The 144,179-nt window shown below is 41.4% G+C and overlaps 2 protein-coding genes across 3 annotated transcripts; both read left to right on the top strand.

The window, feature by feature from the left end:
* Positions 1–43,686: 43,686 nt before the first annotated feature.
* Positions 43,687–80,613, top strand: ARL8B (ARF like GTPase 8B). The gene is made up of 7 exons (XM_081316852.1): positions 43,687–43,993; positions 65,050–65,130; positions 71,756–71,829; positions 74,860–74,953; positions 75,766–75,833; positions 76,686–76,756; positions 78,367–80,613. Exons 1-7 carry the CDS (start codon positions 43,871–43,873, stop codon positions 78,414–78,416), a joined length of 561 nt encoding a protein of 186 aa, XP_081172978.1. The 5' UTR covers positions 43,687–43,870; the 3' UTR covers positions 78,417–80,613.
* Positions 80,614–90,359: 9,746 nt separating this feature from the next.
* On the top strand, positions 90,360–117,099 carry EDEM1 (ER degradation enhancing alpha-mannosidase like protein 1). 2 transcript variants are annotated; one of them, XR_014025247.1, is made up of 13 exons: positions 90,360–90,925; positions 95,611–95,683; positions 98,105–98,208; positions 99,504–99,675; positions 100,112–100,295; positions 101,588–101,762; positions 103,981–104,101; positions 108,503–108,673; positions 109,589–109,662; positions 110,719–110,815; positions 112,065–112,250; positions 113,799–113,980; positions 114,713–117,099. XR_014025247.1 is itself a non-coding variant. In XM_081318645.1 (12 exons), exons 1-12 carry the CDS (start codon positions 90,459–90,461, stop codon positions 113,886–113,888), a joined length of 1,914 nt encoding a protein of 637 aa, XP_081174771.1. In that variant the 5' UTR covers positions 90,360–90,458; the 3' UTR covers positions 113,889–117,099. The 2 variants fall into 2 exon arrangements, 1 of the variants encoding a protein (XP_081174771.1); XM_081318645.1 differs by having other exon boundaries at positions 113,799–117,099.
* The last annotated feature ends 27,080 nt before the right edge of the window (positions 117,100–144,179 follow it).

Genomic DNA, 144,179 nt, shown 5'->3' with positions numbered 1-144,179 from the left:
TGTTCTTTGTGGCACCCTTTTGATTCTTCCCTCTATTTTAATGAGAAACTGTTAATGAGTACTCTGAGTACAATTTTCAAGCCAGTGATGTGTCTATTTAATTGTCATTCCATCCATCCCTGCCTAACTACTTTGCTAATTAATGGAGTTCTTTGCCATATGCTTTGCTAAAATCAAGATATATTATGTTTACTGAATTCCCACAATTTATTACCTGATTAAAAATTAGATAAGGCTAGTCAAGTAAAACTTGTTCTTGATAAATCCATGCTAACTTCCAGAAATCACTGCATTATTTTTAAAGTGCTGTCAAATCAATCACTTTATGCTCTACAATTGTCCCAAATACCAGCATCAGTTTGACTGGTCTGTAGATACTTTGATCCTTCATTCCCATCTTTTTAAAAATAAGGACAAAAGTTACCCTTCTCTAGTCATCAGATATATCCAAAAATTCTCAAAGAAAATACTTAATACGTGAAATTCACCTGGTCCTACATGTAAACATGTATTTTCTGACAGCATTTATTTTAGGTCAATCTCATGATTTAATTGAAAGTACAAGTACAGATTAGGCAAGACCTGACTCAAAATCAGCAACTGTAAGAGGGATCTTGGAGTCCTAGTGGACGATCACTTGACTATGAGCCAGCAGTGTGCAGCCGCCGCCAAAAAAGCTAATAGAATCCTGGGTTGTATAAACAGAGCACAGAATCAAGATCATATGAAGTATTAGTACCCCTTTATAAAACCGTAGTAAGACCACACCTGGAATACTGCAGACAATTTTGATCACGGTATCACAAAAAAGACGTTGAGAGTTTGGAAAAAGTGCAGAGAAGAGCAACTAAGATGTTTAAAGGCCTGGAGACTAAAACATATGAACAATGGCTGTGGGACTTGGGCTTGGCTAGTCTAAAGAAAAGAAGAAATAGGGGAGACATGATAGCAGTATTCCAGTACCTGAGGGGCTGCCACAAAGAAGAGGGGGTCATGTTATTCACAAAAGCACCAGAGGGAAGGACGAGAAACAATGGTTGGAAACTGATCAAAAGAGAAGCAACCTAGAATTAAGGAGAAACTTCCTGACAGTGATGACAATTAACCAGTGGAACAGCTTGCCTCCAGAAATCGTGGATGCTCCATTACTGGAGATTTTTAAGAAGAGACTAGACAGTCACTTTCTGAGATGGTATAGGTTCTCCTGCTTGAGTGGGGGGCTGGAGTAGAAGATCTCCAAGGTCCCTTCCAGCTTCTATTCTATTCTATTCTATTCTATTCTATTCTATTCTATTCTATTCTATTCTATTCTATTCTATTCTATTCCTGCCCTTTCACCTTAGCATTCAACGTTACCCATTTGGTTACCAGTTGGAATACATACTCTGTTGTTGGAGAAAATCAGGCCAAAATAGATGTTGAGAAGCTCTGCTTTTTCTTTGCTTTGTATTACTGCTCTTCATCTTTTTTTTAGTTTCTAATCTACTGATTCTTTTTTTTAACTTCTATTTACAGAAGCAGAGTTGGAAGGGACCTTGGAGGTCTTCTGATCCAACCTCCTGCTCAATCAGGAAACCGTATACCATTTCAGAAATATGGTTGTCCATCTTTTCTTAAAAACCTCCAGTGTTGGAGCATTCACAACTTCTGGAGGCAAGCTGTTTCATTCTAACTGTCAGGAAATTTCTCCTTATTTCTAGGTTGGTTCTCTCTTTGGTTAGTTTCCATCCATTGCTTCTTGTTCTGCCTTTAGATGCTTTGGAGAATAAGTTAACCCCTTTTCTTTGTGCATCCCCTTAGATATTGGAACACTGCTATCATGTGGTGCCTACTCCGTCTTTCATTAAACTAGACATACCCAATTCCTGCAACTGTTCTTCATATGTTTAATCTCCAGTCCCCTAATCATCTTTGTTGCTCTTCTCTGCACTCTTTCTGGAGTCTCCACATCTTTTTTATATTGCAGTGACTAAAATTGGATGCAATATTCCAAATGTGGCCTTACCAAGGCATTATAAAGTGGTACTAACACTTCATATGATCTTGATTCTGTTCCTCTGTTAATGCAGTCTAGGACTATTTTGGCTTTTTTGGCAGCTGCAGCACACTGCTGGCTCATATTTAAGTGACTGTCCACTAGGACTCCAAGATTACAAGATTTTGTCAGCAAGTTTTTCTTTTTCTTAGCATCTTTCATCCACCTCTGCCTTTTACTAACTTTAGCAAGAGAGTCTGGAGAAAGATGGAGAATGGGCCAGAGGGATAAGTTGATTGATGGATAATTTCTTTTGCACAAGCATACTTCATTAAGACTCCCTACATTACAAATTTTGTGGTCTGCATAGTTTTTTTTTTATAAACAGTCAATGAAGCAGTCTACAGTCTGAATTCAGCTACCCTACTTCTTGTGTGATTTAATCTGCTCCATCTGTTAACAAGTCCTACAAGGCATTGAAATCTGGATCCTCAGGTACTACTGAAAAATGTTTTCCTACAGCTTCCCTGGCTTACTTCCTTATTACATGATTTACCTAACTTCCTCCATAGAGTTCAAGCTCACAGTGGCATTAGGTATGGTCCATTGTTTTTTCCTCCTCAAAATCTAGAATGGGACTGAATTTTCTTCTGTTAGAAAAGAACTTCTAACAGTAAGAGCAATTTCACAGTGGAGCCAATTATCCAGAGGAACAGTGAGCTACTCTTCACTGGATATGTACAAACCAAGGCTAGACAGATCTCTGTCTCAGTTGCTTTGGTTTGGATACCTGGGCTAGGCAGGAGATTGGATTTGGTGATTAAATGGCCCCTTCTAGCGCTAGAATTCTGTGACTGTATTTTCTAAAATAAGTGAAGCTAAGGAGAAAAAATGTATATAGCATTTTACATGGGGCACAAAAATTGAATAGGAAGATTTGCTTTTCTCTTTCCCCTTCTTGAAATATTAGGACCCAGGATCATAAAATGAAATGGAAAGGGGAGAGATTCTGAATTTTTAAAAAAGATAATAATTATTTATGCCACATATAATTAAATTATACAGCCAATTTAGGTGGCTTTAAAAGAAAATGGAATAGAGGAGCATGCAGTTCAGGGTTACTAGTTATGTTGGCTCTAGCTCTCTCCTATCCATTTTCCATGAAGAAGAAAGGGAGGGAGAGGGAGGGAAGGAAGGAAGGAAGGAAGGAAGGAAGGAAGGAAGGAAGGAAGGAAGGAAGGAAGGAAGGAAGGAAGGAAAGAAAGAAAGAAGGAAGGAAATCTATTCATATCTTCATGGATCTGGTTAACTGCAGAACAGAAGACTAGCCCAGACAAGTCTTTGACCAGATCAGAACAACTCTTTGGGGTTATTTTTGGTTTGATCTGCAAACCAGCTGCTGAACTGTCTGCCTCACATTTTTCTTGAGAGTTTTTTTCTTCACGCCATCTTGCCAAAGGGATTATCTTTCACCCAACAAGCCTTTATATGAATACATAATCTCTGACATAGAAACAAGATATCTTGTTTTCAAATAGATGTTTAATCCATCATTTCCTCCATATTTAAGTACCTCTATTAGCCCTCCTCTTAAGATTCAGTACAAATATAGGAAGACATGTTTGGTTAATGCAAACATGAAATATTTGTCAGCAAGCAGAACTAACACACTGGGAGCAACAACAGAGAATAAATTCTTTGACATACGCCAATTAGTTTGGATTTCCAGTTAGCACATGCTCTGAAATGAAGATTCTTTGATGTTATGCAAATTAAATGCTCTAGTAGTTAACACAGAGAGTCTAGTTTCCTTTCTCTGTTGGGCTTTCCCTGTTAGTCAAAGGGTGAAGCCGAGGTCACATGGGGGATTTTAAGAATTGTTCTGATGGTTTTGATCTCTGTCTAATCCTCTGAATTGTAGCTAATTAGCCACAGCAATTCCAAGATGGGCTTAGAAAAACAAGGTTTTTGATCAAGTCATGCCAGTTAAATGAAACTTTCCATCCAGTGAAATGAAGTGCTACTAATTAGTCTTTTACTAAATACACTCATTGACTTCAAACTCTCAGCAGTAGGGAGCTTTTCTCAATTTGGGTCACTCCATCTTGGGCTATCAGAGTTGAAAATAAGTTATTTTGATGGTGGCTGACCTAGGTTGTATGAATGGGTTACAACCCACATTCCTAGAGTGGGGGCAATTTGAAGCACAACCGAAGTTGTGGGAAACTGGTTGCATAGTGCTCTCTGCCCTTTTCTAGTAATTAAACAAGTTGGCAACAGGTTTAAAACACCAGCAAAAGGTTTTTTAAAAACATTTCTTGTCAGCTGAACTGTGTTGTTGTTAGCTGTGAAGTCATGTCCGACCCATCGTGACCCTATGGACAATGTTCCTCCAGGCCTTCCTGTCCTCTACCATCTTCTGGAGTCCATTTAAGTTCACGCCTACTGCTTCAGTGACTCCATCCAGCCAACTCGTTCTCTGTCATCCCCTTCTTCTATTGCCCTCAATCTTTCCCAGCATTAGGCTCTTCTCCAGTGAGTCCTTCCTTCTCATTAGGTGGCCAAAGTATTTGAGTTTTAGCTTCAGGATCTGGCCTTCTAAAGAGCAGTCAGGGTTGATCTCCTCTAGGACTGACTGGTTTGATCGCCTTGCAGTCCAAGGGACTTGCAGGAGTCTTCTCCAGCACCATAGTTCAAAGGCCTCAATTCTTTGGCGCTCAGCCTTTTTTATGGTCCAACTTTCACTGCCATACATTGCAACTGGGAAGACCATAGCCTTGACTATATGCACTTTTGTTGACAGGGTGATGTCTCTGCTTTTTAGTGTGCTGTCTAGATTTGCCATGGCTTTCCTCCCGAGGAGCAAGTGTCTTTTAATTTCTTGGCTACAGTCCCCATCTGCAGCGATCTTGGAGCCCAGGAAAATAAAATCTGTCACTACCTCCATTTCTTCCCCATCTATTTGCCAGGAATTGAGAGGGCCGGATGCCATGATCTTGGTTTTCTTAATGTTAAGTTTCAACCCAAGTTTTGCACTCTCCTTCTTCACCCGCAACAAGAGGCTCTCAACCATGGGTGCTGAACTGTCCTCTTTCCACCTAGCCTGTAATTGCCCATACTGAAACCAGGTTTGTACAATCTTTTCTTCTTTTAAAATATTATATGACTTTAATTGCCATACATTCCTCTCAAAACTTAAAATTTCCCTATATGTAGTCACATCATGTTTAAATCCAACATTTATATTTTCTATTGCGTGTTTAGGTATTGCCCAAATAGGTATCTTATAATTTAACTTGTATCTGTACTTTTTCCAAACTCACAACAGAGCATACCTTAAAATATGTATCTTAAACAAATTATCCACCTTCTTGGAGCCCAGGAAAATAAAATCTGTCACTACCTCCATTTCTTCCCCATCTATTTGCCAGGAATTGAGAGGGCCGGATGCCATGATCTTGGTTTTCTTAATGTTAAGTTTCAACCCAAGTTTTGCACTCTCCTTCTTCACTCGCAACAAGAGGCTCTCAACCATGGGTGCTGAACTGTAGTGAATTGCAACAATTTTATTCGCTTTAAAATTCTTATCTTCAATCTTCAATAACTGGGTTTAGCCATGGAAACATATTTTCTTCTGTTTTTTTTTAAGAATGCTATTAGACTTTGATTCTTAAAATACTCTCCCTGGGGGAAGATTATATAAGTGCAGTTCTGGAGGAAAATATAGCCACGTAGGGCATGTCATTTAATGGAGTGAAAATTAATTTTTGCAATTTTTTTCAGTGAGGGGTTTTATAATATGTGTTTTTACACCAAAAATTGAAATCTGCTCTCATTTTTGCAATTACACAATGTTTAGCTTGTGCAATTCTGATCATACACCCTACAAAAGTCTATAATACTGTTAACGTTATCTTCTCAAAAATTACACTTTCTGCTACAAAAATTAAAGGTTTTTTTCTGCATGAATTTTATCTAGTTAAGCAAAAAAAGCCATGCAATTGTAAATTAATGTCAGAAAGCAATTATCTGAGTTTCAAAAATGTTTCAGCGAGTTTCATCAAGTTTAGCTTTGATTGGTTCTTCGACATTAGCTGCTGACTTTCTTTTCTGCTTGTTGCCTCTGCAACCTATTTCATCGCTCTATTGATAGGGCATGACAGGGCCACTGTGGTACTTGCAAGAGTTCATCAATGAACTTCTTTCATTGACTACTGCTGTAGGCAGTTTGCACATCAAAGGTGGCTCATATACACCCTCAGACCAGTCAATCAGCTCCAGCAGAGTGGATGCTGATTGACATTGATTAAAGGTGTTTTTCTTGCATGTACAGAAAAATCTCCCAGGATGGCATCATCTGCACCTCTCAAGTCAATGATCTTTTGCACACCAGCTGTCCTCTCTTGAATGTCATCTGAACACAAGAGTGTCTGGATTATAATTTCACTGAAAGCGTACCATGCTGAGTGCTGAATGGTCGGCAAAACAGCATCTACTACAGTCTTCTTTTGCAGTCTGACTTGCTGCAGCTGGAACAACACAGGACGCGGGCTTTCAATCCAGGAATGTTTTACTTTGTTGTTGAACCAGCAAGGGTAGTACACACCAACAATATGTTCCACCATCATTCTTAAGTTTTGGAGAGCTTTTCCTTTAAAGCCATGTTTTGAAATCCATATTCAACAAAGCCTATTTGCAGATGTCAACCAGCATGAGTGGCTTATGGGGCCAATTTCCAGAACAGCCAGATCTGTGGGAAGTTATGTTCTTATTGCCTGTGTGACCCTATATCCATACACTTGATTAGTAGAGAGATCCTTCACAACACTGTTGCTCAGTGAAATGAGAGGCTCACCAATTAAAACTCTGATGAAGGAAGGATCAGTGTCACGTTATGTTGCAGTGTCTAGCATGTTGGCAATTTTACCTGTCCATTTGCTATTAGACAAGGTCTTCCCATTCCATTTTGTGATTAAGTGTTGTGGGGTAATTCATTTGTGTGGAGTGCACATTCCAACCCGATCAACTTCCAGTCAAGCTTGACCTCTACCCAGTGCCTGGCACCACCTTTACAGCCAGTATTAACATCTGTAGAATCTCCTCCAATGACCTTCAAGCTTTTGTCAATGTCCTTCTTCTTCATGAAATACACCAGATTATCTGCAATCACTTGAGCAGGTTTTATCATTTTTGAGCCTTTCTCTGGAGTGAAATGATAAAGATATCCTCCACCCAGCTCACTGCACACTGAATAATGTTCTTCTTAGATGGTACTGGAGAATTGCTGGTCTGAACTGTTTGCTTTTAGCATAACTTTAGTTACATTTATACAGCCGTTGAAGAAGATGCATTCTATTTTGCCCTTCTTACAGAGCTCATCAAATTCTTGATCTAAAGCCTTCATAATTTTTTCCTGGGCTCTCTTGACTTTATTGTGATCAACTACAAGTCTCTTGTTTTCTTCGGTGATCAAGCCAGCATCTGGGAAGGCAGCTGTCGTAATGGCAGTAGTGGCACATAGACCAACACCGTATCTTATGCCCTGCATAGCTACATTTGTTATTTCTAATCTATTTATTGTGTTCTGTCTTTTCTTTTGAAATAGAGTGTCACATCCAGCTCAAGAATCCAAATAAAACTCCAGGTTCATTCTGTCTCTGAAAAATCTGTTTATTAAATACACCGCATGGTAATATCAAAGTAAAACTAATTCTGAGGTTCCAACACCAATTCATAGGCTTAAACAATAATTTTCCCAGACAAACCCCCAATGTCTTACGTAGTTCATATAAACAAGTTCACTTTGTTATGGGAACTATCTCCTTCAAATCCACACCTGTTGTGGTGTCCTTGAAAAGGTTTCAGGCTCTCATGGTCTTTAGTGGAATTGCAGAAGTTTCATTTTTCCATCTAACCCACTTGAAAGTAACACCTCCACACCTTACTCTAAAGGCAACCCCTGATCCATGGACCAGTACCGGTCAAGCAAAGCCCCATCTGCGAGATGCAAGCAGCACACAAAACCACGCACCTTCCGGTCCATGGAAAAACCTCTCTCCATGGAACTGGTCCCTGGTGCCCCAAAAGTTGGGGACCTCTGCCCTATTAGACAGTGAAAAGATTCAATAACTTGATAGTCCATCTCCCACCCACCATCCACCCCCTGGTAAAAACTCTACCTATCCAGGTAGTTTTATTGGCAGGTATAGCAAAGTGGTAATATCCACTTTTTCATTACTATGTTCATGGAAACATGGACAAGAGAGATTTTACTGGCAGATGTAGAAGGCTATTGGGCTGATCAGTGCAGCTTTTCTTGGGACATTTTTCAAAGCTGTTGCCTAACTTGCCTACCATGCTCCCTCCAGATATCCATTTGCCTCACATCAGGGATTTATGGAATCAAGAAAAATGTTATTTTGCTATTGGGGAAAAAAAGCAATTGTTTTAGTTTATGAAATAGAAATGTCCATATGTAATATGCTTTATGCATGGTACTCAAAGCTATACTTTTGAAAGCGGAGGGCAGAGGAAGCTGAAATCAATGTACCTGCTCAAATAGTGTACCTGAAGGCTTGCACATGTACTGAAATTCTGAGGCTTCAAGCTGGAACTACTGCTAAAGCAATGGTAAAGTCTGATGCTTGCCGCTTGTAAGCTACTGTAGGTTATTTCTGCATTGGAAATTGTTCCACAATGAAACAGGATGTTGAAAAAACTGGCATTGGTTGACTCTTCTGCTTTGTAGTCAATCTATTTCAATTAGCTTTTGCCAGTCTGGAACCATTGGGAATGAGCTGAGACACCACTCTAATCATCTGTTGGCACATCATTTAAAGGTCACCAAATGGTATGATACTATTTTTCCCCTCTTCCTCTTTGATGTACAAGTGCTTGGGAAAACAAAACAACCATTAAAAAAAGGTGAGATGCTAGATAGAAGGCCCATGAGGCATTTTAAGATGCCCTAATATGCTGGAAACCAAAAAAGGAAAAGTGTCCTTTAATATGTCCATAACCAATTCTGTCACCAGCATCCTACCATGAATGTGTAGGATTTAGTATCTACATACAACAGGTGGAAAAATGAGGAGTCAGTGCCTGAAATTATAGCTTCCACAACTTTTATTGTAACAGGCAATGGGAAGAATTGTGGATGATTCATCACAGACTTCATGGAGAAGATCATTTACTTCTCGCTTGAGAGATTATATATCGGGTGATCTGAAAGACTTCTGTCTGTGAGTCAGGGTGAATAGGTAATTGTTGTGCAAGGCATCTCCTTGGGTAAAAGCTTTGAGTTTGGGTGCCAAATCAGGCTTATCCACCTCTTTCAGTTCATCTGACACCACTTGCTGTTAGGCTGCATTGTCTTCTAAGTCACGTGGGCTATTGATGGGTTGCTGTGAATCAAAATTTACAAGGTAGCACATTTCACCAGAAGTTGCAATATATGGAAATGATTGTTCTTACCCTGAAAAGGCAAGGGGCTGAGCAGGATTACTGTTGTAATGCAAAGGCATTTGGGGATGAAACCACAGTGCCCTGACATGTTCTGGTGGTACAATGAGTTGCCAAAGTTGATTGAATTCCTGTTTTATTTGGAACAGAAGATGAAAACCATCTTAGTTATATAGGCTTTAATTATTCACAAGTAAGCTCTGCCACAAAATCCCTATTGGGAAAGGAGATGAAGAACTCCTCATGATGCATGTAAATTGTGCTAAGCTGCTAACATCTCTGGTACCCAAAATGTGTTGTACAAGAGGAATAGTTTCCACTGAGGAGTGGACATTCTTCTTTGTCTGATTTACAACACATATGACTTTCATTGTAGGAATTTGAAAGAAAATGATGGCTAGACCTATGGTCTAAGCAAGATAAAATACTGACCCAAGTTAACCCAACAGTAACAAAGAAAATTTCAATCCTCCAAAGAATCTTGGACATATAAGAAAACAGTCCCATTTCTACAGACCTTTTGGCTCTCTGGCCAACTTGTTAATGAACCAGATGTTTGGGGATAAATACAATAATTATTACATATTTAAAACTTGAAATTTTAAAATTGGGTTTGGAATTCAAGGTGCAGCTGTTACTGAAACCCTAAGAAGTGGGGGGTAATAAGGTTAAGGGGTCATTTGGGAAGTGTTACAAAGATTAGTGCCTGTTTTTAGGTTCAAGATGTATAATATAGTATTTCACACTTTGATAAACAAAAATTGTAGCACATCTGCTGAAATATTCCTACACAGTTATTCACTTTGATTCTTCTCCTCCTCTAGGAAATTCCACATGAATCCAAATGATTCTTCCTCCATTTTACTGCTGTAATAATTCTGTACAAGAGGATAAGAGGATAAATAGCTGTTGGGGCAAAGTGAACTTCAAGCTGCAGAAGGAAATGTTATTATCCAAATCAAAGACCAAAACCTCAGTATTTATATGTACATATCAACCTAAATCATACATACATGTTTAGAATAACATTCTAAACCAAACCAAGCCTTTGCCACTATCTAAAGTCATGGCATGTTCTTGAAATTCAGACCTGCATAAATAAGTATTAGTGGGGATGGGCTTGGGCTTGTGTCAAAGAGAGAAATAACAAAACACATGGCATGGCATTGTGAGGCAAACTTGACCCTTTCCATTTGTGCATGTGACATCATGACACTGATACAAAAAGACAGAGGGTGGGTAATGATGTCATGATTAACATTTTGGCATCATTGTGGATAGTTCTGAACATCAATCTCTACAGGTTCAAGGTTTTGGTGATGGTTTTTAAGTCCTTACATGGCATGGGTCCGGAATACCTCGGGGACCACCTGCTGCCGGCGTCGACTCCCCTCCGCCCTGTGCGTTCCCACAGAGAGGGCCTCCTCAGGGTGCCTCCGGTCAGAGAATGCCGGCTGGTGGCCCCCAGGGGGAGGGCCTTCTCTGTGGGCGCCCCGGCTTTATGGAACCAACTGCCGGTTGAGCTCCGGATGGCACCAGATCTTCGCTCCTTCCAGCGCGGGTTAAAGACCCATCTATTCGAACAAGCTGGCCTGGCCTGATGGGGGAATTTTAGGGTTTTAATGTTTTTTTTATATTTTGATCATTTTAATTCGGGCAATAATTTAATCTTCTTTTAACTTTTGTATTTCTATTTATATGCCCTGTTCACCGCCCTGAGTCCTTCGGGAGAAGGGCGGTATAAAAATTCAATAAATAATAATAATAATAATACATACTGTTTGATCTCCAAATAACGTCAACCCTACAGTAGCTTTTAGAGGGAGGTGAAAGATCGGGTTAAAAACAGGGCTGTTTCTGCCACAGTATCTTTACCTTTCTGTCTTACGTTTTCATACATGGCACAAAAGAGCAAACAAAATTGATAGGAGGATTAGCCTTTCCTATCCCTACACTTGACTATGAGCCAGCAGTGTGCAGCAGCAGGCAAAAAAGCTAGTAGAATCCTGGGTTGTATAAACACAGGCATAGAATCAAGATCACACAAAGTATTAGTACCATTTTATAAAACCCTAGTAAGACCACACCCGGAATACTGCAGACAGTTTTGGTCACCATGTCACAAAAAAGACATTGAGAGTTTGGAAAAAGTGCAGAGAAGAGCAAATAAGATGATTAAAAGGCCTGGAGACTAAAACATACAAAGAACAGCTGCAGGACTTGGGTATGGCTAGTCCAAAGAAAAGGAGAAATAGGGGAGACATGATAGCAGTGTTCCAGTATTTGAGGGGCTGCCACAAAAAAGAGGGGGTCACATTATTCTCCAAAGGCCCAGAGGGCAGGACAAGAAACAATGGTTGGAAACTGATCAAAGAGAGAAGCAACCTGGAACTAAGGAGAAACTTCCTGACAGTGAGGACAATTAACCAGTGGAACAGCTTGCCTCCAGAAATCGTGGGTGCTCCATCACTGGAGATTTTTAGGAAGAGGCTAGACAGTCATTTGTCTGAGATGGTATAGGTTCTCCCGCTTGAGCAGGGGGCTGGAATAGAAGACCTCCAAGGTCACTTCCAGCTCTGCTCTACTCTACTCTACTCTACTCTACTCTACTCTACTCTACTCTACTCTACTCTACTCTACTCTACTCTATTCTTCCATCTGGCTTCTGTACATCTATTTTTGAACTTGGTTTAGATGTTAACACTAGCCAGCAACTACAACAGTATTACTGTGTTTTCTGGCCTAACATTGATGGTCTCCTATCAGTGATTAATGATAAACATAGCTTAGCCTGCTGCAGAAGCATAGTAAACGAATAGATGGCTCATTTCTGAGTTATTGGAAGCCGCATATATGCTCATGAAATATGTATAGAAAATGAGTTGTGCAGACCACTTTTTGCATGCCACCTTTACATCCCTTGGCTTACCAGGTTATAAAAGAACTGTTTAAAGGTCTCTACACATCTCTTGCATTGATGTTATAGTCAGCTCCTGAACTTAATTTGCTCCGTTTTTAATTCAAACGCTAAAATTACACTCACAATAAGATTGGCTCCAGTTATTATACTATAAGGAGAGCATTTGGAAATAATACATTCCAACTTGAAAGGCATTTGTTGGGTGAATAACCAGTAATGGCAGCATTTATTTGGGGCTGAATTTAATTTTTTTTGCTATAAAGTGGATTGGGTCAGAGAGTTTATAAAACCTTCCCTTTTTCATTCTTGTTCCTGCAAAACTACTCTTCTGCTGCTTTTATGTCCCAAAAAGGAAGTAATTTTTGCTGAATGAAATAGTGTTTGACAAAACAAAAGAGAAAACAGGCAAAATAATGATTTTATTTACTTATTTGCTTTCATCTACTCATGATGCAAATTATTTTCATCCATTAATTCTCATGGCAAAATTAGAACAATCCACAGTATGGTATATCAGTCCCACAGTATATCTTACCTGTTCCAGCAGTCCGGCCTGGCCTGATAGCTCTAATTGGTGTCCCAGTTTGTATTTTACTATTGTTTTTTTTCACTATTGTTCATTCTGTATGCCTACCTTATTCTGTACACCGCCCCGAGTCCCTCGGGAGAAGGGCGGTTTATAAAAACAAATAAATAAATAAATAAATAAATAAATCTGTGAGGGCTCTTTAAAGATCTTATTTATTTCCAAACCATGAATAATAAAGTCATTAAAAAATGCTAAAAGCTTAAAAGTGAATGTTTGTTCATGCATACATATTTTTAGATTTTTCTTAAAAGCAGATGTGGGAGTAAAGTCCATATCCCAGAAGAAAGAAGTTCAATTGTATTGATGCCACTGTACCGAATGCCATGGGTCTACTTGTTTCTAGCTGAGCTTCCTTTCAAGTAGACATCTACATAATAAATCCATGAAGATGAATTATCATATTACTCATAGATGCCATTGAGGGAGGAATGAAAATATATCAGAACTATGTTTTCAAACGGACATGGTAGCTCAGTGGGTTAGGATGCTGAGCTTGTTGATCAGAAGGTCGGAAGTTTGGCGGGTCAAATCCCGAGTGCCGCGTAACAGAGTGAGTGCCTGTTACTTGTCCCAGCTTCTGCCAACCTAGCAGTTCGAAAGCACATAAAAACGCAAGTAGAAAAATAGGGACCACCACGGTGGGAAGGTAACAGTGTTCCGTGCGCCTTTGGCGTCTAGTCATGCCGGCCACATGACCACGGAGACGTCCTCGGACAAGCGCTGGCTCTTCGGCTTTGAAACGGAGATGAGCACCAGCCCCTAGAGTTGGAAACGACTAGCACGCATGTGCGGGGGAACCTTTACCTTTACCTTTATGTTTTCAAAACCTTATTTTCCTTGTACAATTCAACAGGATACCATAATGGATGGTATCAAAGCCACCAAGAAGGACAGAATAACAGAGTTGGAAGGGACCTTTGAGGTCTTCTAGTCCAACCCCTTGCTCAGGCAGGAAACCCTATACCATTTCAGACAAATGGCTGTCCAGTCTCTTCTTTAAAACTTCCAGTGTTGGAGCATTCACAGCTTCTGTAGGCAGATTCTTCCATTGATTAACTGTTCTAGCTGTCAGGAAATTTCTCCTTAGTTCTAGGTTGCTTCTCTCCTTGAGAGAACCATAAGAGAAGAGGAAATGTGTGGAAATGTCCACTGAACAATGTTCCTGCTACTTCTCCATTTAATATACTGACTTTCTGAAGAACCAGAAACTTTAAAAAAAAGTTTTAGCTAGGCCAAACAGAACACTGACCACTGCCATTGGTGCATTTTCACAACTGACGGGAACAAAAACCCTCACAAGATCATGCACACATTTCCCTCTTTTTCTCCTTCAAGACAATAGGAGGTGGCAATAAATTCTGCCAGAGATTTTTTGCATACATCTCACCCTCTTTTCAAAAGTGAAATGATTCTTCCTTTCATTCGAAATGTGTCTGATCACGACACATGCATGTTTTATCTCATGAGACAAATAGCAATGTCAGGAAGTAGTATTCAATTTCAGTTTGTAAATAGCATGGGGTAAAATGTCATCCGATAAGGGAAGGGCCAGGGGAGGGTTTCCCATAGTCGCTTTGAATGTTGATAAAACAAATTAAAGCCACATTTAACCCTGTGTTAGATCCCATCATAGATTAGTTGTGATTGGTGTGAATAAGATTTGACTTAGTTTGCAGGCTGTTTAATCAAGGAGAAAATATTCATGGGTTCTTGGGAGTTCATTTTAATGACCGTGGGAGTTGTTGTTTTCTTTTTTTAAAAAAAAAAGCTTATTGCAGAAAAACCTGACCAATTTACAAAATAAGAACAATAATGAAGTTGCTCAAAACCTATTACTTGACCTTCAACCACAGAGAAAATGGATTTCATAAGTAACGGCTTCACTGGAAAGGGCGGTGAAGTAAAATAACCAGAAGCATAAAAGGGATGCTAAAAACTTTTGCTTCCCATGTTTTTTCTTGAATCTTGCTGTAGGAAAAATTGTGAATGTGGCATTTTATGGATTGAGGAGAGTGAATGGTGAATCAGTGCTGGTCTGGTGCTGTAGGTGCCCTCTCTGACTTGAAAGCTGGGGGATGAGGGTAGGTGTAGGTGTAGAAGCAGCCACCTGACATTTACTTCTGGATGAGTATGTGCATCCCTATGGGAATTGTGGGAACAGGTGCAGAAAGTGGAGTCGTGTATGTAGACGTTTGGATTCCTGGGAGTGGGTGGGTGTTTTCTTGGAGGAGTGCTGGCTTGGGGAACTGGAGTTGCTCAGTGCCAAGGGCATCCCAGTAACCCAGGCTAGCTCAGATGGGTTAGTAATTGGTAGATGTTACCTCTTGGTCCAGTGATCACCCAATCCAAATTGGGCAGGGGTAGGTATTGGGATATGGGAGCAGATAGAAATATTGCAGAAGGAGATATGGTGGGAGACAAGAGATGGGCTGTTCATGGCAATCAAAGATTCTAGTACCAATTATGCATCATTGCTCCTTTTCTCTGCCCCAAAGCCTGCACATTGTACCTTTAGAGGCCAGGTTTTCAGGAATGCCAGATCAGCTTCTAATAATACCTTCCTCCCCCATAATTTAATCAAGGATGAGGTGACCTATCTTGTGAGTAATATCAAGATACAGTAGATGCATAGGGAAGGATTGCCCTCTTAGAAAAATGTCCTTCTGGATTTTGAGTGTGCAAGGTCAGAGATGGTAGATAGTTATTTATGTAGGATATTCATGTAATTTTCAGCTGCCCCACAGATAACATAAGGGACACTGTTAAGTTAGGCTCTAGGGATCAATTAAGATGATTGCTATTGTATCAGTCTCCCTGCTATGTAGCAGCTTCCCTGCCTGAGGATCTTGACTCCTTGCCTGGAGTGGTGGTGGAAGTTCCCATGCTTTTCGCCCTGGAGAACTTCAATCTGATTTAAATCTGCTCTCTGACCTTGGGAGACCATGATAGTGATGGATCTGACTCAACATCACTGAAAGCCTGATTCATAGTAATGGACACACACTGGATCTGGTTTTCTGTTGGGACAATGGTGATGCAGTCTGGACTTGCAGGAGATTATCATCACTGCTTCACATGGTCAGACCATTTTCTGATTGCCTTAGAATGGCCCAAAACACAGTGGCTCAGTGGTTTAAAAGGTGCCAGAGAAGGTCTATACCCCAGCAGTTCAAGCTCTCCACATTATCGAGTGAGCTCCCGTCACTTGCCTCAGCTCCTGCCAACCTAGCAGTCCGAAAGCATGTAAATGCAAGTAGATAAATTGGAACCACTTTGGTGGGAAAGTAACAGTGCTCCTTGTTTCGATTGCAGAAGAAGGTGATAGTTTTCATATCTCTTTATCACTTTCAAACGGTCATCCATATTTTTATGGATCAGATATGATAGCCCTAATTAGAGTTTCCTCAACATTTTGCAAGCCTGGAACTACTAAGAGAATAAGTGAGATCTGGTTTCTTTGTTGCTAATCTAAGTTAGGTACAGTAGCTATTCAAGTTTATTTTTCCCCCTGCTTGCCTTTGCAGAAGTACAAAGCAGAAAAGTCTCAGAGACGTCTTAAAAATTTCAAAATGGCATAGATAATATGCCTTTTAGACCTGCAATCCTATGGAACCATTTTACCAAACTTGGTTTATGTGAGTATCACATCAGCATGCAATAAAATCTACAGAAAAGATTGAGATCTTTTCATAACCAGCCTTGTTTAAAAAATGAAAAACTCCCACTTTGATAAACGCAATCTGATCTCCAGACCTTGGTTTCCTGAGCCAGGCAGAGCCAGGAGAGTCATGGATGACATCATGTATTAAGGTTGAGCAATCAATTTTTGTACTGTTCACCAAGACTTTAAGCATTGTGATTGATGATTTGCATTGGTGGAGATAGAGAGACTGATTAGGGAATAGATTTGACAAGACATTCATTGTGTATGGCAGACTAAATCAGTCAAAGGAAAGAAAAACCATCAAACCAAACACCAAACCCAATTCCAATGAATGTCTGGCAACCCTGACAAAGTGTGGTGAGTCTAATTGGCAGTATGTTCTGACAAGCAGGCAGGATTAGCAAGTGTAGCTGTTATGCTCACAATTCTTGCATGCAAGCACACACAATGATTCTTTAACTCTGTGTTTATATGGTACCAGCTTCCAATTGCTCTCCTTGGTATGCTGCGGGGCACAGAACTCAGCCAACTGTTGGATAATCAGAAAGTTATCTTTGATGATTGGTTGGACTCTGTTGTTACAGATTTCAATCAAGAATAAGCCAGTTATTTTGTTCTAGAACTTGAACCTGATTTCAGCAATATATAAATATAATGAAGAAATAAAGAAATAAATAGGGATGGAGAATAATAGTAGTTAGGGTCCTGGCCTAGAAACCAGGAGACTGTGAGTTCTACTCCCACCTTAGGCACAAGAAACTGGCTGGATGGCCTTGGCCCAGTCACTCTTTCTCAGTCCAAATTACCTCACAGGATTTTTAGTATGAGGAAAATAGGAAGGGGTCTTAAATACGTTTACTGCCTTGAGTTACAGGGAAAAGTAATAAAGGCAGGATAAAAAAAATCAAATAATATGACAAACAAGCTATATCCCAATACAATACATATCTCCTGATTTTTTTAATAGAAAGCATTGACTGAGGTGCCTAGCTCAGGAAAGCCATTTCTTAAATTATTCCAAAGTTTACAGGCAAAAAAATCATATGGTAGGTATGGACATGCTACTTTTTGCCTTTATTTCAAAAGCTCCCTCCAAGTGACCAGTTTCAGACTTTTAACAAGAATTGGTGAGACTGTTATTCCTTAGAAGCATGCTGGGTGTGATAACAGGGACTAAGATAAATGAAAACAGAAAGGAGTGGCAAAGAGAAAGAGAGACAAAAGCGCAAAGAAGTGACCCTCAGTTACTTTTGTCTTAAGCCCTATCCACAGCTGGTACCATCTATTGCCAGTGCAGAGCTTTTGGGGGATTACAGTGATAATCAGGGAAAGGGATTCCCACACTTCTGCCGACAGAAGTTTCACCTGAGCAAACCCTATTATACCTTTTAATAATAATAATAATAATAATAATAATAATAACCACCTGCTGCCGGCATCGATTCCCCTCCGCCCTGTGCGTTCCCACAGAGAGGGCCTCCTCAGGGTGCCGCCAGTCAGGGAATGCCGACTGGTGGCCCCCAGGGGGAGGGCCTTCTCTGTGGGCGCTCCGGCATTATGGAATCAACTGCCGGTGGAGCTCCGGATGGCACCAGACCTCCGAACTTTCCGTCGGGACCTGAAGACCCACCTGTTTGAAATAGCTGGTCTGGCCTGATGGGGGATTATGGGTTTTTAATTGTTTTTTAAATTTGTATTACTGTTTTAATTGGGCATGGGTTTAATCCTTTTTTAATTTTTGTATTGTCTTTTTTATATATGCCCTGTGAACCGCCCTGAGTCCCTACCAAGGAGAAGGGCGGTATATAAATCAAATAAACTATAAACTATAAACTATAATAATAATAATAATAATAACAACAACAACATAATAATAGTAATAATAATAATAATAATAATAATAATAATAATAATAATAATAATAATAATAATAATAATAATAACAACAAAATACAAAGACCTACAAATAGAAATAAAAAGACTGGCAAAGGCAAGTAAGGGTAGTACCAATAGTAATAGGCGCCTTGGGTGCAATCCCAAAACAACTGGAGCACCACTTGAACACCATTGGCATTGACAAATTCGCCATTAGTCAATTGCAAAAGGCGGCCTTACTAGGAACTGCTTCCATCCTGCGATGATATCTGTAATACCATCAAACATCCACATCTGCCTATCCCAGGTCCTTGGTAAGGACTCGATAGGTAGACAAAAATGCCAAATCCAGTCTGAACATCTGGCTGACTGTGCGATGATCAATAATAATAATAATAATAATAATAATAATAATAATAATAATAATAATAATAATAATAATAATAAAACTATACACATCCAAGTAATTTATACAAATTTTCAAAGCAACTATTAAATTATATAAATATCCTCCAAGCCAGGACTGACTTGGGCAGTATCAACTGGATGTAACTATTTTTGTAATTGACACTGTTGTTCATAAATATTGAAATTTAACTTCTTGCATGGTGAACTATGGGAATGAGGTTCAGTAAAAGACAAAAAGTAGATGTGGATTTGGGAGACCTGTCAACTCAAAATGTGCTTTTTTAAAATCTAGGAAATATCATTGTTTCACAAAACATACAAAGTATTCTCTGGTGGATAAACAGTGGATTATAATAATCTTCAGATAGATTTATTTGTCATCTAGAGAAGTTCAGTATTCTTGTTTGATTGACCAGAATTTGGAATGCGCTGTGCAATTACAGCTGTGCTAAGTTTGTCTTGCACTGTAGACATAAATTCCTTTACTACAATTGGAATAAAATTATGGAAATTATTGTTTCAGGAAGCTCAGCTTAATTCACGTTGCAGATATATATCTCTGGTGTATACACTTTCTGAATGGTAAGACAAAATCGAACTCTTTAAGAGTATTTCTAAGCAGCTTCACCATTGACTGGATTATCAACTGTATTACATGATCACTATTGGCAAATGAGGATTGTCTCATTTTAAAGGTCACCTGCTCTCAGGTACTTGTTTAATTTGGAAAGTATACATTGTGACCTCCAGGGAAGAAATAGTAAACTGACTACCATTTCACTAAAAGTGGAATTGAAAATTGCAATGGAATAAAGACCTGGCAAGTAGAATCTTTCCTTATAATTTGTCTCTGCACAAGGAAAGGTTTTGAGATTGCCCACAAGTGCTCCATACAGTTGCTCCTTGGGCAGAAACCACAAGATAGCAATCTGGTAGGTTTAGAGATGAGGAAAATGAGAAAAATAACCATTTTGCAGAAACTATGATTAGTGCCTTCAAAAAGAATACTGAGTTTGCATATTTCCTTTTATAAGTACCTTTATAAATTTCTTGTTAACTCCTTTATAGCTATTAGATTTTGCATCAACAGATTTTATAGCACCATATGAATTTTCTTCAATTCTTAATAAAAGTAGTTTTAAAGGACTTAATTTGTTTCTGAAATAAACAGCAAAGGGATGATTAGAACTTTGGTTTTGGAAAATTGCAATTTGACTAGAGGTCAAGATGGATATAAGGGACGCGGTGGCTCAGTGGGTTAGGACGCTGAGCTTGTCGATCAGAAGGTCGGCAGTTTGGCGGGTCGAATCCCGAGTGCCGCGTAGCAGAGTGAGCGCCTGTTACTCGTCCCAGCTTCTGCCAACCTAGCAGTTCGAAAGCACGTAAAAATGCAAGTAGAAAAATAGGGACCACTATGGTGGGAAGGTAACAGCGTTCCGTGTGCCTTTGGCGTCTAGTCATGCCGGCCACATGACCACGGAGACGTCCTCGGACAAGCGCTGGCTCTTCGGCTTTGAAACGGAGATGAGCACCGGCCCCTAAAGTCGGAAACGACTAGCATGCATGTGCGGGGGAACCTTTACCTTTACCTTTACCTTACAAGATGGATATGAAATAAGATTTTTAGAATTAAAAACGTCCCCACTGAATTTTCTTGTGAGAATTTGCCAGAGACCATTTGAATTCCTTCCTTCCTTCCTTGTGGGAAGCTTGCAGAGAGAAAGTCAGTGGGGAAATCAGCAGTAATTTGCAAGTCCAAGGCCAGCAGGCAAGTGAGTGACTGCTACCAGGTGGGAGAGGGAGCAAGGGATTGCTCAAGTGGCTGGGAAACTGTTATGGAACATTGAAAATGACAATCATGGGAGTTAAGTAGTGGCCTAGAAGTGTTGAAGAAGGAACTAAACATCAAGATTGTTAAAAGTAAAAGAATGTAAAATTGGTTTACATGGTCAAGGTAAATATATTGTTATCACTGGTAACCTTTAATGACTTTGCTGATCAGGATTAAATGATTTGTTTTTAGATAAGATATAAGATATGTGTTGTATTTTAAAGAAAGGTGACAAGTTAATAAAATAGTTTATACTTGTGATAAAGTGGGAAGTCATTTCTGTATATATTTCTTTACTTTTTCTTAACTATATTCTTTATTTTCTTTTCTATTTTTTTCTGGACTATTTTTTCATCTTAATTGCAATTTTAATAACATTACTATTAAAAAAAGAAGCATACAGCTGCATTGCAATAATATATAGAAAGGTAGAAAATGGGATTGTTTCCAAGTGACCCAAACAAATAAAACATAGCCCACCTGAAACTGAAGTGATCAGTCATGCTTTAATGAATAAGCTTCCTATTTATTTAAACTAATTTATTTCCATTCAAAACAAGCTTGCAGTGATTAAATCATCTTTATTTGAGAAAGCTAACATTGTAGCAAGGGGATACCTATATATGTGTGTGTAAAAGAATCCTATCCCCTTTTGTCATCTGGGTCATACCATCTCTTTCCCAGAGGCATTAGTTTTAAAAATAATATCCTGGGTCTGGAAGTTGGAACTGCTCAAAGGCTCCCTGCTCTGTTCATTCATCATTTGTTACCAGCTATTGACCAGAGTTGTTGGCTTTGGATTATTACGTGAGCTGGGAGATAAGATTTGTTCAGGCACATGCTGGCTACATTAGGCAGCACAGGAGGCCCCAGATCACGAGGAAACCACGTTTCCTACAGCGGTGGCCTGATTAACTTTTGAGCCACTCTGAGGGAAGAGGCTGTTTTCATGAGATCACAGCTCCATCTGCTGGATGATGGGGGAGACAGAGAAGGAGAGCCCCAGAAACCATAATGTAGCATCAGGAACTCAATGGGAAAGGCAGGAATTAGAGAGGTGTAAATGTTTTTCAAGGTCTCTCATTTAATGGACAAAGAATAAACTTTTCATGTTGGTAACCTTCACCTAATATTTAACGCATGTCTGACCTGTTTTTTAAGACTGTGTCTTTCCCATTTAATAGGTAAGATACAATCCTATCAGTATTACAAAGTTCACAGTGTCATAGCATTACAGTTAAACACATATCAAACACATCTCAGAATGAATCAGTATATATATATACGCATTGGAAATAACTGATATATGCCATTCCATTAAAAGCTAAACTGAAACCAACCCAGCTGGAGATCTAATCACACCACTGAGAAACCGTATCTCAGTATTCCCCAGCTAACAGATAAATGCTCTGACTGGTTTAAAAAACAAGACTTATCAAAATACAGTGAACATATTTTAAAATCTACAGACAATATATGAGTCGGAGGTGTAAAAGCTCTTAGGCTGTTTTTCTTGTCTAAGTGTAAAACCTTTTATCTACACTGAATTTTATTTTGTTAGATAGGATGGAGTGTTCAAGTCTGTCAAGCTCTTTTTGAATCTGGAGCTTGTCTAAAATGAGCACCTGTCCAGCCTAGATGAGTTCAAATCACCAGGACCAGATGGATTACACCCCAAGGTTCTCAAGGAACTGGCAGATGTGATCTCAGAACCACTGAACTATATTTTTCAAAGATCCTGGAGCACTGGGGAACTATCAGAGGACTGGAAAAGAGCTGGTGTAGATCCCATCTTCAAAAAAGGAAAATAAAAATGGATCCAGGAAATTACAAAACTATCACCCTGAGCTCAATACCTTGGAAGATTCTGGAAAAGATAATGAAACAACGAATCAGTGAACACTTAGATGCAAACAAAGTCATTCCAAAAAGCCAACATGGGTTTGTCAAAAACAGGTCATTCCAGTCAAATCTTATTGCATTCGTTGACCAAGTGACCAAATTAGCGGATTAGAGGAATGCTGTGGATATAATTTACTTGGATCTTAGGCATTTGATAAAGTAGATCACAAACTACTACTTGATAAGATAGAAAAATATGGGTTAGACAGCATCACCACCAGATGGATTCGTAGCTAGCTGACAGGCCGTACTCAGTGTGTGGTCCTCAATGGAACCGCATCTACATGGAGGGAAGTGTGTAATGGGGTGCCCCAAGGCTCTGTTTTGGGCCCAGTGCTCTTCAAAATCTTCATCAACAATTTGGATGAGGGGATAGATGGGGAACTCATCAAATTTGCAGACGACACCAAGCCGGCAGGAATAGCCAACACTCCATAAGACAGGCTTAAGACACAGGAGAATCTGGACAGACTTGAACACTGGGCACTATCAAAATGAAATTCAGTGGTGAAAAAAACCAAATGTACAGGTATAGTATAGGGACAAGAAAAACCAAATGTACAGGTATAGTATAGGGGGTACCTTGCTCAATAGTAGTAACTGTTAAAGGGTTCTTGGAGTCCTAGTGGACAATCACTTAAATATGAGCCAGCAGTGTGCTGTAGCTGCTAAAAAAGTCAACACAGTGCTAGGCTGCAATAACAGAGGGATAGAATCAAAATCACATGAAGTATTAATACCACTTTACAATGCCTTGGTAAGGCCATACTTGGAATACTGCATCCAGTTTTGGTCACCACGATGTAAAAAAGATGTTGAGACTCTAGAAAGAGTACAGTGAAGAGCAACAAAGATGATCAGGGGACTGGAGGCTAAAACATATAAGGAATGGTTGCTGGAATTGGGTATCTCTAGTTTAATGAAGAGAAGGACGAGTGTTCCAATATCTCAGGGGCTGCCACAAAGAAGAGGGAGTCAAGCTATTCTCCAAGGTGCCTGAAGGCAGGACAAGAAGCAACGGATAGAAACTAACCAAGGAGAGAAGCAACCTAGACCTAAGAGAAACTTCCTGACAGAACAATTAACCAGTGGAACAACCTGCCTCCAGAAGCGGTGAATGCTCCAACACTGGAAATTTTTTAGAAGAGACTGGACAGCCATTTGTCCGAAATGGTATAGGGTTTCCTGCCTGAGCAGGGAGTTGGACTATATGACCTCCAAGGTCTTTTCAAACTTTATTATTATTATTATTATTATTATTATTATTATTATTATTATTATTATTATTATTATTATTATTATTATTAAAAAATAGCTTATCTAAAGCTATCTTGAACTTGTCTAAAGCTTGTCTAAGTGGGCTAAAACATTTTGAGTTCAAAATGTCTCACGGTTGAAACAGATGTTTGAGGTTTTCAACTTGAATAGGGCTGTTTCAAACTTAGAATACTCACAGATTGGTCAGATCAAACAGTTTTCAACCCAAAACAACTGTTTTAAATTCATTTTAAATCCACTGAAATCTGAGGTCATCTCAGATGTGAAACCTATACTGTAACTGCCTCCCAACCACTTCATTTTTCAATGTCAGGGCTGAAAGTTAGGTTAGTAATAATTATTTCTCAATCATATATGTTGTGGATACCAGGTACATGATACATTTAACATAAATTATCAAGGTGTAAAACATATAAATGGCCCCACAAACAAGTAGCCAGGCTTTGAACTACCATGTCAGCAATGGATAATCTTCAATAGGATTTGCACCTCACATGGTATCTGCTGGGACTCTCTGTATAAATGGGGCATAATATTCTCCCCTCAGTGTGACTGTGGGGGTCCCATGTCAAACTATAGATCACATCGTGACCAGCCATAGGCTGAAAACATATACCGGTCCATTATATGATTTTTTCTAATATAAATGATGCTGCGCTTCAATGATTAGATGGCCTAGACATTGGTGTTTGAACATAGATTTTTTTAACATTTATATTTTATTTTGTTTTATAAATCCAGATGAAATGTTAACATATATTGCTAGTATTTTGTTGTTGTTAAGTTGTTAAGGGAATCACTGCACTTGTTAAGTTAGTAACACGGATGTTAAGTGAATCTGGCTTCCTCATTGACTTTGCTTATCAGAGGATCACTAAAAGTGATCACATGACCCCAGGATACTGCAACTGTTATAAATACATGCCAGTTGCCAAGCATGTGATCATAGGGCTGATACAACGGTCTTAAGTGTGAAAAACAGTCATAACTTTGTAACTTCGAACCATCACTAAACAAACGGAAGCAAAAGGAGGACTACCTGTACCATCAAGATAGTGTCAACTCTTGGTGACCACAAAGATAGATCTGCCTCCAGCCTGGTCCTTCAGAACTTCCAATAGTGCACCCATCGCCACTGTAATCTGAGAATTACTGCATTAATAGATTCCAGGCAAATGATGGCAAGATATAGAAACATAGAAAACTATATTTAAACCAAATTATATTGGTAGTCCAGGATTGTCAGCACTAAGTGACACTTGTTCCCTAAGAAAGGTGGGGTGGGAGGGAGAGAAACAGGACCTGCTCCATTTGCTTGCAGAGCAGTATCCCACCACGGAGTTATAACAGTGGTGCAATGTGTAACTTGAGGCTGTGGCCTAGTTTTAGAAATGGTCTCTTCACTGTGAGTGACTCAGTATTTACAGCATATTTCAGGCATGTTAATAGTCCACAATGAACTAGAATGAAAACTAAATAGAGAAATATAAATGTGTTATATCATTTATAGTTCTTGGGGCCCATAAGACACTAATTTGTTGAAGCGGGTCTGTGTCTAGTCATTACCAGAAATAAGAGATTAAGAAATTTTATTTTTTTGAGTTATATTATGGACAAAAGAAGGATACAATAGTCTGAGGAGCTGAACGCAAGATTGACATGTAGATTATATTTCTGTATTCTGTAACACATTAATATTATAAGAATGAAAAAACTCTGTGGGTCAGGGAGGTATTGTATTTTAATTACAAATATATTATTAATTATTATTTATAATAATTATTTATAATGAATAATCACAGACTGCAGTAGCTGCTTTAGTCTTCTGCTAAAAGGAAATATAGCACTTGAAAAAATGCATTTAGTAACCATGGAAAATGAAATTAATGTAATTGTCTTCAGAGTCACAGTTTCATATATAAATACTATATAAAAATTATGTTGCAGGCAGCTAAAGATAATTCTGTAAAGTATCTGTGAATCCAGCAATTTCCTTAAAACAAAACTGAACATTTTGTCAAACCTAGAACAGAGGTACCATCTGGTGGCCACAAGGAGAAGTTGTTTTAAATGATTAGAAATACAGAAAATGTTTGCACTTTGCTCAGAGAACCAGAGGCGAAGCCAATGTGGGAAAGGACTTTTGTTATATTTTTGGATAGATGTATAAATTTACATTAGGATGAAACTCTGGAGAAAGCTGTTTCTTTGTTTGGAAATGGCTGAGGTTGGGATGGCTGAACGTTTCAGAAAGAATGCTAACAACCAGATGACTGCAAGGAATATAAATCCTCCCATCCTCCACCATCCAGTCAGAGCTGAAGAAGCTTCTTGGATGAGAAGCAAAACGTCTTGAAAGAAAAACAAGAAAGTCCAGTTGCCTTGTGGGGGAAAAAAAAGCACTTTGGGACAAGTGATGGCTGCACAATACAATTGGGAAAAAAGGCAGGAAAATTGGTGTTCTGGCCAACAACTTCCTTTCTGTATGTTTTGTTCATTGCTTTCACACGGAGAAAGAAATACCTGTAGTCGTGTGAGGAGAGTGGTTAAAACCCAACAGCACTATCAGTTGAGGAGGGAGAGAGAAATCCCATCAGCAAACGGCAAGAATCTCAATGAAAAAGTAATTGCTTACTCTGCAGCTTCATGAAAATGCTGGAGCAGTAACCAAGCAGCCAACCAAAATCGTTAAGACTCATGCAAGCTCCATATTATTGTGGGAACAAAAGGATGGTGCCATAGGTTTTAGATGCCCTAGCTTCAGGTCACTAGAGTTGAGAATGGCATATATTAGGTGAATTTAGGCTAGTTATTACCTTTTAGCCAACTTATCTCACAGGAGTTTTGTTATGAGAAAATATGCCCCTATACACAGAGAGAGGACTAAAATATATTTTTTTAAAAAAATGTTTTCAAAAGACAAGTCCATGTTAGATAACTTGTGCCACCAGCTTATAAAGAAACCTTCAGTAAGAGCTCTCTTTTCTAAATTATTACAGGTGTGATTGTTTTAATATTCTAGTCACCTCATGGTGAGATGGGTGGCAAACAAATTTAATAAATAAATAAATAAATAAATAAATAAATAAATAAATAAATAAATAAATATTTACCAACTTCCTTGACAAAGTTTTCCTTTAAAGAAAAAAAAAGCATTTAAAGAAGCATAAAAATATCCATAGGAATGGTGATTTTAAAAAAAATAAATCCCAAATAGCCTACCCTATTTGCATACCCTATGCAACTCAATTGTGAACCAATGGCTATCACACAATGGCAGTCACACAATTGTCATAACCTACATGATAGCAGAATTTATGAGATGATTATAATTCAGATATGAAATTGTCACTTATATGATTTACATTCATTGTTACGATCATTGTTTCATAAACAGGACAATTTGTTTCTTTTTAAAAAAATCATTGTGGGGAGAATATTCAACTTGGGATAAATAGTAAGCTACAAAACTTTATTAAAATCAGTTAACAATGAATCAGTTTACAGTTAAAATAGTGTTGGCCATAACCTTAGATTTCTAGCATAATTTGTGAACATAATTTATTAGCATAATTTATCCTGCAACTTTATATTAGACTGATAAAATAATAAAAATGCAAGCTCCTAATCAAAATTGCTCTCTCATTTTAATGTTCTGACTCAAATATTTTTTAGAGCAGAATAATTCTTGTTTGCAACTCACGAGTTAATCTGATCATTTATTTTGGAAAAGTAATTTCAAATAGAGATGCTAACTTGAGACCAAGTTCCAGTGAATTTAGTAAACTTTGTTTCTGAACAGATTTGTATAGACGTGTGCTAAATAGCTAGTCATGTATACTTATTTGTATCCATGCCCCACTTTGACTACTAACTCATAAATATTCATACAATTGCATTTTTTTATTTTTTTTTTAAACTTCTGGATAATTCTTTTTCAACTGTTGGGAAATATGTTCAAAAATGATGCTTTGAGCATTGCTAGAAACTTAAAAACAGCTTGGATCTGCAACCATAGACAACATTTATCCTGAAATTCACTCATGCATATTTAGAAGTCTAAATCAAACTTTGGTTAACTTTAAGTAAATGACAAGCAACTTGCTGCTAAAGTTTAATCCAGGGCAGTGTTTTTTTCAAAACTAGGCAACTTTAAGATTTGTGGACTTCAAGTCCCAGACCAGCATATCTTGGCTCAGAGATGAGAAAGTACTCTGCACAATTTAAAGTCTGAAAAACAAGATGCCACCAGGATTTTTGTTTTGTTGTTGTTCAGTATGTGTATTTGCCTGAGCTGCTCCTCTATATAGAAATGGGCATTTTCTGACTTCCGAGGGACTTTTTTTATGGCTTTTGCAATCCCTTCAAACTGCCATTGCTTAAAACTATTGGCTTTAATATAGTGAAAAACACAGAAAAGACAGAAAACTCCTAGTCCTCATTTATCCCGTCCCTGAAATTAAAGAATGTCTATGTCTTCTATGGTTGAATATACACACCGTACTATACTTTGAAGAATGAGCTAGAATTGTTAGGTACAATTTTAATTTATTAATTTGTATCCTGCCTTTATTATTTTTAGAAGTAACTCCAGGTGGAGAACATATCCAATACACCTTCCTCCTCCTATTTGACTGACAACGACAACTCTGTGAGGTGAGTTGGGTTGAGATAGAGTGACTGGCCCGAAGTCACCCAGCCAGCTTTCATAGTAAACCCAACATTTGAATTCACAAGTTTCAACAAGCTTTCAACCCTGGTGCTTTAACCACTAGATGAAACTGGCTCTCATGTGTCACAGGAAGATATAGGCCATGTTTTATAAATAATGATAGATTTGCACAATAGGATGAGTCTCAATAAGGACAAAACTGCTTTCTGGTAAGTTAATGCGTAAAACTACAGAAAATGAAATAATTTCCCCTGTAGGGTGGTGGAATCATGGAACCCCTAGGACAGGGGTAGGCAACCTTGGCTCTTTTATGACTCGTGGACTTCAACTCCCAAAATTCCTGAGTTGAAGTCCACAAGTCATAAAAGAGCCAAGGTTGCCTACCCCTGCTCTAGGATGTCAGAAATTAACAACTTCACCTCTCTAATGTAAAAGGTAAGGTGTACAGGTAGACCTTACTTACCCACTGCTTCGGTTAGTGACTGTTGGAAATTACAATGGTGAAAAAGCAAGGTTTGCTACCAGTCTTTACATTTATGAGTGTCGTGTGATCATCACTGGGCACTCTGCAACTAGTCCATATTTACAACTGTTGCAGCATCCCACGTTCATGTGATTGTCATATGTGTGCTTCCCAACTGGCTTGCCACAAGCAGAGTTAATGGAGAACACAGAAGTGAAATTGCAAGTTGCAATTTATAATTGCAACTGATTCATCTATTGATTGTGGTATTGTAAACCCATCGCAGTCATGTGATTTTTCTTCTTAGCAACCATACCTCTTAGTGATGAAGTTGCTGATCTTAATCACACACTGCAAGTCAAGGTGTGACTTTTGAGTGTTAAATTCTAATTTTTCTTCTTGTTGTTCTTTGCATTAATCCCATCATATCACAAGGTTCATCCCCACTTTATCAGAAAAAATATAAGCTATAAATACATGGGTCTGCTGGAGTCCATGGTTCTCACTAATTGTCCAATGACCACTACTGTTGCTCCATTTGGCTAAACTATATTATGTGTTTATGTGGTTCACATAAGCATGCACACACACACACACATGCACATGTGCACATACATATACACACACACATCTGAATGCTTCCTCCTGGATGATTGCAAATTGCAAAGAAAACTTCATCCTAACAATAGAACAAAACAAATATTTTAAAGAGGCTCACAGTCTCAAAAAAATAAGTTTACTAATAATGGATCAGTACCTCCTGGTTCTGCAGAATTAGACTCAAGTGTTCCATGTCATTACTCAGGAGATGGCTGCATCACTGCCAACCTGAACAGAGTTGCCTAGAAAAAATGTTGAGTTCCTGTACAGGTCCTTGTAGGATCTGTAGCAACACCAAAGTGATTTGCAACTGTCTTCTTCTAGCTCAGGGTGTTGTTTTTTTAAAAAAATTCCTAGTTTAGGCTATAGTTCTGCGCATACTTCCTGATGGTTTCAATATAAATAATAAACACTTCCAACTTTGCTTAGCTTTTTGAAATCAGCCAAGTTCAGCTAGGTGCCGTCATTTAATGGCAGTGAGGACCTAGGACTAAAACTCACTGAAATCAGAGACACTTCTTTCTTTAATATAGAGATTTTATAATTGGATCATCATGTGAATGGGGATGCACTCCTAATTTAAATCTAATTGATATTGAGATGTATAGTCTATCCTATTGCTGCATATTCAGTGCCATTATCATCTGCAATAAAATGTATATGAACATTTTAGTATGTTTTTTTCCTAAATTCCAAACAGCCACTTATGGCCTAGTTTAGAAAATTCTGGATACAACTATTAAAGAAACTACTTGGAGATAGAGGGTTTTTTAAATATATTTTTGAACTGATCAGAATATTTGGATTAGCCTAAAGCAGTTGGCCTTTTTCATGGTTGGATTATTACCTAAAGCAGTTGGCTTTTTTCTCTCTCTCTTTTTCCTGTGAATTTACAAAACCTGATAAACTGAAAAATGAGTGCACCAAATCTTACTAAAATTACAAAAAAAAACCAACAACCCAAAACCCCCCAACCTTCTTATGCACCCTCTTCTGGGACACCTAGTCCAGCAAGTCAGGGATCTATTGAAACAATGTTACAACAAGAAAAAAAACAATTTCCAAAAAGAAATGCAAGCCACATTACAATTAATTCAAGAGACAATAAAGAAGAATCATAAAGAGACAAACAACTTAGTTAAGCTAAATGAGCAAATGCTTGATATAAAGACACAATTTGATGTCCATCAACAAATGATTGTTAAAAATGAACAAAGAATTAAAAAAATGGAAGATAGATCAGAAGAAACTGATAAAATGACATGATTTGGATAACACCTGAATTAAGAATCAATATGCAGGAAATTGAGATAGAACTAGGCACTTGGACAGACCATAATCCCTTAAAAATGACATGGAAAGGGACACAGAAAAAATTAAGATGGACTTTGAATCAATCTATATTAAAAGAGAAAGAATTTATAGCATTAGCAACAAAAGGAATGGATTTTTTTTCAAAGAAAATAAAAAAGAAAACACAACATTGCAAAATGTATGGGACATGGCCAAAACATACTTGGTGTAGCCAGTGGTGGGATTCAAATATGTGAACAACTGGTTCTCTGTGTGGATGCCACTTCCGGAAGTCCATTCTGGGCCTGGACAACAAAAATTTGCTACTGGTTCTGCTGAAGTGGTGCAAACTGGCTGAATCCCACTTCTGGGTGTAGTTATAACTTACATGGCCAAAAAGAATAAAGAAAAAAGACAACAATGCGTGTTGTTAAGGGAAGAATTTAGAAAACTAGAACTTGAACTACAAATAAATCCACAAAAGAAAGTATGGTAGCAGCAGCTGGTGTACAACAGTAGTAGTCGGTCCCTAGTAACAGCAACCTGCTTAGGACGATGTTAGTCAGTCTCTTTATAGTAGCAACTTGCCTATGACAATGTTAGTCAATCTCTGGTAACAGCGACTTGCCTAGGGCAATGGTAATCAGTCTCTGGTGACAGCAACTTGCCTAAGACAATGGTAATCAGTCCCTCTCTGGAGCTCACAGGGGCCCTCCTTTATCCACTCTCCTCTTCTCGCTTTGCCCTCACTTTATGTAATCTCCCCTTCCTTATCCCCTTTTTGCCAGTGGATCCTATAAAAACCCCTCTACTTACCACTAAAAGACATACCCTTAATCCGGTCAAATTCTTTCCTGGCTCTCCCTTCGCCCAGCTGGCTCCAACAAGGAAGAAGTAAAACTCCCCAACCTACCCTCTCTTCGTCTGGCCTTCTTACTCTCTATCTCTTCACTCAGCTAGCTCTGGACGGCAGGCTCCATTAAGCTAAGCTCTCTCCCCTTTTTCCTCAGCTGGCTCCCCCAATCTCCCACCAAAAACTTCCCTCTGGTCTCTTTCTCTCCCACCCTCCCACTGGCTTCCTCCTCCCTTTTCTTCCCTCCTCAGAGCCATGCCCCACCACCAGACCACAGCAGCTGCCAGAGCTCCTCATTTCCCTGCCAGATCAGCAGGGCTCCCGCAAAACATCTCAGCTGGCCCCATTCTCACCTCAGCTCCACTACATCTACAAGATACACTAAGTTTACCATTGAAAGAGGTCTGTAACGAGCTTTTATTACAGGCCAAACTCTCAAATACATGGACAGAAGCAAATTTTACTCTGATACCAAAAGAGGATTTAGATCTGACATCGATAAAAAACTATAGACCGATATCATTATTAAATGTGGACTATAAAATCTTTGCCTCAATAATAGCTGAGAGACTGAAAATATTTTTGATTGAATTTATTCACCCAAACCAAAACGGATTTCTACCAAAAAGTCAAATAAAAAATAGCTTAAGAATTATAATGGACATATTGGAATATTATGAAATGCATCCAGGGAAGCAGCTGGCATTAGTATTTCTAGATGCTCAAAAGGCATTTGCTAATGTTTCTTGGCAATTTATGACTCAACAATTAAAAATAACAGATTTTGGACAAAATTTTATAACTATGATTAAGATAATATATCATGAACAAAAGTGATTGTAAATGGAGATTATACAGAGAACTTCAACATGAGAAAAGGCACAAGACACGGATGTCCACTATCCCCATTGTTATTTAACTTTGGAAGCTTTAATTAGAAATATTAGTCAAGATTCAGAAATTAAAGGACTGGAGATAAACGGTGAAAGCTACAAATTGCAAGCATTTGCAGATGACTTGGTATTCATCTTAGAGCAGGGGTCCCCAACCCCCGGTCCGTGGACTGGCACTGGGCTGCAGCATGCCAGAAACTGGTCTGCGCAAACAAGCAAAGCCCCGTCCGTGGAATGCAGGCAGTACATGAGACCACGCTCCCTCTGGTCCACGGAAAATCCTGTCTCCATGGAACTGGTCCCTGGTGCCCAAAAGGTTGGGGACCTCTATCTTAAAGGAAACTTTAGAGATGATTCCAAAATTATTGGAAAAGATAGAACAATTTGGAAAAACAGCAGGATTGAAGATAAACAAAGAAAAAAACTAAAGCGATAGTTAAAAATCTTACAGATAAAGAAAAAAACAACAATTGTCAGAAAAAATAGATTTACAAATAATTAAAAAGGTTAAATATTTGGGAATATATTGGCAGCAAGATGTTCAACAATAAAAGAAGATAATTATATAAAATTACTAAATCAAATAAAACGTGACTTGGAAAAATGGAAAAATCTGCAATTGTCGATGTTAGGGAAAATTGCTATGGTGAAAATGAATATATTACCAAAAATACTTTTCTTATTCCAAACGATACCTATAAAACTAGAGAATTTTTTTTAAAAACCTGAATTCCTTAATTTTAAAATTTATTTGACCTTTTCAACTTTCTAATTCTAGGTTACAGCAATTGGTTTTCCACTCAAGCACTACCCAGGCCCAAATATGCATAGCTTCCTAGCCCAGAGATGATAAGGCAGATGCTGCTACCTAGATTTTGATACCTAGGTGCTGCTATATTCCTATTGAGATGAGAAAAACAAGAAAAAGGAGTTTTATAGTTATGTTTATGGATATGTTAAAAGCAATTAAAGCCCAGTGACAGAATACTAAATGGGATTGGGATGAAAGTCACAGTGATTGAACACATGAAGTCCTGCCTTATCATTTATCAAACATGTTAATATTGGCCATGTTTACTTGGAAAAAAAGACATTCACTCTTCAGTGAGTTATTTCTTTTAATAGTTATATTCTGTCAACTCAGTCATGGCCCTTTGACCTAGCTTCCAAAGGAAGAAAGGCTATTTCCACTAATTCTTGCAAATTCACCATCTGAACGATTTAGATTCCAGCCAATTAGCGTAAGAATTGTAATGGTTTTTTTAAAGGAAGTTTGTGTGATCTCTCTTTTTAATCCTCTATCCCTAGACCATTTTGCTTTTGTGCCATTTATTTACACAAACATATAATATAGCACAAAAAGAATCAAGAGTGGTTTACATTTTGACAAAAAAGATAAAACAAGCACAGTAGACATAATCAGTGTAACCAAACCCACAGAAATCAAATTGCCATCAAGTCCGTTGCCCCCAAAACACATAAGAATGGAGGGAGCAGGCAAGATGGACTTTTTCAAGAGGCATTCCACAGAATGGGAGTTGCCACCAAGAAGGCATGTTCCCATCATGCATGGGAGAGACTCTCAGTAACCCCTCTCATGAGATGCACAGGACCACTTACTGTGGAGTTCTTGGTGTTGTCTGAGCTTGGTTGCTTTTTGTTGTTTTTTTTTTGTATGCACTTCATTACCAAGCCTACTAGCTATTGAATCTTATTGCTTCTGTTAGGAACCAGACCACTGCATTTTATGTCACCTGCATTTTCAAGTTTTTTTCCAAGGCAGCCTAAGCACAAAACAATGAGGGAATGAGTCACAGTTGTAAATGCAGCTCGGGAGGTTACACGAGGCTGGCTCCTGGCAGTTATTAATGCTTCCTTGAGTGAGGGCTGCTTCCCTGCCGCCTTGAAGGAGGCAGTGGTGAGGCCCCTTCTCAAGAAACCTGCCTTGGATCCAGCTATTCTAAATAACTTTCGTCCTGTCTCCAACCTTGGTGGAGCCTTGGTGGAGCAGTGGGCTAATGCCTCCTTAAGTAACACCAGCTGCCTGCAATTAGTGCAGGTTCGCATCCCACCAGGCTCAAGGTTGACTCAGCCTTCCATTCTTCCGAGGTAGGTAAAATGAGGACCCAGATTGTTGGGGGCAATTAAGCTGACTTTGTAATAATGCTGCTTGGGGTGTTTGTGAAAGCCCTAATAAGCAGGCATATACATAGAATGAAGGCTACTGCTAAGCTTGTAAGCCGCCCTGAGTCTTCGGAGAAGGGCGGGATATAAAATGGAATTTTAAAAAAAATAAAAAAATAAACCTTCGCTTTCTTGCGAAGGTTGTTGAGAGCGTGGTGGCACGGCAGCTCCCTTTGGTCCTGGAGGAAACTGAGTATCTGGATCCGTACCAATCGGGTTTCAGGCCCGGGTACAACACGGAGACGGCACTGGTCGCGCTGGTGATCTCTGGCGGGCCCGGGATAGGGGATGTTCCTCTGTCCTGGTCCTATTGGATCTCTCTGCGGCTTTTGGTACCATCTACCATGGTATCTTGCTGCAACGTCTTGGGGGGTTGGGAGTGGGAGGCACCGTTTTACGGTGGTTCTCCTACCTCTCAGGCCGTTCGCAGACGGTGTTGGCAGTAGGGCAGAGGTCAACCCCGAGGCCCCTTAGTTGTGGGGTGTCCCAGGGGTTGGTCCTCTCTCCCCTCCTGTTCAACATCTATATGAAGCCACTGGGCGAGATCATCCATGGTTTCGGGGTGAGGTATCATCAATATGCTGATGATACCCAGCTTTTCATCTCCACCCCGAACCAACCCAGTGATGCCCTCGACGTGATCTGGATGGGGAAGAACAGGCTCCAGCTCAACCCAGCCAAGACTGAGTGGATTTACGTACCGGCATCTCGTTTAGTCCAAGAGGTTCCATCTTTGGTTATGGGAGGAGAGGTGTTACCTCCCGTTGATAGGGTGTGCAACTTAGGTGTCCTCCTGGATACACGACTCAGTTTTGAAGAGCATATAGGAGTTGTGGCCGGGGGGCATTTGCCCAGGTTCGCCTGGTGAGCCAGTTGTGCCCCTATCTGGACCGAGATGCTCTATGTATGGTCACTCATGCACTCGTTACCTCCCATATAGATTACTGCAATGCTCTCTACATGGGGCTGCCCTTGAAGACCACCCAGAGGCTCCAGCTGGTGTAGAATGCGGCCGCACGGGTTGTGATGGGAGCATCCCGATACTCCCATATTACACCCCTCCTGCGTGAGCTGCATTGGTTACCGGTTGCCCTCCGGATGAGATTTAAGGTGCTGGTTCTTACCTTTAAAGCCCTACATGACTTAGGCCCGGGATATTTGCAGGACCGTCTGCTGCCAGGAAGGACTTCCCATCACCCGGTGCGCTCACACAGGGAGGGCCTCCTCAGGGTGCCGTCGGCTAGACAATGTTGGCTGGCGACCCCCAGGGGGAGGGCCTTCTCTGTGGGAGCGCCTGCCCTGTGGAATCAACTTCCCCTTGAGCTCCGAATGGCCCCGGACCTCTGGTCCTTTCGTCGCGGCCTTAAAACATTTCTTTTCCATCAGGCTGACCTGGACTGACGATAGGGATTTTTAAAAATGTTTTTAATATTTTATCATTGGGGCTTTAATTTAATTTTTTTTGTCTTTTATTGTTGTCTTTTATTGTCTTTTATTGTTGTTAGCCGCCCTGAGTCCTTCGGGAGATAGGGCGGCATACAAGTCCCAAAAATAAATAAATAAATAAATAAATAAATGTTTCCTAGTCCAGAAAGGGTCACTGGAAACTAAGTGGAACATATGTGATCAAGACTTTCTACCTGGTGATCCAGAGGAGATTTCAGTCCAAGAGGACTCAAGTCACAGATGTCCTCCCCTCTTTTCCAAAACTAACCTCGTAACTGGGATTGAGCCAGTTGGACCAGTTAAACAGGGATATTGGGTACTAGTTTGTTTGGATCCATCAGTCCTTATTTAGTTTCTCCTGACTAGGAAGCATTCAGATAATCTATTTTGTTTAGGACCCTCTTTAGCTGAAACTCCATCAGCATGTCCATAATCTTCTCCCAAAATAGATTTGAGATTGAGCAGAAGTTATGTAATACAATTTGATCAAGACACTCCCTTTCAAAATAGACAACACTTCTTCAGAAAGCTTTAAGCACCTCCCAAACCCAGCCACAAACACCATGTCTGGTCCTTTATAAGTTATAACTAGAAGCCAGCACGGGTTTGTCATGCCAAACCAATCTTATTTCATTATTTCATTATTTGATCAGGTGACTAAATTGGTGGACCAGCGGAATGCTGTGGATGTGGTATACTTGGACTTCAGCAAAGCATTCGACAAAATAGACCACAACCTACTTCTTGGAAAGCTTAAAAAAAGTGGGATAGCATCATCATCAGATGAATTTTTAAGTGGCTGACAAACCGCACTCAAAGAATAGTCCTTAATGGTACTACATCTACATGGAAAGAAGTAAACAGTGGGGTACCACAAGGTTCTGTCCTAGGACCAGTACTCTTCAACATCTTCATAAACAACCTAGATGAGGAAATAAAAGGGGAATTTATCAAATCTGCAGATGACACTAAGCTGTCAGAAATAGCCAATACCCTAGGCTCAAGATCCAAAGGGATCTTGACAGACTTGAACATTGGGCCCTATCTAACAAAATTAAATTCAATGTAGAGAAAAGTAAAGTCTTACACTTAGGCAAGAAAACCCCAAAGTACACATATCGATTGGGTGAAACCAGGCTTAATAGCAGCAACTGTGAAAGGGATTTTGGAATGAGTTAATAGTGTGCGGCGGCAGCCAAAAAACCCAATGCAATCATAAGTTGCACTAACAAGGGATTCAATCAAGATCACATGAGGTACTGACTTCCGGTTTGCTGACACGGCCACTATGGATGCTTGGAGGACGACTCTCATCTTCTACATACAGTTTCGCATTGCTGGCCCCCCTGAAAAGGGCCGAAAAGTCACCTTGGAGCGGTAACCAGCAGGAGGGGCTTTTGCAAGAATGCAGGAGAGCAGCAACTCTCTTGTTAGTGTCTACATTCCCTTCGAACTGGCAGACGAAAGACCGGCCATAGCAACATGGCCAGTCACTAGGCTGCGGACAGCTGACTTACCATCAGGCAATATTAAAGCAGTGTGGAAGAGACTGGGTGAGATCTACCTCTCTTAAATTCCAATTTTTTTTCTACCTAAGCAAGCTGATAAAGTACTTTTCTGCTCTGTGGAGAGGGAAGGGGGATTTTAGCCCTCCCTCCAGAAACAGTGGCAATTGAATATAAGGGAAGATTTTAAAAACGTTGAAAAAATAATTGGATTCCAACTAGAACTTTATTTTTTTAAAACTTGTGGATTAAAAGCTTTTGATTATCTATTTTTCACTTCCTATTTTTATTTGAAAGTTTGGCTTTTTCCTCCTAAAACAGAAGAAATAATTGAAAGGAATTTCCTAAACAGTTGGTGGACATCTTGTGGCCAAACCTGAAATTGCAATCTGTTATTCTTAAAGAAAAGAAACTTGGCTGACAATTTTAGAAAACGAGATAAGATTCATGTAACCTTGAACACCAGCTGTGAGAATCTTAGCTGTTTCCTATTTACTGAGGGGAAAAAAGAACTGTAAAAATTTTCAATTTAACTCATCACTATGGAAGACCAGGAACAGACTTTTACTAGGGAAGAAATGCAAAAACATATTTTTGCTATGATGAAAATAACTTGCCAGACTTAGCAATTTCTTCTTACAGCTGGTAATGAAATAAGAGCTTTTGGGGAAAAAACTAGAAAGCATCTTAGATAAGCAAACTCAAACTTTGACTACAACTAATCAACTATCTATACAGAGCACAACAGAAAAAATTGAACAATTGAATATTTTGAGAGAAGACTTAACCCCCCAACAAGTACAGACAAGAGAAAATTTGGAAAAAAGTCTGACAAAATGGTTGGAGGGAAAAAACCTACTATATAATTCAGAAGGAATTCGAACATCAAAATGAGAAACAAATGGAAGAAAAGATAAACAGTCCAGGACAACTACGTCAAGAGGAGAAAATAACGAGAAGATCTGGTAGTTCTGCCAGACAACTCAACCTCTCAAAAATGGCAACTGGATGGACATCTCAATATAATATAACAATACAAGAATTCTTCGATGATCCTGAAGCAAGGACATGGAAGATGACTTGGCAAAGGAAAAAAGCTAGAATAAGACTGAAGAAGAATGGAGTGTGGACATATTTAGGAGGTTTAAAATAGAAGATATTTAAGTAGACAGGACCTGTATTTTGAATATGAGATATTGTTATGATGTGAAGATAAAGAAAAATGTTGGCTAATTAAAACCTAGCTGTATGAACATCAATAGTTAAACTGAAATATCGAGTTGTTTATAAAGATTAAATAAAGGTGATTAAGACATATATATGTTAAGAGTGATGTAATGTAATTATTATGTTTGGATGCAGTGATAAGAATAAAATTATAAGTTTAAATATAAGAGAGTGGTCATAAAGAAGAAGAGAGAGGATGTATTAAATGCTGAAATGGGAGAAATCTTGGTTATTGAATTTAGAATATGTGAAAACTATAATGCAAATAAGATTACATTATATTACTAATTTGTTGATATGGAAATGAGATAGATATGTATTTGGAACACTAGATGTTGGGGGGAATTGTGACAAAGGGAATTGGGGTCAGTTAAAAATTTGGAAATGACAAATATTAAACATTTAATTTAAATACTAATGCAAAATTAAAGCTGGGAAAATTTATAAAGTTATGGATGGTTTAAAGATGGAATGTCAAAACAAATAAAATATATAAAATTATTGATAAATGTAAGAAAACTATTAAGTAGCTGATGGATAGAATGAGAAGTATGTTAATTTAGACGAGACAGTATGTATTAAAGGAAAAAAGAGAGGAAATATTGGCTGTAATAGTTGGAGATTTGTATTAATATACATTTGTACGTAATGAAATTATCATAACCCAGATACCACATTGTTTTTCAAAGATATAAATGTAACATTGGAAAATTAATAAAAAGGTTATTAAAAAAACAAGATCACATGAGGTACTAATGCCACTCTATAAAGCCTTAGTAAGACCACACCTAGAATACTGCAACCAATTTTGGTCTCCACACTATAAAAAAGATGTTGAGACTCTAGAAAAAGTGCAGAGAAGAGCAACAAAGATAATTAGGGTACCGGAGGCTAAAACATATGAAGAATGGTTAGAGGAACTGGGCATGGCTAGTCTAGTGAAGAGAAGAACCAGGGGAGACATGATAGCAGTGTTCCAATATCTGAGGGGCTGTCACAGAGAGGAGGGGTCAACCTATTTTCCAAAGCACCTGAAGGCCAGACAAGGAATAATTGATGGAAACTGATCAAGGAGAGATTCAACCTAGAACTAAGGAAAAATTTCCTGACAGTGAGAACAATCAACCAAAGGAACAGAGTGCCTTCAGATGTTGTTGGTGCTTCATCATTAGAGGCTTTCAAGAAAAGACTGGACTGCCATCTGTCAGAAATGATGTAGAGACTCTTGCTTGGGCAGGGCATTGGACTAGTTGACCTATAAGGTCCCTTCCAACTATTCTATTCTGTTCTGTTCTGTTCTGTTCTGTTCTACTCTGCTCTGCTCTGCTCTGCTCTATTTAAAGACAAAAGATGGACTAATGCAGACATGTCAAATTCGCGACATCGCGTGACATCGAGCAATGTATTGGGACGGTTTTGCCATTGCCGGCAATGGGGTGGGTGCAGCTTCCAGATGACACGTCCGGCCTCCAGGCTGGCAGTTTGACACCCCTGGACTAATGGTTCCAGCCTATAGATGGTATAGCTTATATCACAGATAAACCTATCTAGTTCCTCGATTGCTACAAGATCAAAAGAATGTTGCTTTGAGTCACAGTTATTGAGTTGTTTTGCAAGATTCCCCATCTCTGAGCAAATAAGTTCTTTAAAGAATTGTAGAGGTATGTCACTGTGGCCCAATGATCAATCTTCACTTCTGTCTTTCCCAAAGTAGCATGGGCTAACTCCCACAAAGGTTGCTGAATGATAGTCTTCAGATGCAGTACGAATGTAGTAGAAGAAATGCTTTGCTGTTTCTATTGGCACAGTATATTCCTGTGTCCATATTCAGTTGATTTAATTTGTTTTCTGCCACTATAGCTCTAGGTTTCAAGGAAGCCCCTGCTATCTGGCACTAAAAAGTAGTGGCTTGGGAGCAATCTCATTTAACTTCCTAGTGATTAAGAGTACAGTGGGATACATTCTTTTTTTCTCTGGGAAAAATTTCCAAGCACCTTCAAAAAAACTCTCTGGATTCAGCTGGTTTCTTAATCCAACTATTTTGTCTATCATTCAGGCAGTTTGTATGAGAGAACAATATGCATGCATACCAGAGTGATCTGATCATGGCAAAAGTTTGTTCTCCATATTCTGATCACATCACCATTTTAAAGTAAACATCAAGTCTTGCATGCAGTACCTTGTCTGCATAAGACCACAGAATGCTTGGCGCAAACCAGTGGTGTTTCAGTATGCATCCTAAATTAAATAAATAAAAAAACACCTTAAAGGCAGAAAGTATCATGTTCTATACCAAGTACATCAAATGTCTACATCCTGAGATGAAACAGTGCAATCAAACAAGATAGTTAAGTTACCCCTCAATTGAATTGTTAGAAACTGGGGGAACATAGTTTTAATACTGCTAGCCAGCTGGATGGCTTTGGGCTAGTCATTTTCTCTCAGCCCTAGGAATTAAAACCACTCTGACTTACTGGCTTCGTGCTCTGAGCCATGTAACACCACCAACTTTATGAAAGCAAGATGCACTGGTGAAGGAATGCAGAAATACAGAATATGGAAAAATTATGAACAACTCACTCCCATGGAGGCATACCTCATTTATCAGCCAGAAGACTCAAATCAGGAAATCTCCACTGGCACTTACACATCTGCCCAACAACTTTAACACTGAATGCTGAGAGGAAAGATAACATAAGACAAGATAAGACAAGACAATATAAGATAACCTTTATTGTCATTTTTTTACTGTGAGCACAATGTCACATATTAACAATGAAATTCTGTTGCTTGCTCTCAAAAGTGTACACATACATAACACATATATAAACATGCTATATACAACATATGTATATACCTACAACCTTACATATAAACACATATAAATATTAATCACTGTCCATCTTGAATACATAGCAGAAGAGGAAGCTTGAGAGTTCACAAGGTTAATACTGTATGAAGATATAGGAAGACATTTAATGACCCCACAAAAAAAGGTGCCAGGCTTTGAACTACCAAGTCAGCAATGGACAATCCTGAATAGGATTTGCACCTCACATGGCATCTGCTGGGACTCTCTGTAAAAATGGGGCATCCTGCCTAATGTGACTGTGAGGTCCCACATCAAACTGTAGATCACATGTGACCAGCTGTAAGCTGAGGGTATATACCAGTCCAATATCCAATTTATCTATTTATCATCTATCATCTCTCTCGATAGGTAGACAGACAGACAGACAGACAGACAGATAGATAGATAGATATCTCAGGGGCTGCCACAAAGAAGAGGGAGCCAAGCTATTCTCCAAAGCACCTGAAAGCAGGACAAGAAGCAATGGATGGAAACTAGTCAAGGAGAGAAGCAACCTAGAACTAAGGAGAAACTTCCTGACAGTTAGAACAACTAACCAGTGGAACAACCTGCCTCCAGAAGCTGTGAATGCTCCGACACTGGAAGTTTTTAAGAAGAGACTGGACAGCCATTTGTCTGAAATGGTATAGGGTTTCCTGCCTTAGCAGGGGGTTGGACTAGATGACCTCCAAGGTCCCTTCCAACTTATTATTATTATTATTATTATTATTATTATTATTATTATTATTATTATTATTATTATTATTATTATTATTATTATTATTATTATTATTATTATTAATCATCCATGGATTGGGGTTGGGGACCCCTGGCCTACACATTGGTATTTGAACATAGATCTTTTTAACATTTATATTTTATTGCTTTTTATTTATTAGACTTATATACCGCCCTTCTCCCATAGGACTCAGGGTGGTTCACAAGGTTTTTTTAAAAACAATACAGCAAATTACAAAAATTAAAAACAATTAAAATGATTACATTAACTTTGAAATAAAAACCCCAATTAAAATACAATTAAAACCCCAGTTAATACTCTCAGTCCAGGCCAGAAAGCTCGAAGAGCCAGGTCTTCAGGTCCCAGTGGAATGAGCTAAGGTCAGGGCAGTCCTAAGCTCTACAGGCAGCTGGTTCCAGAGGGCAGGCGCACCCACAGAGAAGGCCCTTCCCCTGGGTGTTATCCGCCGGCAATCTTTTACCGGCGGCACCCTGAAAAGACCCTCCCTGTGGGAGCGCACAGGACAAAGGGAGCTTGATGCCGGCAGCAGGTGTTCCCTCAGATATCCCGATATTACTAATCTAGATGAAATGTAAACAATAAGCCCTAGGAAGCAGGCAACGGCAAACCCTTTCCAAACTCTTGCTTAGAAAACTGCAGGGATTTGTCCGGGCAGTCGCCAGGAGTCAAAACTGATTCAAAGGCACGCGCGCACAAACAAAATAACATTCATCCAGAATCACCGTTTCACTTAAAATAACTTCAAAGTGAATTCTGGCTCAAATTTCTTCCTGATCCGAGGCCACGTAGGAATTGCACCCAAGCAACGCGACAAAAGAGCAGACATCTCCAACCCAGCCCTGCTTTGCCTCCAACTCTCCCCGCGTCTCCTTTTGTTGCCTTATATATAAACTACCAGGTAGTAGAGAGTTACGGAAGTCATTCTGTCTGTCGGCCTCCACCTCCCTCCCTTAGTCTTCCACGGGTGTGGAGGCATCCCACTGCCGACAGTGGCCGCTGTGAGGCCATCCCCGAGAAAGCAGGAGGGACGGGGCCGTTCTTCTCCTACGGCCCGCCAACCCGTCATATGACCAGAAGGCGAGGAGCCAGAGGGGAACAGCTGCAGCCGCCGGAGTCGGTGTCGTGGTGACGGAGGCGAAGCGGAACGAGACAGGCGAGGCGGACGCAGGGAGAGACGGAGAGGCGGGTAGAGACGCGGCTGGGCTGCTGTCGCTGCCACCATGCTGGCCTTGTTGTCTCGGCTGCTGGATTGGTTCCGGTCGCTCTTCTGGAAAGAAGAGATGGAGCTGACGCTGGTCGGGCTGCAGTATTCGGGCAAGACCACCTTCGTCAACGTCATCGCGGTGAGAGGCTTGGAAGCGGCCCCGCCCCACCTCGGCTCCTCTGCCCGGCCAGAGTTGGGGAGGGGAAGGAAAGGAAGGGGGTTGCCCCCTGGACTGGTTCGCCACTTGCCCCGGAATCCAGCGGGGACCAAAAACCGGCTGATCCTCCCACCCCCTTTTTTTTTTTTATTAAAGTGCCACGGCAGGAGAACGTGTCCGCGAAGCTTGGGAGGGGTGAAAGCATTTGGTCTGCAAGTGCTGGCTGAATTGCTGCCTTACGATGGTGGTTTGTAATAAGTGTCACGTACGGAAATTGTCTGCAAAGAAAAAAGATCGACCCCCCACCCCCCAGATCCCGAGTCTGTCCCCATGCACGATGCTCTTCTTTTCTGGGCAGCGTTGAGCTACATGGTAAATATCCGGCCCCGTGGTTTGGTGCAGGTAAAAGCTTCGTGGCGTGGGGATGCTGCTGCTGCTGCTGCCTGTAGGGACAGAGTCTTGGTCTTGGGCCTGGGTGGGGCTGAGGATGTTTTACCCAATTCTTCTTACTCAACCGCTCTTGAGAAGACCAGATTGGTATCTTGCCTGGCTGGACCGGTGTGCTTCCTGCGTAGTAAGCGCTCCTTGGGATGAGCAAGGTCAGGAGCTGCTCTGAATACCCTCTCGTCCTTGTAACTGCTATCATCCGGAGAGTCTTGTGGGTGTGGCATCCCCAAAAGGAATCATCTTAGTGGAGGGTAGAGATTCCCAGTGTGGTGAGACAAAGGGTTAGGCTTTATTGCGCTCGGCCTTGCTTTGGAACTAGGTTTGTCTGCCTGTCCCTCTTTTGAAGAAATTGGACACCAGGTTTAGATTTGACACTTAATGCAAGATCATAGGTAGAGAATAGCCTTATTATGTAGAACAGGATATTGTGGGCACAATCAGAGAACTCAGGACTGTCCTGGAACGCCGTTCATATGCCTAAAGTTGGCTACAAACATACAACGTTTATTGTACCTTTTAACCACTGCCTGTAGTCTTGCTTTCTTAAGTGAGAACTGACGCTACCTCTTGTGGAACTAGCAATCTTCTCAGAGGCAAGGTATTCCGTAGCATAACAGATATTTTTCTTTGTCTTCATTTTACCTCAGTGCTAATTTTCTTCTCAGACTGTATTAAAATAATTAGCTCTGCACACTTCAGATGTATATTTAGAAGTAATTCTCAGTTCAGTGGTATAACTCTCAAAAAAGTTTTGTAAGTTGCAATCTTAGATGCAAATAGAAATCCTTTGGTATGGTTTGGTTTTAGGAATATGAATCTTTCTCAGAGATACTTCGTAGCAAAAATTACAGTTGGAAAGTATGTTATAGTTTAATAGGCTTTCATCCCTACAGCTTCTTAGAACAGTGCTTTACATCTATTGCTTTGATACTAGAATATGCTGTTTTGAGTTTGTTTTTATAGCATACTTAATAAAGACTGAGGGGGGTTAGGAAGATAATTGGTGAGTAACATCCATGATAGTCATATGATAGAACAAAGTGGCCTCTTAAAGCAGCAACAATAGGAGGGTGGGGTCAACTGTTGAGGGAAACAGGATAGATTAAGAAATGCTTTTGCAATGGTACATGCCTCTTTAATTTAGCTGTGGAATTGATTATGCATGCTGAAATTGTTGGGACGCGGTGGCTCAGTGGGTTAGGACGCTGAGCTTGCCGATCAGATGGTCGGCAGTTTGGCAGGTCGAATCCCGAGTGTCCCTGGGACAAAACTCATAATAGATAAAATAACAAAAATATTACCAACAATATCACTAACAGTAATATGAAATGACAATTTTTGCTTCGGTATTGTTTTATTAGAGATCTTCACCAAAATTTGTAGCAAAATACTTGAGTTAAAATATAGTAAAATTAAACTAATAAAACATGATCCTGAATATCTGGTTCTTTGATAGTTGTATTACTTTTTTGAAGTTTAAAAACTAAATATGTTTAAGTGAGGTAGTTATTGAATTATAATGGTGAAGCCAAAATACCATATCAGCAATGATTTATGCTAATTTCTTACTCCAATTATTTTTGAGGGAAGGCTGTCTGTGTTAGCTTCCTTTCAAAATAATCTTCAAAGTAAACATGCCCTCTTTTAACCTTTTGTAACCTTTCAGATGAATTGTCAGCTATCTTTAACTTCGCATATGTGACTGTGTTTGTTTAGATGAAATAAAATTTTGTTTTTATTGATGAATCAAATTATTAGATTTTTTTAATCAACTGAGTTGCTATTGATAACATGTTTTTTGTTTTATGAAAAGGAACTTTTCATATTAATTCAATAAAAAATAGTTTATTAGCCTAAAATTGAATAACATAAAACCAGTTGACATACAGAATTCTATGTGGAAAGTATATATATAAAAAATTAAACCTAAGTTCTTAAAGCCGAAATAGAATTCATTATAAGTGATGGATAGTTATTTGTTAATTCAATTTGTGTAGTGTTGGACTACCAAATCTCAGCATAAAAAATACAGATAACCACAAGATAACAGCATACAGAAAGACCTAATTCTTGGCTGTCATGTAACGGTGATATTGATTTTTTAAACCCCAGTTACATAGCCCTATCAGGTTATTGTTTCTTATTTTTCAGTTAATTAAAAGGCTATTAAAATGTATCTTTACAAGTCCATTGATTAGCTTTAATGATTAACTTATTTCTTAATTTATATAATGCTCCCTTCCAGGAATCAACTAAGCTCATAAGAGTCCCAAATAATTAGTTTATTTAGGTCATGACCAGTATTTTGAATGGTGTCCAGGAACACGTTGAGAATAAGCAATGTATTTAGTTGAACAAGTGAGTAATGCATTTATAACTCGGTTTGGTTACAGCGTAGTGCAGAGCTCCCCAACCTTTTGGGCACCAGGGATTGGTTCCATGGAGAGAGGTTTTTCCGTGGACCGGAGGGTACGTGGTTTTGTGTGCTGTCTGCATTCCACAGAAGGGGCTTTGTTTGTGCGGACTGGTTGCTGGCATTCCGCGGACCGGTACTGGTCCAAAGACTGGGGGTTGGGGACCCCTGGCGTGGTGGCATTGTTGTACTTTGGACCATATCTTATTGCCATGTGGTAAATGCTACATTGTTTTAGATGGTATTACAAACCTGCTTTACTTTTGTGTTGGTCTTCCATTGTTAAAACACTGTCTCTTCAATGACAGGTTTAAATTAATAATTTAACTCATAATTTGCCAAATCGTAGGCTCAGGTCTCTATGGCATATTTTGTTCTTATACCCTTTTAATATTTATTAAATGTTAAAAGATAGTAAGAATTCTTTCTTAGATTGGAGTTAACATGCATTTAATGTTTTACCTTATTACTCCATTATAATACTTGTGTTGCAAGTTTTGTTTAAAAACTTAAGGTGAACATAATGACTACAAAGCTAGGTAATGCTTTCATATTTTTTTCTTTCATTTGAGATTGAAATGACTGCAATTTTATATGCCTTTTCTTTTGGGCAATAAGGTATAGGATAGCATTGTGAACTGTATATGGCATTAGAAGAGGTATATTTGTATTTATGTGAAGGCTTCATTGTAGCAAGGACCTCTCGAACAATTTTACTTGTATTAATGGTAATATAGGACCTAGACATTACAACCATTCGTTAAGTGATAGTTTGAAGTTACAACGACACTGAAAAAAATGACTTATGACCATTTGTCACACTTACAATCAGATTTCAAATGCTTGGAAGTTGGCATATATTTACGAAAGGTTGCAGTGTCCCGGGATCATGTGATTACCTTTTGTAACCTTCTGACAAGCAAAGTCAATTGGGAAGCCAGATTCACTTAACTATTGTTATTAACTTAACAACTGCAGTGATTGACTTAACAACTGTGGCAAGAAAGGTTGTAAGATGGCTCAAAATTTTCTTAGCAACTGTCTTGCTTAGCAATGGAAATTTTGGGCTACATTGTGGTTTGAAGTTGAGGACTACCTGTACTGCAAATGTTATGTACAGTGTAGTTGCTTATGCAGTCATCAGTCAAACTGGATCATGACTTATTTTCCAAGAGGATATAATAGTAGCATTACTCATGAAATATGATGTTACAAAACTGGATTTACTACAAAAGAATACCCAGCCTAAATTCAGAATACTTAATAAAGCTGAAATTATCTGTTGCAAAGCAAAGCATGCCACTCCACTTAATGTATTAAAGGAAAGGTTGCTGAGTTGTATCTGCTCTTCTAATCTTATGGAAGAATATTTCTGGTTTTTAGTGGCTGCTGACATGGTCACAAATGCTGTTTTGCTAATTTATGGCTACTGGGGTTAAGGCTAGTGGACACCTTCCATGGCTGATTTTGATGTATGAAGGTTTAGCAGTGACCTTTGCTAAACCTTGCTTGTGATCTTTATTGAAAGCCTTCAGATGACTTGTGCAAAGCACAAACATATTGCAGCTCTGAATAGGAAAAGGAATGTGAAAAAACAATGAGATGACTTTTTGTAGGAATATATATATACAAGTATATCACCAGTGAAAAGGAAATTACAGCTGCATTTCAGTTGAAGTATTTGCTTGCAAATAAAGCAGTTGTTTAAGGCAATGGCAACCTCTCCCATTAAAACAATTCAATCAATCCAGATGTCACTATGTTGATTTGTGTAGCATATTGGCAATAGAGGGAGGGGTGATGAGGGAAAATGTTTCTGGTTTATCTAAACAGAGAACTTGAATTTCCTTGTGCAAGCTGATGGAAAATATTTCTCTAGGCCTAAAAATTAATGTATCTGTTTTTGGTCATATATACTATTTTCATAGTAAGAATGATGCCAGTTTATTTATACAGTTATATAAAGCATTCACTTCCTAAAGGATTCCAGGTGGTTTGCAAAACAGAATACAGTCTTTAAAACCACCATTGATCTAGCCTAATTAAGTCAGTCCATAGATGCCATCAGTGCATCTATTCATTCTGTGTGAAACATTTTAGGGACTAGAAGGTGGAGGCATTCCATATCTCAGGTGATGAGGTGTTGGGGGAGGGGGGTGGGAAAGGAAAGCCACTGGGAAGGTGTGTCAAGGTTTCACTGCCCTTATCTCCAGGGGATGGAAACCCTTAGCATTGATTGATGATTGATTATGAGCCAAATCGTTTTAGACTCCTAGCAACCACGTAGATTTTCTCCACATCAATCCTTACCTTATTCTTTCAGGTCTCTCAATGTGCATTGATCGCCATTGTAACTCAATCCACTCATTTACTTGTTGGTCATTTCTTCTCTATCTTTCTACCTTTCCCAGCATTAGAGCCTTTTCCAGAGAGCTGGATGTTCACCTAATGCAGCGGTTCCCAACCTTTTCTATACCCTGCGCTCCTGGAACGCTTCTGATATATTCTCACAACCCCTTACAAAAGTTCAAAATAACGGCAATGAATTATGCATATAATAATTATGCATAGACGCTATAATTTTGAAAACCCAAGTTTTCACACCCCCTGGAATATCGTCTTGCACCCCCAGCTTGGGAACCCCTGACCTAATGCATCCATCAGTTTGCTTTCTTGGCTGTCAACAGTATACTCAGCAGTCTTCTCCAAATTCAGTGTTCAAAGGTGTCAATATTCTTCCTATTCTGTTTAAAGACCAACTTTTACTTCCATAAAGTATCACAGGAAATACATGGCTTGTGTGATTCTGATCTTTAGCATAGTTGATATTTAAAGATTGCACGTGGTAGGATGAATTGGGGGGGGGGGACAGTTAGTTTTGTAGGTACCCCGATACCAAACCATGTAGTGTAGTGGCCCCCAACCTTTTGGGCACCAGGGACCAGTTCCATGGAGGGAGGTTTTTCCGCGGACTGGAGGGTGCGTGGTTTTGTGCGCTGCCTGCATCTTGCGGATGGGGCCTTGCTTGTTTGTGTGGCCCGGTTGCTGGCATGCTGCGGCCCGGTACTGATCCACAGACTGGGGGTTGGGGACCCCTGATGTAGTGCTTTAAAGCAGCCCTTTGATTTGTACTGGAAACAAAACAGCAGACAACAGTTATACTGTTAAACATGCCGTGTTCATTTAGCAAATGAGCACCTCATTTTCATTCAAATGAGCATGGGAGGAAGCATCCAAGCAGCTCCTTGTAATACATGCTACAAGTCATATTACCTGTTTTCCACCTAGTCTGAATATTTAATGGCAATTTACAATGCGATAGTCATAAAACAGAAAATCACAACGAAAAGCAAAGAAGACATCCCAATGGAAAGTATATGCAAAAGATACTTAGCTTTTGTTGCTTCACGTTGCAGTTGATGCTAAGCGAGGAACCAACTACTTATACATAATAAATACCAATGAAGTAATAAACAGTAGATCAGGCCTGATCTCACTAAGACAACAGTATTATTCCCTGAAGGCTGTTGAGTTCAAATACAGGTGGTCCTCAGTTAATGACCTTTCATTCAGTAGCCTTTTGAATATACAACTATGGTCATGTGATTGTGATTTGGAACCTTCCCTGACAAGGAAAGTCAATGGGCAAGATAGCAGGAAGTTGGAAGTCACAGCCACAGTGAGATCCTCATTTAATGTCCTATGGCAATTTGTTAAGGTAAAGGTAAAGGTTCCCCCGCACATGCGTGCTAGTCGTTTCTGACTCTAGGGGCCAGTGCTCATCTCCGTTTCAAAGCCGAAGAGCCAGCGCTTGTCCGAGGATGTCTCCATGGTCATGTGGCCGGCATGACTAGATGCCAAAGGCGCACAGAACGCTGTTACCTTCCCACCGGAGTGGTCCCTATTTTTCTACTTGCATTTTTACGTGCTTTTGAACTGCTAGGTTGGCGGAAGCTGGGACGAGTAACAGGCGCTCACTCTGTTACGCGGCACTCGGGATTCGACCCACCAAACTGTCGACCTTCTGATCGACAAGCTCAGCGTCCTAACCCGCTGAACCACCGCGTCCCTTTTTTGTTTAACTAGGGGGATGGTAATTGGGGACTGCTTGAAATGCCAGAACTGCCATCACTAAGTAGCATGGTTTTGTGACATTGCACTTTATGCTTAGTGATGGATATTTCAGTCTCACCATTGTTAATTGAGGACTTACCTATAGTTTTAATAAATTTCCAGAAGGTGGTGAAGGAAAAAGCTATTCTTATCTCCTGTAAAGAATGCTTGTTTCAGTGTCTTATCCTGCCAGATATCTAGGTAGAAGAGAACGTCAACGATACTCTGTATATATTAGAAGGATAAAACAAGTGATCTTAAAAATACCCATATCAACATATTAAATAATTTTGTTTCATCTGAAACTTTTCCTAATTTATTGGCTAGAAGTAGACAGAAGATCCCATTCCTTACTTTCATTTGTGTAAATGCCCATTTATTCCTTCTGTTTATTTTTCGTTGCTCAACCAAGTTACCAGTCTATTGGAGGACCACTTCTGTAATCCCATGATTATTCCAATTTCTCAGGTCTTCAAAGAGAAACTTCGTCAAAAGCTTTTTGAAATTCAGGTGTCAATAGGATTACCTCCATCTGCATGTTTTTGACACTTTCAAAGAACTTAAGCAGAACCTATCACTGTAGAAGTCATGCTAACTCTCCTTCAACAAGGTTGCTATTCTACATGCTCCATTATTTTAACTTTGATTATATATTCCGCCAGTTTGGACAATAAGCTAACTGACTTATGCTTTGTGTGGATCTTAAGCAAAAGGGGTTGAGAGAAAATCAAACCCTGGAGCACCCTGTATAGGGATACCCGAATGCTGAACCTTTCTTTCATAAGCTCCTGAAATTAACTGCTTGGGAACTAATGGAGCAGAATGGTTTCCTTCCCAGACAACACAGGAAGATATTGCAGTTGATGTTATTAAATGCCACTGAGAGAAGAGCAAGCAGAGCTGGGAGTGGATTAAGTGCATCATCAGCTTAGCATCATTATGTTCCCACAAATGTTCTAAGTCCAGGTCCTCTTGAATCCTGTGACTCTTATGTGGCACCAATTTAGTATTGAACTTTACATAATTAGATTCTTGAGCAATACATCTTCTGAATTGCAACTTAATGTATGATCCTGATCCTTTGCCTCCTAACATTATGCTACCCATATTCAAATCCTGCCATCGGTTATCTGTAAGAACAACCAGTTCAGTATTTGACCTCTGTCTGGGCCTGAATCTAGACCGTCAGGAGTCCAAATAATCTACTTCTTTCTGTGTTCCAGTGTGGTTTTACTCTTCCATTCAGATATGGTAAACTATAGTGTGGGCTGAGCAGCACTCAGAATATCTGATTTGCAAGGGGAGACTTTGTTAAGGCTGGTCATCAGAATAATTAATAGTATTTGTTCTTTGATTAAAAGAATTAAATGATGTAGTTTGGGAATGATATTGAAGAGCCGAGCCTATTCAGAACCTGGCCACGGGAGCGGTGGGCCAGCACTCACCCGCTGCTCCACTCACACGAGCAGCACCTCAAGGGCTTCTCTTCTCTCTTGCGTGAATGGAGCTGCATGTGCACATGCGTGCACCCAGGCCTGCTGCTTGCGCCGCCCAGTTCCCTTCTTCTGGACCTCCAAGCCACCTGCTCCTGATGCTCCAAATGCGGAGCAGTGAGAGCAGAGGCTGAGCTGGATGAGCGTGCCCTGCTCAGCTTTGCTGACTCACCGAGGCTGCCTGCGCAGGACACCTGATCTGCTTATGGAGCGTCGGACAGCTCAGTGAATCTGAAGGAGCATGAAATTGCAACCATAAAGGGTTCTCTTCTCTGTGTCAAAAGCTTTTGCAAATGGCCAGAAGGCTTCAGGGGAGCGATGCCGTGCTGCTTCAAGGCCTTCAGTCCCTTTGCAAAGCTGTTGGTGCGGAAAAGACGGAAGAAGTGCAAAACTGCGCCCCAAAGGCTTCTCTCGTGCATGTGTGGTTCCTTCTCCCCCGCCCCTCAGTCCGGCCACCAACCTGCCAAGGTTGGGGATTGCTGCCTTACAAGATAGTTATTGGGAGAGTGAAACTGTTATATATAAATTGTAGCTGAAATCTTCAAAACCACTGCTGAGTTTTAATGATTTGCTGATTTGTATCAGGCTTGGGAGTATTCTAATAATTCTGATAATTCAATTGTTCAATCTTTTATTTGTTGGCCAGTAAATTTAAAAAAAACCAAACACCTCTGCTACTTAATTTTGAACCAATATGATTTTAATAAGCATATTTTACTGAATATATATGGATAACACGCAGTACATGATATTTCTAGCAGCTTATTAACAGAGAATTGGTGAGTTCCTGATTACTGCTCTTGATGGTTATATGGTTATATGTTGCTTCCTGAAACAGACCATATTTGCTAGTTACCAAAGAGCAGTAGCAAAGCAGAACTGTTGCTCTCCTGGTTTTGTTTTTAAAACTTGTTGGTACAGAGTTTGAAAAAGTTATGGCCAAAGTGTTTCCTTCTACAGATATAATTGTACATTGTGCCATCAAAGTTTAAATAAAAACCTTTCAGGGTGAATGTTTTCACAACTTAGCAGCTGCCTCCTTTGAGAAGAATATGTCCTTAAGTATACTCTCTCAGTGCCTGTAAAGTTGTTGTCCAGCCTCAGAATGATTAATATAAATATAAGTAGGAAGAAATAGAACATGTTCCCTTTTATGAGAGTTTTACTTTACGTTACTTGTAAGTCAAGAGTATGAAGAAAGAGAAAAAATAGCTTTAAAAACAGCAGGACTGTAGGGCACAGTCAGATAACTTTCCGTCAAAACATATTTGCTAATTAGAGATACACTACTGAAAAGGATTGATGCGTGCAGGCTTTTATGAAGTACATGATGTTTATGTGGCAAAACTTTCAAGACTGCTGAACACCAATTTTGGTGTGCTTAGTCTTTGTTGGTCAAATGACATGACTCGTCAGTGCCATGAACAGCACATGAATTGGCGGCTATGCTTTGTTTTGTGCTTGCTTAATTTAAAATCTTATTTATGCATTGGTATGTTGATAGCTGAGCTGTCAGCAAGATAAATTATACTAACCTATTTTTTTAGGGGCGTAGGGGCCTCTTATGCATCATTATATGTCATTTGCAGCTAATTAAATCAGGAGATGGAGACTATCAGGAACAAGAGCAGTAATGCCTGATGGCAGTTTTTGCAAGCATTTACATATGTGGCAGGCATAGCTGTGTTAAAATTTGATTACACAAACATTCCAGAATCCCTTTATGATGTATGATGTCCAGATTGTGAAGATGTATAATTTCCCCTAATTTTGCAAATTTGAAGTGTATCAACATTTTCTTATGCATGCCAATATATTAAAATACAACAATCTATATGTAGCTATCAGTTGTAGCTATCAATGTTAAAATGAGGCAGCAAAAATGAATGTTTCCCTTTTTTTATATCAAGTGTTTGGCATATTTAAAAGCACATCAAATTGTGGAATGTGCTTAGGAAAGTAGCAATCATAACACATCATCCTCATCTGAAATCAGTTTGCAGGTCAAGAAGTCAGAGTTAAAATGGGACATGGTGAAACAGGCTGACTCAAGATTAAGGCTGTTATTATTTATTCAAACTATATGCCCAATATATATTGAGGGAAGCTGGACTGGAAGAGGATAAACAGGGTTTTAAAATTAAAATAACCTGCACTATGTTAATGATATTGCTCTGGAAGCTGAAAATACAAATTAAGTGCAAGCTCTAGTAATGAAAGTCTACTCTAGGAACAGTGAAAAAATGTCCTAAGATTAAATATAAACCCAATTAATGACAACATGTACAGCAACCGACTTTAGAATGAACAATGATATTGAAATAGTAGATCCTAAAAGACAAAAGCTATCAATAGTGAAGGAACCAACAATCAAGAAATAACATCACAGATTTGCACTTGGTAGAGTAGCAGTGAAGGCCTTGGAAAAGATATTCAGATATGATGTGTTTTCACCTACAAATACCAGAATCATGCCGGCAGGCAATATTTTTTTCTTGGAACACTTTATGGAAGCAAAAGATGGACTTCAAGAAACAGGATAGAAAGAATATTAATTTTTGTATTGGAGAAAATTACGAGTACACCATAGATTGCCAAAAAATAAAAATAACAAACCCAAACCCCACACCAAAAAATTCATCATAGAACAAATCTATTCAGAGATCTCGCTGGAGACACAAATAACCAGTCACAAATTATAATACTTTGGACATCGTGTGTTGACATCTTACCTTGTGAAGTCTATAATGATGGGGAAAGTAATAGATCAGGAAAAAAGAGGATGTACTTTTACCATCATACAGACAGCTTAGTGGCTAACTCATTTTGATGACCATGTGAAAGCTGTCCACTCCTAATCTTTTATCTGCAAAGAAAACCTCTTTATGCTGTCTTGAGCTTTTTGGACTGTAAAGGCCATAGTAGAGTATGAAGGAGTGCTGTGTTGTATGAGCTGGATTTGAAACAGAAAATGTGATTTGGAGCATGTGGGGCATTCAAGTAGTACTTGTCAAGCAACTCTTTAAAAGAAGAAGATGTCTCTTTTGTTAGGCCAGTGTGGCAGGAGCCATGGGATCCCAAGGGAAAAATACATTTGTTTTAAGAGAGGGCCAACAGTGCTTGGCATCTTTGAAGTGAAAGCACCAAGTGAGCACCCCAGGACATATTAGAGTAAATGTAACAATGTCAGAGTATTGAATGTAAGACAGACATTTTGCAGGTAGGAGATTAAACTTCTACAAATTAGAGAAGTAGGATCTCTTCGCTATATCCCCTGCTGCAGGGTGCTGTTTATTCATAAGGGAATTCAAGCTACAGTGCAAAATGCTCAATATGATTTTTTAAAAAAAATACAGGTCAGTTTGGACCATCTTGGGCCATCTTTTACAGCATTTCCCAGTGTTGGATCTGGAAAAATACTCCTTCATGCTAATTTCTTATGAAACTGAGAACTGATATATTTCTCCTGGAATAAATGCATTTACCTACTAATTGTTATTTGGGGAGGATGGAATATTTATGTAATATGTTTGCGTGGCGTTTATATTGCATATGAAGTGACTCTGGGTAGTGTACAACCGTAATCCCAATATGATTGGGGTGCAGTTCTTTTATATTGCAACTTTTAGGCACAGGGCAGTAAGTAGGTTTATGTAAATAAATGTGCATTTTATTATTACTGTCTAGCTGAGAATATTCTGTGGCTCAAGGAACCAGAGCTAATGCATTAATTTCAGTAATTGGAATGATCCAGAAAAAAAGAGAAAGTGATGAGTTAGTGATCTTTTTGCAAATATTATATTGTGTTATATTTGGAGACCGCTTCATATAGACACCATCATAGTCTTCCGTTGTTACTGCTGTATTCTAGCCGAATCTATCAGAATGATATATATACAGTCTGCTGTCTTTTAAGCTCTCTGAGCAGACAGATACAGATGTTACATTATAACATGCCCCCATGTACAACATAAGGCTTTACACGAGCTGAGGGTCTCTATTTTTCTAACTTTCTTACTACAGATAGAAAACATATATGTCTATATTTTCCTATTTTGACTATATTAGGGCTCTATCTGACTGTAAAATAATACCACGTTTCCCTGAAAGTAAGGCCTACCCCGAAAGTAAGCCCTAGCATGATTTTTGGGGGTGGGCCTAATATAAGCCCAACCCCTAAAATAAGCCCTAGTTTGGGGGCGAGGCACATACTTAAAAATCGAGCTAGGGTAGGGGTAGGGGTGTGGATCTGCCCCACGTACCCCGCACCCACTTACCTTGCAGCCAGGCCTTTCCTCCTCGGCCCACTTCTGCGACATCTTCTGCAGCCAGGCCTGCATTTCTCAGTCACAGGCCTTTCCAGAAGGCCTGTGCAGCCGAGAACCGAGCTATGGATTCAATCCATAGCTTGGTTCTGCCAGACCTCTGTAGCCGAGGACTGAGCTATGGATTCAATCCATAGCTCGGTACTCGGCTGCATAGCCTGACTGCAAAATGCAGGCCGGAAGGCAGCTGCAGAATGAAGCTGCTCCTTCCGTCCCAGAAGAAGTGGACCTGTTGGGCAGGGCTGTCGGTGCCACAGCTGAGTAACACATCCCCCGAAAATAAGACCTGGTGCCTCTTTGGAGGCAAAAAAACCCAACAAAAAACCTGGTCTTATTTTCGGGGAAACACGGGTATATATTTGTGAATATATATCTGTCAGTTAACTAAATGGCATGGGTCCGGGTTATTTACGGGAGCACCTTTTGCCGGCGTTAACTTCCCATCGCCCTGTGCTCTCCCACAGGGTGCCGTCGGTCAGGGAATATCGACTGGCGGCCCCCAGGGGGAGCATTCTCTGTGGGCGTGCCTGCCCTCTGGAATCAGCTTCCGGTTGAGCTCCGGATGGCTCCTGACCTTCGCTTGTTCCGCCGCAACCTGAAGACTTGGCTATTTGAACTTGCCGGCCTGGACTGAAGGTTTGGGATTTTAGATTTTAAATTTTAAACAAATGTTAATTTTAGAATGTGTTCATTGTTTAGGGCTATTTGATTTAATTCTATTTTAATTTTTATACATTATGTGTTATTTATAGTGTTTAAATTGCCCTGTACACCGCCCCGAGTCCCTTCGGAGAGGGGCGGTATATAAATCTAAATAAATAAATAAATAAATAAACTATAGTAACCATCCAACACTAGTGATGATTTAATGAGTCTTTGATTTATATAAAGGGTCTAATAGAATGTCAAATAATGTTGAATGTAAGCTAAATAAAAACTTGTTTTATTCCAGATGCCTTTATTTTAATAATCTTTTCTTGTTTTTTATATGCCTCTTGCTTGAGTGATTGGTGCCTCCTGAAATATAGGATGTGCTCCTGTATGCCTTAAGAAGGCCGTTTTAAAAACTTTATTAAGCCTTCTTTTCACCCAGAAGACTATTTAATATTTGACCCTTGGGGACATTGGTTAAGAAAGTGGTAGCACCACAACTCAATATGCACCTGGATGACACTGATTTTCTGGACACATTTCAATTGAGGTTTGAACCGGGTGTGATACTGAGGTTGCTTGAGTTACTTTGGTGGATGTTCCTTTTATTTAAAACTAAATGCAGGAATTGTAGCCTTTAGTAGTACTCCTGCATTTTTTCAGTGGTTTTCAGTACCATGAAATGGGATATCCTTTTGTATTTTCTGGCCAGATTTGATCTTGTGGATATTGCTTTGTAGTGGTTACAGTCATTTCTGTCATACCCAGAATGTGATGCTTTGGGACTGCTTGACATCTAAACATAGGTCTATGATATATTTCAGGGTTCTTATCTTCTACGCCTATCTTCTCTGTTCCTTTGCTTCATGAACTTACTGGGGAAGACCATGCAGAGTTTGAACTTGGTGCCATAAGTGTAGTGATAACACCTGGCTTTATTGTTCCTTTTAATTCTAATTTCAAGGGGGGGAAAATCACTACCTTTGAGTCATTGTCTGATCTGGACAGTAGGCTTCATGAGAGAGAGAGTGTATGCCTCTGAGTCAGTCTTTTCCTTGGCAAATGCCTAGACAGTTTCCTGCAGTTTTCTTGGCAAGATTTCAGAAGTGGTTTGCCATTGCCTGCTTCCTCGGGCTGAGAGAGAGTGGATGGCCCAAGGTCACCAGATTGGTTTCATGCCTAAGGTGGGACTAGAACTCCAGTTTCTAGCCTGGTGCCACAACTACTACACCAAACCAGCTTACCGTATAAGAAAGTACAAGATGAATAAAATCCAGACAAAAAGGAAGGGCCATTAAGAAAAAAACCTGAACTTTGGGAATGAAGTGAAGCTTGTTTTGGATGGAGTTATATTCCACCAGAAACAGTAAATTTATAGTCTGGGATTAGTCTTTGATTTCCACTGCTGTTGGACTTATTTGTGTTGTGGCAATGAATGTGTTTTTAAAACTATGGTTAGTTTGCAAGCTGTGATATGAGCTAGTTGAATTTAGCAGTTATCCACAACATGGTTACAACCAGCTTTGTTTACTTCAACAGTATTGCTATAAGTGAGGTTTGCTTATTATGTTTTAGTAACATATATCACACAGCATAGCTATTTTCCAGCTTTGAGCATAACCGTAGAATATTAATGTATCATCGGCCATGATATAATTCTATAATTCTCTGTATTCTAGTTTGAACTCCTGGAAGGAATTTAGAATAAGAAAGACAGATTAAACAATTTGATTTTTCACTATGCTGTCTATTGCAACTGTACCCAAATTTTGCATAAACTCATTAATGGAGGTGGCCGTTTAAGCAGGAGGGTTGTGGACTTTTTACTGAAACCACAGCTTTGTTTAGTAGCTTTACTAAATATATTGTCATACTTATGTAACCGCCCATTTCATGGACAAATTACTCTGGACAATGTACAACAAGGTGATGATACCATATTCCACGTCGATGAATGATCTCACCCAGCGGTTTCATGAAGATATTAAATAGGAGTGGAGAGAATGCTGAACCCTGTAGAACGCCATGTAACAGGACCTGTTTCATTACTCTAAGCTTTTCTGTAAACCATGGAGATTAATCGGACCAATGAGAGAGGAGAGGTTGAATGACTGTGATCTGATCCAGAGGCTCAGCTGCCCTCTGGTTCCACACAATGACCAACGTTCAGGCAAACCATCAGGAATACGCCCAGCTCTGGAAACCATCTGGGTTCATCAGTCACTTTTTTCAATGGTGAAAAAAGTAAGGTTCTACATTTAGGCAGGAAAAATCAAATGCACAGGTATAGTATAGGTGGTACCTTGGTCAATAGTAGTAACTGTGAGAGGGATCTTGGAGTCCTAGTGGACAATCACTTAAATATGAGCCAGCAGTGTGCTGCAGCTGCCAAAAAAGCCAACACAATGCTAGGCTGCATTAACAGAGGGATAGAATCAAGATCAAGTGAAGTACTAATACCACTTTACAATGCTTTGGTAAGGCCACACCTGGAATACTGCATCCAGTTTTGGTCACCACGATGTAAAAAAGATGTCGAGACTCTAGAAAGAGTACAGAGAAGAGAAACAAAGATTGGGGGACTGGAGGCTAAAACATATCGGGAACGGTTGCTGGAATTGGGTATGTGTAGTTTAATGAAGAGAAGGGTGAGGGGTGACATGATAGCAGTGTTCCAATATCTCAGGGGCTGCCACAAAGAAGAGGGAGTCAAGCTATTCTCCAAAGCACCTGAAAGCAGGACAAGAAGCAATGGATGGAAACTAGTCAAGGAGAGAAGCAACCTAGAACTAAGAAACTTTCTGACAGTTAGAACAATTAACCAGTGGAACAACCTGCCTCCAGAGGTGGTGAATGCTCCAACACTGGAGGTTTTTAAGAAGAGACTGGACAGCCATTTGCCTGAAATGGTATAGGGTTTCCTGCCTGAGCAGGGGGTTGGACTAGATGACCTCCAAGGTCCCTTCCAACTTCTTCTTCTTCTTCTTCTTCTTCTTCTTCTTCTTCTTCTTCTTCTTCTTCTTCTTCTTCTTCTTCTTCTTCTTCTTCTTCTTCTTCTTCTTATTATTATTATTATTATTATTATTATTATTATTATTATTATTATTATTATTATTATTATTATGAGTGGACCAATCGAATACATCCAGTCCCCCTTTGCCAGGGGGCAGTGCCAGAGGATCTGGTTACTACCAGGGCAAGAACTGACCATGACATGTGAGGCACAGAATCCCCCCCAAATCCAGATCATATTGCTGCTGCTCTGATGAGAAAACCCAGGGGCGGGACCACTGCTCTGGATGATCTGGGATAGACCCCCTACTAGGGATAGACCCCCCTAACGGCTACCTCAGAGCCTGTCCCCAGGAAAAGCTGACTGAAGTCATCCCCAGGACCACAAACCTGGGGAACTGCACTGCCAACCCTGAAACAGAGTCAAGAAGCTCAGGCAAGGACTTTGCTATGCAGCTGAGAGGCTGGTACAATAGCAACAGTCCCAAAAGATTCCTATACAGCCCAACTTGAAAAACAGGGTCTCATATCCAGTAACTTGTGGAGCAGCACCCTTAAGAAAGAGCTGATGTTGCACCCAAAACCCAGCTGGGCACATTTTTGAGAGGTCTGGTAATAGACACCAGGTTGGCTCTTTCATCTGTGATTAAAGAAGGCCTTTAACATTTAGCAGCAGCAGCTAAAAGGCAAGGCTTCTGAAGGTCAGCTGACCAGGAAATGGGGTTGAGTCACTTAGGTGGTGATGCTATATACTGCAAAAGGTGCACATTTTATCATTTGGGTAATGATGTTATCAAGCAGCTGATATTAATGCAATGATGCCATCGTCTATTTAATGGATATTTGGGGACCCTGTTACAGAATGACTGTGCTGCTAAATTGATTTGTTATTTGGGTGTGTTGTGAAGTTAAGTAGGATTCAGAGCAAGAGGTAGCAAAAATGTAGAGTGAAGAATTCATTATTATTTTCCATAGTGGAAGAACGACTGAGTTGTTGTATATAGTCAGGCAACTTGTGGTTTTGTGTTTTTTTTGCCAATCCTATATTTGTAAATGTTTCCAAGAGTTCAGCCCGTAAGAACTTGTCTTTATCCTTGGGAATTCTAGAAATATATTTCAGATTTGTGATTTAGCAGTACATAACTGGAATAATCAGGCTTTTTATTGTTTTGAATTTTTATTCCCTTTTTTGAAGAATGAATTATTTAAGTAACTGATAGTTGGCACTAGCTCCTGATTTATTTAAATTGAATGCATCTTGCAAGGACATGTTGACATTCTGACAAGTGGGTTCAGTCTACTAAAACAGGGCTTTTCAACCTTTTCACCCATTGTACCACTTTTAGGATATGGCAGCATGCGAGTACCACCAGTCGCCTAGCTAGGTGTCAAAAACTTGACCAAAAAAAAAAGGAAAAAAGTGATGAAGTACAGGTAGTCCTCAACTTACAACAGTTCGCTTAGTGACTGTTCAAAGCAACAATGGCACTGAAAAAAGTGCCCAGCAAGACACCTGCCTGCCCGCCCGGCGGCGTTCTTCCTCCTGTCCGAGGTTTTCATTGTTGTGGGCATTTCTGTTGAGGATTGGCAGCGGGGGTGGGGTGGGGGGTGTTTGGTTTTTATTTCCCCTGCCCTCTGCTGGGTGGTTGCAGAAGTTTTTGGTCACTTCACATGACCCTGGGACACTGACCGTCATAAATATGAATCAGTTGCCAAGCATCTGAATGTAAATCACAAGACCCTGGAGATGCTGCAAAATTCCAGCTGATCGGCGCCTTTCTTCTGCGCTCAGCAGAAGTGCCAGGATCAGCGCCGAGCTCCAGCTGGAGCCTGGCGCTGATCCTGGCGCTTCTGTTGAGCCCCGACAGCCCTGCAGCTCCAGCCGTCTCTCGTTCAGGCTTGTGCGGTGCTGCCACCGGTTCAGCTCATTCCCCTCCCCCGCTACCACTTTTCTAGGATGGTCGTGTACCACCTGCCAGGTGCCAATGTACCACAGGTGGTACCCGTACCACTGGTTGAAAAGCCCTGTACTAAAATACACTGAATTCAACAGAGAATATACAGTGTAGGAAAGGTTAAACCAGTTTTCTTTCCGCCCTTGACTGCAAGCTTTAGCTGGTAATGTTTACAATACCCATAAAAATACTCACATGATGTCTGAAGCTGGGAAGCAGCTGCTAAAGATGGGCTATCTTGTTTTGTCCCAGGAAATACTATCTATGCACGTAGTAATACTTTAGCACCCTAGTTCTCACAGTCAGTATGTTGCATATCATGAACTAAGAAACTGTAGACAGACTGCATCCCTAGGACAATGACTGCTCTCAGACTTAAATATATTCTGCTAATATTACAGAGTAGCTAACTAAGGGTTTGCCACAGGAACTGAAAGTAAGTAGTTGGACTTCCTAAGGACAAGTGTTAACCAATTGTGAACTGCACTGTGGCCTCTCAGCACCCTTTGTGCCGTTCTTAGCAGCTTCAAATTTATATTGATGGATTTCCATGAATAAAATAGAATAGAGCTGGAAGGGACCTTGGAGGTCTTCTAGTCCAGCCCCCTGCTCAAGCAGGAGAACCTATACCCTCTCAGACAAGTGACTGTCTGGCCTCTTCTTAAAAATCTCCATGATGGAGCGCCCATGATTTCTGGAGGCAGGCTGTTCCACTGGTTGATTGTCCTCACTCTCAGGAAGTTTAGAAAATATCCGATACGGTTTCCTACTATTTTTAAATGAAAAATAAGATGTGTAAATAATTGGACGGATTTCATATACCTTAGTAGCATCTTTTAAACAATAAATAATGATACATGCAAAAAATAGCTGTAAAATCAAAGTTCCTCCAATCTATATAATATCACGACTTCATTGTCCTACCTACTATGAACCTGAGTGGCTGGCAAAGAATTGCCTACCCATGTCATAACATACAGTCATTGTCCTCTTGCTCCATCAAGCTGTCAGTTTCTTTCACATACTAGGAATCCGTGCTTCAATCTAATTGCACAGTTTTGTGATATACTGTGAATGTTTGCATTGCTATTCCATAAGATTGCCACGAGTCTTTGCTGGGATAAAAACCACACACATTTTTTATTCCAGCAAATCCACAGACTCATGGCATCTGATGGAATAGCAATGCAAACATCTTGGTGTGGGTGTTACCGTTTAATCATCAGGGAACAGATTTCAGATATGTTTTGCCTCCTTTGGCATAGCAAGTTCCTACCCTTTTGCTTTTTGAATGGAAGAGTGAAAGTTCACTCTTTGTCAAGCCCAGCCACATCCATTCAAAGCCCCTGTGGAGTTCTAAGCTAGGCAAAAATCCTTGGGGAAAAGAAGTAGCAAAGATGCCAAGCGCCACCTTTAATAGTATTCAAGGTAGAGGAAATACTACGTAGAAGATCGATTCTGGTGTTGCCTGCTTCTTTCCTCAGCAGATCATGAAGTACTTGCTCTAGGCAAGCTCAGCGTCAATCTAGAAAGGGGTAGGCAACCTCGGCTCTTTTATGACTCGTGGACTTCAACTCCCAGAATTCCTGAGCCAGCCATGCTGAGGGGAAAGGGAGAGTTTCCAAGATGAGCCATGCTGGCTCAGGAATTGTGGGAGTTGAAGTCCACAAGTCATAAAAGAGCCGAGGTTGCCTCCCCCTTTCTAGATTGCCACTGAGCTTGCCTAGAGCAAGTACTTCATGAAGTCAAGAGAGATACCTAGGCATGTGTTTGCATTTATTGAAAATATAAGCCACCCAGAATCACCTCGCGAGATGGACGGCAAACAAAATTAATACGTAAATACATTTTGAAGTATGTTGTCATATTTGTCCCGTCTTAGAACCCACCGTATTGAGATAAACAGCAATAAATGCTTTAATAAAATTATAAATAACTTAAAATGTTACATTACAGTATAATATCAGATGCAATTTTTGAAAATTCATTTATCATATTTCACAAGTGTTTCAAGCCTGGGCTCATCCTTTAGGTAAACTTTCAGGTTTTATGCTTTGGAATAATGTTGTATGATGCTGACTTTACACTTTCCCATGAAGTGCATAAGTTTTTCAGGTTTTTCCAGATGTTATGGTGTTGCCTTAGGGTGTTGGAAAGATTATTTTTTTATGCAGATGTCCAATTAAAAAAAAGAAACAACATGAGACATTCTAATTGGCCAGTGCTGTTTCCTAACACTTTTTGGGAAAACTATTTCACGGAGTAGCCTTCTAGATTTAATAGGGCATGCTGGGAAGCTTGAATATTTTCTATGCAATCTTTCTAAACCAACAAGATATTTTTGAGTCATTACATATGACTCTATATGTTGTTCCCTTCCATTCCTTTTCTTTCCACCTCATAATTTTCCTGGTCTCTCTCACATGTGATATGTGCTCATTAACAGTCTGAATTGCAAAAATTAACCTCCTCTGACCGAAGAGTAAAAAAATAATAATGCTAAGACTTAGTGTTATAAATGTTCTCTGATCTATCCAGCAATAATCCTTGCGTCTGAAAGCAACTGACTGAAAAGATAACTCAGTTACTTGACAGATCTTATTAAAGCCTATCTCTTTTCTGTCTTCAGTCAGGCCAGTTCAGTGAAGACATGATTCCTACGGTGGGCTTTAACATGCGGAAAGTTACCAAGGGTAATGTCACAATAAAGGTACGTATCCTGCTTGCTAAAGTAATTATATTTGCTAATGAGAAAAGCATGGGAAGAGTGATGAGACTGTCTTAATATAATTATTCACTAAGTTGCGTTGAGTAAGATTAACGTAGTTCCTGTTCTGAACCAGCCCTCTTCTCGCACCCCTAATCAAAAGAAGAGTCTGGAAAGCGTCCAAGGCTAAAAGGCTTCTGCCAAGATTTAATTACGCAGTTAACAAAAACACAAGAGCTTGTCTTCTCAAGCGGAAAAGGTTGCTTTCAGCAACCAGCCCCTCCCCAAACACTTCTTTTATAGAGAGCTCAGGGCGTGGTCTCCCTGTGCCTCCTCCCGAGGAGTCCCATAGTCTTTCTTTGTTTGTCCCTGCTCGTCTGCCTCCTGCGTCGGGCGTCCTTGAACAGGGCCAGCTGTGGGTCATCATCCTCCGCACTCTCGGGCTCACACAGCTGAGAAGAGGTCCCCGGCTGAGGACTCTGCAAAGCCTCTAAATCATCATCAGCCGGTTCGTTTCCCTCCTCCCCCACATCTGAGTCATCCGATACATCGGAGCTGGCTGTCGGACCCACAGGCTGGCCCTGAGTCACAACACTATCCCGCACCGCAGGGCCCTTCCCCCGGGTCTGCCGATCCGGATGCGGTCGGGATGGGAACTGTTCGTGAAAAGCAGTCACCAACGCAGGGGCATGAACGGCGGTCGCGTCTTCCCATGTGAAGTCCTCCGGCCCGTACCCTTTCCACTCGATCAGGTACTGGAAGCGACCTTTCAGCCAGCGGGAATCCCTGATGCTGGCGACCTCGTACTCGGGGGTGCTGCCTCCATCACGAGTTCCTGATGGAGGAGGTTCCGCTTGGCGAAGTGGACAGGCCGGTTGTTCGGGGACCAACAAGGACCGATGGAAGACGGGGTGCACGCGCAGGGAACGTGGCAGAGTTAAACGATAGGCGACCGGGTTGATGACGGCCTCGACTGGGAACGGTCCAAGGTAACGGTGGTCCAGCTTCCTCGCCGGCCGAGTGGATGGTAGGTTCCTGGTGGACAGCCAGACCCGATCCCCCACCGATAGTGGAGGCGTATCCCTTCTCGACCGATCGGCGAACCTCTTGTAGTCGGCCTTGGCCTTCTCCAGCTGCCGTCGCACCAACCGATGGATCGCCTGTAACTCCGCCATGAATTCGTTCGCTGCCGGCTCCGGTGAGTCCACGGGAGAAAGGGGGAAAAACCGAGGGTGATAACCCACGTTGGCCAAGAACGGTGTCATCTGCGTGGAGGTGTGCTGCGAGTTGTTAAAGGCAAACTCGGCTATGGCCAAATAGTCCACCCAATTGTCCTGCTGCAGGTTAACATAGCAGCGCAGATACTGCTCTAAGATGCCGATGACCTTCTCGGTACCCCCGTCGGTCTGAGGATGATGCGCGGACGAGAGGCAAACCTTAATGTCCAACGCCCGCATCAACTCCTGCCAGAAGCGGGCTGTAAACTGGGCCCCCCTATCAGAGACGACCCTATCGGGAAGGCCGTGCAGCCGGAACACCTGTTGGATGAACATGCGACTAGTGGCGCGAGCTGACGGTAAGCCGCGACAGGGGATGAAGTGCGCCATCTTGGTCAGCATGTCCACCACCACAAACACTGTCGTGAAGCCGGAGGATGGGGGTAGATCCGTCAGAAAGTCCATGGACACAGCCCCCCAGGGTCTCTTGGGCGTTGGCAAAGGCTGCAGTAAACCAGGCGGGGCCCCTGTCGCTGACTTGGCCTGCCTGCATGGGACGCAGGAGGTGACATAAGACTGGACATCGTGTCGGACTCGGGGCCACCAGAATGTACGGGAGACCAGGTTCAGAGTCTTGAACAGGCCAAAATGCCCCGCAGCCGGGTTATCATGACATTGGCTGAGGACGAGTCCCCTGAGTGGCCCTCCTGGAACATAGAGCCGGTCACGATAATACAGGAGTCCATCCGTGACCGACCAAGGCGAATCTGGCCCCACCTCTTCCTTCCGCTGAGCCACCCACGCCTCCTGCTGCTGCGCCTCCCGGATCCGAGCCCGTATATCCACCGGCTCCCGCACCGCAGCAAAAGACTCGACGGGGATCACGGTCCTGGGCGGAAGCTTGTCTTCCACTCGGGTGTACTCGGGCTTCCTGGACAGAGCATCCGCTCTCTGGTTGTGCCCGCTTGGTATGTACCGCACCCGGAAGTCAAACCTCGCAAAGAAGAGGGACCACCGGATCTGGCGTTGGTTCAAATTCCGAGCGGTCTGCAGGCTTTCCAGATTCTTGTGGTCCGTCCGGACCTCGATCTGATGCCGCGCCCCCTCCAGATGATGCCTCCAAGCCTCGAACGCTGCCTTGATGGCCAGCAGCTCCTTCTCCCAGATGGTATAGTTGCGCTCCGAGGGGTTCAATTTCCGAGAGTGATACGCGCAAGGGAAAAGGGTACCGTTGGGCGTCGCTGCCTGGAGTAACACGGCCCCAATGGCAATGTCGGAGGCGTCCGCCTCCACGACAAACGGCCGTTGCGGGTCAGGATGCTTCAAGATGGGCTCCTTCATGAAGGCGTCCTTCAAAGCTTGGAACGCCTGTTGTTCGGGGGCGTTCCACTGGAACCGAGTCTTCTTCTGCAGGAGCCGGGTGAGGGGGGCTGTCAAGGCAGCAAAGCCAGGGATGAATGTCCGATAGTAGTTGGCAAATCCAAGAAGTCGCTGAACATCCTTCACGCGACGCGGGGGTTGCCAACTCTGCAACGACTCAACTTTACTCGGTTCCATGGCGATGCCCTCAGGAGAAATGCGGTGGCCCAAGAAATCAATGGTCACCTGGTAGAACTGGCACTTCTCCAACTTGGCAAACAGCCGATGTTTCCGGAGGCGCTGCAGGACCTGACGGAGATGCTGATGATGCGCTTCACGCGACGGGGAGTAAATCAGGATGTCGTCCAGGTAAATCACAACAAACTGGTCCAACAGATCCCGAAAGATGTCGTTCATAAAATGCTGAAACACAGCGGGGGCGTTGGTCAGGCCAAACGGCATCACCGTGTACTCGAAATGTCCATAGCGAGTACCAAACGCCGTCTTCCACTCATCACCCGGCCGAACCCTGACGAGGTTGTAAGCTCCACGCAGGTCCAGTTTCGTGAAGATCTTAGCCTCCCGGAGTCGGTCCAAGAGCTCGGGGATGAGGGGCAGCGGGTAGCGGTTACGCACCGTGATGGCGTTGAGTTTCCGGTAGTCACAGCAAAGCCGTAACTCGCCCGACTTCTTTTTGACGAAGAGCACGGGCGCAGACACTGGCGAGGACGAGGGCCGGATGAATCCACGAGCCAAGTTCTTTGTCAGGAAGTCCCGCAATGCAGCCAACTCGGGCTCCGACATGGAGTACAAACGCCCCACTGGGAGAGGCGCATCAGGGACTAGGTCAATGGAGCAGTCGTAGGGCCTGTGCGGGGGTAATTGGTCCGCCTCTGACTCACTGAACACGTCAGCAAAGTCGGACAGTTCGGGAGGCAAGGAAACCCCTGGGGAACCCTCCACCTGGCCGGCACAGATATGGCGGGTGTGGTCCACGCACTGCAAACTTGGGAAGGTGACCAAGTTCTGAGACCAATAGATTTGTGGATCATGCGCCCGGAGCCACGCCAGTCCCAAGACCACGGGGAAGTGCAGTTCCGAAGTGACGTAGAACTGAATGGCCTCCACATGGGTACTGATGGCCATACACACGGGTTGTGTGGCGGCCGTGATAGGCCCGGACAGGAGCACTCGACCATCGATGGTCTCCACAAGCATGGGCGGATCCACCGGACACTGGGGAACAGCCCATTTGGCCACAAAGGCCGAATCCATAAAGTTAGTGGTAGCCCCAGAGTCAATTAAGGCATGGACCGGAATCCCCTCTGGCTTGCCAGGAAGGATCAGTCGTGCCTCCAAAATCAAATGCCGTGGAGGTTCACAGGCACCGTCGGAACGGCGTCGCTCGGCGTGATCGTTGTGGGTCGCCCGATCTTTCACACCGTCTAGATCGGGCTCGGGCCGTTTCCCGATAGCAAAGCAGGGGACTTTCTCGGGGCAGGCTTGGTCACTGACGCCCGCTGACGCTTCTTCGGGCAAGAAGCAGCCAAATGTCCAGGGTCCCCACAGTAAAAACACAACCCCTCCGATCGTCGTCTGTCCATTTCCGTCACCGATAGACGGGACCTGGCGGCACCCAGCTCCATTGGCTCCTCCCTCTGGACTGGGGGCTCACGCACAACAGGGGCGGCAGGGGTCTGTGGGGTGGCACGGCGACTCTTACGCTGCTGCAGCCGGGCATCGATCCGCAGACAAAGATGGATCAGCCCATTCAGGTCTGAGGGAATGTCCACGCGGGCCAGCTCATCCAACATCTCCTCTGACAAGCCATCCTGAAAGGCATCCACGAGCGCAGCCTCATTCCAGGCGGAATCCTGGCTAAGCAGCCGGAAATCGCTGATATAGGCCTGTAGGGGGCGCAGACCCTGCCTCAAAGCTTTCAGACGTCGGGTGCCGGTCTGCGCCTTAATCGGGTCCTCGTACATGAGGCGCATATGGTCACAAAACCCCCCAAAGTTATCCAACAAAGGGCTAGGCTGTGCCAACAGAGGCGTGCCCCAACGAGCTGCATCTCCCGACAGAAGGCTCAACACGAATCCCACCTTATCTCGGTCAGTGGGGAAATCAGCTGCTCTCACGCTGATATAAAGCTGGCATTGTCCCAGGAAGGCAGGAAACAGTTCTGGTTTACCAGCAAATTTCTCCGGCATAGCTATCTGACATTTCCTCCTGGGTGGGGGGGCAGCATGTACCTGAGCCTGCAGTTGTGCCACCTGAGTGGCCAGCAAGGTGAGTTGCTGGTTGAGCTGGGCATTCTCGGCAAGAAGCTGCTCCATCGTAGTATTAAGGGGTGGGTGGCTGAAAGCAAACTGTTCTGAACCAGCCCTCTTCTCGCACCCCTAATCAAAAGAAGAGTCTGGAAAGCGTCCAAGGCTAAAAGGCTTCTGCCAAGATTTAATTACGCAGTTAACAAAAACACAAGAGCTTGTCTTCTCAAGCGGAAAAGGTTGCTTTCAGCAACCAGCCCCTCCCCAAACACTTCTTTTATAGAGAGCTCAGGGCGTGGTCTCCCTGTGCCTCCTCCCGAGGAGTCCCATAGTCTTTCTTTGTTTGTCCCTGCTCGTCTGCCTCCTGCGTCGGGCGTCCTTGAACAGGGCCAGCTGTGGGTCATCATCCTCCGCACTCTCGGGCTCACACAGCTGAGAAGAGGTCCCCGGCTGAGGACTCTGCAAAGCCTCTAAATCATCATCAGCCGGTTCGTTTCCCTCCTCCCCCACATCTGAGTCATCCGATACATCGGAGCCGGCTGTCGGACCCACAGGCTGGCCCTGAGTCACAACAGTTCCCTGATCTGCTGTGCTCAAATATAGAAGGAAAACATTACATCTAACACTTTACTAAAATCTCAGGGGAAAACATACATTGTAGCCCTGTCTGTGAGCAACAAACTCAAGTAATAACCTATAAATATGACTGCTCAAAATAAATATTTCGAGGGAAGTCTTTCAGGCTTCAGAACTATTGCACCCACCATCTTGTACCGCTGGGTTTCAAGTTCACAAGTTGTGTCCTAGGCCTGGACAGTCTCGGTGTAAGAGTAGAACCAGGCTACCGAATGAGATTGTCTCTGCGAGCTTTTGCGAGCTTCTTATCCCACCACTGGTGGGAGATGAAGCTAATTAAAGGCATCTAGAGCAATGGCATAAGGGACGTGGTGGCTCAGTGGGTTAGGACGCTGAGCTTGTCAATCAGATGGTCGGCAGTTTGGCGGGTCGAATCCCGAGTGCCGCATAACAGAGTGAGCACCTGTTACTTGTCCCAGCTTCTGCCAACCTAGCAGTTCGAAAGCATGTAAAAATGCAAGTAGAAAAATAGGGACCAGTACGGTGGGAAGGTAACAGAGCTTCGTGTGCCTTTGGCGTCTAGTCATGCTGGCCACATGACCACGGAGACGTCCTCGGACAAGCACTGGCTCTTCGGCTTTGAAACGGAGATGAGCACCGGCCCCTAGAGTCGGAAACGACTAGCACACATGTGCGGGGGAACCTTTACCTTTACCTTTTTAGAGCAATGGCTGCAAAAGGCTACAAATGAATTTGACTAAGCACTGGCCTACAAAGTAGTAATAGCGATGGCAAAACATTTGCACTTCTTTGTTGTTATTGCAGCCATAAATTTCTGCCCACTAGACCTATTTGAGATGAACCAGTTCCTTTTGAGAAATACGGGAGTGACAGAGAACCTGTGACGTTTTGTATGGGACTCTTTGAGGATAGAAGCAAGGCTGATGAAATCTATACACTCCGTAGTATCCAGTCCATGCTGAATAGGAGCTGTGCTGTTCTGCATACGGTACTTAGGGACAAGCTACCTTGTCTGCATTGTTTGGATTCTTCAGAACTTTCTAGGTCTTTATCCAGCGTGTTATATTGCAGGAGCATTAAAAGAGGTGTTTGCTTGCTCTCCCTGGCAAACAAACATTCTGAGCTATAGTGTTCGATAAGTTGCAAAATCTCCAGATATAATTCTTTTTCTTTTTCCCCCTTGAAAAGATTTGGGATATAGGAGGACAGCCACGATTCCGAAGTATGTGGGAGCGCTACTGCAGAGGAGTTAATGCTATTGTGTAAGGTTTTTTTTCTCCTTTATTTCGGTTACTTTAAATGTTTTATTTTTCTGTTGTGTTTTGTTGCATGTTGTACTCGTCTGCTTAGAAGGAAGTCTGGACTACAAAACCATGGACTTCTCTAAACTAAGGCTTGAAAGCCTATAGGTCTCACCTAACCCCCTCCTCCTTGGTGGCCTCCGTGCCCTAATTCAGAAATTTAGTAACAAAATCTCACAAGATGATGGAATTTATTTATTTATTTGTTTCACAAAAGAAGAAGCAAAAAAGGTACTTTAAGGCTATGCTAAGCTTAAAGCATCTAATTTACTTAAAGTTCTCCCTTCCGAAAGCACAAAATAAAAATTGTTGACCCCTTTTTGGTGATGTAATCATAATCTGCCTCTCCCTTCTGAGAAGTTGACTTTATATAGGTAGCCCTTAAGCTATGATCAGCAACTGTTTAAAATTATGGTGGAGCTGAATGAAGGGAGCTTATGACCAGTTCCATGAAGTTTCAGCCATCTCAGTGTCATCCCTGCCATCACATGATTAAGATCTGGGTGCTCAGGCTCTGGCTGGCTATTACAACATTACAGCAAGTCATGGGCACATGACCATTTGTGACCTTCCCTGCTAGCTTCCAATTGGAATTGGATTGGAATTTTAAATTTTTAGAATGTGATTTATTTGTTGGGGCTAATTTAATTTAATTTATTTTTAACTTTGTATATTGTGTTTTAACTGCCCTGTACACCGCCCCGAGTACTTCGGGAGAAGGGCGGTATATAAATCCAATAAAATAAATAAATAAATAAATAAAGTCAGTGGGGAAGCCAGCAAGTCACTTCTGCCACTTTTTCTCCTGAGAAACCCGCTACAGAGTATTAGACCCACTACACCTGGACCCACTTGTGTAGAGCTTCAGCATCCCCTCTCCTGCCTGCCTGAATGCCATGCTGCATACCTATCTACTGTCCCAATGCTTGCCTCTGGGTTTTGCTGGCCCATTCCACACTCCCCAGCATCCTCCAACCATTACTGGCCTGCCCGTTCTCCTTTCCTGGGACTCTTTCTGCCTCTTCCTGCTTAACTACACACACACATAATCCTGGGATTATGACAGCTAAACTATGTGTTCCTGTGACAACCACTTTACACTTTGCTTAATGACAGTTGTCACTGACAGTGGTCCCAAATACCGGGACAGTGATTCCAAAGACAGTGATCTTGGCTTAATGACAGTGGTCCCAAATGCCATCATAACCCAAGAACTACCAGTATGTCTCCCTCCCAGCAAAAAGGGTGCTTTGCTCCTGCTGGAAATGCTAAATGCTTCTATCTCAATAGAATGAAACAAGGCTTGAGATTAAATTTAAGATTGAGGTTGCAAAAATCCAGATGACCATTAAATGGTGGCAAAGAGATTCAGAATCCTTTGCTGCCATCTAGTGGTCATCAAATTTTTGCAGCTCAGACCTAGTAACACTAACTGGCAGCACTTGGTAATCTCAAATTCTGCTTCACAAATGTGAGACCTTCAAGGTTTTCTAAAAGAATGAGCTTAAGGGCATGATGGTGAAGTTTAACACGATGAATATAGGATTCTAATTTCATGTTTTATAAAAAAAAACATGCATAGCCGTTTAGAAAGATAGAAAATAAACTAAACTGCAATATAGTTTATTTATTTTCTGTCTTTCTAAACTACTATGCTCCCTAAGGACTTGAGATTTATAGCATAATGACATGACAGGATTCCAAACAAGTTAAAATAGAGTATTGCAAAACTGAAGTTATTATTAAGTAATGAAAGCTTGGAATGTATCTTACGGTTGGGAAGTGGAGAATGTTAGTCGAAGATTTGTTGCTGCTGTTTCTTGTATTATTCTATCAGTAATATTCTGACTGTAAATACTTCAGTTAATATGGCTCTGTAATTTACATAAGTTTACATTATAGTTGGATGACGTCCGTTTAAATGAAAATGTTTTTAATGGTTGCAGTTATAAATGAAAACTTGGAATTCACTATTATGGAATACTTAATATGGCTTAGAAGCCATATTAGAACTCTATGGTGACACAGAATACAGATAGTCCTTGACTTCTGACTGTGATTCAGTCCAGAAGTATGGTTATAAGTTGTTATGGTTGTTAAGTGGGTCAACACATGACTGAATCTAATTTTATGACAGTTTTTGTGGTGGTCGTTAAGTGAATCCACTTCATACATTGGGTGTCTTTTGCCTAAAACAAGCAAAAAATATCTAAAATCACTATCATATGACTGTTGACCATAATGTTCAGCTGGTTCCCAAACGCCAAAAAACAATTACATAACCACAGAGGGGAGTGTCTGTTGTAACTTCAAAACTGTGTTGTAAGTAGCTCTTGGGGAGGTCTGCCATAATTTCAGATGATCATTAAGTAACCAGTTATAAGTGGAGTACTTCCTATAGAATCAAAATGTTGAAACTGTGTTACAGAAACAGGTATCGACGTATTTTAAGCACAGCATAGGGAAATATTTAGGGAATACTGATCCCAAAGATGATCAATTGTACCATTTTCAAATTTGACTTGTTTTCTTAACTTCCCCTCAGTTACTATGAAGAAGAATTCTGAAAAGCTGCAACATATTTTAATATAATTTTAGCTATAACCTAAGGCTTTGATGAGTGTGGTGGGATCACTAAATAGGTTTTTAGTCACTAGATGAGATTGGCTTGCAATTTTCTGATACCTTTTGTAATATTTAGTTGAAATCCCTAGTTCAGGGGTCTCCAACTCCCAGTCTGTGCACTGGCACCAGTCGCGGCATGCCAGAACAGGTGAAGCCCCATCTGTGGGATGCAGTAAGCATGCAAAACCATACGCCTTTCAGTCCATGGAAAAGCCTTTCTCCACAGAACCGGTCCCTGGTGCCCAAAAGGTTGGGGGCCTCTGCCCTAGTTATTTCAGATTCTTTTTGGAAGGGAATGTTGGTAATATTGCTAGACTGGTGTACCTTGCCTTGCACAAACTGGTTCAAACTGATTCTTTTTAATAGCTATATGGTAGATGCTGCTGATCGTGAAAAAATAGAAGCTTCTAGAAATGAGTTGCACAATCTTCTAGACAAACCACAGCTACAAGGAATTCCTGTGAGTAGTGGACATGTTAGTCCTGCCTGAAAATTTTTGAAGAAATTGATAAGAAAACGTGTTTGAAATTATTTGTTTAGAAAATAATTACATTGTCTGTGGACACTTTTTCTTGAAATTTGATATACTGCTAGTTAAGTGCATCTTTCGTCAGGTAAATCATTCTCTGATTCTTATGTTTATTTTTTTAGGTTTTGTTAATATAATGCAAGTTGAAAAAGGTCTACTAAAACAGCGGTCCCCAACCTTTCCAGCTCAGCAGAGGCGGGGGGAGGGGGGAAGAGAGGGGATGGTTTCACACATGAACATGCACATGTGTGCACTCACCACTTCCGAGGCCCGGTTCCAAACGGGTTGCAGCCCAGTACTGGGATGCGAACCAGGGGTTGGGGACCCCTGTTCTAAAAGCTTCCACAGCAATAGACCTTAGAAATAAACTGTAGACCAATGTACAAGTTGCTAAAGGAATGATTGATTTAAAACATCTTGAGGCACTGGGTAAATTATTAAGCAGGACAAGAATATCTTGTTTCACAAGACAAAGTAAAGAGCTTTGGACTATCAGTGCAAAAAAAGACTGAGCTGAAATGATTAACTATTGGCTAATTATTTCGACTTGTACTATTCAATTTCTCATCTACTATTATCAAATTTTCCTTTTGAAATGGTTTTCCCTGCAGCTTCTGCAACTTTAGTTCCTTAATATTTCCTCTATGCGTCACAAAAGATTGATTCTTGTGGAAATCAAATTCAACTGCTTCCTTCCTTAAAAAAAGTAAATGCTAAAATCAGTACATATTTTCTGTTCTCAGGTTCTAGTACTTGGAAACAAAAGAGACCTTGCTAATGCACTGGATGAGAAGCAGCTTATTGAAAAAATGTGAGTAAGCAAGCATATTTTATGGTTTGTTTTTTGTTTTTATTTTTAAAAAAGTTTTAGACTGGTGTGTCCAGCCTTGGCAATTTTAAGACTTGTGGACTTCAACTCCCAGAATTCCATGCTGGCTGGTGAATTCTGGAAGTTGACGTGCACAAGCCTTAAAAGTTGCCAAGGTTGGACACTCCTGTTTTAGACATTAATTTTGTATTAGCCCCGCTCATATGACACAATAGAACACACAGTTATTTTTATAGACTTTTTTCCCTGATTCAGAAGTCACGTGGCCAATTGATTCAGAATACCACCTCTCTGGCTTAATCACAGCGTGGAATCATGTTTCGATTTGGGTTAGATGTTAAATCAAACTGCAGGGTGGCTTAGAATGGGTAGAAAGCACTCTCATTAATCTGGGATTCTTTCTTGGAGGGTTGCGTTTTGAGGGTATAAGAAGCATGGAATTCGCAGAACAATACTTTTTTTTTCTTTTTTTGCAATATGGGTAGTAGGAAGAAATGAGATCACGTGATAATTGGCTATTTTTTTCAGCCATACAAGGGCCTTTGGAATATTGTCTAACCGTGGTAAATATGGGTATGTCTGGTATACATCACAGAATTGTTTTTAAATAAAGAACAGTCTATTTGCAGGTCTATAAAATGATCTGTACCCGAGCTTTATAAAAGTGGATTATTTTAATTATATTGATGTGCAAATTTGCCTGCTGTCATAGGAGAAAGTTTCCAATAAATTGCCTTTAATTAATTCATATTTTAACGTGAATCACATTTGTGTCAAGTTTAATAGGATGCTGCTGTCAAATTTTCACCAAATTATGAGTTGCTTCTTTTCCAGGAACCTAGCTGCTATTCAAGACAGAGAAATTTGCTGCTACTCCATTTCTTGCAAAGAAAAGGACAATATAGGTAATAGCAAAATCAATAATGTTGACTTTGGAGTACACAGTGTGTTTCCCATGGCTACCACAGTTCAAAAAGGGCAATGGCCAATTGAAGCAAATTTAAAGGAAGGCTACTAAAATGGTGTACCATACTGAAAACCCAAGTCTTTGAGTAACAGTTAAAGCAGCCGCTCCCAACCTTTTCTACTGTATGCCCTGCACACCTAGAACGCTTCTGATATATTCTCGCACCCCTTACAAAAGTTCAAAATAAGGGCAATGGAATTATGTATATACACTATAATTTTGAAAACCTATAGTTTTTGCACCCCCTGGAATATTGTCTTGCACCCCCAGGGGGTGCGAGCACCCCTGGTTGGGAACCCCTGAGTTAAAGGATCTGGATATGTTTACTATACAGAAATATGATTCAGTGGAGATACAATAGCTGTGTTCATATATCTGAAAGGTTTTCACAAGATGAGGGGATGAATTTATTCTGTGTTGCCAAGCAACTAGTAGAATTAAAGAAAGGTTCAGGCTATCCAGTGGAACAGGCTGCTACGTGAAGTTATGAGTTTTTCTTTGTAAGGTACCTTCGAACAAGGCTGGATTGTCATCTGCATAGATGGCCACCCCTCTTGTAATAAAATCTGGGCAGGTTCTAAACAAAAATAAAAAACACATCCTATTTAAATACATTAAAATCAAAACGCTGGTGCTATTTTTGAATTTTAAATCAGTGTCATCTGGGTGGCAAATACTTTTTGTATAAAATGAGACTGATGTGAAAACCACCATTTTGCGAGCATTATAAAAACAGGTTTGCTATTTATGACACCTAAATTTGTATTCTGGAACAGAAAGCATATTTCAAAATATGTCTTTAAAGAGTTCTTAAAAAATAAAAATATATCTTTAAAGATCCTTTTAGAATTTATGAAAACAGCTCCCTTGTGTTTACAAAGTTTCTAAGGTTATGATTCAAGAAATTCATACTACAAAAGGAATGTATTAAAATCTGTACAACATGCTTTCTAGTCCAGTTAAATGCAAGGCAAGATCCATATGCACTAAAGGGTTATTTAAATTTATATACAGTATTTTTTTTCTTTTACAAGAATCTGATTTGCTTGCATACGTATCTTTTAATGAAATGTCTAACAGTTGATAGCAAGTCTTGCTTTGTGGGGAAAAAACCCGATTGACTGTGACAATGGATCTTGTTAAATCAAAGAATCAATTAAATATTTAGATATGCTTTTCATAGAATAACACCTATTGACTAAAGAATTTGAATTAGCACTTGGGTAGCCTTGTTCCCTACATTGAAGTTCATTTTTAATTTAAAAAACAACAACAAACTAGTAATGCAGTAGGAACAAATGTCGAATGAACTGAAATTACTGAAGCTGTTCAAATAACTGCCACAGACTTTTAACAAGCTTCAGAAATATTTTCATTATTGATTCAGCCACACAGAAGATACTTCTCCTTGCTATCTTACAATGGATGTTTCTGGAATCTGGAAGAAAATGTATTTTATGTACACTCCAGTCTAAATGCTGATTTTTAAGGATGATTAGGTACAGCAATTACCTTGAAAACCAATTGCCGTATTTTCCTTTTTCTTAGATATCACACTTCAGTGGCTTATTCAGCACTCAAAGTCTCGAAGAAGCTGAAAATGTTCACCTAGCTGCTCATTTGGCCATGTTCTCAATTGTCTACTCCCTCCGTGATGAATTGTTATCCAGGATATCCCTCCTGTGTCCAAGGAATTGCCTTTTTTCACAGTTCATGCCTCCATATGCACTGCTGAATGACTTATAATCCTACTTCTGTCAAAGAGTTGGCTAGAGTTGTCATAAGTCGTGCAAATGTTTTTTATTCATTTCATCTAGACAGTGGCAGTGGGTACCTCTTCTTCAGATTCCCCCCTCCCCACCTCTGGTCTTCCTGATCCAGATTTTTATATTAGATTTTCTGCACAATTATTTCATTCTTGTATGTAGCTGCTCATTGGAAATGCTGGCACGTGGCAGCACAGGGATTAGGTCAGCTCTTATTATAAAGCTTTTCCAAGCACTGTTTAAATGGGATACTGTACTAATTTTTCTTCCCAGATGCATGTGATGTATATTGTAAAAAAGATTTCAAAGGAAAGTGCGAAGCACTAAAATTAAATCACTAAATTATCATAAATTCTCAAATTGTATTTCTCCCAATGAATAAAAAATTCAGGTTGTCGACATTTTTTTTGTACTGTGCAGGGCATTGCTAATTTCTTTACATTTGCTAAAGTTGTTTTAAGTGGAGCAAGGAATAAAATATTTCAAAATCAGCCGCTCAAAAAATTGAACGTATAAGCAGATGTAATGTTGAATTAGATGGAACAGTCACAATTTTCTTCTAGAAATGCTTTACACAGACTACAGCTGCATGACATTCTGGATGTCATATTAATGTCCAGCACAAAAATACGTGTCACTGTCTAGCTTATTCCTCTATTAATGGAGTAGTTGTGCACAGTTTTACTTGGTGCTAAATACCTAGGCTATTGTGACAACACTAGGTTTGCCTGCTTCTCACTGTGTAATCATGTATAAAGTTCATAGGCTATGAAACATTAAATTGTGTCTTGAAGCACAATGTAATTTATGAAGTGATTCTCTATCTCAATTAGCTTCTGCAGCATAGAGGTTATTTGAACTGGAAAAATTAACACTACTTTCATATCTACATTCTTGGTAGTGTCAATATCTAAACCGATTTGTCAAAGCTGAAGTTGCTGATGCAGTAACGTTGAGGTAGGCTACAGTATGCAAATACATGATATAGGTGTTTGTTGCTCCTCACTGTAATATTATTTTAAGGAACACCTATGTGTATTTAAATGCTGTTTAGAGCCCTTGTTTAATATATGTTTGATGCATCCATAGGCACCTTCTTAATGTGCTTGTTCAAGTACAAATTGTTTCTCAAAAATGAACATTTTATATTGGATCAAGTACTGCTATTAGCTATAGTATGTTTTCTTTTGTTACCTGCATGCATTACAAAACTCCTCTCGCCTTATATAGATATTCTATTATTTTCAAGGACTCTTTGCCAAAAGGCATAGATGGTACCTTTACAATAATACATGAAATGTTTGTATAAGCCTGTTGTAGTTCTGTCATAGATCATCTGGAGCAAGTAAAATGAGAAGCTACAGTAGCAGCAAATCTAGTTTACTTTAAAGTGTGCTTAAAGCATTACAAGTGTAATGTACAAATACTGTACTATTTTTTTGCCGTAATGATTGGACTGAGGTTACAAATGTAAAGATGTGCCCTTGCACAATCAATTTTGAGTTATAACTGCCATGGCCTTATTGTTCCCGTAGAAATACCTGCACTGTTGCAACACAGAAGTACTGCCCCCATTTACAAATTGAGCTTGCATTTTTAACCTCTCTATGCTTCAGTAAAATCCTATATTGTTGGTGCTGTGGAAAAGGTTCACTGACTCCTTATTATATACGTAGCTCACTATGGACTGCTGTACTTGACAAAAGCAGTTCTGCTTGTGCCTAAAGAAAAATAAGGAAATTGAATTAGAACCTGTCAACCTTTCCTGCAGAAGTTAAATTATTGTTTAGGTAACTGCCCTTTTGCTGAATTCAACATATTTGGGATTTTAGTGTATACCACACAGCTTTCAGTGTTTTGACGTCCCCAAACCACTATCAACTTTTTAATCTTGCATTAATCTTGGCATGTGAACAACTTACACATTTATGAAATTCTGTAAATATGTGAATTTTTTTATTTAGGTGGAATGCATTTTGTTTGTTTACTGCTATTTAGCTTTATCCAATAAACTAAGTTTTCAGGGTCATGTTGATATTTATATAACTTGACTCCTCAAGAACTGTTGTCTAGTTGAAATATGTAAGAGTACAGATCTACTCCAGTTATTTCACTGAAACTTGAGTGTATGCTTTATATACTACAAGTAGCTGAAGTGCCTGAATTAGAGACCATATTCTCTCCATTGTGTATTCTAAATTTAGAACACATGAACCAGTTTTGGTGTAATGGTTAAAGGTCCTGAGTTTACTTCTGCCTTAGGTATGAAATCAGCTAGTTGTCTTTGGGCCAGTCACTCTCTCAGGCTTAGGAAGAAGGCATGGGCAAGTGACTCTTAAAATCTTATCAAGAAAACTGCAGGAATCAAGATTGGCATGAAGGCCAACAGAAAAAAATATATAGCAGTTATCTTATTTAATAAAAACATGTTTTCTGTACATTTTCTTTTTTGCAAAAACATTGCTTACCCACCAAGTGCTTAAAACTAAGGTAGAAAAATGGAAGGCTTTAGAATACTTTCAAGCCTATTGTATATTATTTCAACTCTCTCAAAAGAGCAAAATCACCAGAAAAGGAAGTAAAAAGATTAGGGCTCCAACTGCTTCCAGCATAGACCTTTGGCATGTTTCCTTCAAATTAATGCATTGGTCCTGAGATAAGTATTTTACCAAATTTGCTTAGAACTTCTTTCAGTTTAACCATTCTAGCATAATGTGACGGAATCCCCCCCCCATCATAAAATGTGTGTGTGTGTGTAACAGAATTGATTTATTTTATTATATTCTAATTAAAGTGGAATAGATAAGTGATAGTATTAGCTGGAGGGACGCGGTGGCTCAGTGGGTTAGGATGCTGAGCTTGTCGATCAGAAGATTGGCAGTTTGGTGGGTCGAATCCCGAGTGCCGCGTAACAGACTGAGCGCCTGTTACTCGTCCCAGCTTCTGCCAACCTAGCAGTTCAAAAGCACGTAAAAATGCAAGTAGAAAAATAGGGACCACTACGGTGGGAAGGTAACAGCGCTCCATGCGCCTTTGGCATCTAGTCATGCCAGCCACATGACAACAGAGACGTCCTTAGACAAGCACTGGCTCTTCAGCTTTGAAACAGAGATGAGCACTGGCCCCTAGAGTTGGAAACGACTAGCACGCATGTGCGGGGGAACCTTTACCTTTACCTTAGTATTAGCTGACTTTCACTTAAACATAAGGCCTGCTCCTCTTACAGCAACTATTTCTTGCAGGGGCCAATCCAGTATCTTTGGGACAGAGACATACATACCTCTGTACTGTCATTGTTCCCCTACTGTTGATGAATGCAGTTCCAGTACTCTTGCTGTAACATTGAATCTTTAAGATCAATAGCCCTTGAGATATGTCTTCCATGAATTTATCTAATCCTTCCCCCAGCCATCCAAGTTAGTAGCCACTATATCTTGTATTGAATTCCACATGTTTTGTTGCAGAATGCCTTCCAATCAGCTTCACTGAATAGTTACTAGTTGCCATGGGTTGAGATAACAGGGAACACTCTGTCCACTTTCTGTATGCTACAAATGACTTATCCACCTCATTGTGTCTCTTGCCCCACTCCTGTTTTGGTTTGCACGCCTGTTTTGCTGTTACCCTTTTAGATGTAGAGCCTAGAACAGGGGTCTCCAAACTTGGCAGCTTTAATTCAATTCCCAGAATTCCTCAGCCAGCATGGCTGACTCAGGAATTCTGGGAGTTGAAGTCCATGAGTCATAAAAGAGCCGAGGTTGCCCACCCCTGCTGTAGTAGCTGTCTCTCCAATCCAATTTATTTTGATCAAAGATCAGACACTTATCAGTATGTTTCTCTGGAAAAAAAGCATTTTAATACCAAAGATAAAAAAAATTGCCTAAAGGACATATTGTTCATTGCAGCTTGAAGTTGGTTGTTTGCAGATATTGACAGCAGGCTTACAAAAGCTTATAATATGTATGGCAAATATGTTCTTATCACATGTTTCAGAGATTTGTAAACATTTTCTGACGATTCCAAGCATGAATTTGCCATTTTCATGTCTGCCGCACATGGAGTCCCATCTACATTGATCCATCCACCGTGAACCTGTGGTTGCTGTCCCCATCATCATGGTGTGAATTTGGCAGTGGGTGTTGTTTTCTCAAATTATTTCAGTTTCTTTGATTTAAAACAGAACTGCATTTACCGTAAGGTTCACCCCCTGTTTTAAACAAAGCCCCCAACAATTATTTTTACCATCTGAATAGTTTAGTATCATCCACAAACTTTGATAAGCCTACTAATAAAAAAATCCGATTATCATAAACGTGATTGCAGGGATGCATCAAATTTGTGTAAAGTCACGTAAAAACTTATGCAATTGGATTCCTATTGTATATACTCCTGTTACTTGCATATAGATAGTTCTTGAGTTTTGATCACAAACAAGTCCTGCAATTGTAGTTATAAGTTGTAAGAGAGTGTGTGATCAGATGTGATTTTATGATGTTTTTTTTTTGCAGAGATTGTTAAGCAAATGCGGCCGTCATTAAGTGAATGCAACAGTCATTAAGTAAACCCATTGTTTCTAATGGGGCAGTTTTTGCCAGAAACCAGAAGTAAATACTGGTTTCTGGCAAAACCATTGTAAAACTATTGGTCAAATAACCATGAGGCACTACAAAATACCATAAATGTGGGCTGGTTGCCAAGCGCCTAAAATGTTGTGATCACGGGGAGATGAAACGGATATCAGAACTTTGAAATCAGGTCCTAAGTAGCTTTTTTGGGGGTGGGCTTGTTGTAACTTCAAATAGTTGCTAAGCAACTGTCTAAGTTGAGGACTATCTACACAATTATATCAAGCTCAACGTATAGCCATACATACTCACATTTCTCAGATATCCTTTGCTTCCTAGGAAGCCAAAATTTTTACCTTGATTATATAAGGTTCTTTTCTTGGGAAGGAGGATTTACCTCTGATAGTTATGTTCTAAGTCTCTACGTTATATGGCTTTCCTAATCCCAGCACTGATTTCTACAAAGCTGCACAGAAGTGTCAGAGGGTTTTAATGAAATTAACTCTTCTCTGTGCTTTGTCATCCTATAGCGTTCTGTGTATTTGAGCTGAAAATACTGAAACATGATGCTGTTTTGAGAATAGACACATGATTTTGAGGCAGGCATTTTCCCTAAATTTAGCAGGTTCTGGTTAGTATGCACAGTGAGCTTGTGTCTTAATACATCTTTGATATAACATAGCTGTAACCTCTCAGATTCGGGCGGCAGTTGCATGTTTCACCTACAGAACTCATTAAACTCTGAAAAAACCATGTTTAATAAATCTATTGTAACAGATCTTACATGGTTTATTATAGGATCTCATTAGAATGTGCAAAGTGGTATATGGAGTTTCCTATACTATACTATAGTTTACTATAAGGTGGCCTAGACCAGCCGTCCCCAACCTTTCTGGCACCAGGTACTGATTTTTTTAGAAGTCAATTTTTCCACAGGCTGGGGGCGGGATAGTTTCACATGCAATCTAGATCCCATGCATGCTCGCCAATTCCACGGACCAGTTCCTAACAGTCCATGGACCGATACCCGGTTCGCAGCCTGGGGATTGGGACCCCCCTGGCCTAGGCCACCTTTAGAGGCAGATTTACATAATGTATGTTGCAATTGTGTGATATGGAGGTGACCCTCAGATATCTATCTATCTATATCTATCATCTATCTATCTTTATCTATCTGTCTGTCTGTCTATCTATCTATCATCTATCTATCTATCTATCTATCTATCTATCTATCTACCTACCTACCTACCTACCTACCTACCTACCTACCTATCTATCTATCTATCTATCTATCTATCTATCTATCTATCTATCTATCTATCTATCTATCTATCTATCTATCTATCTACCTACCTACCTACCTACCTACCTACCTACCTACCTATCTATCTATCTATCTATCTATCTATCTATCTATCTATCTATCTAGTGTACATGCTTTCCCCTCATCTCATTATCCAAAGCAACTGTGGGTGGTGTACCATATAATAAAGACACAATAAAAAACATTAAAAATGATTAGCTAAAACCAAGTGCTTAAGTTATTTGTGTAAAAGTTCTATTATCTCACAATTGGGAAATAAAAATAAAATTGGGGACAATTGTGTATGCTAATGTTATTAAAGCCTAAACTTTCTGGGTAATTTTTTCTTAATTTTCATACCAATGTTGCAGAACAAGCATAAAATAAGCTGTAAAGTACTCCACAAATCAAATGCTGGGGAAGTGAAACAAAATAACCAGTACTACTTTGGGTGTTGACTGAAAATCGGGAACTGCTACAATACCATTGCATCTTAAGCAATGGCACAGTATCATGAGTGATATGACAAATATTGCTGAGAAATCTAGTAGAAACAGGTCATCCTCCACTTTACAGTATATATAGAGAATCCATCAGGTCTCAACCAAGTGATTTCCATCCAGAACAAAGTCAGAAACCTAAGCAGGAAGGGAGCAATTTTATTCAAAGAAAACTATGGAATATTAGTTTGTGATTTATTTGTTTGTACTGTTGGCTTTGTGGAACAATGATTTGCGCTTTGTATATGATATTTTGTAGATAGCAGAAGCTGGTATCATGCATTTATGTAATATAATATGAGCAATGAAATTAAGGTAGACTTGTACATCACATTAACAAGGGAAACAAAATAAGCATTCAGGGAATAAATCTGTAATTAGAATATAGAATACTAAGGCTGGAAGGGACCTTGGAAGTCCTTTATCCAACCCCCTCCTTGAGTAGGAGACCTCATATTCTTTAGAATCTGCCCAGAGTCACCTTGTGGAAGAGATAAATAAAATAAAAAGGAGCAATCTTTATTCCCAGTTTGACCAAGTGACAAAACTAGTGGACCAAAGGAATGCTGTAGATATAATTTACTTGGACTTCAGTAAGGCATTTGATAAAGTAGATCACAACCTAGTACTTGATAAGATAGAAAAATGTGGGTTAGACAGCATCACCACCAGATGGATTCGTAGCCGGCTGACCAGCCATACTCAGCATGTGGTTCTCAATGGAACTGCATCTAAATGGAGGGAAGTATGCAGTGGGGTACCCCAAGGCTCTGTTTTGGGCCTAGTACTCTTCAACATTTTCATCAATGATTTGGATAAGAGGATAGATGGGGAAGTCATCAAATTTGCAGACAACACCAAGCTGGCAGGAATAGCCAATACTCCAGAAGATAGGCTTAAGATACAGGAGGATCTGGACAGACTCGAACACTGGGCACTATCTAACAAAATGAAATTCAATTGTGAAAAAAGTAAGGTTCTACATTTAGGCAGGAAAAATCAAATGCACAGGTATAGTATAGGTGGTACCTTGCTCAATGGATGTGGCTGACCGTCGGAACCGGGTAAGCATGCGGATTAAGGGCCCGGTTCACCGAGCACTTATAGTCAGCACAGATCCTCACCTCCCCATTAGCCTTTAGTGGGGTAACTCTAGGGGTCTCCCACTCTCCCCCTTCTACTGGCTCTAACACCCCTTGCTCCACTAGCCTATGTAATTCGTTCTCAATTTTGTGTTTGAGAGCGAAGGGAAACCAGTCCAGCCCCACTAGGCTAGTCCTCCGGCCCTTGACTACTAGGACATCCAAGTGCCCACGGAACTCCCTGAACCCCACTGACAGGTTGGCCTCCCCCTTAATTTTAACGGGTGCATTTTGGAAATCAGTTAGTTTAAGATTGGTCAGTCTTAATTGTGCCCACCGCTTGCTCCGGCCGCACACTAGTTTAAATGTCTGGTAAGAAATTATAGACACGGCGGACCTGGAGTCGAGCTCCATCTTGCAAGGCACACCTTGCAATTGGACCTCTAATTTAATTTTGGGTGTGAGCAACCGATGGACCCCAGTGTGGGACACGGTTCTCAGACTCACGAAGGAATTAGAGGTGGTGACTAGGGGTTTCCCGGTACCTTTTGGCGACGCATCCTCATTCCGGGAACAACTCCGACAGACCACTGCAATGTGGCCTGTTTTTCCACAGACCCGGCACTTAGCCAAACAGAATCTGCAGGCTGCCCTCGCATGGTTCCCTCCGCAGCCGGCACACTTGGGACTGGTTGCTCCGCCTCCAGAGGTAGTCTTGGCGCCGTTCCCTCCAGTGTATTTTTGTGATGGCGTTGGTTGCCAATGCGCCCCTTGGTCTCTGCGCTGTTGGATTTGTCGATTGTCCGGCCTCCAGTGTACCGCATCAATTTCAGCTGCTTCGTCTTTGTCTGATCTGCCATACACAGCGCTCTCATGGTGGACTGATCCCCCAAAGCTGCTGCTGGGTCGGTGAGTATGCCAGGACCTCATCCAGAACCTCTTGCAGGCTCATTTTAGGCTTCGTGAGCAATTTCTGTCGCAGCTGCTGCTCGCTTAGACCGAAAATGACCCGGTCGCGAAGCCTCTCTTCTAAATCGGGAAACTTACAGAGACGGGCAGCATGCCGCACATCTGCTATAAAGTCGGCCGTCGGTTCGCCGGGTAACTGGATCCACTGGACGAACCAGAAACGCCAGAACATTTCGGACCTCTGTAGTATAAAATGCTTGTTTAGTTTGGCCATGAGATCGCTATAGGAAGTGGTTCCGATATAGCTGTCGGTGAGCACAACCCAACGGCTATATCATAAACGGCAGACCCGCTGATGCACAGCAGAGCCGCCGCTTTCAAACAGTCTTCGGTGATCCGGTTGACCAGCAGGTATCCCTCGACCTGGCCCAGATGCGATTCCCAGTGTTCGGGATGGCTAACGTCAAATTCCCGGATCTGACCGAGTTTAGCCATGCTGTGCCCAGTCCTGTGGATGCTGCTTCGGTAGAATGAAATCAGAGGAAGATACTCTTTTTCTAGTGACTTCAGCTAGTGATTTCAGCTAGTGATTTCAGCTCAGAGTGAAGCAGCATTCCACCTTTGTCGCCACTATTGTGTAGTGGGTTCTGGACCGCATGGAAGACAGCAGGCAGATGAGTACAGCAACAGCTCTTTATTGTGGGTAGGACTGTACTGAACAAAGGGGGTTACCTGTACCCCTTATATACCTTGCCAGGTACGCTCTCGGCCAATCCGTTCATCTGAATCTCCCGCCGAAAGCTAACCAGCCAATACAGTAACGGTACAACGCCACCTGGTGGTATTTGCTGAGCTGCTGCTTAAACCCTATACATAACAGTTGCAAACTCAAATAGGTTTTCTAAAAAATAGCAATGGACAGATAGAACTGATTGCAAAAAGATCAAAGATGGATGGAAGGAGTATACTGAAATTCTGTAAGGTACAGATGCCAATATCTAGGATACCTTAGAACAGTGGTTCTTAACCTTTTCTTCACCACAGACCCTTTTGTGACCACCAAGACTTAACTCAATATTTAAATCATAACATTTTTTCAAGCGTTTGTGGACCCTCTGTGACACTGCCCCCCCACCCCCAGGGTTCCACCTTAGAAGATATTACCTCCTTACAAGAACCTCTACTGTTAGAAAATGAATTTATGCCACTCATTACAAGGTCAGAAGGCTACAGGAACTAATGTAATACCCGCAGAAATATGTCAAGCAACAGAAGATCAATAAAGATTCTAATCAAGCTTTGCCAATATATCTGGATTATGACACAGTGCCCAGCAGATTGGAAGAGGTCAGTCTAATATAAATACAAGGAAACTTATCAGAGGATGCAAACTCTCATGCAGTACATCATCTTTTATTTCACATGGTAGCAAAATAATGTTTATGGTCATCAAAAGCACATTAGAGCCCTCCATGGAAATAGAAATGCCAGGTGCTCAAGCCAGTTTTAGAAAAGGCAGAGATATTAGTGCGGAAGTACACTAGATAATTTGAAACTAAACATTAAGAAAACCCAAGATCATGGCATCCAGCCCTTTTAATTCCTGGCAAATAGATGGGGAAGAAATGGAGGTAGTGACAGATTTTATTTTCCTGGGCTCCAAGATCACCACAGACGGGGACTGCAGCCAAGAAATTAAAAGATGCTTGCTCCTGGGGAGGAAAGCCATGGCAAATCTAGACAGCACACTAAAAAGCAGAGACATCACCCTGCCAACAAAAGCGCGTATAGTCAAGGCTATGGTCTTTCCAGTTGCAATGTATGGCTTTGAAAGTTGGACAATAAGAAAGGTTGAGCGCCAAAGAATTGAAGCCTTTGAACTATGGTGCTGGAGAAGACTCCTGCGAGTCCCTTGGACTGCAAGGCGATCAAACCGGTCAGTCCTAGAGGAGATCAACCCTGACTGCTCTTTAGAAGGCCAGATCCTGAAACTGAAACTCAAATACTTTGGCCACCTAATGAGAAGGAAGGACTCACTGGAGAAGAGCCTAATGCTGGGAAAGGTTGAGGGCAAGAGAAGAAGGGGACGACAGAGAATGAGGTGGCTGGATGGAGTCACTGAAGCAGTAGGCGTGAGCCTAAATGGACTCCAGCAGATGGTAGAGGACAGGAAGGCCTGGAGGAACGTTGTCCATGGGGTCACAATGGGTCGGACACGACTTCGCAACACCACACTAGATAATACAGGAAGTCAAAAGGATACTCCAAATTATTTCATTAATTATAGACAAGTCTTTGATTGCGTGTCACCACATCAAGGTGCAGTATGTCCTTGGAAAAATGGGAATCCCAAAACATTTCATTGTCCTCATGAAAATTCTATACACAAAGGCAGAAGACACTGTCTACAATCAGGGGTCTTCAAACTTGGCCCTTTTATGACTTGTGGACTTCAACTCCCAGAATTCCTCAGCCAGGCACGCTGGTTTAGGAATTCTGGGAGTTGAAGTCCACAAGTCATAAAAGGGCCAAGTTTGAAGACGCACTGGTCTACATGGACGAAGAGGATGAACTCAATTATTAAAGTGATGGATGCACAGTCGTAAAACCTGAAAGGTCAGATTAGGAATACATCATCCAGAAGAAATTACCCACATGGTCGGCAGCGACTTGATGGCAACCAATCAAAAATCGATTACTGCAAGTGAAAACACAGAAACCAAGGAAATAGACAGCAAAGCCTTCAGCTGGCGCCAAGAATTTTGGGGGGAGGACACATAAACTCTCTTTCCCATTAGCCCAGGGGTCTTCAAACTTGGCCCTTTTATGACTTGTGGACTTCAACTCCCAGAATTCCTCAGCCAGCTTTGCTGGCTGAGGAATTCTGGGAGTTGAAGTCCACAAGTCATAAAAGGGCCAAGTTTGAAGACCCCTGTATTAGCCGGTCAGCTACACTATAAACCACGCCTCCCGGTGACCCAGCGGCTGAAAGGCCAACCAATCCCCAAGTTCGCAAATAGGCTTGCGCTATCGCTCCGCCCAGAAGCTAACCCCGTTCTTTCTGATTGGCTAAACCGGGCCGGGGGGGGGCAAAAAAAATCGCAGCGTGCCACATCACTCTTTCTCGGCTGAAGCCCTTCCCTCGCTGTCAACGGCGACGAACACCTTTACGCTGACGTCACTTTCCTCCGTCCGCTCTTCGCTGGGGAAGTTTGGGAAGGCGAATCCCAAGACGTTCTCCGTGAAGTGTCACAATGCTTCCTTTCTGCTCTGCCCACCCCCACCACCCCCCCCTCCCCGTCCGCCCGCGGCCGCCCGTCACACCCTGCGCTCTTAAAGGAAACGCGTCACTCTTCGGACCGAGGAGGAGTCGGAGGCGGCGTTGCGCGGCTTCGCTTTCGGGCCCCCGCCCGCCCTTGCCCAGGCGCGGAGCGTTCCGAGCACAACTTCCGCGAGAAGTATGCGCGTGAGAGGAGGAGAGCGCGGAGGCTGCGGCGGCTGCGACTCCTCCGACCATGCAATGGCGGTCCTTGGTGTTGGCGCTGCTGGCCCTGAGACTGGCTGGGCAAGCCCTCCTGTGGCTGGCGGGGCCCAGCTTCGGCTTCTACCAGCAGCGTCTCCGGGCTTTTTCCTGCGGCGGCCCGGCCAAGGAAGGAGACTCCTCCGGCTCGCGGTGCCTCAAAGCCCCTCACTGGGCCTCTTTCTTGGGACGACTTTGGGGAGGCGATAGCGGCGGCGGAGGCGGCGGCGGAGAGAGCCGCAACCCCGCCGCTGCTGCTTCCTCGTCGTCCCGCCGCAGTGGCCACGACGAGTACGAGCAACGCTACAACCGGGCTTTCCCCCTTCAGCTCCGGGCTCAGTTGCGCGACGCCGCCCGCAGCATGTTCTCGTTCGGCTACGACAACTACATGGCCCACGCTTTCCCTCAGGACGAGCTGAACCCCATCGACTGCCGCGGCCGCGGGCCCGACCGAGCTGACCCGTAAGTTGCCTCGGAGGGCTCGGAGCGGCCGAGAGGGGGTGAAAGTTGCCGCCGTGGCTCTCGCCGTCCCCTCAGCCCGGCTGTGTTCAGGAGATGGGATGTGGGTTGGCGAGGAGAGGGTGGGAAAAAAACAACAACCAGGCATTAGGTTGGCGTCCTTAAGGGAGGTAGCTGCTTTGCCTTTTCAGAAGTTAAATGGACCGTGAGCGTCTGCGATACGGTAATTTAAGGCAGCGTTTCCCAACCTTAGGAACTTGAAGATGCGTGGACTTCAACTCCCAGAATTCCCCAGCCAGCTATGCTGGCTGGGGAATTCTGGGAGTTGAAGTCCACGCATCTTCAAGTTCCTAAGGTTGGGAAACGCTGATTTAAGGATTTGGCTGGAGAAAGAAAGATAATTACTAGCCAGTTGATTACGGGGTGATGCCTGAGAGGTACGTCGAAAGTACATTTTCAAAAGAAGAGCTTTTATCCTTTGGATTCAGCCCTCGCAGTGCCTTGCTGTGTTTCCAGTTCATTGCTCTTCGTTGTGTACATGGGAACAATTAAACGCCACAAATATACCCCGATTCAAGAGGCTGACAATAAAAAATAAAAGTCCCCAGTAATACGTGTGAAGGTAGTGCGAGACTGCAAGATTGGCCGGATATGAACAGATGAAAGAGTAGAATCGTGATAGTAATAATAAAGTATGATTATTGTTTGCTGAAGTCTTACCGCTTCTTTGAAGCTGCGCGTGGAAGGATTTAGTAGAGGGTGACAACCATGATTTAGCGCAGTCGCTTTCAAATACCTTTTCTGTTTAGATTTGTATAGTTCGGTGTCTTGACAGAATTATGTTGAATGTGGTGATCGTGTTTTGCATGTTGTTTATACTTCTAAAGATCTTTGACCTTCTTGAAAATTGCATAAGCATTGCTTCATTCCTCCCAAGAGGAATCTTTCTCAGGTGTAAATACTAAGCTTACTTGCTTTGAAAGTATTAATAATTTCTGTGTATGCCTGTCTCTGGCAGCCACATATATCAACCTCAAATTGCTTCTGAATGGTTGCATGTGAATGTTGTGGTGCACTTTCTAGATTTAACAAATCTGAGGGGACATGTCTCATTATGTATCCTTTTGGACAAGTTGCTTTAGAAGTCAGTTTTATGATATCTTAAAAATAGTGTATTGTTTTCTGATTAATGCCAACCTAAGAATATAATAAAAAGCCTGATGGATAATTCTTCCATCTAACCTTCTCATAGAATTGCTATCCATAGTAATAAATAATATTTTGGGGAGCAATAGGCCATTCTTTGTGTAGTTCCCAACAGTTGGCATTGATATTGGGGAGAGAGTATGTTTATGTGTATAAAATCCATCATAACCAGCAGGGCACTTAGAATAATTCTATGCAGCATTGATGATTTAAGTAGTTGACGGTTGGTGTGTCCATTTTAACAGCTGTTCCTATGAGAGTACATTCATAGAAATCATTTGTTAGAACTGCTGAATTAAAGCAAACTTCTAGAAAATGTATATTGCCCTAATGAAAAATAGCTATGGATAGTTGCTAGATCAATATAGGCTTATTTTCCATGACTATGTAATCCTTTTTTAAAGTGATCACACTTTGCAGTATTAGATTCTGTAGTTTAACAGGACATAGTGTGATTGTTTTTGACAATCGTGAATACCTCTGTACTTCATTGTATGCTTCTAAAATTTGCTAGATGACATATGAAAATAGGGCATTCTTTTTTTACATATTTTTTACCCGTACTACCTTTTTCTCTACTTTTTGTGGCTCTAAAATCTTTTTTTCTAATCTTGGTGATTAACATTGCATACAATATTTCAAATGCAGTTGCATATTTCATGCATACTATTATTAAAGTGCATAAAATATTGGCAGCCTTTTTAGTGTCATTTTTAATGTTCCCTATATAGAATTTATATAGACAGTTGCCCCAATAGTTTCTATTGAGCTATGTAACACATTCTTAAGGAACTTTAATCAACTTGGTCCTTGTAAGAATATTTATAATGTTAATTTTTTGCTTCCATATGCATTCCATTTTATTTTGTGACAATGATCTTCATTGCTATTTTATTTGAAATATTCTTCTGAAACCAGTTGCGTTATCATTTGAATTTAGTAATCCTAAAACATTAAATCACCAAACGTAGTCATCTCACTATTCATCCTTAACTCCAGAAATGATTCATGAAGTGCTTAAAAAGCACTGGACCCAATACAGGCTATTGAGAAATACTAGTTGTATTTATCTGTTAAAAAAACCAAACGTACAGCTGTTTCTGCTTTTTCCTTCCTGATTGTTTAAGCCAGGAGTCCCCAACCTGTGGCCCACTACTGGGCTGTGGCCTAATTGCCACTGGGCCACGTGAGTGGCCGGCTGGTGCCTGTGTGTGCATGGCCCTATTCCTGCAAGCAACGCTGCCTTGTGGGTGTTCACAGCCCCACTCGTGTGATCATCATTGGGGATATTTGGGGCCTTACTTGTGCAAGGATCATTGTGGCCCTCTGCGATCCCACTCACGTGTCACAGGTATTTGTAGATCCACTCGTGACCGTTGCCAGAAACATAAGTGCTTACACACACACACACGCACACACACCTGTGCCTGCCCCACCCACAAAGTCATCCCCTTCTCCCCCAGATCTGGGCCACCAACCTGAAAAGATTGGGGAACTCTGATTTAAGCTATGAGTTCTCAGATTGCTACAGATTTTGAATAGTTTCTAAATAGAAAATATTGGAAAATGGCAATTTTTCTAATAAAATATTTTTTATGAAAATAATATATCTGGAATCAATTGTCATTGGTAACTGACACATATGGTTACATATAGAAATAATAAATGCGAGGTTGACTTTCAGATTTGATCTGAACAAAGATTCTTTGAGCATATGGAAAGCTATTCATTCAGATTTATACATTTTTGTAGTGGACTTAATGTATCTTTATGGGAAAATATTTAATTTAAAATTCTTCAAAAATTTGGCTGTTTATTGGAGGTGGGTTTTGTCACTATAAATTTAAACTTTTATTAGAAATAAAGTAATATAATGTGATGTTGGCGTTCTCCGTGCTATTCTTTTAGAAATTATAATTGTGGCTACCATATTTTCAAACATGTGCCATTAAGAAGTATAGTTCTCTTGATTTCTGTAATCATTCTTTCCAAATAGCCTAGATTAATCTGCTTATACAAGTAGTATAATTAGTATAACACATTAGGCAGATTGTGTGTGTGTGAATGTAATGATATATGCTGAATAGGGAAATATATTGTGTAATCTCAAATTTTTAACAGATTAGGTTTATATAATGTTGACATGTTTCTTTTAACAGTGTTTCTGGTCTTAGGTTGTTAGAATAATGAAACAATAAAGTAAATACTAAAATTTTCTAAATAGCAAACTGCCATTTTGGTTATTTTTTCTATGTATGTATAACATCCCCAGTTCATGGATGACTGTTTTTTTTTAAGGGCAGATGTTCTTTCTATATTTTTTCATAGAATTATCACTGATTAATTGTATCTCCATTTTTTTCATCATAGGTAGACTACTATAATTAATTATAGACCATTTGGTTAAACCCAGGGAAATAAGTTCCATTTCTTGAAAAAGAGAACATTTAACTATGATCTCTACATAGCGTTGTTTATAGATATTTTTTCTGCAAAACAGTTATTTCTAATCATTAATATTCTAAAAAGAAAGTGTTTGCTGTATTAAAATAATAAATGAGGCTTTTTGCAAAAAAAAATAATTGATATCAGGGCTGTATGGTATTTACAGCAATTTTTCCTTTACAAAATTTATTTACCAGGGACAACAGCTTTTCTTTCTGTTATTTATAGCACTTCCTGCAGCTCCATGCTTGAGCAATTACATAAATATTTCATATTTTCAAAAATCATGCAATGTGCTGTATAATATGGGGCCTAGTTAAGAACAGTACGCAAAAAGTCTTAGGTCAGTTTGTAGAGAAAAAAAATCCGTGTTTAGAGAGCTTAGCATGCATTTTAAAAGGAACTTTATTTTAAAATAATAAGATGCCATTTGAGCTGAGTAATGGTTTGTTGCTTCAGATATTGCTACAGCAAAAAGATGCTTTATGGATCCCTGTGCTTTAAGATGAGTCAAATTTGAGTTCACTTTTTCCATAAGTCATATTAGCTAAAATCACCTTCTGTAGTGTTCAATACTTAATATACTGGGCTACATTAGTTGTGACATAAATAATAGATTATTGTTTAAAATATCATTAGTATCCAGTTTCTAAAATTAGCCTTGGTGAATCTGCTTTAATTCACTTGAATACTGGTTTTAATCATAATTAAAACTTCAGTGGAAATAAGTCCCAGCTACTTTGGTCTCAAAGTTTCATGAATATACAATTCCAAACATAGTTTATCTACAAAGTAAATAAAGGTGGGATAAAAATCAAATAAATAAATAAACTATGAAAGTGTTAATGTTAAGTTTAAGCTATGTAGCTGTAGCTGCAATCTTTTATGCCCTTATCTAAGAATATTTCCCTTATAATTCTTTGGGATGTTCTTCCAGTTAATGGTGTGTGGAATTAGGCAATATCACTTAAAAGTTACCTAAGTGAATTAAGTCTTTTTAAATCTGATTGAACTAACTCTAATGAAATTTATTACAGTTCAAATCTGAATATCAATGATGTCCTGGGAAACTACTCGCTTACTCTGATTGATGCATTGGATACCCTAGCAGTGAGTTAAATCTATTTTTTTAATTACTGAAAGGAAAAACAAGTACTATCAGAAAAATATATATCAAATTTCACAAAAATTACCTTCATTAACACAGGGCCTAATTCCTCAGTTTTATCATATCGGGAATTGTGTAGTCTTATTTTTTAAAACTAGTCATGGCTATAGAAGATTTTGCTGGGCCAATATTGACAACAGTCCTGATCTTGCAAGGTTATGAGAAGATCTCTTTCTTTAGCCTGTAATAGGGAGGGGTTTTTTGTTGTTGTTCATTCATGTTTGGCTTGGGAAGTAGGCTTAAGCAAGAAAAGATTCTTTTCTGCATGCCACAGATTTAAGGAATGGAGACGTTTGTAGCAACCACAAATATTTACAATTAAAAAGTTTTGGCACAGAGTCCCAAAGGTGCTTTTTTCACAAGGCAACTGGACTTCCTTATTTTTCTTTAAAGATGTTTCACTTCTCATCCAAGAAGCTTCTTCAGCTCTTCAAAGAAAAACAAGAAAGTACAGTTGCCTTGTGAAAAAGCACCTTTAGGATAACTATGAGCTGGATGACTGATAATCTCCATAGACTTGGCACAGAGGTACTGTTATTATTATTAGGTAGTTTTATACTTTAATATATTATTTTTCTACCTCATGTTATCTTAAGGTCCTTGCTAGCAGTGGTAGGGGAGAAATTATTTCAGTTCATATTTTAAGATAAAGCTAATCAGTTTATATTTACCAAACTATACATAGACTAGCCACATTTAGTATTTTACATTAATAGATTTGTGATGGAGCTATATGAACAAAAGTATATACCAAAATATTCATCATAAAGAAATGTGTAGTTGTAACAGCAAAACTATGCAGGTGGCTCTTTGTGGTTCCATGCCCCATGACTTTGTTTATCTATAATTGCTAAAAAGACACCATATTTTGGAAATTGTGGTAAAAGTTTTCAGTTATCTGCAGTTTTGCTTGTTTTTTGTAACAATCTTCCAACGTTTGAGGGACTCCTAACAGAGAAGAGGGAGTCAACCTATTCTCCAAAGCATCTGAGGGTAGGAGAGGAATAATGGATGGGAACTTTATCAAAGAGAGATCCAACCTAGAATTAAGGAGAAATTTCCTAAAAGTAAAAACAATCAGTGGAACAGCTTGCCTCCAGACGTTGTGGGTACTCCATCACTGGAGGTTTTAAAAAGGAGATTGGACAGCCATTTGTCCAGAATTAATTAGGGTCTCCTGCTTAAAGAGGGAGTTGGACTAGAAGATGTCCAAGGTCCCTTCCAATCTATTATGTAATTCTTTGCATGTACTGTATATGAAATACATTTCTTCAGGGTTTGTTTCATCATCTGTGGTTCTTTGGCTGGAATAAAACCACAAATAAGAAAAACATTTAATTATTAAAGGTAATGTTTATAGAAACATTAGGAAAAATATCACACAAAGTTCATGTTTTAGGGCAAATGTTTATAACTGCATAATTTTTGTAGTGTGGACTATTTTAAAAAAACCATAATGATGCAGAAATTGAATTGGGGTAACTGGGAAAGTGAATTAATATTGACAGATTTGTCCAGCTCTTCAATTAAATCATAAGGAAAACATTAATTTTATTGCAAGCTGATTGTTGCTAGTAAGCACAGTCTGTTCTAGCTGTGTGCCTATAACTAAATATTTTTAGCATGTTATTTTGTTTTAGAAATATGCATTTAATCTTGCTTTCTCCCCCTCTCTCCCTCTCCCTGCCTCTTTCACCTTCCCCTTCTCTTCTGTTGCTAGTTAAAAGTTAAACAAAACAGTTTTTGTAAATTAACACTTGATTCCTCTGTTATTTTGTTTTAACCCAGTGGGTCCACTATTATCTATAACAATATCATAAAAAGACTTTGTAGAAAATCTTGATAATAGAAATATAGATTGTCCTCGACTTATGACCAGTTATTTAATGACCATTCAAAGTTATCGTGGAAACAAAAAAGTTACTTATGATACATTCTTGAAGTTACAACAGCTGCATCACCCCCTCCCCATACACACAGAGTTGTATGAATGCATTCCAAGCGCTTCACAACCAGCTCACATTTATGACTGGTTGCAACATCTCATTTAGGTGCTATTTTCCACCGAAAAACAATCCGTTGGATAAAGCTGGATTAGAATTTAGTACCCCATGGTTTGCTTAATCCTGGAATTTGCTTAATGGTCATGTGATTCCTTTTATTGCCACCATAAAATAGAGTCGTATCAGAATTTTTAACAACCAAAATTCTGGGCTTAATTGTGGTTATAAGATGTGGGTTGCTTGTATATTTATATGACATTAATTGCAGATACTTAAGTTTATTTTTCAAATTTAACAAAGATTTTAGTATAAAAATATGTGGAGAGTTTTTTCAGATCTTCTTTTTTGTTTTTCTTAAAGGTAATGGGAAATTCTTCAGAATTTCGGAAAGCAGTGAAGCTTGTGATAGACACAGTAACATTTGACACAGATTCAACTGTCCAAGTCTTTGAGGCAACAATTAGGTAGGATGTTGCAGAAATTTGATAGCACTGAATGTGAATAATACATTCAAGGAACTCCGAAACAAAATTTATTCTGTCTGCTGTCTTACTGATGAGATTCACATGATCAGTGTCATAAAATGATGATAAATGTAAAGCAATTTGTATGGTTTAATAACTTGGGCTTATAATAATTTATAAATTATAATGTAAGACTAGTTCTTTCAATGCAGCTGCTCGTCAAAATCATAGTAAAGTGTTGCTGTCCTATTTGGCTCAGTGTTCTCCAATAAGATGGTTCAACCCGGCAACTATGAAATGCAGGATTAAGGGACAAAGTCAGAACTTTATGATTAAGAAACACTTAAACTTGTTTTGAATGGATTTAAATCTCCAAGAATGCATGAATCATATTCCTAAGTACTGAAGGACCTTGCTGATATTCTGCCTGAACTTTTATTAATCTTTGAGAAACCTTGGAGAATGAGCAAGGGCAATGTAATTCTTACCTTCAAAAAGGTGATAAGGAAACTGGAAACTGGAAACTGGTTATTATTTCATTCTTGTAGATGAAATAATAACCTGGGCCAGGTTTATTAGGAAGGCTTTAAACTGAATCCTGTAAAGGATAGAAGTAGAAACCCTGAGACATGCACCACAGATAAACACTTTTTATATTACAGAAGTAGAAAGCTGAAATGTCATTTTTAAACCTTTTCCACAAAAAAAGGTAAAGTAAAAAAGAACATAGACTCATAAACCATTAACTTTGAATGGTACAATTTGTAAGACCAAATAATAAAAGGGGAGAGAAATTGCACTGTATGATAAAAATATTGATTCCTGGAAATATGCATTAATGAACATGTAATGATGTCAAGAGTGTTTACATTACAAATAAGAGGAACAAATAAAAGCAATACTGTATTGTGTCTCTTATCACTTTCCCATACAAGAAGAAATGAATTCTTCCAAAACCAACTTGCCGTTCTTTCAAAAAGCTATCTTTTGTAGGAATGGGAGACTTTAATTGTTCTGACAAGTTAGATCCAGTTCTATCAAACATTATCTTTCTAGGAGATTCTTGATTTGTTGATGCTCCTTCAGAGGTTGGAGAACTTTTTGGTTGTTTCTATTGCTTTATTATGCTTTTCTGCCTTTTAAGAAAATCTTATTGCTGCTTTGAGATCTGCGGATACAGACTATACGTACTTTGTCTTACTGCTAATATGTGATCATAATTCCGTTATTTCTGTTGCTATAATATACACATATATTGTCTCATTTAAAATAATAACTGCTTTGATTTCTTTTAGGGTTTTGGGAAGCCTGCTTTCAGCCCACATAATAATTACAGATACCAGACAGCCTTTTGGTGATATGACTATTAAGGGATATGATGATGAACTGTTGCATATGGCTCATGACTTGGCAGTAAGGTTATTACCTGCTTTTGAGAATACCAAAACTGGAATTCCTTATCCAAGGGTATGTATAGAACAATTGCCAATTTTCAGGCAAAGGAAATTCAGTCTTTTAACCCAAGGTGTAACATGTTAAATATTGGAATTTAACTTTGTCTTTAAAAGATGTTCTCTGTGTATACCTTTTGCTCTTAGCGTATCTACAAGCTTGAGCTGAATATGCCACTGCCATTTTTTAAATAAATTTTGGAAAGCAGATTCTGTAGTAGATATGCTGAATGAGCTCCTGTTTCCTCAAGGATTTCAGTGTTCTGGTTTCTTGATGGCGAAATACTGACATGCTCTAGATATCCCTTTAAGATAATTTCCCTGTGGAATATGATGCAAGTTTGTGACAGAGCACTGATGAAACCTCTGTCACTAATTTTGAAACTTGCAAAAGAGTAATAGAGCTGCTTATTCCTTAGTAAGCTTTCTTATAAACTTTCATATCTTTGCAGGTGAACTTAAGGACAGGAGTTCCTTCTGGGAGCAATAATGAGACTTGTACTGCAGGGGCTGGATCATTACTGGTGGAATTTGGAATTCTTAGTCGGCTTCTTGGGGATTCAACTTTTGAGTGGGTTGCCCGTCGAGCTGTAAAAGCCCTTTGGAACTTAAGGAGCAATGACACTGGATTATTAGGTACTTATTTTTCCCCCCTTGGGATATCATTTTTTGGTTTGTATTCTTGTTCTGATAGCTGATCCTCTGAATTCATATCGATATGAGAATGGAATCTTTCACCATTGAATTAACTAGATCTCTAGGCATTTCCAGTTATTTGGGAATATTTAACCATTACAGCATGTGCTTTCCTTAATCTTATCATTTATATTAGGTTTCATATAGTTCTAATCAAATGGAACTTCTAATCAAGTGGAACAAGTTCATTCCTGTGATTTGTACTTTCCATTTATTGGAGGAGTTTTGGTGCTGTATTTGAGAGTAATTTAGGTACACCTGAAATCCAGCATGCACTCTTCTTTTTTTAAAGCTCCAGAATAGTAAGAAAGACTGATACTGTGGCAACCATTTCTGGAACATTACCGAAATATATTTGTAGATTCTTAGAACGTGTATGTGTACTTGTTTGAATTGTGAGCCAATATGGTTATTAAGACTGAATCTGATGTTTTTATGAGTCTAATCTTTTCTAGAAAAATTAGATGAGTATCCATTATTTACAAAGGTAAGATAAAATGTTTATATTTAGATATAGTTCATATGTTGTGTGGACATTGAAAAAATATAAGTTCATATTGCTGTATTGGATACTTTAAAACAGCATAGCTGAAAAATAACTCAAATGAGTCAACTGCTTTCTCTTATTTGACTTTTGTTGTTGAGAGGCATAAGTAAAAGTCATATGTAAGTAAATAGACTGCTAAAGCCTACAAATTTCAAGATTTCTCTGTTTTTGTTGGAAATTTGAATTCAGAAAGAATCCTTGTTAGAATACATGCTTTTGAATACATTTGAATACTGAGTGATTAAGCAGCAGAAAATTTCATGAAAGCGAAAAATATGCTCAACCTACTTGTCTGGTATTCAGAGTTTGTTAATGCTAACAAATGTTCAATATGGTACTTCAAAGTAAAAGATGTATTTATTACAGGGTATGATTTGTACTTTTTCATATGTGTGTAACCTGGTTTATACTATTGAGTTTTATTATGTGCTGATCTTCGATGGCAATAAAAATATAATTACTTTTAGAAATACACAGGGTAGGAAATCCTCTTAAACTGTATCTAGAAAATAAGGAAACATGTGAAACAGTGAGAGAACGGTTTTTTTCTCTTAAACACATTTAACTAGCAGTATGCCAGATGAGAATTGTGTTTTTATGCTCCCTTGAGACTTGTTTAACTGGATTATGATTCAGATATGTGCATTTACATTTAAATAATATTTGCCTTTCTCTTACTTCATAGGTAATGTTGTGAATATTCAAACTGGCCATTGGGTAGGAAAACAAAGTGGCTTAGGAGCTGGCTTAGATTCCTTCTATGAGTATCTTTTGAAATCGTACATCCTCTTTGGAGAAAAAGAAGATTTAGAGATGTTCAATGATGCTTATCGGAGTATTCAGAACCACTTAAGGCGAGGGTATGTGAATTATGCTATTTTAAAGTTATTAAAACACTGTTTAGAGAGCCAGTCTGATGCAGTGGCTAAGGCATCAAGACTGGAAACTGGGAGACCACGCATTCTAGTCCTGCCTTAGGTATGAATCCAAGTGGGTGGCTTTGAGCTAGTCACTCACCTTTGGAAGAAGATAGTCGCAAACAACATGCAAAACTCTTGCCAAGAGAACTGTGAGAACTAGTCAAGTTACTAAGAACCAACAATAATGATTTGATGGCAATAAATAAGTCACTACTGAGTGACAGAAAATATGAAATGGATTGATTCCTTCATGTTATGGATAGACCTTCAGTTAACATTTTGTTCAGTGGACCAAAGATACATTGATATTTACTGAATGGTACTTATATCTAGTCTCCAAAATTACAGATGTTGCAGCACTCCAGTGGTCACATGATCAAAATTTAGCTGCTTGGCAGCTGCCCACACTTGACAACCACAAAAGCGCTTCAGTTCTGCCTCCCCTGTCCATCACTCCCCCATCTGTGCCCTTTTGGTCCCAACAATCTGTGGCCCCTGCCACCCTGTACTCTTCTGACCCCAATGATCTTTGTCATCTTCTTGCTCCCACTATCGACAGGATGGCCATCATGATGTTTTGCAAGGCAGCTGCTGGCCGCCCAAGTCTTTCTTCTTGGTGGTTTCCTCAACAGATCTCGGGGAGGGGGGAAGACCTCATGACCTACCACTGCCTCATTAAGGGCCAGATTAGGCATATCCCATCAGGAGCAGGAATAAGAAGCTGGCAAAGGTCAGCTGGAGTGGTGGAGTCCAAGGCAGCCGGGAACTTGGAATGGTGTGGGCGGCTGTAACTGGGCCAGGTTGGGGCTTCTTGAGGTGGCTGCAGCTTCAAACCATGTGACACTGAACCAGACTGAGTTGTCTGCAGTTCCATGCCATGCTGCTTGGCTAGGTTGGTGCAGTTGCAGCTTCAGGTGTCTCAGAGGCTTCTGGCAGGAGCCAAGAAACCACTGAGCTTCAGCATGGCAAACAGTCCAAGAGCCGTGTGATTCTGGACCGGTTTGCCGCCTTGCAAAGGGTGGTGGTGGTGGTTGTGGGGAGAATAGGCAGTTGAGGGAGTTGCAGGGGAGGCAGTCCCTCAACTTGTAAGAACCAAAGTTCAGGTTGGGAGGGATCAAGCCAGGGACAGCTTGGACTGGGGTAGAATTGGGCTAGTTATGCCAGGATTGCTGTCTCAGAGTGATGCAATCACAAGACATTGAGGTTTATTATATTGCTTAGCAATGAAAATTCTGGTCCCAATTGCTGTGCTAACTCAAGCATTATTTGTATATTACTTCAATCTTGGTTTCTGAAGAAAATGTATATATTTTAGAATATTTTTTTAAAAAAAATTGTGAGTTAACGTTTCCTCCCAAATCATATTTTTTTTTGCCTTGCCTCTTATTGACATTACTTCCCTACAGTTTTCATAGACATATTGCATTATATATGTAATAAAATGTAGCCCCCAGTCAGATAAAATTGTCCATACTATCTATATACTTAGGCGGTGTACTAATAAGGGTACTTATAATATTTAGTAAGCGTACTAATGTTTGTTGGGCTTTTAATTTTTCCCAATATTTTTTGCCCTATATCAGGTTACAGTTAAGGTACATCTCTTGGGTTGGAATGGTAGTAGATACCATTATACTGTATTTGTAGTGCAACATAAACTTTGATTTTAATGATGCTCAATATTTATTACAATTTTTGATATAATCCTTGCATTGAGTGGTACAGAATTAAAAGAAACACCATTTGATAACTTCTTCAAACTATTATATATGTATGCTTGTTGATATAGTGCCTTGGGTTAGGACTTGATGTCCAGTTACCCAGTTTTCAGAATGGAAATTTGATACCTGTTAGGACTATTACCGTAATTACATTAATCACAATAATAGCAATTTAACTGACTATCAAATGATTCTGGGTGGCTCACAAGAATCAAAGAAATTATAGTCAAAATAATAAAACATAAAAGATGACAATAAAAGGTAGCACTCACAATGAACTGAGGTCTCTCATTCCTCCTGGGTGATATCTGGGTAATGTTATCTGTAAAGATTGCATGCCATTTGATCATAGGAACTAAAGTTACGGATAATTCAAATAATTATTCCTTGCTTGCTCTCAAATATTAATATGAAACATTGCACATCATTTTTCATAGGAGGGAAGCCTGCAATGAAGGTGAAGGAGACCCACCTCTTTACGTTAACGTTAATATGTTTAGTGGCCAACTAATGAACACCTGGATTGATTCTCTTCAAGCTTTTTTTCCTGGACTTCAGGTATTCTTTCTGTGGTGGAGAAAAAATACGAAAATTGAAATATATGTATGGCAGTACATCAAGAATTCCCAATTGGTATGGAAGTGGCTGGGGATTGATTTTGTTGTTGTTAGCTGCGAAGTCGTGTCCGACCCATCGCGACCCTATGGACAACATTCCTCCAGGCCTTCCTGTCCTCTACCATCTTCTGGAGTCCATTTAAGCTCACGCCTACTGCTTCAGTGACTCCATCCAGCCACCTCATTCTCTGTCGTCCCCTTCTTCTATTGCCCTCGATCTTTCCCAGCATTAGGCTCTTCTCCAGTGAGTCCTTCCTTCTCATTAGGTGGCCAAAGTATTTGAGTTTTAGCTTCAGGATCTGGCCTTCTAAAGAGCAGTCAGGATTGATCTCCTCTAGGACTGACCGGTTTGATCGCCTTGCAGTCCAAGGGACTCGCAGGAGTCTTCTCCAGCACCAGAGTTCAAAGGCCTCAATTCTTTGGCGCTCAGCCTTTCTTATGGTCCAACTTTCACTGCCATACATTGCAACTGGGAAGACCATAGCCTTGACTATACGCACTTTTGTTGACAGGGTGATGTCTCTGCTTTTTAGTGTGCTGTCTAGATTTGCCATGGCTTTCCTCCCCAGGAGCAAGCGTCTTTTAATTTCTTGGCTACAGTCCCCATCTGTAGTGATCTTGGAGCCCAGGAAAATAAAATCTGTCACTACCTCCATTTCTTCCCCATCTATTTGCCAGGAATTGAGAGGGCCAGATGCCATGATCTTGGTTTTCTTAATGTTAAGTTTCAACCCAACTTTTGCACTCTCCTTCTTCACCCGCAACAAGAGGCTCTTTAGTTCTTCTTCACTTTCTGCCATTAGAGTGGTATCATCTGCGTATCTAAGGTTGTTGATATTTCTTCCGGCAATCTTAATTCCAACTTTTGATTCATCTAGCCCTGCCTTTCTCATGATGTGCTCTGCATATAAGTTAAATAGGCAGGGCGACAGTATACAGCCTTGCCGGACTCCTTTCCCAATTTTGAACCAATCAGTGGTTCCATGTCCAGTTCTCACTGTTGCTTCTTGACCCGCATATAGGTTTCTCAAGAGACAAATAAGATGGTCTGGTACTCCCATCTCTTTAAGAACTTGCCACAGTTTGTTATGATCCACACAATCAAAGGCTTTAGCATAGTCAATGAAGCAGAAGTAGATGTTTTTCTGGAACTCCCTAGCTTTCTCCATGATCCAGCGTATGTTGGCAATTTGATCTCTAGTTCCTCTGCCTCTTCGAAATCCTGCCTGTACTTCTGGTAGTTCTCGATCCACATACTGCTGAAGTCTAGCTTGTAGGATTTTAAGCATGACTTTACTAGCATGAGAAATGAGTGCAATGGTGCGATAGTTTGAACATTCTTTGGCACTGCCTTTCTTTGGAATTGGAATGTAAACTGATCTTTTCCAATCCTGTGGCCACTGTTGAGTTTTCCAAATTTGCTGGCAAATTGAGTGTAGCACTTTTACTGCACTGTCTTTTAAGATTTTGAATAGCTCAGCTGGAATACTGTCACCTCCACTAGCTTTGTTGTTGCTCAGCTTTTCTAAGGCCCACTTCACTTCACATTCTAGGATGTCTGGCTCGAGGTCAGTGACCACCTCATTGTGATTATCAGGGACATTAAGCTCATTCTTGTATAGTTCTTCTGTGTAATTTTGCCACCTCTTCTTAATCTCTTCTGCCTCTGTTAGGTCCCTGCCATTTTGGTCCTTTATCATGCCCATTTTTGCATTAAACATTCCCTTCATCTGTCCAATTTTCTTGAAAAGATCTCTGGTCCTCCCTATTCTATTGTTTTCTTCTATTTCTTTGCACTTTTCATTTAAGGCATTCTTATCTCTTCTAGCTATTCTCTAGAATTCTGCATTCAATTGGGCATATCTATGTTTTTCTCCCTTGCCTTTCGCTTCCCTCCTTTCCTTAGCTATTTGCAAAGCTTCCTCAGACAGCCATTTTGCTTTCTTGCATTTCTTTTTCTTTGGGATGGTTTTGGTTGCTACCTGTTGTACAATGTCGCGAACCTCTGTCCATAGTTCTTCAGGCACTCTGTCTATCAGATCTAATTCCTTAAATCTATTTGTCACCTCTACTGTATATTCAACAGGGATATGATTTAATTCATACCTGAGTGGCCTAGTGCTTTTCCCTACTTTCTTCAGTTTAAGCTTAAACTTTGCAAGGAGAAGCTCATGGTCTGAGCCACAGTCAGCTCCTGGTCTTGTTTTTACTGACTGTATAGAGCTTCTCCATCTTTGGCTGCAGAGCATATAGTCAATCTGATTTCTGTGTTGACCGTCTGGTGATGTCCATGTGTAGAGCCGTCTCTTGGGTTGTTGGAAAAGAGTGTTTGCTATGACCATCGTATTCTCTTGACAAAATTCTATCAGCCTGTGCCCTGCTTCATTTTGTACTCCAAGGCCAAACTTGCCTGTTATTCCAGTTATCTTTTGGCTTCCTACTTTAGCATTCCAATCCCCCATGATGATAAGGACATCATTTTTTGGTGTTAGTTCTATAAGGTGCTGTAGGGCTTCATAGAACCGGTCAATTTCATCCTCTTCAGCACCGGTGGTTGGGGCATAGACTTGGACTACTGTGATATTGAATGGTTTGCCTTGGATTCGAACTGAGATCATTCTGTCATTTTGAGGATTGTATCCCAGTATTGCTTTTCCTACTCTTTTATTGACTATGAAGGCTACTCCATTTCTTCTGAGGGATTCTTGCCCGCAGTAGTATACCTGATGGTCATCTGAATTAAATTCACCCATTCCTGTCCATTTTAGTTCGCTGATACCTAAGATGTCGATGTTCAGTCTTGTCATTTCTTGTTTGACCACGTCCAGCTTTCCTTGATTCATGGATCTCACATTCCAGGTTCCTATGGAGAAAAAATCTTTACAGCATCGGACTTTCCTTTCACCACCAGACACATCCACAGCTGAGCGTCCTTTCGGCTTTGGCCCAGTCGCTTCATTCTTTCTGGCGCTACTAGTACTAGCCCTCTGCTCTTCCCCAGTAGCATATTGGACGCCTTCTGACCTGAGGGGCTCATCTTCCAGCGTCATATCGTTTTGCCTTTTGGTACTGTCCATAGGGTTTTCATGGCAAAGATACTGGAGTGGGTTGCCATTTCCTTCTCCAGTGGATCACGTTTTGTCAGAACTCTCGGCTATGACCTGTCCGTCTTGGGTGGCCCTGCACGGCATAGCTCATAGCTTCATTGAATTACGCAAGCCCCTTCGCCACGACAAGGCAGTAATCCATGAAGGGGGGGATTGATTAGAATAGACTAAAAGCTTGTGTGGGAAAGAGAATCAGAAGCCCATTCCCATACCTACGGTACTACTTCAAAGTCCTAGTTGTCCCTTGGGAATGTCCCACCAAATTCTTTAACTTTGGGGATGCTCCCACCAATGCAAATAAATCATGTTATTGCTTTGTTTATTTACATAAAGAAAACAGCATAGTGGATGTCTCAGAGTGTCTGATGGGTACAGTGGTGTTTTCTTGCTTTAGGATGAGATAATTTCTGAGTCACAAGAGTATTGTGCATTCCATCTTAATAAAATCAGCAACCATTAAATGTAATGTATTTATTTATTTATTTATTTTATTGGATTTGTATACCGCCCTATTCCCGTAGGACTCAGGGCGGTTTACAGGGCAGTTAAAACCATGAATACAAAAAAAAACAATTAAAACAATTAAATTAAATTCAAGCCCCAAGAGTAAATCTAAAACCCAGTTAAATTAACAACCCCACAGTCTGGACCAAACAGATCGAAGAGCCAAGTTTTCAGGTCCCGGCGAAATGAGCGAAGGTCGGGGGCAGTCCTAAGTTCCGTGGATAGTTGGTTCCATAGGGCAGGCGCACCCATAGAGAATGCCCTTCCCCTGGGAATAACCCGCCGGCATTCATTAACCGGCGGTACCCTGAGAAGGCCCTCCCTGTGGGGGCGCACAGGACGATGGGAAGATGATGCCAGCAGCAGGTGTTCCCTTAGATAGTCCGGACCCAAGCCATTTAGGGCTTTATAGGTCATTACCAGCACCTTGAATCTTACCCGGAGGGCAACCGGAAGCCAATGTAGGTCACGGAGAAGAGGTGTTACACGGGAGTATCGGGAAGCTCCCATCAAAACTCGCGCGGCTGAATTCTGCACCAGTTGAAGCCTTCGGGTGGTCCTCAAGGGCAGCCCCATGTAGAGGGCATTGGAGTAGTCTAACCGGGAGGTCACGAGCGCATGAGTGACTGTACGTAGAGCATCTCGGTCCAGATAGGGATGCAACTGGCACACCAGGCGAATCTGGGCAAAAAAAAAATGTAGAAAGTTTTATTTTTGTCATTTTGCTTCAGGTTTTAATAGGTGATGTAGAAGATGCCATTTGCCTTCATGCATTTTATTATGCAATATGGAAACGATATGGTGCTCTTCCAGAGAGATACAATTGGCAATTACAAGCACCCGATGTTCTCTTTTATCCTCTAAGGCCTGAATTAGTAGAATCTACATATCTCCTGTATCAGGTATTTAACTTTTTTTTAAAAAGCTTGATTTTGAAATATAGTAAGTCCTTCATTAGATATAAAAGTGTGGATTAATTTTTTTCTGCTGAGATGTGACCTTTTGCACATTTTAGAATTGGTTCTCGGCTGCTGTTTTTTTTTTTTTAAAATAAGGACTCAAGTCTTTGTTAGATCAGAGTAGACCAACATTTGAAAATGGTGTGTAGAGAATTAGAAAGCTAATTGTAGAAATTTCAGCATGAAGCCTTTCTGTACTGTTAGCTCTGTGATTTTTGGATTAGACCCCTATCCTTCCTGGTTACTGATAGTTGCTAGGGCAGTGACTGGAGGCTAGAGGTGGCTGGGGCAAATATATCCTTGAGTTAAGGGGGTTGCCCTAACCTACTACCCTAAAATAGGAGGTAATGTAGATACTCAAGTACGTGGCCCAACTATGTTGAATAATTGTCAACTAGTGTCCACTCTTTTTCTTTTTTTTAGGGAAGATTGCTGAGCAGATTACAGAAAGTCCTGGATTAGATGGATTATTTTTAGTTGAGATTCAGGCATGGATGTGAAGCTGAAACCATATTCTTTTGAACTAGGGCAGTGTGAATGATACCACTATATCCTTTCGAATGCCCTTGAACTGAAAGGGTTGGAAGTGGGTAGCATTCTTTTGCCAAAGATGTTCCAGTGAATCATTTTGGATGCTGTGTTATGTTATTGTTTATAATCAGTTTGTGCAGTTTTCTTGCTGCTTTGAACAGTCTGCACTTCGAATCATTTGGTGATATTCAGTTCTGGCCTTGATTGCCTTAGTTCAGATAGCTTGCACAGCCAAAATCAAGCTTCATTTCTTCATTTCTTTTATTTTTTAATGTTACTCTTATCATATAGCACTGTTTCTTACATTTATTTCCTTTCTTTCATTAGGCCACAAGGAACCCTTTTTATCTTCATGTAGGAATGGATATTCTTCAGAGTCTGGAGAAATATACTAAAGCAAAGTAAGTTTTCATTATAAATTACTAAATCCATACAAAACTGAACTGTGTTGCCGTGCTATAATTCAAACAAATATGCCTTCTTAATGTTGACCTAAAAATTGAGGTTGAAATCCCATTTGTGCTTACATAAAATAAGTCCTATTAATTTAGTATTGAGTGAACTTGTGCTTACATAAAATAAGTCCTATTTAATATTGAGTGAGTATGTAGAATTTCGTAAGCGTTTTATTAGAAACACTAATAGAGCTTGGAAGTGTGTTTTCAAATAGTTCTAATCATATAGCTATTCATTTATTGATTGTATTTTGTCTAGTCAACATTCCTGAGGCAACTTGAATGTATATAATAGATCAGGTGCATTGATTAGATTTTCCAGCTGTAACTTTGTGGCTAACTTTGGGCCCTTGGAAATAACTCTGGCTAGAAGTAGTTCACATGGCTGAGTAGGCTATTGCTATTAATTGCTTTTGAAGCTGAGGAGAGTTCCATGAAAAGTTTAATTTGAAACCTTTGTGAAAAAAAGTGTTTGAAGAAGAAATATTTAGTCATACAGTACATAAACCAGTTTTTTCAGTTCTGATCTTCACCTCATAGGAAATAATTCTTACTTTTTAAAATGTTGAATATAACATGTAAATCTAGCAAACAGTACGTCCCAACACTAGGTTCCTGAACTATTAGGGTTGTTTGCAGGTACTTCAGATGCCTACATTTCACCAGAGAATATGAAGTTTTGTGAGATTTTTGTTCATTTTTTCCCAACTTGGCTAGAAAGTGTTGCTGCCATATACAGTTGGATTTCTGGGAGAAACAAAAAGATGTTGCAGTTGTTGCAGTATCTTTATTCTCAAAAGAGGAAATAATTCTGTTTCTTTTCTTTGTTGCTGTTGAATCTCAAGTCTGACTTTGTAAAATTATAGATTCAGAGGTAACTGAAGAAAAACTACGCCACTCAAATTGCATAAAATGACCAGCTTATTTCCTTAGACTTTTGCTATGTTTAAAATTATGATTGAAGCTAAAAAGGGGATGAAAATATTCAATTCTGTTTTTCAGATGTGGTTATGCTACTCTTCACCATGTTATAGAGAAATCCAAAGAAGATCGGATGGAGAGTTTTTTTCTCAGTGAAACATGTAAATATTTGTTTTTGGTATGTATCTTTATAGAAGCACTTTTTCTTTAAAACACACTTTATTTACTAGAATTGCAATTTGTAACATATTTTTGTTGTAGTAAAATAAAGTCCAATATTTCTATGTATTTTAAATATGTCGTTGTTAAGATGTTAAACCAAGAATGTGCATCGTAAGTACTTTAAGGGAACTTTGCCGTGATGTACACTATTACTTGATGTAGTCCCTCCATTCAACAACCAGTGATCTACACAACTGATCAATGCCCTGTGCATCCCATATCTGAAACTGTATCCCAATTGCAGAGGATCCAGATAATTTGTTTTCTACAAGACCTCAACACCTGCCCTCTACCCATTTTCTCATTTTCTCTAGAACCTTTCCTAAAAAGGGAAGGTTGACATGGTTGAATAGAGAGATAACTCTTCAAATAGGGGCATACCTTCTAACAAATCCAGCAATCACAACATCCTTCCTGCCTGAAAAAAAACGCAGAGTGCAAGGATCCAAGTGGCTGAGATCACAATGGAGAATTCTCTTCATCAGGTTCCTTGAAACCTGGTCACCTCACGATTCTGCCTGAATTTCTTACTTGACTTAGAATTATACTAACAATAATAATATGATAATGCTACAACATGCCTCTTAAAGAATATACATCAAGTAATAGCGTATATCTATATTTAGATTACTCCATAACACTTGACCCAATATTGGCACTACCTCTAGTGTTACTTAATGTTTTTATAAAACCTCTTGGAAGAGTAAACTGTTTATTTGGGAGTTAACAGGAGTTGCTAAGCTTATTCTGTCCCAGAGGCTGTAAAGTTCTGGATGGGACAAACCATGCTGCAGCGGAATCCCAATAACAGCACAAACTGCTTGTTTGCCTAGAAAACAGCTAGTTGTAACAAACAGAGAACAGGAAATGGCTTTGAAAATAGATAGTTTTAGTACCTTCTCTCTCCCTGGGGAATATGCTGGCTCCTGTATTATGCATTGCATCTGCAGCCCTATCTTTTCACAGAGCAACCAAAAAATCTTTGAAAGAACATTTGGAGGTAAAGAGCCATTTTGTATATTGTTTTTAACTCCAGTGTTATTTTTTTTAAATAATGATGATGATGATGATGATGATGTTATTTATGAGGTTTTGATCTCCTACAGTCTCTGGAGTGAAGTGAGATATAAATATTGAAAAATAAATAATATTATTGTCACACTTGGAGTATTACATTTATATATTCTGAAATTCTTAAATTTCAGCTATTTGATGAAGAAAATCCTGTGCACAAATCAGGCAATAAGTACATGTTTACCACAGAAGGACACATAGTATCACTGGATAAGCGCCTTCGTGTTTCAGTAGGGCAAAATACCTCCCCTGAGGAGCAGAAGAAACCTGGAAAGATTAAGTCCAATGAACTAAAAACAAACAACTCCATCTCTAATGTAAGTATAGGCCAGTATCTTACATACTTTGAATCTAGAAATTTGGTACAGCAGTTGTCTGACAAACTCTTTAATAGGCCTAAATGTATTCTCTCTCTGCCATTGATCGTGCCAGAAACAGTGTGAAAGAGTTAGGATTAGAAAGAACAGGATAATAAAATCACAAATTGATGGAATTGTGAGGATATACTTAAAACCTAGTTCTTCACAGAATTAAGACAATACACTGGATCACCTAGTGCTCCATCTTTATGCGTACTATATGTGGTGTTCAAGCCAGAGGGGTTTAGTGCTTAGACATCAACCAGAAGCTCATTGGTTGACTTGGAGCTAATCATTCTAACCCACTTCACGAGGTAGTTATTGTAGGAAACGCTACATATTCTGCCTTGATTTTGTGAACAAAAAGGTGCAACTTCTCCCAAGGTGTGTTAAATAAGTTATATGAATTAATATTGCTTACTGTCCTAAGCAGGTTTTCCATTAGTTTAGTATACAAATTCAACATTGTGCATGTTTTGAGATTATTTAAGATTCTGGATACACAGCAGCCTTTCGCTCTTTTTAAAGAGACCCAAATTTTTTCACACTTATGGAAATTTGCAAAAAGAGGCTGCTTTAATGAATAGCAAAGAAGAAGAGTATTTGCATGAAGGGGGAAGTACTCCTTTGGAATCATTCTTAAAGCGTGCATAGTTTCAACATTTCCAATATTATTTCCACTTGAAATACCTGCAGTATTCATATTCATGGGGCAATTGATGGGGCAGTCTGAGCTACACAATCCTATCCTGAGGACTGTAGTTGCATCTCCAGTTTTTGATTGCAAGATTGAAAGGGAGGCACTGTGTATTTTCTCCCTGTCTCTCTTTATTTTCATTAGTTAATTTTCAGTTACTATTCTTTTCTTTCACATTTTTGGGGAGTTCAACTCCTAATACAGTGCTCAAAATGCTAAAGCAATTTTTCCCCTGACTAAAGTTAATATCTTAATGTAGGTACAAGAAATGCATTCAGCTATTTTCTAGTTGGTTTTTAAATATAATTTTTGTTTAGCAAAGTGGGGAACACATACACTTTTCAGGAGAGAATATCTGTACAAGGGTAGGTATAAAGCAGATTAGTCAGGATGATATTGTATTCAACCAAATACGGTACATCCATGTTTGTCTATTTTCTTTCTGTATTGCTATATAACTAATAAGCAGTACAGGTATGTAGAATTGATTATTTGCTCTAGATCATTTCAATTAAATAACATTTATTACTTGTGAAAGTCAGAATAATTCATTTTGCATTGTTTCAAAGGTAAACCTTTCAGTATTGTGGACTATTTCCCTGATCGTATTTCTAAAGATGCAGGTTTCTAACCTGAAAATGTAAAATATCTGCACTTTTGTAAGTTTTGGACACAAAACCTAGTGACAAGCAATACTTGAGCGTCTTGACTTTTTTAGGTAGATTCTTTTTCGATAAGATGGTTTTGCCAAAGTGAACTTTAGAAAATGTGAATATCTCCAATTTCAACTTAAAAATATCTATTTACAGTGTAACAGAGTACCAGATGAGAGAAGATACCTGCTGCCTTTGAAGAGCATTTATATGAGACAGATAGATCAGATGGTGGGTTTGATCTGAATAGCTGTGAAATAATCCTAAGAAGATGCAAGACAACATCTCAATTCAAAGATTATGATCCTCTTGAACTACAAGGCTAACAGCAAATGCAGGTGCTGAATTAATCACTCATTGGAATGAGAGTTTGATCTCGTTGAAAAAGAGCATTCCATGTTAGACTGCAGTTATTGTAACTGAAATGGAGTAAAAACATGGCATAATGCAAACTAAGATCTCATGCATCAAGCTTCAGAGCTCATATTGCTGATAGTTAAAATTAAGGTTGCTTTAGTGGCTTGCACCTGAAATGGCACCTTGCTATCACTTATTTGTCTCCCGAAAGAGAACAATGGGGAAAAATGCAATTTAAAAATATATTTCTTTAAAAAAATGGTGGTCAGAGGAAGAAAAGGGAACGTGCAATTGCTTCCACCAAGTTGAAAGGTTTCACAAGCAATAAATAGTACTAATTATTGCTCAGGTAGGAAAATGGCTATAGGTTCTGGTTTACCTAAAATATTTTGCTGACTATATTATAATTGGAAGTGCAGCTTGCATACCAGCCAAATTATTGCAGAACTATGTTCAGGACTAACATCATATTGGTTGATGTTGCAAACAGTGTTCTTAATTTGAATTGCACATCTAAGGGTGTATGGAGTTTACTAGTTTCTGAAACCGGTATTTTTCTTTTTCTTTTTCTTTTCATGTGCCTTCTGGTAGATAAAAAATGCAAAAAAAAAGGCATTCAGTTTTGCTCACTGAGTGGCCTTGTGTTGCTGATTTGAAGAATCTTGCTATGTTTTTATGTTTTGTATTTATCTATTCTTTCATGCCTTTTCTAGAAATCAATCTGAATTAATACAAAATTGAAGTATTCACATTCCATGCAGTCTGAATATGCAAGCTATTGGAACTAGTGCCTTGTGACTTTATGACTCAGAACAGAACTGAAGAGCTTAGCTCAGTCTTTCCTAAAGTAATTTTAGATTCATTGTATTCTGAAACTTAATTAGCTTCAGAAAGAACATTTGGGAGTTGTGTACTTTTCAGACTCATTTTGAACTGAGTATTTTACATATGGTTGTAACCTTTACTCTGGACAAGTATTTTTAATTTGGAGGACATGAAGAGGAACCAATTCTGTAAGAGGTTCTAACCTTTAATTTCAACTTTAATAATTTTGACAAGTTTTCATTTGTCTGAAGGTGATTGTATTGGTGAGTCATTTTTAAGAAGGTTGGGCCGAAAGAACCAAAATGTCTGTAGCCACAGGTTTTATGTATTTCTGAGGAGTAAAATATCTCATGTTCTCCATCAACATCCCCAAATTATTCTCAGTGGCTAGGAGAGTTAAAAGTATCTACCTTTGTATAATTATAGAACACAGTTTTAACATTCTTGAGGATTATCTCTTGGTAGACTGAAGCATGATTACTGTTATTTCTCATCAAAGGATAAAGTTGGCTTAAATTCCTAATCAGAAGCAAGATCACTTAGATCACAACTTAAATATTCTGCAATATGTAAATATTCTTTTTACTGCATAATGCAATTTTATTCCCTATAAAGTATGTTTTGTGTTATAAATCACATTTTAAGTTAATCAGATAACATTGCAAATAATTAGGCTTTGCTAAATCTCCTTGGCAAAGAATAAATCTCAGGGATCTTAAAGTAGGGTTCTGTTTGCCTAATAGATTTTGTTTGTCCCTAAAAGTTCTTTTCCTGTTTCACAATTGCTAGTTTTTTTTAAAGTAGGCAGATCAGATTCAGATCAGAACAGTCTCTGTGACTGAGCCTAGATCTAAATTGTTTCCCTCTTTCCCTAGAATGTTTGACTTAAGTACTGATTTAGAAGCCAAACAACATTTTTGTGGTATATCCAAAATGTATTAGGACATTGTAGTTGGTAAAAGTAGAGAGATCATTAATAAGTTATTCAGTATCAGCAGGTCTGCTAATCATACAGAATTGAACATTCTAACAATAGCTGCATTGGTAGAAGGAGTATTCAGTCCTCAGAAGGTTAGATTCCTTTAGAACCATGGCCTTTTAAAGTAGGAAAATTCAAGGCATCTCATTCTTTATATTTACTTAGTAGATTTCTCAGCTTTATCAAAGTGGACTCCATCCCTATTATCTCTCTGTTTTTGACTTGAGCAGTTGAGTATGTAGGAAATAAGGTCTTAATGCTTCCTTGGTTTGAGGAATGGATTTGATGAACCATAATAAGCACTTGGTATGTAGGGGAAAAATGCAAGCCAAAGCAATTTGGTTTACTGCTGTAATCATGTTGTCTAGCCATGTAACTTCTTGCAACAAAACCACATTAACGTGTATGAGGATAAACCTCTTCTGTTCAAGTTGCTTTGCTACACCACCTTTCAAAGTTTGTGCCTACTAAAATGTTAAGTATCCAAATTTAAATTATTTATTTTTTAAAAGTAAAGTAATAATTTGAGGTGTAGGTTTTTTTTAAAAAACAACAACAAAAATAAAAGCTTAAGGTTTGTTTTAGTCAGGTTACTGAAGTTCAAAGTTCTGAAGTTTATGGCACTAACACAACCAGGTGTACCTCAGGAAAAGTGCTAAAATTGATTGAATCAACATAATTCTGTTTGATAAGGATGAACGTAGAAATTGATGAAGTTGTATCTGTAGAGGAGCAGTGGGAATTTGTTGGATTTGTTGACTTTAATTCCCATCAGTCTAGGCAGCATATCCAATAGTGAAGAGTGATGGGAACTGCCGTCCAGTTATTTCTGGAGAGCTACATACTACACTATTTTTGAAGTTGATTTCTGACTCTACCCCTGTGTTGTAATAATTTCAGGTGGGCACATGACAAATTGATCTAAAGTTCTTAAAACTGAAGAGGTTATAGAGAGCCAAACTCAAATTTTCAAGTGAAAAATTTGAAACACTCAGTTTTATTTTATAAAATCCATGTTTAATTCATGAAAAATAAGTTTACCATTCTATTGCAAAATTAATGTTAAGGCCAAATCTAACATATTCGGGTAATTTGCCAAGTCATAATTTCAGGCTGAATTTTTTACTATAATGTGCAATATGAATTTTTCTAGCCTAATATGGCATTGTTATAACATGTATGTAATAGTATGGGAGTTAAGATTGATTTTTTTTTTAAAAAAAAAAGACTGTTCTGGAAATTGTGAAGATTTAAAAATGAACAAATTTTACATATAATTTGTATTAAAGGATTATTTCTTAACTTGCTGGTGTCTGTCATTTCTGAATAGTTATAGACACTAAAATGTTCTAAATTATATTGCAGGGAATAGGAACTTGTTTTTCATATCATTAGATAAACATGAAGCCCACGTAAAAGAACTACTTGAGCCTGTATACAGTTTTGTCCTGGGCAGGCTTTTTCCTTTAAACAAGAATTCCCCATAGGCTTTGATTTCACATCATAGTTTAAGAACAGTATGAAATATAAATAAAGTTCTTGTAAAGGGAAATATGCCAACTGTGTACTCATTTGTTTGCATACAGTTTTAAGCTTGCTAATGGTCAGGTGCTGCAAGATTGGTAGGGAAATGTATTAACCCTAGATCTTAAGAGCCAAGAGCTAGTGTATGTTCATGGATTGTGATTTTCTTATATTAAAAGGAAATTAAATATTTAAATATTTAATATATTTAATATATTATTTAAATATTAAAATCAAGGATGAGAACTGTGAGGGGCATAAGTACCATAAAATAACAAAGCTCTTCAGCTGTAACATATGTTAATTGTGACTTAAATATTAACTGACAGTATGAAAGCTGTTGTTAAGGAGAATTCATACATTCTACTACATTATAGAAAACTGGGTAATATGCATTCAGTGGGTGGAAATCTCATTTGCCTCAAACAGTTGAGAGGAAGACCAAAGGCAGAAGAAATCCAGTCTTTTTACAATCTTAACACGTGGCATTGGATTTGCTTTATTGTTTACATGCTTAACTTCTATAGAAAGTATGAAGTAGTCAAATGCTGTGTTTACTATTGTTCCTTGTACGTATGATTCTTAACCACTAGAGGTCATCCTGGCTGCACTGATTTTTTGAAAAGTCCAATACTGAAACACTTTAATCAGTAGGCAAGAGAACCAATTGACCAGTCTTTGATTGAACAATGATGATAAGAGAAAACAGTTTACATCTGTGCACAAATTATCCATAGTGTAGTTTGATATATGTAAGACAATTAGGGGACAAACTTATCAAATTTCATGGGGGGGGGGGAAAGAATAGTAATTAGAGCATTGCCATTATTTTTATTTTATTTTTTTATTTTAATTCCATTTATATCCCGCCCTTCTCCGAAGACTCAGGGCGGCTTACAAACTTAGCAGTAGCCTTCATTCTATGTATATGCCTGCCATTAAATTCTATCAGAAAAGAGAGAAATTCAACATTTCCTGAGGATGAAGCATACTGTTACCAATGTTGCTATCACAAGCTTGTTTTTTTTCCCTGTTCGAGCCAATGACATTTGGGGCAGTGGGGCTGGTAGGCTGAGAGGTATTCTTCATACTGAGGGATTTTCCTTCTCTTTCAAACATTAGAACTGGGAGCTCCATTCTCCCCACCACCACTATTTTGCATTTCTACTGAGAGTCACTGTTCCTTCCCTGTGCAAGAAGGGAACGGCAGACTAGATGATCTCCAAGGTCCCTTCCAACTTATTATTACTTTCCATTTTTTTCTGCTTTTTAAAAAATTGCTCCTTTTTATCTGCTTTTACACACACACACACACACACACACACACACACCAGTATTTGTATTTCGTTTTAATTCAAGAATAAAAAAGGAATATTCCAAGGAAAGAGAAGGCCACACTGGAACAAGAGTTGAGAGGCCTGCTGCTTCTACTGACCTATAGACCAGGGCTTTTCAACCAGTGGTACGGGTACCACCTGTGGTACATTGGCACCTGGCAGGTGGTACGCGGCCATCCTAGAAAAGTAGCGGGGGAGGGGAATGAGCTGAACTGGTGACAGCACTGCACAAGCCTGAGCGAGAGATGGCTGGAGCTGCAGGGCTGTCGGGGCTCAGGGGAAGTGCCAGGATCAGCATCAGGCTCCAGCTGGAGCTCGGCGCTGATCCTGGCACTTCTGAGCCCAGAAGAAGCGCCAATCAGCTGGAATGTTGCAGCATCTCCAGGATCTTGTGATTTACATTCAGATGCTTGGCAACTGAGTCATAGTTATGACGGTCACAGTGTCCCAGTGTCATGTGAAGTGACCAAAACCTGCTGCAACCCCCCCCCCCCCCGCTGCCAATCCTCAACAGAAATGCTCACAACAATGAAAACCTTGGACAGGAGGAAGAGCGCCACCAGGCAGGCAGGCAGGCAGGTGTCTTGCTTGGCTGTGGCTTGGGGGGCACTAAGCGAACTGTTGTAAGTTGAGGACTACCTGTACTTCATAACTTTTTTCCTTTTTTGGGGGGGTCATCAAGTTTTTGACACCTTGCTAGGCGACTGGTGGTACTTGGATGTTGCCATATCCTAAAAGTGGTACAATGGGTGAAAAGGTTGAAAAGCCCTGCTATAGACTATGTCTTCAGGCATTATCAGTCGTTCATAAAAACAATTTGATAAAGACAATAGTAAAACAAACTCCTATTGAACAAGTGTCAAAACCATGAGAACAGAACAATTGAAACATTTCATTTTACTTCTTTGTTTTTCTAAAAAAAACCAGGTATCAAGTCTGTAAATAAAAATAAAAACAAAAAAGGAAAAAAAATGATGTAATTTTAAAGAGAAATATAAACATTTCAAAAGGTTCTTAATATGTGGCCAATATTTTTTACACAGGATAGTTTGTTATTTTGTTTCATTTTCTGCCTAAAATTGTCCTTTCTCTCCGATTTTGAAAATGTAATATTTGGCCTAGCTGGAAGTAACAAAAAGGTATTTCAATGGTTTCTACTTTGATCTTCCAAAAAGAGGCAATCATTCTGTGCTGACGCTCCATACGCTATGTATCTAGGGGAAAGAAATACAATTTTGTCAGAACAGAATTTAAACTGCAGAAAAGTTCAGACCACTTTAAAGACAGAGATGTGCATAGCTTCACTTTCCTCATGGCCGATAGCTGCAGAAATGACAGATCCACTGCCTGACAAATGAGAAGACAAATGAGGAATATTGGCTAGGAAGCACTACTTCAAGAGATAACGTCTATAATATTCCTGTCAGCCTGATTTATTGTTATGTTTCAGTTCAAGAATTTTTAGCCTTGCCCAAAACAAGATGGATCATCAGAACAGTTTTATTGCTGCCTGTAACAGATGCCAGTCTCTCTCTCTCCCTCCCTCCCTCCCTCCCTCCCTCCCTCCCTCCCTCCCTCCCTCCCTCTCTCTCTCTCTCTCTCTCTTTCCCTCCCTCTCTCTCTCTCTCTCTCATAATGACTAAGTTATCCTAAATCAGGCAAGAGACAAGGCAATGTTTCTCAACCTTGGCACTTTTAAGATGTAAATTTCAGTTCCCAGCTCCCATGTCTGGCTGGGGAGTCTGGGAGTTGAAATCCACACATCTTAAAGTTGCCAAGGTTGAGAAACACTGACTCAGAGGCTTATTATATATAAAAGGAAATAACATTTCTTACTGTTTTGACAATAATATATAGTAAGTGCTTAAAGTTATGAATGGAGGTGCCTTTCTAAAACCAACCAAATGTTTTCATGCCAAGATTTTTCTTGAATAATGGCACACACCCCTTAAAAACTTGCAAGGGCTTTCAAAAACAAAAAGGGGGGAGGAATGGAAATGAAGTCAGCATGGGCTGATTTGCACAGACAGAGGCAGAGCAAGATGAGACAACTGAATGAAGAGAGTCTCCTAAACAGAAATGCAAATGGCATACCACAAACATTTATTAAAATAATAATAATAATAATAATAATAATTTTATTTATATACCGCCCTTCTCCCGAAGGACTCAGGGCGGTGAACAGGACAAGAATAAAAAATACAAAGTTACAAAAGTTAAAAAAGAATTAAATATATGCCCACTAAAAACAGTAAATACAAATATTAAAATCACAATAAAAACCCCCACCAATCCCCCATCAGGCCAGGCCGGCTTGTTCAAATAAGAATGTCTTTAGATCGCGACGGAAGGAGCGAAGATCGGGTGCCATCCGGAGCTCAACCGGTAGCTGATTCCATAGCACCGGGGCGCCCACAGAGAAGGATCTCCCCCTGGGGGCCAGCAATCGACATTCTCTGATCGGTGGCACCCTGAGGAGGCCCTCTCTGTGGGAACGTACAGGGCGAAGGGAAGTTGATGCCGGCAGCAGGTGTTCCCTAAGGTACTCCGGACCCCTGCCATGTAGGGCCTTAAACACCATTACTAGTACCTTGAATCTCACCCGGAAGACAACTGGCAACCAATGCAGCTCACGGAGCAGAGGTGTGACATGGGAGTATCGGGAGACTCCCAACACAACTCTCGCGGCTGCATTCTGTACCAGTTGGAGCCTCCGGGTGGTCCTCAAGGGCAGCCCCATGTAGAGAGCGTTGCAGTAGTCTAGACGAGAGGTCACGAGCGCGTGAGTGACCGTGCATAAGTCATCCCGGCTTAGATAGGGCCGCAACTGGCACACCAGGCGAACCTGGGCGAAAGCCCCCCTAGTCACAGCCACTATGCGATCCTCCAAAGTGAGCCGCGAATCTAGGAGGACTCCCAAGTTGCGAGCCCTATCTACGGGGGGTAATAGTTCACCCCCCATAGAGAGAGATGGAATATCCGAAATAACCCGGGATGCAGGTATGCAAAGCCACTCAGTCTTGTCGGGGTTGAGTTGAAGTCTGTTCCTCCCCATCCAGACCCGAACCGCCTCCAGGCAACGGGACATCACGTTGAGGGCATCACTGGGGTGGTTTGGGGTCGAAATGAAAAGCTGGGTATCATCAGCGTACTGATGATACCCAACTCCAAAACCACAAATGATCTCACCCAGCGGTTTCATATAGATGTTGAACAGGAGAGGCGAGAGGACCGACCCCTGAGTAACTCCACAAACGAGAGACCTCGAGGTTGACCTCTGCCCCCCTGTCAACACCGACTGCGAACGTCCCAGGAGATAGGAGGAGAACCACTGCAAAACCGTGCCTCCCACTCCCAATCCCCTGAGACGCCGCAGCAAGATACCATGGTCGATGGTATCGAAAGCCGCTGAGAGGTCTAATAGGACTAGGACAGAGGAATATCCCCTGTCCCGAGCCCTCCAGAGATCATTCACCAGCGCGACCAATGCCGTCTCCGTGCTGTACCCGGGCCTGAAACCCGATTGGTACGGGTCTAGATAATCCGCTTCATCCAGGACCAGAGGGAGCTGATGCACCACCACACTCTCAACAACCTTCGCAAGAAAGCGAAGGTTGGAGACCGGACGAAAGTTGTTCAACACAGCTGGGTCCAGGGCAGGCTTCTTGAGGAGAGGCCTCACCACTGCCTGTTTCAAGACGGCGGGGAAACTACCCTCACTCAAAGAAGCCGATATAACTGCCTGGAACCAGCTTCGTGTCCTCTCCCGGGCTGCATAAACCAGCCAGGAAGGGCACGGGTCCAATAAACATGTGGTGGAGCTCAGCCTCCCCATAATCCTGTCCACTTCCTCCAGAGTCACAGAATCAAACTCCTCCCAGGTAATATCGACAAGACCGCCCACGTCCTGATCGTCAGACTCTGCCCAGTCAGAGTCCAGACCGGTCCGAATCCGAGCGATTTTGTCCGACAGATGTTGGTTAAATTCCTCGGCACGACCCTGCAAGGGTTCCTCCCTCACCTCTTGATTAAGGAGGGAGCGAGTCACCCTAAACAGGGCGGCCGGGTGATTATCTGCGGACGCGATAAGGGTAGCAAAGTGATTAGACCTCGCCACCCTTATTGCAGCGAGATAAGACCTAATATAGGCTCTTAGTCGCAATCGGTTGGATTCGGATCGGCTGGACCTCCAACCGCTCTCTAGGCCCCGTCTCCGACGCTTCATCTCCCGGAGCTCCGCGGAAAACCATGGAGCTCGACGGGATCTGCATCGGGTCAGGGGCCGCAAGGGTACAACTCGGTCAAGAGCCTCTGTGGCTGCCCTTTCCCAGGCTTCCACTAAGACATCCGCCGAGTTGTGAGCAAAGGTGGCAGGTGGGGACCCCAGCGCTGCCTGGAACCTCTCAGGGTCCATTAAGCGTCTGGGGCGGTACCATCTAATTGGTTCCAAACGCCCACGGTGGGGAGTGGCAAAACGGAAGACCAGCCGCAGGAGATGATGATCGGTCCATGACAGGGGCGTAACAGTTGGGGAGCCCCCACCAAGATCATCTAACCACCATCCAGATAAGAAAATCAGGTCAAGGGTGTGGCCTCCCACATGAGTCGGTCCCGAAATTACTTGCGTCAGGTCCATGGCCGTCATGGAAGCCATGAACTCCCGAGCTAACTCAGATGATCCTCCCAGGGATGGTAGATTGAAGTCCCCCAAAACTATAAGTTTCGGGAACTCAATCACCAACCCAGAGAGGATATCGAGAAGCTCAGGCAGGGCTGCTGCTGCGTGACTAGGCGAAAGGTACACCAGCAGCAAGCCCAACTGCGCACCAGGGCCGCATCTCAGGAAGAGAGACTCACACCCGACTATCTGGGGAACGGTGGCCTCCCGCGGACACAAGGTCTCCCTCATAACAACAGCCACTCCCCCACCCCTACCCTGAGCCCGAGGCCGGTGTAGCACCCGGAAACCTGGTGGGCAAAGATCAACCAGAGGAATACCACCCTCTGGGCCCAACCAAGTCTCCGTGATGCAAGCCAGGTCCGCCTGCTCACCCTCGACCAGGTCACGGACGAGAGGAGCTTTATTAGCAACAGACCTGGCATTTAAGTACACCAGCCGGAGCTCAGGGGGCTGCACATCCTCGCTCCCGGGACCTCGGGGCGGAGACATGTTGCTTCAATTTAGGTAAGACAGTTGTTATGTAACACAGATAAAACCAAGAGCCTTCAGATACCTCAAAGGCAAGCTCATTTATTGTGGCATTGATTTTCCTGAGCAAGATGCATGCTAGTTATCTATAACTGGTAAAAAGGACAACTGGGTTATATTATACAAGCAATCTAGGTTGAATTATACAAGCAATCTAAATCATGTATTTCAGCCAGAAATATAGCAACTAGATAATACTCAAAACTTCTAGAACAGGTGTGTCAAACTGCCGGCCCGTGGGCTGGATGCATCATCCGGAAGCCGTGCCCATCCCATTGCTGGCAATGGCAAAACTGTCCTGATACATTGTGCGACGTCATGTGACATCGTGAGTTTGACATGTCTGTTCTAGAATATAGAGCCAATTTGGTGTAGTGATTAAGGCACCAAACTAGAAACCAGAAGGCTGTGAATTCTAGTCCTGTCTTAGGCACAAAGCCAGTAGGGGCCAGCCATTTTTTTTCCAGCCTAGGAAGGAGGCATTGGCAAACCACTTCCAAAATCCTGCCCAAAAACTGCAGTGACTAATACTCACCCAAAGGCTAAAAAAAAAAAAAGTAAGAAAACTTCCATTGTAAAAGGTGACAGTCTTGGCTAAGGAGTATCACATATCAGAAAAAACAATTGAGTTGTTATTGATTTATTCCATTTATACAGCCACCTATTCAACTTGGTTTTGTCAGCAGGCTTGGGAATTGCCTGGAAATAGGATGCCTGTGAAATGACTATATTTCATGTAAGATCTTGAAAGCACTCTCCCATGGTTTTAGTTATATTGATATTTTAATTTAATCAATTCTAAAATTTTATTTTAGTTTTCTATTTTTATTGTATACTGCCCAGAGTCAGACTTTTCAGACAGGTAACTATATAAATTTGACAAATATATAAAAATAAATAAGTGATAAAAAAAATCAACAGACCTCATTCATGTGTGAACTTACCCTTTGTGACCATGCGTTCTTCAATGATGGTTGATTCTGTTGCGGTGCTGAGATATAGAGGGTTGCCATAATATAAAACTGAATGCAGTTAATATTTCATAAACATGGTAACTTACATGCTTCATATTAATAATTCATAAAAAATGTCATGTTGGAATGCATTTTCTCTAGAAATTAACAATAGTAGGGTAAATTTGATCTTAAACCAGTGGTAAACAACCTGTGGTGGGATTCAAATACCAAAAAAATGGACTTCTGGAACTGGCATCCACACATTCTGGTGGGCTGTTCTAGGCCTGGGAGGCCTCCCCCAGACCTCCGAGGCTTAGACTGGACTTCCAGAAGCATTGTGCATTAAGCCGATTCTCCAAACTCAGCAAAATTTAGCTACCGGTTCTGCCAAATCGGTGTGAACCAGCTGAATCCCACCACTGGCCTAGTGTGATTAAGGTATACTGATTATGATGTTAGACTGGGATTGGAGTGGAATAGACACTATTCTTTCATTGCAAGTTATAACTCAGGTTTAAAGAGCAAATATAAATTGTATGTGAATATCTAGTACGAAAACATATCTACATATCTAGTATGAAAACCCATTTATACTTGCTAATTAGAGGTCAGTCCTCAGTTAAAACAATATCATACAGCAGCATTTCACTTTCAATGTGCAAGAAGCTCTTTTTCTTATCATAGTAAAGGTAAAGGTAAAGGTTCCCCCGCACGCACATGCATGCTAGTCGGTCCGACTCCAGGGGCCGGTGCTCATCTCCGTTTCAAAGCCGAAGAGCCAGCGCTTGTCCGAGGACGTCTCCGTGGTCATGTGGCCGGCATGACTAGACGCCAAAGGCACACGGAACGCTGTTACCTTCCCACCGTAGTGGTCCCTATTTTTCTAATTGCATTTTTACGTGCTTTCGAACTGCTAGGTTGGCAGAAGCTGGGACGAGTAACAGGCGCTCACTCTGTTACGTGGCACTCGGGATTCGACCCGCCAAACTGCCGACCTTCCGATCGACAAGTTCAGCGTCCTGACCCACTGAGCCACCGCGTCCCTTTCTTATCATAGTTGATAGCAAATATTAGTGATTTTATCAGATATCTATATGTCCTTACTGTGCATTCATTTTATTCAAGGAACACTCAAAATAATAGACAGGGTTGTTTGGCATTCTGGATAGCAGAGAAAACCTTCAAACTGTATAACACTTGTAAAAGTGTTTCAGAAAGTAAGGAGAAGTTTCAGATCAACAACTTGAGAGAAAAACCACCGGTTTACAGAACTATTTAGTTTAAGTGCCTGGTTTCCAACACCCAGGTGTCCATCAAAGGATTTGTATTAGAACCAACAATTGCTATCTACACGATGATCTTTACAGCAATTGAGTAATATCTGTGGTTTTTCTCAAAAGGGCAGATACCAAGGATTACCCAATACAGATGTTTTGCTGGTCAAAACCAGAACACTAGTCTAAAGCAGCTATGAAACTTCAGCATTTTAATTATAAATACCAAAACTGAAACTATTCAATTGTCATTTAGATTTCTCAAAGGTAGTTTAAGAGTTTCCTGCCCCCCCCCCTCCTATTTTTAAAAGGCTAAGATTATCAAAAGAATAAAGAAAATCTATTATTGGGAAATGCTTGCGAGATCCTAATCACTGTGGGTTCTTTGGTGCTCTCTGAGCTTGGTGGTTTACCTGCAGATGTTTCTAGTTGCTACCACTGTTCCTAGCACTGATGATATCGCCTAGTTTGCTAATGAAACATCTGCAAGAAAACCACCAAGCTCAGAGAGCACCAAGAAACCCACAGCTCAGCCTGAGCTATAAATAGTCTCTTCTTTTGGTATCCTAATCACTGCACTGCCTAACTACAATGGCAAGCTACATACTGTAATTATGGGCAAGTGGTTACATTGGATGACTAGATACATCCAATATGGCAATCATTTTGGGAAATGTCAGGCTTCTTTCCAAAGAAGCCAATTTTGTGGGCATGGCTGTGACATCTCCAAATTTTATAAGTATGCCCAATCCCCAAAAGATTACTATCATTGCTTTTCTATAGCCCACTACTTACTTTATTTTATTTTAATAAGACTGCTTCCTGTTGTGAAAAAGCCCTGTATTCTTATGAAGTTCAATAGTTCTCCTTCAAATATTTTTACTACCTTAATACAGGCAAAATCTCTTTTTAGTTGGACACACACACACACACACACACACACCTGAACAAAAAATAATATAGCGAACAAATAATCTAATAAAATATTCAGTTATAATACAAAAGACACAAAAGAAAACCGGCATCCCCAAAATCTTCCCAAGAATTGAGAGTAAATGGCTCAAGCCCAGCCAGTTGGCTCAGTGCTGGGTAACCTTGAGCCATTTATTCTCTCTCAATTCTGGGGAAGATTTCGGGCATGCTGGTTTTCTTTTGTGTCTTTTGTATTATAACTGAATATTTCATTAGATTATCTGTGGCACGAGAAATCACTCCTGGTTTCTAGCCTGGTGCCTTAACCACTAACTAAACTAGCTCTTATTACATATGTATTTAACAACAATATATCAAATTACACCAGAGATCTATCTAGGTTTTCTCCCCTGCAAACAGCATTAATTTCACAAATGGCATTAATCTTTCTCTCGAAATGATTGCAACCCACAAAGGCCACACAAAGACAAACTGACCTAAGCCAAGCCCTAGTACTTGAAGACCATACAGAGTCCTCGCTTTGTAATATTTTGTGGTGATGTTACCTTTTAATCTGGTTTACTGTTTCCTAGGCAACAGTTTAAGAAGTGGTCTACCATTGCCGCCTTCCTAGGGCTGAAAGGGAGTGACTGGCTCACAATCCCCTAGTAGGGCTTGCCTGTTCCTAGTCCAGCAACTTAACCACAAACCATTGCTTTAAAGAAGATTTTAGGCATATTTCTGTTTAAAGACCAAGTAGGCAATATTCACTATGATGGTTTTGAACGTCACACTCATCATTTACATTTGTTTCTTCCTGGTTCTCAAGACTGACAGTGAGTGATAATGCCATTACTGTCATCTTAAAAATCAGGTGACAGTTTTATTGCAGTAGTGAGCATGGGCCATTACTAGATTTGTCAGAATCATATTTTACATTCCCTCATTAATAAAATCCAGGAGTGTAACTCTGGTTTTAAATTAGGGAAAACACCCACATTTATAACTGCTCTCTTCTTCATCATTCTTTGTGAATCACTACTGCTAATTTATCGGAGCTAAAACTCTCTAGAAAATGCTTTGTGGGAAGGAGGCCAAAGCCTATCCCCCTCCGAATGTCACCTTTCCTCTGTTTCCTACCTGACCTTCCGATGAACTCCAGACCATAAGACAAAAGATTACTTAAGCCAATTTAAAGCTTGGCTGAAACTGACAATGCACTTCTAACATAAACGAAATTGGCAAAATGCATCAACTTAACCAAATAAGAAAATCCTCTCAAGTGATTAAAAGTTCCCCTTTCCAATAATCGATTTCCTCACAAAAGCCCTTCTCCAGGTCATCACCTTGAGTACAAAAGATAAAGATCATAAACTCTGCAGGACATCAAGTTGCAGCAGACCTAGTGCACTTTTCAGGAATCTGGAGAAGAGAAGCTGAGTTCTCCAGCTTTCTAGAAACCATAGACTAACTTCTTCTGTAAAAGAAATCACCTCAAAACCATAATGTCAAGTTTCCAACCTATGGGCGTTGACATCTGCTAACATTGAATGTTATTGCTTGACACATAATTTATGGCCCCCTTCAACAGCTAGACATTAGCACTCTCCCCGTATCTTGCCTTTGAGTAAACGTCTTCTCTGCTTCAAGTAACTGTCCTGTTTTTGTTTTTCTTTCAGTGCCAGTTTTGAATGGATCAAGATTTTCTTCTAACAGTCCCTCTCTTTGACCTCTGTTCTAACACCTTAAGCATGTAACTGTCCTTTACTTCTGCTTCTATTTTTACTCTGATCTAGTTTACAATCTATCTTCCACCACCATATATCTATACAGTATGTGTGTGTGATTCCCACATAAAATTGTATCCTTTACTAGAGATTGCAGTCTACAAAGACTTGTGTCACAAAATGGTTAGTTTGTTTTTCCTGCAACAGCTTAATATGGCTTCTGGTTGGAAAAAGCCTTCCTGTGCTTGATTGGGCAGGATTAGGTTCTCTGCATATAGTACTGGTAACTGACCTGAATCTGAATGTATGGTCTCAACCCAGCAGGGAGCCTCTTATTGTGCCCCGCACTCCAATCTTTTGCTCTCTACAACCCTGTTATTTATACCTTATCTGCGACTGTCCCCCGGTCATGTGCCAGGCAAAGATACTAAAGCCAAATAGAAATAGTCTGATTAAATATTATGAGATATTGCTGGGTTTCAGGACTTGAGAAATGAAAGTGATATTAAAAATGTTTTATTCATAACAAGGAAACTACTGCTTTCCTCTTGAGTTGACACATGGCTATTATTTCCTGAGGCTTGCTCTACCTATGTCTATTTTGTTAGTGACACAACACGTACTAGAGTTTCTCTAACCTCACATATAATTTCGAAATTCAGATCCAGCCATGAAGAAAAAGAGACTTTGTTAGCACAGAATGATCCAAAATAAATACAACTTCAATTTCATGGCTGACCTGAGTCGTAATTTAATACTGGTGCTTTCTCTAACCGAATGCACATTTATTACTCTGAATTCCTAGCTGTTAGCAAAATTAGTTCAAGCACTCATCTGTTGGTTAGATGGATTGATGTAAAATAAAAAAAGGTTAAGTTAAATCCTTAAGAGACTTCTCTTTGTGGCTATAACAGTAAAAATTAATGAAAGCCCCCCAGGATTTAAAAAGCTGTGATAATTTTTGCTTTAGATCTCCACCAGCTATCTTTATAGATTAGAAAAATAGTTTATGTAATCTCAAGTTTTAGGAGAAATATGATCCTGATTCTTGCATTTTATATAGATAGCATAGATAATGAAAAAATATACACTCTCTGGGTTATATTTTCAATTAGTTTTAGCATAGTTCACTTTAAGATAGTTTGGTTTTCTGGCAGTGACAGTTTTTTCTCTACAGAAACTTCAAAGCTGGCCAATGGGCAAATAATACATTTGCATATGTCTAAATGAATTAATGTACATTTTTGATTTATCTGGATGGTTTTTAACTCCTCAGGTCTTTAAGGCTTCTGAATAGGTTTTTCTCCCATCCTTTATAAAAATAATTTACCTTATTTTAGTGGGAATTAAGTAGATTAGTATAAGAGAACCAGTCTGGTGCAGTGGTTAAGGCATCAGGTTAAAAACCAGGAAACTATTCCCATCTTAGTCATTAAAGTCAGCAGGCTCACAGGGTTGTTGTGGGGAGTCTTAGGTATGTTTGGTCCCTGAGTTATTTATTTAAAAAATAACAAAGGTGAGATAAAAAAAACTAAAAATAAAGGTTACATTATACAATGGAGTCAAGCAAAGAATTGTAGAATCATTAATTAAACTGTAGAGCTGAAAACTGACACGTTGGCAGAACTTAAAGAAAAGCTAATCAGGTTTGGATTGGGATAATATTTCAGTAGGAAATCACAAAGGAACTCTATAATTGTTAACTAGATGGGAAAGTAAAAAAAAATAATCTGAAGAAAGTAGTAGCAAATTAATTTTGTACGAATGCCAAGAAAACTATTTGGACCAATCAACTGTTCACCAGGAATTGAATTTGGAAGATTTGAAAGGGGCTCCTTATGCCATGAAGTTCATTCCTCTTCTGAGCATAGGAAATTTATAGAATCCCACTGATTATATCTAGTTGGATATTGCCTCTGTTATATCTTCGGTTCTTTAGGCATTAAGAAAAACGAAGTGTTGAAATAGCAAACAAGTTTATTAACTCAGAACAGAAGCAGCCCTAGACTGCTGCTCAGCTATTTATACGGTTAGCCTCTAGGCAGTGACCAATAGGTTTAAAGTAACAGTTTCCCACCCAGAACCTAATTATCAGCCTGGAGACAGCAAGTCTGGCTTTCAGTAACAGCAACCGTTACATAACACAGAAATCTAGGTCAGACATTAACCAAGTGATCAGACATTAAGCAAGTGATTTAAAACAGTTATGGCCAATACATTGCACCCCTTTCCCCTAGATAGCTCAAACTCTCAATTGTTTAACATAGTCTTGCAGATAATTAGGCGGCCTTCTTGGCCATTCAGAATGTCTAAGTGTTGCAGGGATCTTCTGGTCTACCTGCTTGCCTGCCAGGCTGGGTTGGCCAGGACTCTGAAGTGTATTGGAGTCAGGTTGACTCAAGTCCCTTTGGCTGGCCAGTCCTGGTCGGCCCAAACCAAAGTCCAATCATGCAGCAAAGTCTGCAGGGCTGTCTCTCAGCTCATTATACCAGTCCTGTTTAGCGGGTACAGTTTGTGTGTCTGGAGGAGACTCTTCTATGGCCATTCCCCCGTTCCCTAGAGGGAGAGTTCTCAGCATGCAAACCCCTCTGTAGGACTGTTGTGCAGGGCCTGTGTGCAGCCCTCTTGAGAGTCCTGAGCCAGCGGCTCGTACGAGAGTGGTCCTGACACCTTAACAACCACTGCTGCCACCCACAAAGCCCCTTGCCCATAATTCCAGGTCCAAACCCAGTCACCAACTTGCAAACTTCTGTGCAGAGTCCGAAGCAACTCGGTCAGGGTGTAGCCTGTCCAGATTGTTGATCAAGCATCAGCCCCATCGGAGCTTGGCTGGGCTCCTTCCCGTGGCAGTGCAGAGCATTGTGTGCTGGCAGATCAGGAAACCAGCCAGTCTGTGGTGCCAATCCCCTGTGATGATCCATTTCAGGGATTCCTTGGTTGTGCAGACCATGCGAACTTGGCCGTTCGATGCCGGGTGAAAGGGAGCTGACGTAGTGTGCCTTATGAGAGTTGCCCTGAGGAAGGACTGGAATTCTGAAGCAGTGAACTCAGCCCCATTGTCTGAGACTAAGACATCTGGAAGCCCGTGTGTTGCAAAGATTCTGTGTAGTTCCTGGATTGTCCTGGCAGTAGTCATAGTGGGAACTGGCGCAACCTCTAACCATTTAAAGTGGCTATCGACCACTATTAAAAACAGCTGTCCCTGAAAGGGCCTAGCAAAATCGATGTGGATTCTTGACCACGGTGTGTGAGTGTCCTCCCATTGGTTGACAGAGGCCTGTGGCATCTCTGGTCTGGATTGCCGGCAGGTGTAGCAACCATGTACTTGGGCCTCAATAGCTTTATCTAGCCCTGGCCACCAAAGGTAGCTCCTTGCCAGTGCCTTCATCTAGATTATTCCCGGATGGCCCTCGTGCAGACTCAAGGACTGGGTCTTAAAGAGCTGGGGACTATGACCCTACTTCCCCAAAGAACGCACCCTTTATGAGCTGAAAGCTCATCTCTGCTTATGAAGAAACTTTGAAATTCTGGCCCTGGACATTTGTTCAACCAACCTGTGTGCACCCAATTTAACACGTGGCTAAGCATTTTGTCAGCTGCTGTCTCAGCAGCTATGTCTCCACCATGGAGGGGAGACTCCAGCAAATCCTGAATAGCCAGGATGCATGCAGCCAGAGCTGGATCTGGCTCTATGTGTGGCAGGGGCAGTCTGCTAAGGCCATCTGCATGGCCCATTTCTTTGCCCGGTTTGTGAATCAGCCTGTAGCTGTAGGCTGAAAGCAATATAGACCACCTCAGCATTCGAGGAGACAGAATCTGAGGTGTCTGTTTTGTGGTGAACAACCCTAGAAAAGGCTTGTGGTCTGTAAAGACATGAATTGGTGGCCATACAAGTAGTCATGGAACTTTTTAACCCCGACCACAATGGCCAAGGCATCCTTGTCAATTTGCACATAATTGCGCTCTGTGGATGACAGGGTCCTAGAATAATAGGTGATGGGATACTGTTTCCTATCAGCTGACAAATGGCTTAACACAGCCCCATGCAGACTGGCAGCTTCTCGTTAAAATGAGTGAGTACAGAGTTTGAGGACAGCAGTGATTTGACTGCCTGGAAACTTCTTTCATGGACATTGGTCAACTGCCACTGAGCCTTTTTGTCTAAGAGCCAGTGTAATGGCTCTGCCAATGCGGCCTTATGTGGGAGGAATGCTTGATAAAAATTAAGAAGGCCCAAGAAAGCCTGAAGCTCTCCCTTGGACTTCGGACTTGGGGCCTGCTGAATTACTTTTAGCTTTGAATCTGCAGGATGAATGCCATTGGCATCGATGCAGAACCCCAGGAACTCAGTTGACTCTACCCCAATCTTGCACTTTTCTTTTTTTAATTTAAGTCCCGCTGAGCGGAACCGCTGAAGGACAGCTCTAAGCCGTTCAGCCAGTACCTCTACAGATTCCCCGGCAATGAGTACATCATTGAAGTAGGGGCAGACCCCTGGAATGCCCTTGAGTGTGCGCTCCATTACTCCCTGGAAAATCCCTGGGCTACACTCACCCCAAACTGTAGGCGCTTGAACTTGAAGGCCCCTGATGGGTGACAATGGTTTGGGTAGCTACTGTGGCCTCATCCACCAGTAGCTGTTGGTAGGCCTGTGCCAAATCTAATTTGGCAAACACGCGGCCTCCTTGTAATGATGCCAAAATATGGCTGACAACTGGCTTTGGGTACACGTGCTGTTGAAGTGCCCGGTTAATGCTACACTTATAGGCAGCACGTATGCGTACTTCTCCCTTGGTGTTAAGTGGCGTTACTATGGGGGTGTCCTACATCCCACTGTCTATGGGCTACAATACCCCCTGACTGACCAGCTTGTCCAGCAATGCATCGATTTTGGGTTTTAAAGCAAAAGGCACTCAACAAGGCTTGATCTGTATTGGCATTACCAGGGGATCAAGCTTGAAGTCTGTCGGAGGACCCTTGTACTCCCCTAGGCTTGAACTGAAAATATCCATGAACTCTTGGCAGACAGAAGACAAGTCTGCCACTTGTGTTCTGTGAATGCCGGTTACTTGAATGCCCAATGCATCAAACCAATTGAGCTCTATGAGGCCTGTGTGTTGGCCTTCCACCACTACATCTAGTGGGTCTGCAAACCCCTTGAAATACACCAGAAGTGTGGCTTCGGCTTTGACCGCCACTCAGGAGTTTTTGAAGTCTGTGAGCAGTAGATTAGATGGCCGAAGTTTGACCCATCTGTTGCTGCAGTTGCATATGTGCCTGAATGTTCCTATTGAGATGATGGACATGGCTGAGCCTGTGTCCAGTTCCATTTTGCATGGAACTCCCTGAAGCTTGACCTGAAGTTGAAGCTTCTGTTTAAGGGGACAATGGGCACCAGTGAGGAACATGCTCCTCCGGCTAGAGCAGAAACCTATTCGGTGTTGCCCCAGGGCCCTGGTACCTCTCCTGGCTGGGTCTTCCTGTAGAAGTTCCCTCTAGTGACCTTGGCAGATGGTGGCAATGTGGCCTGGTTTGCCACAGGCCTGGCACATGACTGTTCAGAATCGGCATTCCATGCATTGATGGCAGCCTCCGCAGCCCATGCCTCTAAGGAACGGAACTGCCTTCTCAGTTGGCCGCAGTCCCTTCTCCTGGTGCTTTTGTAGCTTGTTGACTTCGTAGTTTGAGTAGGTGTCTTCCATCCATTCTGCTTCCTTGTGGTGGATGGCTTTGGTGCTTGAAGTGCTTTTGGAGGGCCACAGCGCTTTAACGGCTCCTCCGGCAACTTCGTCCACCATGACCTCCTTCAAGGCCTCCTGTAGCAAGAAAGTGTCCTTGGCGAACAGTTTTTGTTGGAGCTCTTGGTTCCAGAGTCCACAGACTAAACGGTCTCTTAGTCTCTCCTCCAAATCTGCAAAATTGCAGAGTCAGGATGCTTGATGAAGAGTGGTGATGAATTCTGTAGCAGACTCACCGGGCTGTTGCTCCCATTGCTCAAAAGCGTGCCTCCATGCTATGATGGATAATTTGGGCTCGAAGTGGTCTCAGAGCTTTTTCTTCAAGTCCACATAGGTGATGGACTTGAGTGGCATTGGTGCAACCAGGTTCTCGGCAATGTTGAAGGTGGTGGGGCTGCACACGCAGAGGAGGGTCGTGGCCTTCAGCCCATCTTTGCTGACCTGGTTGGCATGGAGGTAATTTTTGATGCGGGAAAATTAGGATGCCCATCTCTCCGGGTGTGTGTCATCGAATTCTTCGAGTTTGCCTACTTTTGCCACGGTGAGTTGCTTGCATTTCTTGTTGCTCACATTGCCTTGTGCTGCTGGCTTCTGCGTAGGCCCTAGAATGGATCCTTAGGGCGAGGTGGTCTCCAGCATGTTTTGCTGGCAGACCGAGGGGGGGGGGAACGTGGTCCCTGCTCTGTGCTGGCCTCAGTCCCTAATGACTTCAGACTCTTACGATGAAGCAACACATCCCACCTTCGTCACCACCATTATATATTCGGTTCTTTAGGCATTAAGCGAGATGAAGTGTTGAAACAGCAAACAAGTTTATTAGAACAGAAGCAGCCCTAATGGCTGCTGTGCAGCTATTTATACGGTTAGCCTCTAGGCAGTGACCAATAGGTTTAAAGTAACAGTTTCCCTCCCGGAACCTAATTATCAGCCTGGAGACTGCAAGTCTGGCTTTCAGTAACAGCAACCTTTACATAACACAGAAATCTAAGTCAGACATTAAGCAAGTGATCAGACATTAAGCAAGTGATTTAAAACAGTTATGGCCAATACATTACAGCCTCCTTCTGGTATGGTTCTATAGGTGAAGTTCTCTTTATTTTCAAATGTTTTCTGTAGCATTCAGCCAGAATCTGTCTTCCTTTATATACATCCAAAATGACTAGATATCTTGTATCTAATGTATTATTCAGTTATATCAATAATTCAAATAGGTAAAAGTCCTTAGAGCAAGTTATCCTAGCCATGATTTTGTCTTGGTTTGACACCCTGCTTTGAAGAATTATTTAAAAATATTATAATACCAAGAAATAGATGCAAGCTATGGAGTCATTTGAGTAGATACCATACAAATAATTGTAAGACGAAAGAGTCAACGCTGCTAACATCAGATGTTCTTGCTTTGACAAAAGATGAAGAAGCAGCTATTTCATATTGAAAACTTGTCTGTTACTTTTAGAGCTAGAATCAGTTGGTGCTGGGGGGAGGAGGAAGAATGTCTCTCAAGGCTGTTTTGAAATAAGAGAAACTAAGAATTTGGCGGGTTGTCTAACAGAAGGGAAAACTGACCCTTCAAATTAATTGGAGAATGTGATTTATGACAGCAATGAAAGGAGGAGAATTGTGTTTAATATTATTGTGCTAAGGGGAGGGGAATTCAGATTCCAGCTTCCAGCAAGCATTGCCAATGTTATAGGGCTCTAATAAAAGACTTTTAAGGTAAACAGTGCCTCAGAGTTCTTTGAAGAGCTCATCCATTGCAAACTTGACAGTAAGATAGCTGCAGGAAGGGGAAAAAGTGAAGTGGTTCAACGATTCCCAATCATCTAGCAACTGCCTTGGTGAATTGTCTGAATGCAACTTTTTCTTGTTCTTGCTAAGACCTTTTGTTAAGACAATAAATTCAATGAGGAGTGTTCTAATAACATTTTCAAACCTCTTTCCTCTGCTCTCCCACTCCATTTCCCTTGTCAGTCAAATGTAGATTTCAAATGCTTTGGTACTGTAACAGAGAAGATACTGCCTTGTTTATGGAATAATAAAGCATAAAACATATTATAACAATACAATATAATGGTAGCAACGAAGGTTTGGGTTGCCTTGTTGAACACATTTTCCTTTCCAATGAATATTCAAACTTCTGTGGTTCAGGAACACGCAATTTGATGGCCCCCAGAGATTTTGAATGACTAAGCCCAGAATCCCTTACCGCTAGCCACATTGGCTATGGATCATGGGAGTAATGATAAAGGTAAAGATGCCTGACTCTAGGGCTAAGTGCTCATCTCCAAGGGAGCCAGTGCTGTCTGAAGACATTTCCATGGTCATGCAGTTAGCATGACATCATGCTGCAGCACAGAGCATGCAGTGAAACATGGAACACTATTACTTCCCCACCTAAGTGGTACCTATTTATCTACTCACAAGTTCATGCTAGGTGGGCAGGAGCTGGGGCAAGAATAGGAGCTCTCCCTGTTGCCCAGCACTCTGGTCTTGAACCCGGGCTGTCAGTTTTCAACTGACAAGCTCAGCTTCTTAACCACGGAGCCATTGCAGTTCCTCGCCCCCCACACACACAACATTATGGGAGTAGAAATTCAAAATGTGTGAAGGGTTCTTGGTTGCTTACCCTGCTTTACGGTACCACTCAGGAAATTTCAGCTGCTTTCCAAAATAATGGCTATGTTTGAAGGCAGAAAATACTTTGTGCCTATTGGTATTGGTCTTATTTTGAAGGAAAGAAGCAATATGGTATGCAAAGGTGGGATTGATCTGGGTGACATAACTATCAATATCTCGCTTTCTCTATATAAGCTTGTGTGTCTCCAGTAGTACAGGTAGTCCTCGATTTACAACAGTTCATTTAGTGACCGTTCAAAGTTACAAAGGCACTGAAAAAAGGTACTTTTGACCGTTTTTCACAGTTATGACCTTTGCAACATCCCCATAATCATGGGATCAAAATTCAGATAGTTTATAGTTTAGTTTATTATATTTGTATACCGCCCTTCTCCCGAAGGACTCAGGGCGGTGAACAGGGCACATATAAAATACAAGGTACAAAAGTTAAAAAGAGAATTAAATACAAAGCCCAAGCTAAAACAATAAATAATAATGTAAAAAACCCCAATAAAAAACCCCAACACATCCCCCATCAGGCCAGGCCGGCTTGTTCGAACAAATAGGTCTTCAGATCGCGTCGGAAGGAGCGAAGGTTGGGCGCCGTCCGGAGCTCAACCGGCAACCGATTCCATAAGTCCGGGGCGCCCACAGAGAAGGCCCTCCCCCTGGGGGCCACCAGACAACATTCTCTGACCGGTGGCACCCTGAGGAGGCCCTCTCTGTGGGAACGCACAGGGCGGAGGGAAGTTGACGCCGGCAGCAGGTGATCCCCGAGGTACTCTGGACCCATGCCATGTAGGGCCTTGAAAACCATTACTAAAACCTTGAATCTCACTCGGAAGACAACTGGCAGCCAATGCAGCTCGCGGAGAAGAGGTGTAACATGGGAGTATCGGGAGACTCCCAACACAACTCTCGCGGCTGCATTCTGTACCAGTTGGAGCCTCCGAGTGGTCCTTGTTCTGAACCAGCCCTCTTCTCGCAACCCCTATTCAAAAAGAAGAGACTGGAAAGCGTCCAAGGCTAAAAGGCTTCTGCCAAGATTTAATTACGCAGTTAACAAAAACACTAGAGCTTGTCTTCTCAAGCGGAAAAGTTGCTTTCAGCAACCAGCCCCTCCCCAAACACTCCTTTTATAGAGAGCTCAGGGCGTGGTCTCCCTGTGCCTCCTCCCGAGGAGTCCTGCAGCCTTTCTTTGTTTGTTCCTGCTTGACTGCCTCCTGCGTCGGGCGTCCTTGAACAGGGCCAGCTGTGGGTCATCATCCTCCGCACTCTCGGGCTCACGCAGCTGAGAAGAGGTCCCCGGCTGAGGACTCTGCAAAGCCTCCAAACCATCATCAGCCGGTTCGTTTCCCTCCTCCAAACCATCATCAGCCGGTTCGTTTCCCTCCTCCCCCTCAGAGTCATCCGATACATCAGAGCTGGCTGTCGGACCCACAGGCTGGCCCTGAGTCACAACACTATCCCGCACCGCAGGGCCCTTCCCCCGGGTCTGCCGATCCGGATGCGGTCGGGATGGAAACTGTTCGTGAAAAGCAGTCACCAATGCAGGGGCATGAACGGCGGTCGCGTCTTCCCATGTGAAGTCCTCCGGCCCGTACCCTTTCCACTCGATCAGGTACTGGAAGCGACCTTTCAGCCAGCGGGAATCCCTGATGCTGGCGACCTCGTACTCGGGGGTGCTGCCTCCATCACGAGTTCCTGATGGTGGAGGTTCCGCCTGGCGAAGTGGACAGGCCGGTTGTTCGGGGACCAGCAAGGACCGATGGAAGATGGGGTGCACGCGCAGGGAACGTGGCAGAGTTAAACGATAGGCGACCGGGTTGATGACGGCCTCGACTGGGAACGGTCCAAGGTAACGGTGGTCCAGCTTCCTCGCCGGCCGAGTGGATGGCAGGTTCCTGGTGGACAGCCAGACCCGATCCCCCACCGATAGTGGAGGCGTATCCCTTCTCGACCGATCGGCGAACCTCTTGTAGTCGGCCTTGGCCTTCTCCAGCTGCCGTCGCACCAACCGATGGATTGCCTGTAACTCCGCCATGAATTCGTTCGCTGCCGGCTCCGGTGAGTCCACGGGAGAAAGGGGGAAAAACCGGGGGTGATAACCCACGTTGGCCAAGAACGGTGTCATCTGCGTGGAGGTGTGCTGCGAGTTGTTAAAGGCAAACTCGGCTATGGCCAAATAGTCCACCCAATTGTCCTGCTGCAGGTTAACGTAGCAGCGCAGATACTGCTCTAAGATGCCGATGACCTTCTCGGTACCCCCGTCGGTCTGAGGATGATGCGCGGACGAGAGGCAAACCTTAATGTCCAACGCCCGCATCAACTCCTGCCAGAAGCGGGCTGTAAACTGGGCCCCCCTATCGGAGACGACTCTATCGGGAAGGCCGTGCAGCCGGAACACCTGTTGGATGAACATGCGACTAGTGGCGCGAGCTGACGGTAAGCCGCGACAGGGGATGAAGTGCGCCATCTTGGTCAACATGTCCACCACCACAAACACTGTCGTGAAGCCGGAGGATGGGGGTAGATCCGTCAGAAAGTCCATGGACACAGCCCCCCAGGGTCTCTTGGGCGTTGGCAAAGGCTGCAGTAAACCAGGCGGGGCCCCTGTCGCTGACTTGGCCTGCCTGCATGGGACGCAGGAGGTGACATAAGACTGGACATCGTGTCGGACTCGGGGCCACCAGAAGGTACGGGAGACCAGGTTCAGAGTCTTGAACAGGCCAAAATGCCCCGCAGCCGGGTTATCATGACATTGGCTGAGGACGAGTCCCCTGAGTGGCCCTCCTGGAACATAGAGCCGGTCACGATAATACAGGAGTCCATCCGTGACCGACCAAGGCGAATCTGGCCCCACCTCTTCCTTCCGCTGAGCCACCCACGCCTCCTGCTGCTGTGCCTCCCGGATCCGAGCCCGTATATCCACCGGCTCCCGCACCGCAGCAAAAGACTCGACGGGGATCACTGTCCTGGGCGGAAGCTTGTCTTCCACTCGGGTGTACTCGGGCTTCCTGGACAGAGCATCCGCTCTCTGGTTGTGCCCGCTTGGTATGTACCGCACCCGGAAGTCAAATCTCGCAAAGAAGAGGGACCACCGGATCTGGCGTTGGTTCAAATTCTGAGCGGTCTGCAGGCTTTCCAGATTCTTGTGGTCCGTCCGGACCTCGATTTGATGCCGCGCCCCCTCCAGATGATGCCTCCAAGCCTCGAACGCCGCCTTGATGGCCAGCAGCTCCTTCTCCCAGATGGTATAGTTGCGCTCCGAGGGGTTCAATTTCCGCGAGTGATACGCGCAAGGGAAAAGGGTACCGTTGGGCGTCGCTGCCTGGAGTAACACGGCCCCAATGGCAATGTCGGAGGCGTCCGCCTCCACGACAAACGGCCGTTGCGGGTCAGGATGCTTCAAGATGGGCTCCTTCATGAAGGCGTCCTTCAAAGCTTGGAACGCCTGTTGTTCGGGGGCGTTCCACTGGAACCGAGTCTTCTTCTGCAGGAGCCGGGTGAGGGGGGCTGTCAAGGCAGCAAAGCCAGGGATGAATGTCCGATAGTAGTTGGCAAATCCAAGAAGTCGCTGAACATCCTTCACGCGACGCGGGGGTTGCCAACTCTGCAACGACTCAACTTTACTCGGTTCCATGGCGATGCCCTCAGGAGAAATGTGGTGGCCCAAGAAATCAATGGTCACCTGGTAGAACTGGCACTTCTCCAACTTGGCAAACAGCCGATGTTTCCGGAGGCGCTGCAGGACCTGACGGAGATGCTGATGATGCGCTTCACGCGACGGGGAGTAAATCAGGATGTCGTCCAGGTAAATCACAACAAACTGGTCCAACAGATCCCGAAAGATGTCGTTCATAAAATGCTGAAACACAGCGGGGGCGTTGGTCAGGCCAAACGGCATCACCGTGTACTCGAAATGTCCATAGCGAGTACCAAACGCCGTCTTCCACTCATCACCCGGCCGAACCCTGACGAGGTTGTAAGCTCCACGCAGGTCCAGTTTCGTGAAGATCTTAGCCTCCCGGAGTCGGTCCAAGAGCTCGGGGATGAGGGGCAGCGGGTAGCGGTTACGCACCATGATGGCATTGAGTTTCCGGTAGTCACAGCAAAGTCGTAACTCGCCCGACTTCTTTTTGACGAAGAGCACGGGCGCAGACACTGGCGAGGACGAGGGCCGGATGAAACCACGAGCCAAGTTCTTTGTCAGGAAGTCCCGCAATGCAGCCAACTCGGGCTCCGACATGGAGTACAAACGCCCCACTGGGAGAGGCGCATCAGGGACTAGGTCAATGGAGCAGTCGTAGGGCCTGTGTGGGGGTAATTGGTCCGCCTCTGACTCACTGAACACGTCAGCAAAGTCGGACAGTTCGGGAGGCAAGGAAACCCCTGGGGAACCCTCCACCTGGCCGGCACAGATATGGCGGGTGTGGTCCACACACTGCAAACCTGGGAAGGTGACCAAGTTCTGAGACCAATAGATCTGTGGATCATGCGCCCGGAGCCACGCCAGTCCCAAGACCACGGGGAAGTGCAGTTCCGAAGTGACGTAGAACTGAATGGCCTCCACATGGGTACTGATGGCCATACACACGGGTTGCGTGGCGGCCGTAATAGGCCCGGACAGGAGCACTCGACCATCGATGGTCTCCACAAGCATGGGCGGATCCACTGGACACTGGGGAACAGCCCATTTGGCCACAAAGGCCGAATCCATAAAGTTAGTGGTAGCCCCAGAGTCAATTAAGGCATGGACCGGAATCCCCTCTGGCTTGCCAGGAAGGATCAGTCGTGCCTCCAAAATCAAATGCCGTGGAGGTTCACAGGCACCGTCGGAACGGCGTCGCTCGGCGTGGCCGTTGTGGTTCGCCCGATCGTTCACACCGTCTAGATCGGGCTCGGGCCGTTTCCCGACAGCAAAGCAGGGGACTTTCTCAGGGCCGGCTTGGTCACTGACGCCCGCTGACGCTTCTTCGGGCAAGAAGCAGCCAAATGTCCAGGGTCCCCACAGTAAAAACACAACCCCTCCGATCGTCGTCTGTCCATTTCCGTCACCGATAGACGGGACCTGGCGGCACCCAGCTCCATTGGCTCCTCCCTCTGGACTGGGGGCTCACGCACAACAGGGGCGGCAGGGGTCTGTGGGGTGGCACGGCGACTCTTACGCTGCTGCAGCCGGGCATCGATCCGCAGACAAAGATGGATCAGCCCATTCAGGTCTGAGGGAATGTCCACGCGGGCCAGCTCATCCAACATCTCCTCTGACAAGCCATCCTGAAAGGCATCCACGAGCGCAGCCTCATTCCAGGCGGAATCCTGGCTAAGCAGCCGGAAATCGCTGATATAGGCCTGTAGAGGGCGCTGACCCTGCCTCAAAGCTTTCAAGCGTCGGGTGGCAGTCTGCGCCTTAATCGGGTCCTCGTACATGAGGCGCATATGGTCACAAAACCCCCCAAAGTTATCCAACAAAGGGCTAGGCTGTGCCAACAGAGGCGTGCCCCAACGAGCTGCATCTCCCGACAGAAGGCTCAACACGAATCCCACCTTATCTCGGTCAGTGGGGAAATCAGCTGCTCTCACGCTGATATAAAGCTGGCATTGTCCCAGGAAGGCAGGAAACAGTTCTGGTTTACCAGCAAATTTATCCGGCATAGCTATCTGACATTTCCTCCTGGGTGGGGGGGCAGCATGTACCTGAGCCTGCAGTTGTGCCACCTGAGTGGCCAGCAAGGTGAGTTGCTGGTTGAGCTGGGCATTCTCGGCAAGAAGCTGCTCCATCGAAGTAATAAGGGGTGGGTGGCTGAAAGCAAACTGTTCTGAACCAGCCCTCTTCTCGCAACCCCTATTCAAAAAGAAGAGACTGGAAAGCGTCCAAGGCTAAAAGGCTTCTGCCAAGATTTAATTACGCAGTTAACAAAAACACTAGAGCTTGTCTTCTCAAGCGGAAAAGTTGCTTTCAGCAACCAGCCCCTCCCCAAACACTCCTTTTATAGAGAGCTCAGGGCGTGGTCTCCCTGTGCCTCCTCCCGAGGAGTCCTGCAGCCTTTCTTTGTTTGTTCCTGCTTGACTGCCTCCTGCGTCGGGCGTCCTTGAACAGGGCCAGCTGTGGGTCATCATCCTCCGCACTCTCGGGCTCACGCAGCTGAGAAGAGGTCCCCGGCTGAGGACTCTGCAAAGCCTCCAAACCATCATCAGCCGGTTCGTTTCCCTCCTCCAAACCATCATCAGCCGGTTCGTTTCCCTCCTCCCCCTCAGAGTCATCCGATACATCAGAGCCGGCTGTCGGACCCACAGGCTGGCCCTGAGTCACAACAGTCCTCAAGGGAAGCCCCATGTAGAGAGCGTTGCAGTAGTCAAAACGAGAGGTCACGAGCGCATGAGTGACCATACACAGGGCATCCCGGTCTAGATAGGGCCGCAACTGGCGCACCAGGTGAACCTGGGCGAAGGCCCCCCTAGTCACAGCCACTATATGGTCTTCCAAAGTAAGCCGCGAATCTAGGAGGACTCCCAAGTTGCGAGCCCTATCTACGAGGGGTAATAGCTCACCCCCCCATGGAAAGAGATGGAATATTCTGAATATCCCAGGATGCCGGTATGCACAGCCACTGAGTCTTGTCGGGGTTGAGTTGAAGTCTGTTCCTCCCCATCCAGACCCGAACCGATTCCAGGCAACGGGACATCACGTCGAGGGCATCACTGGGGTGGTTTGGGGTCGAAATGAAAAGCTGGGTATCATCAGCATACTGATGATACCCAACTCCAAAACCACGAATGATCTCACCCAGCGGTTTCATGTAGATGTTGAACAGGAGAGGCGAGAGGACCGACCCCTGAGGAACTCCACAAACGAGAGACTTCGAGGTCGACCTCTGCCCCCCTGCCAACACCGACTGCGAACGTCCCAGGAGATAGGAGAACTACTGAAAAACTGTGCTCCCACTCCCAATCCCCTGAGACGCTGCAGCAGGATACCATGGTCGATGGTATCAAAAGCCGCTGAGAGGTCTAATAGGACTAGGACAGAGGAATATCCCCTGTCCCAGGCCCTCCAGCAATCATTCACCAGAGCGACCAATG

Source organism: Vipera berus (assembly GCF_964194415.1).
Source record: "Vipera berus genome assembly, chromosome: 2".
Taxonomy (NCBI): Eukaryota; Metazoa; Chordata; class Lepidosauria; order Squamata; family Viperidae; genus Vipera; species Vipera berus.
This window is presented reverse-complemented; position numbering and strand designations above follow the sequence as displayed.

What these genes read in the sequence shown, in the direction of transcription:
- ARL8B (XM_081316852.1), top strand. Translation starts at nt 43,871, where the DNA reads ATGCTGGCCTTGTTGTCTCGGCTGCTGGATTGGTTCCGGTCGCTCTTC. An exon ending in CCTTCGTCAACGTCATCGCG is followed by an intron (nt 43,994 to 65,049) that starts GTGAGAGGCTTG and finishes TTCTGTCTTCAG; the next exon opens with TCAGGCCAGTTCAGTGAAGA. An exon ending in CACAGCTACAAGGAATTCCT is followed by an intron (nt 74,954 to 75,765) that starts GTGAGTAGTGGA and finishes TTCTGTTCTCAG; the next exon opens with GTTCTAGTACTTGGAAACAA.
- EDEM1 (XM_081318645.1), top strand. Translation starts at nt 90,459, where the DNA reads ATGCAATGGCGGTCCTTGGTGTTGGCGCTGCTGGCCCTGAGACTGGCT. An exon ending in GGGCCCGACCGAGCTGACCC is followed by an intron (nt 90,926 to 95,610) that starts GTAAGTTGCCTC and finishes AATTTATTACAG; the next exon opens with TTCAAATCTGAATATCAATG. An exon ending in CTACATATCTCCTGTATCAG is followed by an intron (nt 108,674 to 109,588) that starts GTATTTAACTTT and finishes TTCTTTCATTAG; the next exon opens with GCCACAAGGAACCCTTTTTA.